Source organism: Pelodiscus sinensis, chromosome 28, assembly GCF_049634645.1.
Source record: "Pelodiscus sinensis isolate JC-2024 chromosome 28, ASM4963464v1, whole genome shotgun sequence".
NCBI classification, from domain to species: domain Eukaryota; kingdom Metazoa; phylum Chordata; order Testudines; family Trionychidae; genus Pelodiscus; species Pelodiscus sinensis.
Window position 1 is genome coordinate 2,086,513 of NC_134738.1, and position 140,368 is coordinate 2,226,880.

Genomic DNA, 140,368 nt, shown 5'->3' on the forward strand with positions numbered 1-140,368 from the left:
GGAAGGGGGAAGGCTTTCCTGCCAGCCTGGATGGCTGAGGCTGACTGCATGGCTGGCCAGTATGCGCAGCCCTGTACTGCCGCCATCTGGGAGGCCCAGAGGGGGGCGGTCCAGATCCGGGAAGAGCTTCCATGTGGAGGAGGACTGAACTTTCCCTGCATGCCCCACTGGAGCCTTCTTCCACCCTCCTTTCCTTCCCCCTCCCTAATGTCAAATAAAGACACCTGTTTTGCCAACAAAAATCTCTTTTTATTTTACATAACTGGGGTGGGGGGAGGGAGGAATGAGGGTGAGAAAGGGGAGGGGGAAACCTGGGAGGAGGGAGCTGGAAGGGGGAGGAAGGGAAGGGAAAGCTCAGGGCTCGGAGTCCTGCTGGTTTTCCCATCTCGCAGCACGGGTGTGGGGGCGTCGGGGGGGAGTGGGTGTGGAGGGTGGGGCAGGAGGGACGGGGGGTGCAGAGGAAGCAGGAGGGGGAGCAGGAGTGGGAGGAGGAGCGAGAGCTGGGGTGGCTGCAGGGGCTGGAGCAGGAGGAGGCAGGAACCTATCCACCAGGGTCTGGAGGTGACCTCTGAGGGCACGGCCCTGCTCCTCCAGCGCCTCCAAGCTCCGCTGCCGCAGCTGCAGGTCCTCCCGGACCCAGTGCTCCTGGATGTGGATCTGGTGCTCCAGTAGCCGCAGGTGCCGCCGGTGGTGGTACTCCTGGTTGCGGGTGCGCCTGCTGGCCCGGGTGCGTGTGGCTGTTGCAGGCGGGGTGGTGCACCCTGCAGTCCCAGGTGCTGTGGTGAAACAAGAGCAGTGGTCAGTTCTCCTTGGGGACACAGTGGGTGAAACCCAGCGCCCCTCTGCAGAGGCGAGGTCAGCGTGTGGGGAACGGGCCAGGGCCCTTGCATGACACCCAGCTGCTGCTCCATGGTGGGCAAGGCCCAGGCACACGGCCCCTGGGCTCCCTCTCCATCCCCCCATACACATAATGGGAGCATGATGGTACTCACGTGTGGAGCCCTCCCCGGCCTCAGACGACACAGCAGATGTGCTCTGTGGGATGACTCGGGGGTCCTGGGTCCTGGGCAGGCTCCCTGCAGACTCCTGGCTCTCGACATCCTCCTCTTCCTCTGTTTCTGCCCTGGGGTCGACCACCCCCCGAGAGGCATGGACTGCGTGAGTCCCCAGGATGCGGTCCAGGGCCTCAAAGTGAGGGCAGGCCTCTGGGTCGGCCCCTGGTTGGGAGGCCCTGGAGTAGGCCTGCCTCAGGTCCTTAATTTTGTAGCAGACCTGCTCCTGGGTCCGCATGTGGCCTCTGGTGGCCAGGCTGGCAGCCATGTGGCTGTAGACAGCCACATTCCTGTGGCTAGTGCGGAGATCGTGGACGTTGGAGGCCTCCCCCCAAACCTCGATGAGGTCCACGATCTCCGCACTAGACCAGGTTGGCGCTCGCCTCTTGCGGCCCCGGGCAGGCTCCTGGGAGCCACCAGCCTGGTCCTGGGAAGAGGCGGAGGGCTGGGTGGCAGCAGGTGGCTGGCTCATCCCGTGCCAGGTGCAGGGTCTGCTGGCTGGATGCTGGCAGACTTGCAACTGGCACAAGCAGTGTAGCCAGACCGTGCCCCTTTAAGGGCTCCAGGGCTGGGAGGGGGGCAGACAAGTTTCCCTGGTTTGGCCCAGAGTGGCCACCAGGGCAAGCTGGGGAGGACTAGCCTGCAGCTAGTTCGAATTAAGTGACTACCCAGCCCTTAATTCAAACTAGGCCTTAGTCCTCGTAGAATGGGGTTTACCTAGTTCAAATTAAATTTGAACTAGCAGTTTGCATGTGTAGCCCCTATGAAAGTTAATTTGAACTAACAGCTGTTAGTTTGAATTAACTTTGTAGTGTGGACACACCCAAGGGAATGGGGAGTGAGAGATGGCTGGGGATGCAGAGATTAATGGCATGGCCAGTGGGAATAAGAGGCAGAGGAAGGCTGCCAGGTACCGCCCTGCCCGCACTCTGCCCCCTGCTTGAGCCCAGCTCATGGGCTGCGGCTGGGGACGCTAGGGTAGGGTGGGGCTGTGCGCTGCCCGCTCTCCACCCATGCTCTAGAGCCGGGGAGGCTCCTGTGGGGGGCTGGAGGTTTGCCCCTGCGATGGGCTCGGTGCCCATGGAGCGGCAGCCTCAGGCAGAAGAGGCAGGGCTGGGGGCTCGCCCCCCCAGGACTACATTGGGGGGAGGAGAGGAGAGCGAAGGCCAGCCAGGGCGAGCGAGAGATGCCAGGGGGGAGCGAGGCAGGGGCATGGGGTGGGTTTAACGCTTGGTTTAAGTTCCCAGCACAGCGACCTCTCTGCGATAATGGAGCGAGAGCGAGAAACGGGCAGGGCCAGAGCGAGGTGCGCGGCGCTGCACCCTGCCCACCCTGCCCGTGCGCCCCTCGCTGTCTGGCTGGCCGGGGCGCGCGGGAGCCGGGTTGCAATGCGCCCAGCCGGCTCCAGGGGCTGCTGTGGCCGCCGCGCAGCGCTGGGCCGGGCTGACCCGGGAAGCGGATGGGGGCGGCGGGTGTCCTCTACCCATGCGGGCGCTGCCGGCCGGGCGCAGGGCGCAGGGCGCAGCATGGCCGAGGCGCAGCAGAGCCGCATGCAGGCGGCCATAGACAGCATGGTGCACGGGCTGGAGCGCGAGAACATCCGCAAGATGCAGGTAGCGGCCCCCCCGTCCACCGCCCCTCGCCTCCATGAGCACCCCGATCGGGGACTGGGGGAGGAAACCACTGAGCCCCCCTCCCCAGCGTGGGTGCGGAGAGGGGCCCTGAGTGACGGGGGGAAGGGGCCAGCGAGTTCTGCCCGCTCCCCACTGGAGTGTGCCCAGGGATCTGGGCCCCTTGACGAACTGGGGGAGGGGGCAGGGCTTTGCCCAGCCCTATTGCAGTGGCTGCTTAGAGGCCTGGGGCTCTCCACGAATGGGACCCCCCCCCCCAGTATCGAACCTCCCAACACTTTGAGCTGCTAACCTGGGGCGCAGTGACACATAGGTCTGGCCCTGCGCCAGTTTGCAGCGCCAGTGGGTTTGGGGACCCACAGACGGGGGGGGGGGCAGATTAAACAGCCCATTGCACAGGAGAGAGGAAGGGTGTGTGTATTGAGGGGGAGGGGAAGCCGGACAGTTCTGCAAAGCCCAGGGCAGTTGGGAGCAGGGAGGTGACAGGTTCACTGGGAAGCCTTAACACTTAACCCGTGGGGGCTGGAGCTGCTTCAGACCCATTGGGCCTGCTGTGGATAGGTGCCGCTCTGGCCACCCAGAGCAGCCCTTGTCCGCAGTGGGCCCTGCCTGCAGCGGAGAAGGGGGCTACTCCAGCCCTCTTCCCCACCTGGCCTTTAACTGGGATTTTACATCCCTAGCTGGGAGGTGTGCAATATATGCACGGGGCTCTCCAGTGAATGGGGTGTGTGTACTGTGAGATTTGAATGGCTACAGGCAACAGCTTTGGAAGAGTCAGGCCTCTGGCTGCCCGCAGCCCATTCCCAGCCAGCTTTGTTTCCGGCTCTGCAGGGGCACATGTTTCGCTGCAGCGCCGACTGCTGCGAGAATGACAAGGCCTCCATGCAGCAGGTGCACCACTGCATCGAGCGGTGCCACGCGCCCCTGGCCCAGGCCCAGGCTGTCGTCACCAAAGAGCTGGAGAGATTTCAGGTGAGGAGACAGTGACCGATGCCCCAGGCCAGGTTCCATGGGGCCCTACAGCAATAGCATTGGCAGTGGAAGTCTCTTGGAGGCCTCAGCTCCCCGAGGAATCTTCTTCTTGTCCGGTTTAATCTCAAGCCCTGTGCAGAGGTTTGCCGTGGACACATACGGGTTTGGGAGGTGGGGCCAGTCGGTTCTATGCTCAACCCCATTGCAAAAGTAACCTGGATCAAAGGGGACGTACCAAAGCAGGGACTACGTAATGTAAATGGGGCATCTCATGTGGGAGAAGAGGAGGCTGTGAGTGAGGGGAGTATTGGAGAACCAAGGTTGTGCTCTGTGTTCAATCCAGGCTCATTAGGAAGCACAGGGTTTGAAAGCGCAGGACACCAGAAAGGAGAACCTCCTGCAAAGAGAACGTGCCTTTTTAGGGTAGATTTTCCAGTGTGAAAGGGGCAAGTCTGAAAGCGAGCAGGCTGGAGGAGTAGCTACACACACACCGCCACCCCCTAGGGTTTGATATTTGGAGGGGAGCCTAAACAAAATGAGTTTGGAGTAGGGAGGTTAAATTTAATTTAATCCACTAATTGACTAGTTGGTAGATTTTTCCATCGACTAGTCAATTGATCAATAAGCAGGGGAGCCGCAGTGGGGTTAGTTCCTGCTGCGGCTCTGCCTTTTAAATGTATGAAGAGCCACCAGGCTGTGCTGACTCTGGGTCTCCCCCCGGCTGCATACCAGCCATAATGTAAAAAGGCAGGAGCGCAGCGGGGGGACCCAGCGCGAGCTGGGAATCAGCCATCCTGGCTCGCACACAATGGTGTTTCTGATTTTTAAACTTAAGAGCCCGTAGGCTCATAATACATTTAAAAATCAGAGGCGCAGCGTCTGGGACTGGACGCAAACTGGGAATCAGCTGATTCCCGGCTTGCACGTGGTCCCCGCTACCCTCCTGCTTTCCCTGCCCCCTGTGGAGACGGTGCTGCGGGGAACCGGCTCCTGCTGTTCCCCCTTGCTGCCTCGCATAGTCAACTAGTCACTTACATCCCTAGTTTGGAGGTCTCATTGCAAATGATGAGAGAAACTTCCAGATTGCAGCTGGTTTCATTCTTCTTCCAACCATTCCCTCCATTATAAATAATTTTGTTCTGTGTTCTCCAACACATGATGTCCACCTCTTAGATAGCAGGTTAAGAGCTCATTTTTCCCATGTCTGCACTTCCTCCCAATACACTTTCCACTTGCTCCCAGCCATTTGAACCTCTAAGTGTCTGGAATTCTCATTTGCAGGACCGCTTGGCTCGCTGCACAATGCACTGTAACGACAAGGCCAAAGACTCCCTGGATTCAGGGAGCAAGGAGCAGCAGGTGAAACAGCAGCTGGAGAGCTGCGTGACGAAGTGCGTGGACGACCACATGCATCTCATCCCCAGCATGACCAAGAAAATGAAGGAGACTTTGGCAGCTATTACACAATAAATCTGAGTTTGTTTTGGGGGAGAGAGGGAGAAGCATAGCTTCTATTAAGAGAGAGACGTGTACACGGAGATTCGTGTTGGAAATTGAAGCATGAAAATGGATGATAAGGGTGATTTTTGTATTTTCAAAGTATTGCAGTGGTCCATTCAACAGCTGGTTTGAAGTGTTGGTGTCTCGGGTTGATTTGAGAAGTGTCACCAGGTGTGGAGAGGACAGAGTAGTGACTTTGCTCCAGTCCTCAAAGGGTTAATGGTTAGTGTATGTATAGACCATGCTGCTAATAGCAGGATCCTCTATTACTTGATAGTACCTTGACTTACTTTGGTTGTAGTGAATTTAGGGCTGCTGGAAGGCACCTCCAGCTGGACAGGCCTGGAGTGTGAGGGACCTTTGTCCCTGGGACAGGTGCAAACTTCTCCATTGCTGCCTAACTAATATGCCTCAATAGTTCCCTGCAAGTGTTAAGAGTCAGATATAAACTGGTGTAGTTCCATTAGTGTCAGTGGAGCCATGCCAGTGTAAACGCTCTGAGTATCTGGCTCCAAAAGTCCACTCTCCCGTATTCTTGGTGGTGATGTGATGGGCAGAGGATCTGAAGTATAACTACCACTGGGTTTGATACCCTAGAATTCAAAGGGCCATAATTCTTGCCTCACTTGTTCTCTGGGCTATTGTGATTTAAAAAAAAATGCTTTGGGGACAGGATTTTTCCCTCCTCAACTGCCCTCATATCTGCAGAACTGATTGTCTAGCACTGACAGGTTCCCCCTGTCCTTCTAGTGCAAGTGCCTTTATGTTAAAGGAGACAAGAGGAAGTCAGGGAGACTTTTTTTTTTTTGCACTGGTAGGTCAAGTTTCTGCAGTTAAAACATCTTGGGTCTCTGTTGCCTCTCACACTGGCATAAATCAGAAGTGATTCCAATGGAATAAATGGAGATATGCCTGTGTGTGAACCTAGTGGAGAAAAAGCCCTTTAACTTCACCTGACCTCATCAGGCCACCAATCCCGTCATATATAATTCTACAAAGAGAACAAGGTCAGCCAGCTAAGTGTGGGTTCTCTGAAGCAATGAGTCACAAAGAACATGGCCTATTGAAAAGGAATGGCCAATACTACATAATGCTCCACTCATGCTGATTTTACATCTGTATTACTCCTGATTTGCAGTGGTGTAAGGAACAGCAGCATTCAGCCTGAAGTCTATCATTAAGAATTATAGCAGCTGTATTGTTCCATGCAGTGGGGCATAAATGTGTCGTCGTTTCCCCCCCCCCCCCCCCCCCGAGCCTCTGAAAAACAACCACCGAAGGTTTTAATAGGTGGAATCTCTCCTCCTTTTTGACCTGATAACTTTTTGACTTAACGCGCAGAGAACCTGTCCTTGATTCTCCCTCATGCTGGTATAAATCAGGAGTTTGCTTAAGTAAAGAATTGATAGCAGTGTTCAGTGCACTACCAGATTCTGTGTGTTGTGGTGCAGTCTTAAGGTGGATTTCAGATCTCATTCTTCCTCAAGCTGCAGGGACAGGGAGCAAGACAGAGGAGGTTGGTTTGAATGCTGGGGCAAGGTTAAGCTAGTCATGGATAACCATTAATAGCTGCCTCAGATATGGAGCTACTCGGCTACAGGAGTAGGCAATTCTGAATCTGTGGTCCTCAAGGGAAATGAACACAATACAGAGAGGTAGTCACCACCAAAATAAAAAGGGAAATGACATCCAGAAAACAGCAGCACCACCTGGTCCTGTCCTTGTGGCTGGAGACAATGTAATGAATACCTTAGGATGGTTCTATTTATTGTGAGCTGAGAGTCCTGTTTTGTTCCTTCTCATGAACAACTGTAATTAACACAACCATTTTGTTCTGTCCTTTTAAAAACGGATTTATTTTCTAAAAGTTTGATTCAAAAATAAATTTTAGATGATAACTCCTCTGAGTTCTTTCTTACGACTAGGCTCATCATTATGGCTACACTGCGAGAAGTGCTAAATGTGGATTTTGTGTATTCTACTGTGTTTTCCTACCTTGAGCTCTTCGTTTTGTATTATAGTTGGAGCTAGTATGTGTCTCAAACACTGCTAACATTTAAAACAGCTCTAGTTCCAACTCCCTGCTTTGGAACCAAAGAGCCAACCTTATTATTAATCCTGTTTAGTGCCTAGGGAAGCAATGCCAAATGGTGTGCTAAGGACTGCACAAATGGAATAGTGGCATCCCAACGGAACAGTCCCTGCCTCAAAGAGCTTACCAGCTAAAAAGTCAAGACAGGGAAAGGGGTGGCAGCAAACGTATGGCAGGTTCCTCCTGGATTGAAATCGGATTATTTGTCAGTCACCACTTTCTTGTGTAAATCGGAGCCAGATCCAAACTCCGCACATGTGGCAAACCTACATTTTGCGTCTACACGTTGTTAAACGGGCCGAACCAAAACAGCGGATCCAGCCCCCTGGAACGTGGTCAGGGCAGGTTCCAGCGCCAACGCGAACTGAAAAGCGAACCCAGAGGGTCGCTACATGCAACAAGCGAGGCCGTATTGTCTAGGGGAGCCGCGCATTCACATTTCAATGAGTCCGTATTTAGGCAGCATTGGTAACTCCGCGGCCGACGGGCCCCTGTGTGGAACCGGCTTTGGCATTATCTGCTTCGATCTGGCTCCCGAGCGGCCACTGCTTCCCCGGAAAAAGGAGATTGGGCCTCTATTCTGTGGAGTACGGCGGAGGTGAGCTAGGTGCCCTCCTCCATGAGGCGCTGCTGACGGGGAGAGAGGAAGCGGCACGGCCCGCATTGGCTGTTGGGTCAGTGAGGTCATCCGCAGAAGATGCCGGAGACCATGTTGATTGGCTGGCTGGTCTAGTGATGTCATACGCAGGCGCCCGATTGGCTGTCGGGGTCCCAGCACGCGGCTTCGGCGTCAGCTCTGATTGGTGGCTGTATCCGGGACGCGGTGACGCCAGAGGCTGGGTTCCGCGCGGAGGAGCGGGAGGCGGTTGTGCGGGGCTGACTGAGAGGGCACCATGAGTAAAGCGCACCCGCCCGAGCTGAAGAAGTGAGTGCGGCGGGGCGGGGCGGGGCGGGGCGCAGAGCGGAGATCGCCCCGCCGAGGGAGGGGCGGCTGGTCGAGGGGGGGGTGTAATTCCAGTAGGACCCACCTTAATTGCCTACTCCCCCAGTATCCCGGCATGCACCGCGCTGCCCAGTGAGGCCTGCCCGCGCGGGGTGGGCGAGACCCCTCCCGTGGTGTGCACATGGCTGCGCCCCGCCCCGCGCATGGGCGTAGCGACCCCGCCCGCTCAGTTCCGGGTGCCCCGCCCCCTGCTGAGCCCGGCACTCGGCGCCTCCCCTGGCCATTGGCGCCTGCGCACAAACCACGCGGCTGCCCGGGACCGGCCCATCTGCCGCGTTGTGGGGGGGCTCTGGCACGCCCCCTTGCGGCCCCCTAATGCGCTGCCTCCTTGTGCTTTCAGATTCATGGACAAGAAGCTGTCACGTGAGTTATTTGTGTGCGCGCCTGGATTGGTTGTGAGCAGCCGTCACGCTGCCATTGGATGGGCTGGGAGCAGCACTGTACACGTGGGTTGTTTGCCAATGTGTGTGTGATAGGTATGACACACCACTAAACAGACATGCTATTCTTAGTATTGAAACAATACACGGTGGCGACGGCTAGACTGGCAGGATTTTCCGCAAATGCCTTTAACGGAAAAGTTTTCCGTTAAAATCATTTGCGGAAAAGAGCGTCTAGATTGGCACAGACGCTTTTCTGCAAAAGCACTTTTTGCGCAAAAGCATCCGTGGCCAATGTAGACGCGCTTTTGCGCAAAAGAGCCCCGATTGCCATTTTCGCAATCAGGGCTTTTTTGCGCATAACAAATCTGAGCTGTCTACACTGGCCCTTTTGCGCAAAAGGACTTTTGCCCGCATGGGAGCAGCATAGTATTTCCACAAAAAGCACCGATTTCTTACATGAGATCGTCAGTGTTCTTGTGGAAATTCAAGCAGCCAGTGTAGACAGCTGGCAAGTTTTTCCACAAAAGCAGCTGCTTTTGCGGAAAAACTTGCCAGTCTAGACACAGCCATTATATCTAGTAATAGAGATGTAGCTTGCTGAAACAAAAGACAGGACTATGCAGCAAGAAAATTGGCATGACCATATGTACCAAAGGGATACAATCCAAAAAAGTGCACGCACATAAAATTGACAAATCTGATTTTAGAACAGAGGGCGGGTGAGGGAGGGAGGTTAGTGTCTATGAGATAATGATATTAAAATCTGATTTGTCAATTTTATATGTGTTCACTTTTTTCGATTGTATCCCTTTGGTATATATGGTCATGCCAATTTTCTTCCACAATTTGATCTGAGGAAGTGGGTCTGGCCCCACGAAAGCTCATCACCTAATAAACCATCTTGTTAGTCTTTAAAGTGCTGTATAGTCCTGTCTTTTGTTTCACATTATATCTGTGGATGTTGGGAGGTTAACTGAATCAAAGATGGTTCTCCCACAATGCCATTTACCCCATCAGGTATCCCCCAACACTTTGCACCATTGAGATCAGCTTTGTCATTAGAAAATAGAAAAGATTCAAAGGCAAAATATATTGAGCTGCCTAGGAATGGTAAAATGTGGGTAATTGTGTAACCCCTGAAAAAATTCAGTGGTTATACCCACCCACAACAGCAGTTGGCTCCCTGTGGAACTGACTGCCGCCTCTGTGCTAATAGAAAGGCAGCAGCGCAGGTTGGCAGCCAGCTCCCCAAGAGTAAGGGTGGGGGGCTTGCATGTAACCGTGAATGTTAACCAATAAGCTCAGGCTTATCTGTTAACTGCTTACACAGTTACACCTTCACATCCCTAGTATTGCACTGGTAGTGGTTCTTCATGTACCAGTATTTAGAATGCTGGTATCCAAAATAAAGATGAAGGTGCAGAACAATACGTTAAGAAACTGGTACCTGCTAGTGTGTTGGATTTTAAGCCAGGTCTACACTAGACCTGACTGCTCGGTTTAAGGTACGCAACTCCTGCTACGTAGACTACGTAGCTGGAGTCGGCTTAGCAGCGTCCCAAGTAGCGGGAGGCCAACAGAAGCAAAGGAGGAATACCGGATGCTGGCAGGGACACCCTCTGCTTGATTTAGCAAGTCTTAAAGACTTGCTAAATTGAACTCCAGAAGGTCGATCATGGCAGCAGTCATCTTCCTTTTAATAATGACTCAATGATAAACATAAAGTTTTGTCACTTGTGAAGTCATGTTATAAATAATGGTAGTTGAAATGTGTATCTTTGGAGCACATTTTCTGTATAAAGTGCTGCAAGATTTTTGCTTCCCACAAGAAGGATGTTTTGTCTTTAGACAAGATCTTTGGCTAATATTTCTTGAAAGATTTTAAGACAAAAATGGGTGGGAGAGTAGTCAAAAAATTGGGGTCCACCTGAAATGCTGCTGTGTTATTTTTGGTGGTGTTTTCCAATGCAGTTTTAATAGAATTGTGCATCTGAGTGTACAGTAGGAAAGAATTATCATGGAGCTGAATAATGTGTTTGGGGCCATGATAGGTGGCTGTTGAGTTGCTGTGTTTATCTCTGTTGATTAAAGTAATACACGAATGACAAAAATGGGATTGCAGTGCTCCAAAACATGCAGATATCATTGGTTTCTGATCTCCAGTGATGACAACTATGCCGTTACTTTTGTTTACGGTCTCGAAAGTGGCTGCATACGTAAATACATTTATATGATTTTACATACGCATTTATGACAAGAATGACTAAAAGTATTGTGTAGATCTTCAGTCTCCTTCAGTAATAAGAAATATGGTCTTGTCCAAATGACTGTATCTCTACAAATTCTTGTCATAACTAATGTATTATTCAGGTTGTATTGTGGTAAGGCCTAAGGACCCCAATAATAGGCTGGGATCCCGCTTTAAGCATTGTACAGACCTATTATACAAATATTTCTGAATAAGATGTTCTGGAAGGGGTTACAGAGCAGGGAAATCAGTGGTCAGCAGCACACTAACTGCCTGACTACTACAAAATGTTAATCTTCAACTCCTGCATGTTGAAGATTATAATATGAGACATTGTCGGCCCACATTCTTCTAATATTGACTATCTAGACTTCCCCATTATAACACTGCCTTTTTTTGTGATATGAAGCCTGTGGTATGGGGAATCCTAATTCCAATAATAAACTGTGGTCCTTTAACATGCAGTATGATGAAATAGTATTTCAAATAGGGATGTAAAATCCTGCTTAATTAGTTAACTAGTTAAACATTAGGTTGACCTAATATTTATCCAGTTAACTGACAAAAGCAGGATCTGGGCTGGAGCAGCCCCCAGCCTTATGCTGGGGCTACTGCTGGCTCCCAGACCCTGCTGGAACAGCCCCCGCCTCCTGCAGATGGGGAGCTGCTCCAGCGCCCACCCATTACTGATTTACTGGAACTGGTAAGCATCACTTGCTAAGGCTTGCTGTAGATGGGTGTTGGTTTAACTAATTAAATGGGATTTTACATTCCGTTTCAAAACATCCCAGCCCCCTCCACCTCCAAAAATGGTTCTTAAGTTCCCATCTCAAAGGTAACACTTTATGATCAAGATAGTTAAGAACTACCACTGCATGTGTGTAATTTTTTTTTATTTACCAAATATCTATTTCTAGTGAAGTTAAACGGTGGCCGACATGTCCAAGGGATATTGCGAGGGTTTGACCCTTTCATGAATCTAGTGATAGATGAGTGTGTGGAGATGGCACAAGGTGGACAACAGAACAATATAGGGATGGTGGTAAGTAGAGATTTTTCACCCCATTGGATGATGTGGGTTGAAACATTTTTAGAGGGAGAATCTTTATTTTAGACTCTTTCCCCACCTGCTGCCAATAATCCTAATGTCCTGATGAGCACTTATTTTCCAGCAAATGTCTGAACCAGGCGAATTCTAGGAAACTAGATAGTCCACACCATGCCTGTCACTGAATAATACCTGGGTGATTTATGGGTCAAAATTAATTGCTGTTCATCTTTCCAGAAGAGGTAGAGAAATATATCTGCTGTAGCTGGTTTTCTGTTTGGTTGGGGGTTTTTTTGGTGGGCTTACATATTCCTGATCTTTGTCACATCTCTAGTTCTGCTAAATCTCATTGATTGCTATAGAATTCTTATTTTATATTCTGTGTTTTTAGGTAATACGAGGAAACAGCATCATCATGTTAGAAGCTTTGGAACGAGTATAGCTTAATCAGTGAATTCCTGCCTAATGCTGTGATAAACCTTTTTTAACTCCAGCTATCTTGTTAACTAATGAAGACCTTTTCTAGGAACTGTACCTTCCTTGTGTAAACTTATTTTTGTTAAATAAATTTTGCAATGGTTAACGTAACTTGAGTAAATTTAGCTTCCTCTTAAAATTGGTGCCCGTTGTATGGTGAAATATCTTGTGCATATTCCAGAACGTCTTAGCTAAGGAGCGTAATAGAAGGAACAGAGATGTGTGTTTTACATTACTGTAGTAACACAATAGGTGAGCATTTACCTTTATGTAACCAGTCTGTTAATACATAAGCTTTCGGGTCAGTGTGACAAGAGATGTTTTATCCTTCTCCTCCGTCCTTTCAAGTGAAAAATGTCTGGGAATAGGTCTTCAGTTGTCATGGCAGAAAAGGGCCAGAATCATTAACCTTTTCCTGCAGTGTCAGTAGTAGCACTGAATTTCAACTTACCTCTTTCCCATTCCTTTTTAGCCTATTTTTAAATGTCTTTAGGGAGAAAGGTACTGAATTACTAATCTTTTTCCTTAACTAGGGTGTGCAGCAGGCTAGTCTACCAGTATCTGACCAGATCAAAAACACTAAATATGGTTTGACTTGTGCAGTGATCAGAGTAATAAAACTACTGTATTGTGATGTTTCTGGTGTTCAAACTATTGCAAATGGTTCTGATAGACTAAACAGCAGTATTTTCCTGTAGCGAACTCAACACAGCAAAGGGTTCCTAAATATTTTTAATAAACTTAACACTGATTATAATTTCTCAAACAAGACTCATGCCACCATTTCAAAAAACATTTATCATGATTTCAGCCTTGCTATTGTCTGCACTGGCAAATGTATACAAGAGACAAACTCCTGCACACTGTGTGGTTTCCTCCTCATGCTGAACTAATGTGTTTATAGTAGAGTTATAGCAACAGATAATCTGGCCTCTAGACATGAGATTCACATTTCAGTTTTATTACTGTGGTGCAAAACTTCTTTAACAATGAAATCCTTAAAGATGCAAGGGTCTGGCTAAAACATTTGCCCACCCTTTGCTTTATAAATAGTTGCACCTATTTAATTACACAAAAATAGCTGCCTTTTACCTGAATAACTTTTTGTTTACTGCTATTGGAAATGAGCTTAAAAACGCTGAAAAAAGAGTATGCCAGTCCTACTAACCAGCATGAACATAAATAGTGAAACTGTTTGTAGGGAGACTTGAGACTCTTCTCTGGTATGAAGGCAAAAGGTTCGGTGGCTATATACTTTTCTCCATAGATGATTAGAAGGCACAGACATATGATCCATGGATGCAAAAATAATGGCCTAGGCCTACTATGAAGAGTAGCAAGGGTGCCCAGACTTCCTCCACTCCTTAAAAGATGATCAAGCTCCTGATGCAGCTTGCTTCTCAATATGACTCTGGTCACTTGTTTCAGAGGACATTACAATATATTAGGATTACCTTAAACATAGAACATTCAGTTGGAAGGTTGCTCAAATCACATTAGGGAAAGGTCTTTACCTTATGCTGCTAGTAACACTGCAGCTTAGTAAAAATGAGTTTAAAAAGTGAGCAATACATGGGCCATAGGTTGTCCTGTGACTAGACCCATTGGCTTCTCCTTCATAAGTGTTTACAAGCTCAGGACCTTAGTCAGTTTTAGGTTATCAGGAACAATTAATGTCTGAAGAACTGGTATTAGATTTTTTTTCCAATAAGGACAAACAAAATATTTCCATGAAGGTTGATTTTACAAAGTAGCACAGCCCCGAATTAAAAACCACTGATTTTTAAACAAAAATTCTGTTCAGATAAAGCACCTCTAAAGGAGGTTGGGAGCTTCTTTTTCCTTACTGATGTTTTTTCAAGACATCACCTGAGAATAAGTGAAGTACTACCAAAAGGCATGAACTGCAAACAAAATACTTTCTGGTTAGACAATTTATGCTGAGTTTTGAGTATCTCTCTTTAAGCTACTTAAGGACTTCAGCTCGCTAATAAGTTAAAGCAACCTGATTTTGAAAAACTGTCCACTGAAAACTATGTATGTCTACAACCATTGCATAACTTATCTGGAACTCTGGTATTTAAAACAAATAAGATTTGTCTGTGAAAGCTGTAAAGCTATCGAGCATTAAAAACATTTAAATTTGCCTCACTTGTAAAAATATGGCTCTAGCCCCCCGTCCTACAACCAAAACAGTTTACACAAGGTGTGCAATCAAAAGAAATGAAACCTCACTTGAAATTTATGAAGTAAACTCCCAAAAGTATTCAAGTCTCCCTTTGAGGTGCTTGGTCAGTATGGGTGGGTATTTTTTTCTGGTCTCCCTGTATTCATTTATCTGAAAAACATCCTTTAAAATAAATTGCCTATTGAGGCACTATTGTATTCTTTACTACGATTGTCAAAAAAGGTTAAGTTTCAAAGGATGAATTGCTTTTGCAAGAGGAATACCTGGATAGCTTGGCACTGCATGGAAAATGTCTGGGTGGCAGAAACATTGAATAAGCAAAATAAAAAAAGCAATTGCAGTTCTTTGTGATCCTGTGAGCCTTTTTCAGAGCTGTATATTAATCTCATCTGGGAAGAGGCCACATTTGCTGTTGTCCAAATTTTATTCAGGTTCTGTACTGCAGAAACTAACACTACAGCTTTGGCTGCTAAAGTAAAAATAAAAGGAGGTGGATAAAAAAATAAGTATAATTACAGAAAATGCACTCATATTAGTCCACACTTTAACTAAATACCCCCTACCCCCAACTTTAAAACCAGTTAAACTTAGTTTTCTTAAAGGTGCAAAGTCTAATCTAATAGAGGAGCTTTCGAACCCTGTCAGGTGCAAAGGCATTAACTCATTCTGCTCACATAAGACAAGCAATTGTTTAAAATGGAAATCTGATATTCAGAAACCATGGAATTTGTACTGGATTAACAGGGGTTAGCAACTGGAAATGAGGTGAGCCAATGTGACCAGTCAGCTTCCTATAGGCTGCTTTCACAATTTGATTTTGTCCATTTTTAAAATAAAATTAATGCATTACACCTGGCTCCACATCCTCCTGCCCTTTTCCAACATGTAATTGTTTTCTCCCTCCCTCACTGCTGTGTAAAACCCTGATATGAACTACTGGAGACACACAGTTCTTCCTCCTGCATCAATTTACCCACACGCTTACATGTCTGCAAGAGCAGGGCTTAAGTGATGATCTATAAAGAGGTCCTGATTCAGAAATTTAGGACTGCACTTAAGTACATACTGTACTTTAAATACATGCTTAAGTACTTATCCTGACTAGGAATGGGCATGAGCATGTGCTTCAGTGCTTTCCTAAACTGGGATCAGAATACACAGGGGGAAGGAGCAATGTAAAAATCCTAAACATCACTGGAATATTTCCATCTTTGCTAGTGCAATAGGTGCCTCAGGGCAAAGGGGGGAGGAGGAAGGCTGGCTCCACCTCCCAGACTGTGGTACCCTCTCTTGGCCAATTCTCAGAGCCACGGCAATTCAAAGAGGCCTGGGGCTCTATCTGCTGCCACAGCTCTGGGCCCCTTTGAATCTCAGCCCCAGGGAATTGCTGTCTTGTGCCTCCACCCCCCTGGCTCCAGTTAGGAGGCCTGGTAATACTTGTGGTTACTGAAACAGGTTGAGGAAAAAATATTTCCATATATTCATTTTAACTGTGAAGTGGGCAAGAAAGATGTAGTATTTGATCGATACCATCGTACATTTCTTCTGCACATCACGTGACCATCTAGACTCTCACCAGTCCAGGGCTCTGCAGCTCCTCCCTGGGTAAAACTCACAGCTCTGTTTTGAGTTTCTCATTTAAATCCTCCTGGTCAATCATGTCTGCATTTCTGTACCAGCGATGGTATGAAAGAAGAGCTGCATTTTTGGCTGCTATCGCGCTCATCTCCATGGCACTTGCTGCCCATTCTATGCCGTTAAGGTAGTATATCCTATCATGGAGGATTACAGGTGGGCAGTTCTTGGGGATGCTGTAATGTGGGTAAGCCAGCCACTTCTTCTCCTTCACAGAATCATAGGCTGAGAAAAGCAAATTCAGCTGCTCCTTGGTGACAGGTTCTTTTGAAAACACTTTCCAAACAGCCTCTCCCATGGGTTGCTTCGCTTCCTCTGGTTTATTTTGGACGGGGGACACAATTCCTAAGCTGTTGATAAATAGTTTGGGATTTTCTGTTGTGAAAATATCAGCCAAGCTAAAGTAGGATGACTCCTTGTAGCCGAAGAAGGATGCATTTAGGCGCCCATGCACAAAAGTTGCCACCGTCTGATGATAGTTGTTTGAGAACTCTGGAATGGGAGGGTTAAAGTTCCGGAAAGTGATGTTGGCCATTTTACGATTCAGTGGTGTGGCAACAAGAACTATATCATACAGGTCTGACGCTGACCCTGATGTAGAGTTGTAGCTCACTTCATACAGCTTAACTGTACCTCCTGCAAAAAGTAAATGTTAGTAAATGTAGAATCTTCCTGGTAATAAGGCATGAGTGGAATTTTTTTACTAATGCTTTTGTAAACTAGAATATTTTTGGAAGATGGAAAGAGCAGGGAGGGATTTTCTCTTATTGAAACAAGAACTTTTGCTTCATATGTTGCACTCTGGGACCTTTACTGAAAGAATTTAGAATACATTTTTCAGACTAGTACTTTCTGTGTGCACAACTGACCCCTTAAAAGGGGCCCCAAAATCAGATGGGTCCTATATATTAATAATCTGAAAACCAAATGTTCCCAAACTTTTGGCTCGTGAGATTAGCATCCAAATGTTTCACCATATGTTGATCTCCAGTTTTAAAGGTTTTGCTCTAAGCGCTCCTCACCTGTGTGTTTGGGCCGCGTTTTCTCCTCTACAGCGATAACTGTACCAGAGATAAGTTGTGCTTTGGAAGCATAAAGAAGGCCAGTGCAGACAAGTTTGTTGCCACCTTTTACTGACCAAAGCCCAGAATCTGTACCCGCCAAAGACACTGCACCTGCCAGGGAAGAGAAAGAAATTCCAAATAAAATGTTCTCACATCCCATTCGCTGAATTAGATGGGATTGGTCTTCACCCAGGGCTGGTATGCTTAAGTGGAATTAGAAAACTATAGGCCTGTAGAAACTGACACACAAATCTTGCTAAAATTAACTGCAAGTAGCTACTGAACACTTTGCTTTCCTAGCAGAATACCAAAGGCTACATCTACACTACGAGTTCTGCTGGAAGAGGCAATGCAAATGAAGCGCAGGTTAGCATTTTCTCCCGCTTCATTTGCATAATCTCTTCCAATCCCTTTTTGCGCAAAAACAAGCAGTGTGGACATCTCCTTTTTGGGCAAAAACCCCTTTTTGCACCAAATCCTTATGTCTCCTAACCCTAAGCCACACCCATGGAGCAAGCACCAGAAGAATGAAACTAGAGTTTCCACTATAACACAGCAAGGTCACAACACCCAGCTTTTTAATGCCAGTTTCATCTGGCGGCAGAAACAGAAATACAGCAACTTGGGAAAACAATTAAATGCTCACCTGCAAAACTACTAATGTTGACACCTTGCCCATAATTGACTCTCATGATTGGAGTAACCACCTCATAGATAAACTTCTGGGAGAAGCCAGCCTTCTGCATAGTCTCATCAAGGGTCCGATTCAACATTTGGATGAAGTCATTGCCCCCGAGTGCATGAAGCAAGCCCTCTACGCTGCTGAAGGAGTAGTCATGAGCCTGATAGCGGTAGATTCTTTATCCAAAAGGAGAAAGATACATCACTTCATGAAAGACCAATCTTGACTATACAAATGCGCACAGAACAACTGACTTGTGGTCACTGATTTACTGTAAATGAAAAACATTTCCGCCAGGAACAAAATTTCTAAGCACGTCAAGTTTTTCATTTTTCTCTGCAAAAGCCAATATAAAGAGGGGCCAGACCACTTTAGATATTGTCTCTGCTCCCTCCTGAGATCAGCTGTGGTGGTCTTGCCCGTTAGTCCTTGGGAGTGCTTGGAACAGGAGACAAGGGATTCTCAATGGAGTGCTTCCAGCAATGGGACCACGGGCACCAATTCCGTAGGTCCTCCGGGGCGGGAGTACCCAGGGGGGAAAAAGGTAGGCACTGGCAGTTCCCCATCAGCTTCCTCCTTCCTCCCTCCTAGAGCCTCTCGCAGGTCCTGCTGATCAGCGACTTCCCCTCCCTCCCTGTGCCCCCTGGCTGGCACAAATAGCTGTTTGGCAGTGTGCAGTGTGGGTGGAGGAGTGAGGGCCGGGCACCCAGGAGCTGCAGGAAATGCGGCATTGGGAAAAGGGGTGGTGTGGGGGCGGGGCTGAGGGTAGAGCCAGAGGTCAAGCGCTCTGGCACTCCGCCAAGTCAGCGCATGGGACCATTGGAAAAGGCCAAGGCTCATTTGCCAGCCAAACCATCCTGACACGTCTAACACCAACCTCTGCTGGGGCTTTTCATAACTTTTTGGAGTTCTCGCTGTGACGTAGTGGGGGTACCTGGCTGGTTTCTATGCTGCTGGCTCTGGGGTAACCCCCACTGGCTGTTGTCGGTACCGCGGCCCAGAAGGACGGGGATGAGTCACTATGCAAAGAGGGTCTCTCAACCTGTCTGACCAGTTACCCCCATGGAGAGAAACAAAGGAAGGTGGATGCCGCCCCTGGCTGGGGGGCAGGGCTGGAGGAGAGTTAGTTACTTTTCTGTCTGGGAAGCAGTGGAGAAGGAGCTGGGGAGAGGGGATGGGATTGAAGGGTCCAGACACCCCCCATCTCAAGGGGGGCTGAGGCCTCTTAGCCCCAGTTCCTGTAACCAGATGACATCTGTGCTGTGCTATATCCTGGAGAAGCAATACACTCCCTCTATTCTACTGGCTGGTGGAGTCTGTTCGTGCCACTACAGGGGTGCAGGAGACGGGAAAACCCCAACGCGCCGTCACACTCGCCTAGTGGGTGGCTCCTTCTGCTCATGGCGGGCAGCTATAAATTAATGCCTATTTCTGTGGCTGATGCACCCAAATGCCAGCGTGATGGACACAGAACTAGGGATGTTAGATATCGGTTAGCGGAACAGCTGAGTAAGCACATTCATTCCTGGCTGTTACTCCGCTACTCTATAGTCCCCGGGGGCAGAGCTGGCAGCCAGTGCGCTCCAGCCTCACTCCCGGGGAGCCCCTCCTATTCCACGCTGCTGCCTCTGTATCAGGTGGGAGCTGGACCGCAGGGGGAGCCAGTTGAAAAACAGCTGCCCGTGCAGACTGGCTGCCTGCCATCCCATGCTGCTGCCTCTGATACAGCAGCAGCAGCAGCAGCCTTGTCTGTGAGGGTCCAAGCTCCCTGCAGACAGAGGCTGGTTCGGCAGCAGGCTGGGACCCCTCGCAGATGGGGGCTGCTCTTCAGGATGTGGAGCTGCTTCCCCTGCCCTGCCCCAGGAGGGAGTGGGGGGGGGGGGGCACCACAGAGCTGATGATGGGAGGAAACTGGCTTTTAAGCCAGCTCCCCACATCACCAGCTCCTGCTCACCCCCCCTTGCTGCAGATACAGACGCAGTGTGTGTGTGTGTGTGGGGGGGGGGATGCGAGTAGTCAAGAAGATTAACCAATAAGCCTAGGCTTATACTTGACTACTCGTTTACATCTCTAAATAGAAGATGAGGACAAATTGTACCAAGGATTCCTTTTGCACACAATGATATTGTGTTCTTGGATCTCCATTATTAACAGAAGAACAACAAGATAAGAACGGCCGTACTAGGTCAGACCAAAGGTCCATCTAGGCCTGTCTCCTGTCTGCCGACAGTGGCCAATACCAGATGCCCCAGGTATTCCTCACGTGATTCCTCTCCTGTCATCCACTTCCAGAGAAACAGAGGCCAGGGACACCATTCCAACCCATCCTGGCTAATAGCCAAAGATGGACCTAACCTCCATGAATCTATCTAGCTCTTTTTTGAACCCTGGTAATGTCCTAGCATTCACCATATCCTCTGGCAAGGAGTTCCACAGGTTGACTGTGTGCTGAGTGAAGAAAAACTTCCTTTTGTTTGCTTTAAACCAGCTGCCTATTAATTTCATTTGGTGACCCCTAGTTCTTATATTGTGGGAATAAGTAAATAACTTTTCCTTATTCACTTTTTCCCCACCAGTCATGATTTTACAGACCTCTATCATATCCCCCTTTAGTCTCCTCTTTTCTAAGCTGAAAAGTCCAAGTCTTTTTAATCTCTCTTCATATTGTTCCATGTATATGGGTTGGTTGCTGTGTTTGTCCTTATTGCTACAAAGTGACACTGTTTAAACACCAGTCCTCTTAATTAAAACAGTAAAAGGGCAGGCAACAATAACTACTTATAGGAATCACTCCATTTGGAACGAATCCTCAGGTATATTACGACATACATTTGTAGGGAAAAAGACCCAGGAAGATCACAGGAAAGAAAGAGGGGCAAGAAAAAAAACTCAGCTACCACCTTCTTATTCATAATTTTTTCCATAGCAGTCACCACCATAGATAGTATCTACCTATCTACCAGTTTTTAATCTCTCTAGTGCATGGGTTCCCAAAAAGGGGTGTGTGTGTCCCATGGGGGGGGGGGAGCGTGAAGAAATTCTAAGGGGGGGGGCATGAGGCAACCCAGCCACACACACCCCCGTCAATCCCACCCCAAGTTTTGCTGCTATTTTGGGGGGGGCGGGGCGTGAGGGTTTCTCAAAAATCAAAAAGGGGAGGATGCCAAAAAGTTTGGGAACCACTCTAGTGGGAGAATTAATGTAGTTCAGGCGTTACATGATTACCTCATAAACTTGTCCAGGATATCTTCCACCCACATGTTCATTCGCAGAGAGTTGAATCCATAATTCCAGAGAAGTTTCAGGACATTGATAATGTACCAGCTACTCTCCTCAAATACAAACTCATCTCCATTGTAAATGCCCATAAGGCTATCTTGGTTGTCAGGAACAGAGAGTCCTGCAAAGGGAAGAAATATCTGCCGTAAGCTAACAGGGCCTGCTGGCATTATTTAAAAAGGAACGGGTCTAGCTATTCCATGGTACTGCTTCAGGGTTCATGAAAGGTACATCAGTGCAAACAATGACAAGTGCAATCATTCTCATTTATTAGTTCAAACGGTCTCTGTTTTTATTATTTCCCTTTAAAAATCTTAGAAACAAAGCTGGCTCTGAACAAATTGAGTAGCACCGCACGGGTAGACTACACTACGGGACAAAGTCGAATTAAAATATGCAACTTCAGCGACGTTTATTGCGTAGCTGAAGTCGGAAGCAGCTTACCTCGGCTTTTGGTGCTGTTGACTTCCCTAACTCCTCGTGGAAGCAGGACTACCGGCATTGACCGGAGCGCCCCTCTCACTTTGAATTCGCTATCTTTACTAGCCCCACTAATTCAAACCCTGGAAGATCGACAGAGGCAGCCTCAATCTTCCTCTCTAGTGCGGATGTACCCCAAGAGTGCAGGAGTTCAAAATGGCTTCCTCTTATACCAGGACTAGAAGACTTACCTGGCATAGCCCAGGTCCTTCAGGATAGGGGGCTGGTGGTGGTGGTGGGGGGGGGGGGGTGCAAGAGTCAGGGAAGGGACTTGGGGATGTGGAGGGGGGCAGGGCAGTAAGCTACGGGTGTGGGGGGGTGGAGACAGTGAGGGCTGGGGGTGAGGAGGGCCTCAGGGCGGGGGTCCCAATCAGTGGGGCCTTTTCTCTCCACTAGTCCTTGTACACAGTATTCAAGATGTGGGCGTACCATAGTTTTATACAGGGGCAGTAAGATATTCTGGGTCTTATTTTCTATCCCTTTCTTAATAATTCCTAGCATCCTATTTGCCTTTTTGACTGCCGCTGCACACTGTGTGTGGAAGTTTTCAGAGAACTGTCCACAATAACTCTAAAGATCTCTTTCCTGATTTGTCGTAGCCAAATTAGCCCCCATCATACTGTACGTATAGTTGGGGTTATTTTTCCCGATGTGCATTACTTTACACTTATCCACATTACATTTCATTTGCCATTTTGTTGCCCAATCACTCAGTTTGGTGAGATCTTCTTGGAGTCCCTCACAGTCTGCTTCTGTCTTGACTATCCTAAACAGTTTTGTATCATCTGCAAACTTTACCACCTCACTGCTTATCCCTTTCTCCAGATCATTTATGAATAAGTTGAAAGGGTTGGTCCCAGGACTGACCTTTGGGGGACACCACTAGTTACCCCTCTCCATTCTGAAAATTTACCATTTATTCCTACCCTTTGTTTCCTGTCTTTTAACACATCCCTAAAGTCAAGGAGAACAATTTTTCTCCCTCCTCCTTGTAACACTCTTTTAGATACTTGAAAACTATGATCATGCATGAAGTTACACATTGCCCGGTATGATTTTAAAAATACATGTAGCACCAAACTAGTCAAACAGCCTGGGACGGGGTGTGCATAACCTGCACTGAGATAGGAGGGGTTAAAACTCTGTGGGCAGAGGAAGTCCCGCCCCTCCACCCAGACTGGGCATGCTCCAAATGCCGGAGCAGTATAAGAGAGGGCAGCTCAGCTCAGTCTGGGCTGGATGCCGGAGGAGAAGGATCTCCTGCAGGCGCTCCGGAAACACTCCAGCCAGAGAGCCAGGAGACTGCCTAGAGCTGCCAGTGCTGGAGGAGCCCCAGGAAGAGGCTGATGTGATGGAACTGGAGGTCCCTGAGATCATGTGGAGCGTCTCCACACTGACTCTGCTAGGAAGTGACCCGGGGAGGGTGCGGGAGAGGTATCTCCCACTAGACTGAGCTCAGTGTGTTGCAGCTGGATTCCCCGCTGAGCGAGTGGTGGAGCACTCTGCCTCTCACAGGGCCCTGGCCCTAATATGTACCACATGAATATGTACCACATGATTTGTTTATTGGGCAAAGGGAAATGAAGCGGCGATTAAATAATCGCTGCTTCATTTAAATTTGCATGGCTGATCAGCTGTTTGTCGGCTCAGCGCACTAGTCTGGACGCTCCCCTGGCAACATCAAAGCCCTTTGTCGGCAGCCCTGGTAAACCTCATCCCACGAGGAATAACGGAGCTGCCGACAAAGGGCTTTGATGTTGGCAGGGGAGCGTTCAGACTAGTGCGCTGAGCCGACAAACAGCTGAACAGCTGTTTGTCGGCTCAGCGCGGCAGCCATGTAAATTTAAATGAAGCGGCGATTATTTAAATCGCGGCTTCATTTCCCTTTGCCTACAACCCTCATCTACGTGGCTCCGTCGATGGAGCCATGTAGTCTAGACACAGCCTGTGAGTTGGTAGATACTGACACAGATACACTCCCTCTCAGGAGTGTCCTCTTTTTTGAAAGTTTAAATGCTGTAACCCTGCTGTGTAATGCTAACAGAACAGGCTCGTGTATATTATTCCTTTAAAAAGAGTAATGGACTTGGTATATTTTGCGTGTCCAGAAGAGGGTGGGGCAGTACAAACCATACATTTCTGAGGGAAAATCCAGGATTGGGAGCATATTGGGATCACCCTGCAGTAAAAACAAGACTGGGGAGAGCCAGGGCGTGGTTGTCAGGAGTGACCCGCAGGTTGGAAGGCTGCTGGCGAGCAGGCCAGGTGGGAGGCTACAGCAGCAAGGCATTGCCAGGCGACTCATGAGAGAATGTGGGCAGTCTGTGTGGGGGGGGGGGGGGGGGGGAGGCTCCCCACTCCCAGAAAGAGCAGGGCCTCGGTGGAAGGGGCGGGGCTGAGGCAGCCAGACCCTCAAAGTGCCCCCCTCCAGCTGGCCCTCGGAGCAGGGCTCTGAAGCGTGTGACACAGGGCTCCAGTGGCAATTCCAAAGGGCCGGGGGTTCCGGACGCTGTTGCTGCCCCAGTGGTGGCTGAGAGCTCTGGGCCCTTTAGAACTGCTGGGCCCCAGGGCAATTTCCCCATTTGCCTGCCCTCCTCCCCCGTTGATGGGCCTGGACACAGCCCCGCATTGGTCGGGATTGCACTCGGGTGTGTCACAATAGCCTGACTGATTTCCCACTGACTCAGGCTAATGTTACTCCATATTTGCATTGGGGTGAGGGGAGAAATGAGCCCCATAACTTCTGCTCCTTAAGAAAAAGTCACATACCTAGCTCCTTGACAAAATGCTTCATATGTAGGTTAAGAGGATGGATCACGCTTCCTCCTGCTTCATAGTCTTTTCCTTCCACGTTTACAGTAGCCAAACGGCCCCCAACTGTTCCTTTCTCAAACACGTCAATCCTTACGTCTTTCCCAAACTTCTGGCGGAGAAAATAGGCTGCTGATGTGCCCCCAATGCCAGCTCCAATAACAGCTGAAAAGAGAGTTTAAAAGGAAGTCATTCTCCCCACTTCCGTTAATCTCCACAGATATGTTGCAAGTTTCTGAATTCAGGAAGCCCTCATGCTAGTGTCAGCTGTGGCTCTCTTCCTTCAGGGCTCTCTCCATGGTTTGGACTGAGTTTTCATTTTGAGGGTAGAATTTTCAAGCGTGCCTAAGTGGCTTGTGCTCTTAAACCTCTTCTGTGGTTTTAAAAAGCCCACCCTCCATTTTTTTAAAACCAACCCTTCAGCTGAAAATGAACATGGGAGAAGCAGGAAACCTTTCCACAGGTCTGGTCTACACGAGAGAATTCATCAACTCAACTATGTCATTCACACATGTGAAAAATCCACACCCTTTACTGGTGCAGTTAAGCCAACCAACCCTCTCTGTAGACGTCACTAGACTGAGAGAATTCTTCTGTCAACTTACTTACCGTCTCTCACAGAGGTGGTTTACCTGCATCAATGAGAGCTCCCGGCCCACTAGTACAAGTAGCATCTACAAGAAAGCCCTGCAGCGGGGCTGCTGTAGCATTTCAAGTGTAGACAAGCCAAAGGTTACAAATTACTCACATCCATGTGGCAACATGTATCCTGTACATGAGAGCACAGGGCTGCGTCATGTAGCTGGTTCGGTGTTCCAGGAACACTGGAAACTCCTGCTGCAGGGCAGGAGCTGCAGCATCAGTTAGTAATTCATCATCATCATTTGCGGTTACAAGACGCGGGACTTGCAAGCACTTGATGGACTTGGGCAAGTCATTAGGCCCAAATCCTCAAAGATATTTAGGCTGTTAACTTCCTGGACCTTACACTCTCTGTTTTTCAAGGTATCCCTAAAACACAGAGCATCTTAAAAACACAGTCCCATAGAGCGATGGAGGCTACACTAAATAAGTATTGATAAGCATAAGACCCCTCAGATGAAGTTAGCTGTGTTGATAGAAATCCCCCTCTGCTAACAAAGCTTCCTCTAGACCAGAGTTATGTCAGCAGAACTGCACTGGTGAGGAATGTGTTTTTTCACACCCCTGACTGAAGGATCACTTTCCAGTGTGGACCCCGCTCAGGCCTGGTCTAGGCTTTTAGATCAGTGTAATGTCATCTCTCAGGGGTGTGAAAAAATCCTCCCAAGAGATGGTTGTAACAATCTCATCCAGCGCTGTGTCATTCTCCTGCCTCTCAAAGAGGTGGATTACCTATGCTGGCAGGCAAACCCAGGCAATCCCCTCCCATCATCATGAGCAGTGTCTACACGGAAGCCCTTCAGCGGAGCAGGTCCTGCAGTGTAGTTGCATTTTAAGTATAGACAAGGTCTCAGACTAGTCAGGAAGCCACACTTTGGTATGTTATAGGAGGCATTAGCATAATGCACACTTAACTATCCTCAGGTCCCTCTCTAAGGCCTGGTGTACACGAGCAAGTTAGATCAACTTAGCTACATTACTCAGAGGTGTGCAAAATTCTTCTCCTGAGAGATGTAATTAAACCTAAATCCCAGAATAGACAATGCCAGGTAGCAGCTAGTGCCTCTTGGGGATGTGGATTAACTACAGTGGTCAGGAGCGGCCCAAGGCTGGTTGCAGCAGCTGGCGCCCTAGGCGGGGTGGCACAATCAGCGCCCCTGCCTGCATGGCCATCAATGGCCGTGATGTCATCACGGGCCGCCCCTGACAGTGGTAAGAGAACTCTCCTGGCACTGTAATGTCTGCAACAACAATGGACAACTTAGGCTAGTGAGTGGGCTGATGAGTGGCCCTCCTCCATCTCCGTGGGCTGTATGGTTGTCATAACTCAGGGTATGTCTACACTACCCTCCTATTTCGAAATAGGAGGGTGATGTAGTCATACCGCAATTGCAAATGAAGCTCGGGATTTGAATTTCCCGGGCTTCATTTGCATAAGCCAGGCGCCGCCATTTTTAAATCCCAGCTGGTTCGAACCCCGTGCCGCGCGGCTACACGCGGCACGAACTAGGTAGTTCGAACTAGGCTTCCTAATCCGAACTACCGTTACTCCTCGTGGAATGAACTACCCAACTGGACCGGAGCTACCCTCTGACTGGATGCACAATCAGTAAGAACCTTATTTCGCATGCCCTGGCTTTGCATGCATGTCCCTTTAGCAATACTGTACCAGTAGGGAAAAAAAAGACGACGTAGATGCAAACCAGTTGGAATCTGGCAGCCTCATGTAAACAAAACGTCTTACAGGCCACGCACAGAACTGCAATGGGCGACATAGCCTTTGGCCATGGTTACTCACCGCTCGTCTACAGCAGTGCTGCAACGGTGCCACTGTTATAAGTGCACACATAGCCTCAGTGGCAATCCCACCAATATTCAAGTGAGTCAGTAAGGCTCCATAATTTCATGTTGGACGTGCACAATTACCTCTTGGCCTGTGCTGTCTTGCTCCTTCAGCAGTAATCACCTGCACCAGCATAAACCCATGCAACGCGGGTATAAAACACTACCACGCCAGAAGGATAGTATGTTCTGTCACCTGGCACTGGGGCAAAGGAGCGCACAAAGTGCAAGGCACCAAAGACACAAGACTTGTTTCTTCATAATGTGTGTGTGGGGGGGAGGAGGTAGAATCATGGGGTACTTAGAAGCCAAAGGGCAAAGAAAATAATAAACTGTGAATCCAGGAAATATTTTAAAGCCCAGTAACCTTGTCTCTGAAACTAGACATCCAGTCAGTATCACATGGGTTTCAATTCAGTTTTTGTTACAGCAGGGTACCTATGCTAAACATGGAAATTCAAAGCTCTATGGCAGGGCTACTCAACACGCAGCCCATGGGTGGGAGCCAAACAAAAAGTTAGTCAATATAACGGTCTTCTGTTGATTTATGTTTTAGTAGTTAAATTCCTGGACTGTCATTGCTCATTAAAAGTGCTGTCATATGGGTGGAAATTGAGTAAATATTGCATTGTATTAATATCAGCAGAACTGACTTCCATGGGGCCTGTGTTTGTGTAATCTTGCCTTAATCTTTGAACTCACGCCCTCCCATTAGTGTGAAAGAAGCTATTTGCATGTATATGCAACCACAGTTAAGTTGCGGCCCTGGGCATGCGCTGTGAGTATCATCCTGGTGTGTCTCTTTGAAGTACCCCTTCACCCCCCACCCCCCTTTGCTGCCTCTCTCTCATAGAGGCAGCAAGGGAGGGGGCAGGGAAATTGGATAGTTGACTAATCTTTAACATCACTAGTTAAAATGTCTGCTGTGAAGAAAAATAACCTAAAATATGTAACATTGTTGTTTTAGTTAAATTAAAAAATTAAAAAAATGTAACTGTCTGTCTGGTGGTGTTCTCCTCCTAATTTAGCATGGGAAGAAAATCCTCCAAGTATTAATGATTAACCTGTTGAACTGGAAATAGTTCACTTCCCAACGACTTCATAAATATTTGCTTCAATTACCTTTGTTAATGGATAACCATTGATTCATTTTTTGATATAGCTGTAAAACCAAACTGGAAAATTGTCAAAATAAATCACTGTTTAAAAATGTATAAGGTGTATCTTCTAAAAAAACCTACATCTAGCTATCTCTGAGTTGGGAAGAATATGTGTTAAGGCTGCTTTTCTCAAACTGTGGGTCCCAACCCCGGGGGATCACGAGCAACTTAGAGGGATGTCGCAGTATCACAAAGTTTGAGAACCCCTGTGTTAAGGTTATAACAACCAACAAGAATGCACTTTTACATAGAAACCCATTATGAAATCAAGTCTTCCTGACTAGTGATTTAAATCAACAGATATACCCTGGGATGGGGAATCAAGTTAGGAACAAGTTTATGAAGCATCTGCCACAATCCATTTCCATGTGCAGATTGCAGACCACAATGGGGACTGGAGCAGGAGGGAGAGACAAAATGAAGGGCCATTATCTGCTCCTTAGAGCAGTGTGTGCTCAGGGAGGGAATGGTTCTGAGTGACCCATGGACTACAGACAGACAGACAGACCCCACATACAGGCAGTAAGGAGTGGCTGCACCACTGCTCTCCTCATTCCAGTTACTGCACTGGTCCCCAATCCCCCATCCCGGAGCCAGATGCTCCAGATCCACCCCCCTCCCTCTTACCCCCAATGTCTCCTGTCACCCACGTGCCCCTCCTTGGCAGCTTGTTCCCCAACTCCTCATCTCACAAGCAGCTGTGCCCTAGACGCTGCTTGCACTCTTCACCAGCAATTGTGCTGCAACACCCATGGCCAAGGCCAGGGAGTCCCCTGCCCAGCAGCTGAACCCCAGCCCCCCTGAATGCCTGTGTCAGCGATCCCCCTGCCCCTCTTCTCAGCAACTGAGTCCCAGCCTCCCTGAACCTCCCCCCCACATCCCCTCTCTCCCCTGCAGCTGCACCCCACACCTTTTGCCCTCCCCCCCCGCAGATTCCCTCCCCTGCAGCTGAGCCCCACACCTTCCGCCCCCCGCAGACCCCCTCTCCTGCAGCTGAGCCCCACACCCTCCGCCCCCCCGCAGACTCCCTCTCCTGCAGCTGAGCCCCACACCCTCTGCCCCCCTGCAGACCCCCTCTCCTGCAGCTGAGCCCCACACCCTCCACCCCCCCGCAGACTCCCTCTCCTGCAGCTGAGCCCCACACCCTCCGCCCCCCTGCAGCTGAGCCCCATACCCTCCGCCCCCCCCGCAGACCCCCTCCCCTGCAGCTGAGCCCCACACCCTCCGCCCCCCGCAGACCCCCTCCCCTGCAGCTGAGCCCCACACCCTCCGCCCCCCGCAGACCCCCTCCCCTGCAGCTGAGCCCCACACCCTCCGCCCCCCGCAGACCCCCTCCCCTGCAGCTGAGCCCCACACCCTCCGCCCCCCGCAGACCCCCTCTCCTGCAGCTGAGCCCCACACCCTCCGCCCCCCGCAGACCCCCTCTCCTGCAGCTGAGCCCCACACCCTCCGCCCCCCGCAGACCCCCTCTCCTGCAGCTGAGCCCCACACCCTCCGCCCCCCCGCAGACCCCCTCTCCTGCAGCTGAGCCCCACACCCTCCGCCCCCCGCAGACCCCCTCTCCTGCAGCTGAGCCCCACACCCTCCGCCCCCCGCAGACTCCCTCCCCTGCAGCTGAGCCCCACACCCTCCGCCCCCCGCAGACCCCCTCTCCTGCAGCTGAGCCCCCACACCCTCCGCCCCCCGCAGACCCCCTCCCCTGCAGCTGAGCCCCACACCCTCCGCCCCCCGCAGACCCCCTCCCCTGCAGCTGAGCCCCACACCCTCCGCCTCCCCGCAGACCCCCTCCCCTGCAGCTGAGCCCCACACCCTCCGCCCCCCCGCAGACCCCCTCTCCTGCAGCTGAGCCCCACACCCTCCGCCCCCCCGCAGACCCCCTCTCCTGCAGCTGAGCCCCACACCCTCCGCCTCCCCGCAGACCCCCTCCCCTGCAGCTGAGCCCCACACCCTCCGCCTCCCCGCAGACCCCCTCCCCTGCAGCTGAGCCCCACACCCTCCGCAGATCCCCTCCCCTGCAGCTGAGCCCCACACCCTCCGCCCCCCGCAGACCCCCTCCCCTGCAGCTGAGCCCCACACCCTCCGCAGATCCCCTCCCCTGCAGCTGAGCCCCACACCCTCCGCCCCCCGCAGACCCCCTCCCCTGCAGCTGAGCCCCACACCCTCCGCAGATCCCCTCCCCCCGATAGGCCCAGCCCCCTACAGCCGGGCCCCCGGTCTCTCTCCGCCCCCCGTACCTATCTTGCCGGGCGGGTAGCGCAGCTCGCTGGCGGCCGGCGCCCCCCGCCAGAGGGGAGCGAGCAGCAGGAGCAGAGGGGCAGGCAGCAGCCGGGCCCGCATCGTCGCTCGGGGCAGGACTGGCAGCGCCGCGCCCGCCCCGTCAGGTGTCCGGGAAGGCGGCGCCCAGCTGGCCCGGCCGCGGGGCGGGGCGGGGGTGGAGGTTGGGGGGGGAGGAGGGGCGGGCCTGTCCCGGGCGAGGGAGCCGGGAGGCAGCAGGACATGGGCAGGGCGAGGCCCCCAAATGTGCCGGGGACATCCCTGGCCAGGCGCGGGGCCCACTAAGACAGTGCCCAGTGACCCCTGAGCCTGCCGCCCTTCCCACCTGGCCGGGCAGCAAGGTTCCCCTCATCTTTTCCACCCAGGTGCGGAATAATAAGTGTTGCATGCACCAGGGCATGTGTGGATGTGCACCACCAACAGACACACACAACCTAGCTGTGAGCGCTCTGCTAATCAGCTGGGCGGGTTTTTTCCATTTCTCCTGAGTAGCTGCACAAGCTCCCAGCTTGCTGGGAATGCTGCCAGGCACCCCAATATCATTGGGACCATCTGGATATGGAGATCTATGGATATGTCTTCTATAGGCCTCCCATTCTCCAAAAACAGTGCTTTGTTTTTTCTGCTTGGCAGCTGGTCACTCTCTATGCTTAGGGCACCAAGCAGCATAGTGTCTAGCTCTTCTGCCTGACTGTTCATGACTTAAATTCCATCATCTGATGAGTGCTCAGAGGCCTGTGGGAAATAGGTGGGTGTCTGGCAATTTATCCAGGGGTGTCACAAAACCAGCTCACTAGCACAGACCCTAATTCTTGTTGGTAATCTCAGCAGAGGAGCTGAAAACTGAACTGGGGAGGCTTGAATTAGCCTCTCCAGATTGGACTGAGGTGGGCCTAAGGTGTACTTGAACTCATCATATGCTCATGCTGTTGTTTTCCCAGGTGTGAGGGGATGTCCCCAATGCCAGGTGGCTGGCAATTACTTAGTTTTTTAAAGAAAAACTGAAGTATTTGTAGAACAGAGAAAAACACTGAGATGGGTTTTGAAAATAGATTGTTTTTATTACAAAAAAAAAAGAAGAAGTAAAATCTTGTTTTGGATCATTACAAGCAGATGTGTGTTCTCAGTGATAATCCACTTGAGCCAGAGAACACGAATTCCAAAATAGCAAAGACATTATTGTTGTGAAGGGTGTCTTGTTATCTTCACTCTTATTTCCGTTATTCTAACTTCCTCAGAAAAGAAGAGCCAGATCGGCCTGGCTGCAGCCGTGTGCAGAGTTTGAAAAAATTATCTAATGTTTTATTTTCAAGGCCCCGCTCCTGCAGGGAGTGGCCCTCTACACTGGCACAGAGTTCCACTTGAGTCAGTGGAGCCCACTGCACAGGTTCAGGAGGCCCATCCGGGAGGAATAATTTGCAGGATCAACTCTTTGGGGGTGAAAATCACATAGCATGGAGAGAGGGATGTTATTAGGGGTCATGCAGGAAAGGCACAGCAGAGCAAGAACCTAGGGGTTTCTGCATCCCCTGCATGCTGTTTGCTTGTACTGTTTATGCATAATTCTGCACAATGTATATTAAGGATGTAAAATTTAAATTATTTAGCTAATCAAATAGTCGATGCAATTTGTATTGACTATTTGATTAATCGATAAGGGCACTTCCTCCTTTGAAGTGTAGCAACAGCTCCTATCCTTCCCCCTGAGGCTCAGCTTTGGGGAGCCTACTCTATCACTCTAGCCCCCCTACCACCCACATACAGGGGCAGAACACACAAAAGCTACTAGCCTGGCCCCCCCAGGCTCTGGTGTGCAAGGGGAAGGTGAGGAGTGTCTTTCTCCGTCTAAGTCATGTGGTTCTCACTTTGCTTCTCAGTCCCCGACTGATTTTCTTTGGGTCAGTGGCCCAGACCCAAAAAAGGTTCCCCACTCCTGCCCTAGGACATGTTCTTGTTGCAGAAGTATAATTATGTGCACTGTATATTATACCTAAAACTAAATGATGAATTTGCATATAGCCATTGTTTGTTAGCATGGTAAGGCAGATGACCACACTTGTGCTAGTGCTGATGTGTGCTTGAACCTCTATTACATGCATAGAGCTCTGCGTGGATGCTGTCAATAAACAACACTGAAATGATACATAATATATAATTTTAAGTTTTGTAAAGCTCATCAGCAGTGCGGCCAAACAGCTTTTTCATCTGCGCCGCTGGTGTAGTGGTATCATGCAAGATTCCCATTCTTGCGACCCGGGTTCGATTCCCGGGCGGCGCACGATTTTTTTTTTTTTTAACTCCTCCTGCCTGTAATTAGCTATTAATTGGAGCAGCAGAGGAGCCAGCAGCGCCCCGCAGGGAAAGGTAGAAGGGGATCGCAGGAACATTAGGAGGCAGGAAAGAACCACACCGCCACCAGATGGCAGTGCGCATGCGCCACAAGAAAGCGGACAGAAAAGAACCCGGCGGAGGGAGATCTCAAAAGTTTAGCGTGGCGCGCATGCGGCTTCTGGTTCCCGTGGGTGCGGAGGAAACGGGACTCAGAGGTCATCAGTGCGCAGGCGCTTGGTGCCGGCCGGCCGGTTTCCTCCCTGCGCATGCGTTGTTGCTCCCCCCTCCGAGCCGGCCGCGCCGGGCCCCTTCCCCCCGCCGCCGCCGCCATTTTGAAAGGCGCATCGGGGCTTATTGTCCGCCTTGTGGCTTCGCGGGCCGGTCGCGCGCGGGCTGCCCAGGTGCTGGGTGCGCCGCGGGAGGGGCAGCGGCGGAGCCATGGAGGACGAAATGCCCAAGACCCTGTGAGTGGGGGGGCGACGCCCCGCCCATTGTTCGGCCGCGCGGGGGGCTGGGGCTGCCTCAGCCCGGGCAGCTCTGTCCCCGCCTCCTCGCGCAGCTGGGGGGGCTGCTTCCTGCGGGGGAGGGGCTCCGATGGCGGGAGGGGGCTGCTCGGGGGGGCTCTGTGGGGGGAGGGGGCTGCTGGGAGGAGTTGCGGGGGGGCGGCGGCCCTGGGAGGGGGCTGCTGGGAGGAGTTGCGGGGGGGGGCTGCTGGGAGGAGTTGCGGGGGGGGGGGCTGCTGGGAGGAGTTGCGGCCCTGTGAGGGGAGGGGGCTGCTGGGAGGAGTTGCGGGGGGGGGGGCGGCCCTGGGAGGGGAGGGGGCTGCTGGGAGGAGTTGCGGCCCTGTGAGGGGAGGGGCGGCCCTGTGAGGGGAGGGGGCTGCTGGGAGGAGTTGCGGCCCTGTGAGGGGAGGGGGCTTCCCGGGGACGGGAGGGGTTTGCTCCGTGCTGTAGTTCTTTCCCAGGCGACTGTGAGTAAAGGGGGTGGGGGAGTCAAGGTTTGAAGTGTTCACTCAGACTGTACTGTGCCCCCCCTCTAGTTACAAAAAACAGGACAATGTAGCACTTTAAAGACTAACAAGATGGTTTATTAGATGATGAGCTTTCGTGGGCCAGACCCACTTCCTCAGATCAAATAGTGGAAGAAAATTGACACAACCATATATACCAAAGAATACAGTCAAAAAAATGAACACACATGAAAAGGACAAATCAAATTTCAGAACAGAAGGGGAATTGGGGGGGGGGGGGGGGGGAGGTAAATGTCTGTGAGCTAATGATAAACCATCTTGTTAGTCTTTAAAGTGCTACATAGTCCTGTTTTTTGTTTCAGCTACACCAGACTAACACTGCTACATTTCTATCACCCCTCTATTTATTATGTCTTTTTCCTGTGTAACCACTCCTTTTGTTTAGATGCTTGCAATATTCTGTTTTTAAGGCTTTGTTCTTTCCTTATACAGGGTTTTTCTTTCATCTTTCTTTTTCTCATTCTTATTACTCTATTGTTCATTAGTTTCTTTTTTGTTTCTTCCTCCTCTCTCTGAAAGACTTTTGTTGTAGTAGAGAAATTGTATGTACCCTTTCAGGAGCATATGGCTTAATTTGTGCCTGCTCGTATCTGTGGTGTTTAACACAATTTGCAAACAGGAAGCCTGACATTTAAAAGAATCCTGACTTCTAAGTGAGTGAAAACCCCCAAACAATCAAATGCTTGTGTATTAGGAAAAAAAAAACAATAACAACAGCCCAACTTTGCAATAGATTCCATTTCATGAAGACTGATTGTAAAGCTACTTAGGAAATGTACAGGAGTTTCATGTGTACATTTAAATGTGTATAGCTCCAGAGATAAGAGCTGTAATGGGTGTACTTTTAAAATAAGCTGGAATGGGGGTGATTGTAAATTGAGGAATGTTCCTTGTAATGTGGATATAATTAACACACTACCTTGAAAAATCTAGTTAACATAGCTGGCTCCATTATGGGAGAGCTGAAGATACAACTTGTCAAAATTCTTCCCACTTTCCTCTTCCTCACAGAAGTTTCCTTTGCAGTGGTTTCTAATGTTTAGACTTATGATTTCTCTGATCTCTAACTTTGTTGTTCTAGAAACTTGTTCTTTCAGTTAGGCCGCTGCCACCATCATCTATCATGGTATGTTCAGGAGTATTAAGATAAAGGTGGAAGTTATCAGAGAGAGTCAAAAGGGGGCAAAGTTCCTGCATTTGGCTTTGATGCTTTGCACATGTTTCATGGACATAAGTATCTTAGCTGACTTCCTGCATAGGAAAACAGGACTCTGGCCTATGCCAACTTTTCTAGTTAATTTTCAAAGTGGTAAGGTGAACACTCTGTTGAATATTGTTAAATAAGGTCTCATTGTCTTTTCAGTTTCAGCTGCTTGAAACATGGGACCATCTGTGTTCATCACATTCTTACTCCCATATTCTAACTTTTTTTGTTGTACTTTTTTCCTCTGTTTCTTATATTGAGTCTTGATTTTTAATGGTCTCACAAGTTACTTTGAGTGTACTGCTTCTGCTTTAAAGAACTACAGGCAGTCCCCGAGTTACGCGGATCCGACTTATGTCGGATCTGCAGTTACGAACGGGGCCGTTCCTCTCCCTGGTCTCCAGCAGACCAGGGAGAGGAAGCAAAGCGGCGGAACACGTGGGCAGCGGACAGGGCTGTCCACTTCCCACGCGCTCTGAGGCTTGGCTCTGCTTTGCCCCCCCCCCCCCTCCCCGTCCCTCTGGTCTGCAGACCCGGGGGACGGGGGGGGGGGCAAAGCAGAGCCAAGCCGCGGAGCGCCCGGCCAGCTGACAGCCCAGATGCGTCTGGGCTGTCAGCTGATCGCGCGCTCCGCGGCTTGGCTCTGCTCCCCCCCCCCCCCCCCCCCGTCCCCCTGGTCTGCAGACCAGGGGGACGGGGGGGGGGGGGGCAAAGCAGAGCCAAGCCTCGGAGCGCGTGGGCAGCGGACAAGTCCTCCGCGGCTTGGCTCTGCTTTGCCCCCCCCCATCCCCCTGGTCAGCAGACCAGGGGACGGGGGGGGCAAAGCAGAACAAAGCCGCGGAGCACGTGGTCAGCGGGCAGCCCAGACGCGTCTGGGCTGTCCACTGCCCGCGTGTTCTGCCGCTTTGCTCCCCATCCCCCTGGTCTGTAGACCAGGGGGACGGGGAGCAAAGCAGAGCAAAGCCACGGAGCCCGAGGGCAGCAGGACAGCCACGGCGCGTCTGGGCTGTCCCGCTGCCCCCGTGCTCCATGGCTTTGCTCCGGACACCTGTGGTACAGCAGCTGGGGCGCTGCCAGTTGGTCCCGTAGCGCCGCACTGGGCGCTACTGGACCAACCGGGCAGCACCCCAGCTATTCTGCCCCAGGCGTCCTGATTCAGCCACTGCTGGTCAGATTCAGCAGCGGCTGAATCAGGACGCCTGGGGCAGAGCAGCTTGGGTGCTGCTGGGTTGGTCCAGTAGCGCCGAGGAGCGGCGGCGCTACTGGACCAACCCAGCAGCACCCCAGCTGCTCTGCCCCAGGCGTCCCCAAGTCAGCCGCTGCTGAAACTGACCAGTGGCTGACTACAGGAAGCCCCTGCCCCGGACTTCCTGGAATCAGCCGCTGATCAGGTTCAGCAGCAGCTGACTTGGGGATGCCTGGGGTTCTTAAGTTGAATCTGTATGTAAGTCAGAACTGGCGTCCAGATTCAGCCGCTGTTGAAACTGATCAGTTTCAGCAGCGGCTGAATCTGGACGCCAGTTCCGACTTACATACAGATTCAACTTAAGAACAAACCTACAGTCCCTATCTTGTACGTAACCCGGGGACTGCCTGTAATTATCTGCACTCAATACATGCAGCTTATTGCAAAAGCCTAATGTTTCTGACCTGTAAAAAATAACAATTGAGCAACACACTGAGAATTGCATTTTCTTGAGTCAGTTTCAGGATAATTATAGCTAGATCTGGAATATTGTGACATTAATTTAAATTTTAGTGTACAATATTTATACAGGCTTTTGACTGTAAGGTCACTTTTCAACATATGATCTGGTGTTTATTCCGAATAGTTTTTGTAGGACTTTTGTGTATGGTTTTACTAAAACCTCCATCCATAGAAGGATTAAATAATGTTCAATCAGACTGTTTTGCTACGGTTTGATAGGACACTAATGTCTTTGGGTGTCTGTCAACTACTAAACTTTATCCTTCTGGTTTTCTTAGCATAGTTGTTTTTAGCAGCTCTTTCTGCAGAACAATTTTTTAAAACAGCCTTTTCTTTATGATGTTTATGTATTTCTAATGCTTTGGTGTGAGGTTGTTAGTCTTGATATTTTGACGTTCAGCTGGGCTAGATTGATAGCTATATTATTTAAGTAACTTAGTCTCTGAATAACATATTTATTTTTACATAGTAAGCTATGTAACCACTTCTTTTGTTTGTTTACAATATTCAGTTTGTGCCACTTGCAAAACTTCATAGAACAGTTTGCTTATGTAGCTATTGGATTCCTTAATATTGTTATCTTCAAAAAGGTCAGTTTGTTTAGCAGCAGATTTCTCAAGAAGATACATACTGAAACCTGCACTGAGAACATAAGTACCAATTAAGAGTATAGTTAGGAAAGTGAAAATCCATAGAATTCCCATATCTGGAGAGACTTTCCCTTCTCTGATGGAAACGTTAGCCATTCCTGCTCAAAGAACCATTGTTGTTAGTAACTACTTTTGAAATTGTTGAATATACATGCTTGTTTCTGACTTCAGTTTAGTTACACTTACAAGGAGTGTAGAACCAAATCCTTAATATATGTAACCTGTCATTGCCTCTTCACAGTAGCTGTGCTGTAGCTTTGTCTCCCTGTGGGGGTGGGGGGAGAGACCTGTAGAAATGATAGTGGAGTATTAATTTAAATATTAACACAGTGAACACTTATAATGTAGCAAAGTTTAACTTTGTAAACAGTTATCTGATAAGCCTGGGCTTATTGGTTAACTTTCACAGATACGTGCAGGCTCATTGTACCACATGGGGAGTCAGCTTAAAAGATGGCTCCCAGCGTGCTCCAGCTCCTGGGGTGGCAGGTGGCTCCCAGCGTGCTCCAGCTCCTGGGGTGGCAGGTGGGAGCCTGTAAGCACAGGGAGCTTCCTGCTCACCCATCCTCTTCCCATGTAACCATGACATTTTCAGCAGTTACATGTTACTTAATTCCTCTCATTTTAACATCCCTAGTAGTAAGTGCACCTAATTTCTGGTATACATGTACAATGCCAATAAAGCAGGGTTCTTGGTCATAGAGAAGGTGTGCGTCAACCCTGGTGTCCTAACTTTGCTAAATGGAATTCCTGTAGCATATTTGACTTTAGTAATAAATATGCAAAAAACATCAGTCCACTTCTAGGAACATTGATACCTGTCAACTTTACCTTCACATGGTTTCTCTGTTGGTGTATTGAAGCAACAGCTATGGAACACCACCTTCTCTACTATATCTTATGACTTACAATGATCAGGTTGGCATAGTGCAGTCTAATAGACTTTGGTAATTCTTTACTTCAGTTGCATGTGTAATATTTGAAATCTCTCTCTGTGTATATAAAAAAGTTTTTCCTGCCAGGTAACAGAATGATGATATCACGCTTTCTGGCTGGATAGAGGGGGGTTAGCGAGCTGTCAGTGCAGCCTCTTAGTCTGTTTTAAACTTAATACACATGTATACCTTTTAAGCATGGTTTCCCAATTAATATGGTCAATTTTATAAATGCTTGTTCTTAAGAACTTTCACACTTTTGCTTCATAAGTCTCTGAGCAGAGGTTTTAATATTCTAGGAATGTGTAATACCAGCCCAGAATTTTCTCTACCTATCTTTAGCCAATAAATGAAAAAAATATAAGCTATTAGTCATTGAGAATAGGTAGCAGAGACACACAACTGTAGGAGTTAAGCTGTAATGTAAAGTAGAAATATTCCTGAGCTATCTTTAACCCATTTTCTCAGTTCACATTTCTTAGAAAACATGCATAATTTTACAACTTCCATTTTAGCTTTTTCCAGTAATTCTCACTACTGTCTATCAAGATACTATGTGTTTTTCTGATGATATACCTTTGGCATGTTCATTAAGACATTCTGCATATGCATAGAGAAATTCTAAGACATCAGAACTCAGTTCTTTCTGCAGATATTTGACGTTACTGACACTAAAATGTCAGAAAACTTGTAGCACAATTCATGTTGTAGATATTGATTCTGAAGGAACATATTTTTGCAGCTCCAACTGCAAAAGTTTTGTATGGCTGCCAAGAGATTATCCAGCATCCTAGAAACCTCTTAGATTGCTATTTAATTATGCAGATGAAAAGGCAACATTCACTGAATTTTCAATTAATAGGTATTCTGTTTCTAGTAACCATTCTGATTTTTATGCTGTTAATAAGCTAACCTTGAAATCAGTGCAAGGCTGTAATGCTATTTAATGTACAATCTATATATATTTTTTTTCCTGTGGGCCAACAGGATGATGTCATCAGCGCCCACAGGCTGGGGTGAAAGCCTACCTGGTCAAGGCAAGCCCCAGCCCCTCCCCTTCTGCCCAAACCCCACCCACTCCTAGAGTGGCCCTTCCCAGCGGCCACTGGGAGAGCTGAGGCTAGCCTGCTGAGGCTTCAGCCCTGCCCTCTCTCGAGGCTGAGGTTCAGAGCTGGGGCTACTGCATTGCAGCCTCGGCCCTCCCTGGCAGCCAGTGGGAGAGCCGGGGCTGGTGTGCCATCACCTCGGTGCAGCCTTCCCCGGGGTCAGGGCCGGAGAGCTGTTAGTGGGATAGAGGGTGTAGCAAGGACCAGGCAGGAATGGAGTGGGGCTGGCAGGGTGCAGCAAGAGAGGGGTGCTCCTGGAACCAGGTATGAGGAGAGGCAGGGGACAGAGTAGTTGAGGAGGCATGGGGAGAAGTTATTGGGGTGCAGCGGGCCTGGTGTTTTGCAGGGACTGGGTGCGTATAGGGAGGAGCTAGCAGGATACAGTAGGTGGGAGGAAACTGCAGGGACTGGGCATGAGGAGAGGTTGTCAGGGCACAGCAGGCAGGTGGGTGCTGCAGAGTTCAGGCATGAGGAGGGCCCTTGACCCTGCCTCATGCCTCGGCCCTGCAGCTTCCCTCACTTGCTGCACCCTGCCAACCCCATCCTGTGCCTGCCTGATCCCTGCTGCATTCTCCACCCCCTGCTCTGTGCCAGCCCCATCCTTAGTCAGGCCGAGGGGAGTGGGCAGCCACAGCGCTGCATGCCTAATTTTGTGAACGCCACCTTCAACGTGTCCATGGTGGCCACCATGGACACATGTGGCTCGCCGGCCGAAGAGTGCAGATGGTGTCATGGCTCCTTCCCCACTCTGGCATGATAAATGCAGAAGTGGGGGCCAGCAAGTGTACCCCAAAGCCTTATCTACCAGGCTTTGGTATAAAACTTCCCCCAAGATCTTAAAAACCTAGATCTTGGGAATAAAACTTCCGCTGCCACCACCCAAATGTTGCTAAAGAAACCAGGGGAAAGACCATTTGGGAAATCTTCCCCCTAAACCAAAAATCAGGGCACACCATTAACCACTGCCAGGTTAATAAAAGAAAAGAAAGAACTTTTATTATTACAACAATATTCTGGTTGCAAGTATAATGACTAGAGAGGAAGGTAACAAAATATACTCATGGAGAAACTCCATGGGCCTAGAACTTAGTTACAAAGAAAAGCCAAAACATCTTTTAAGCAGTGCCAGACATCAGATCCCATACCCAATCCATAACACAATAAAACCTAACGAAACTACCTAAACTTTACCCTACTTACAGAAAATGAAGAATGGTGTCTTGGAGAGAGAGAGAGACATGCTTGTCCCTCTCTATAGCTGCAGAGAACTCTGAGAGACAAAAGGGAGAAAAGAAAAAAACCCAAATTCCTTTGTCCCAGTTTGAAAAGTCCCACCTACATTCCTATTGGTCACTCCACCTGGCTAGGTGTAGTTAACCCCTTAATCCCCAGGCTGCTGGCTAACCCTCATAATCATGACAGATGGCAAGACCAAATCGGACCACTGAGTCAGGGTAGCGTAACAAGCAGGGGGCACAGCCTTCTAGTAATGCTTAAAATCCAATTCTAAATAAATCACTAGCTATTATTAGTGTAAGAATACATTTGATGTGGGGATGTTACTCAATAGGAATGTAAAATCCTTTTTAATCAGTTAGCTGGTTAAAAGTTTAACCAGTTAACTGGGATCCCACAGGTGCTGGGTCTGGCCGGGCTGCAGCTGCAGACGGGGGATTGCTTGGGCCTGACCCAACTGCATTGCATGGGGTGCGTGGGAGAGGCTGATCTGGCCAAGCCAGGCCTGGCTGCAGCATGGGTGGAAGCTTTGCTTCATAAGGGTGACGCTTACTGGTCAAGCAAGTGAATGGCTACATCCCTGTTATTCAACTTATTAGTGAACATCTTCTATAAAAAAAACCTTTTATTTTAATTACTCGGCCTAATGTCACTTTAAACATTATAACAACTTCCCTACTTATAGGAGAGATCTTTATTACTAAGAGGCAACTAAATCCTCGCTATAGTCAAAACATCACACACATTAGTCTTATCCTGATGAAATTGTCCATGTGTCTAGCTTTTTAAAATACAATTCCTGTATTGTGCTTAAGTTGTCATTTTTCTTAGTTTATTACTTTTTTATTTCTACTTGCAGATGGCCAGTATACATTAAATTCCAGTAGAACGTTAATCAAAGGCATGGTAACTGAGTGGACAATGTGTCTGCCTTCTACTTCTCAGATACTGAGTTTCTATTTTGTTCAGGTTTATATCAGGTTTTATCAAGAACCATTTTTTTTAACGTACCTTAAGTAACTCTACTACAGGCAGTCCCCGAGTTACGCGGATCCGACTTACGTCAGATCCGCAGTTACGAACGGGACCCACCCTCTCCCTGGTCTCTAGCAGACCAGGGAGAGGAAGCAAAGCTGTCAGCTGTCTGCAGACCAGGGGGACGGGGAGCAAAGCTGCGGAGCATGGGGTTCTTAAGTTGAATCTGTATGCAAATCAGAACTGGCGTCCAGATTCAGCCGCTGTTGAAACTGATCAGTTTCAGCAGCGGCTGAATCTGGACGCCAGTTCCGACTTACATACAGATTCAACTTAAGAACAAACCTACAGTCCCTATCTTGTACGTAACCCAGGGACTGCCTGTGTAGGACTCCTACTGAAGAAATAAAAGCTATTCAATTCTGATTGCTTTAGCCGAAGTTCTTCTCCTCCTGAACTTGCTGCAATTGTAGGAAGTTTAATAGGAGGTTGTCACTTTATCGTTAACTTATGTTTTATCATCAAATCACTAATTGGACACAACCTGCATATTCTGGTGTTCGGCTGCAGTGCTAGTGGCCATTGGTATAGGAACCTAGATTGAGCAGGAAATTCACTATTTGTATTGCCTGTGTTTAATTTATTGTATTTTGTGTTTGGCACAATTTTTTGTTATTAAGATTTCCCATGTTAACTTTTGTCTGAGAGGGTGCAGTAATGGAATTTTTTTTAACGTTTTGGAGAAAATATGTGAAATTTCTGTGGATTATGTATGAAGTCTAAGATGGATTCCCAGGCTTTTTAGTTCTCTGTTGGCTGTAGCTGCTGTGAACCAAATTTTATGGAAATGGTGAATCCTGTCAAAAAGGAGTTTTGCATAATCATCCTCATTATGATGTCAAGTGGAGTTTAAGACACAAGGAAGACTGAATTAAATGATCCAATTAGCATACAAAATGTCCTTAACATGTATCTAAAATCAAACTGATAGGTTTAGTCAGTTTAACTATTATATGCAGTAGATTGCATATCTCCTGTCTTTTGGTCGTCAAATATAAACTAAAGTCAGGTTCTGAAATCCAAAAACACTGTTCCTTCTGTCTAGAAAAGCAAATACTTCTTGTTTCATGTAGTTTGTATCAGAAATAGGTGCTTGTGAGTTAGAATGATGGATCTTACACTCTGTTGAACTACTCTATGATGATTTTCCAGTTACAGACTAACTCAACTACCCCTCTGAAGCTTTTACTCGATGCTGATTAGGTCTCAGTATGTGGGTAATGACCAGTTCTGAGTGCCACATTTCAGGAAAGATGAGCACAATTTAAGAAGGTCTAGGGAAGAGCAACAAAAATTATTAAAGATCTAGAAACCTATGACAGAAGATCGAAAAAAATGGGTTTATTTAGTCTGGAGAGCAAAAGACTGAGGAGGGTGGGGACATGAGCTTTTAAGTACATAAAGGGTTGTTACAAGGAGGCAGGAGAAAAATTGTTCTCTTGAACCTCTAAGAATAGGACAAGAAGCAAAGGGTTTAAATTGCAGTAAAGGTGGATTAACTCTGAAAAGCACAGTGAATTGGCTCGGAAGGTAGTGAAGTCACTGGAGATTTTTAAAAACAAAGTTAGACAGGCAGCTGTCAATACTTAGTCCAGCTTTGGGTGCAGGGGATGGACTAGAAGAACTCTTCAGGGCCCTTCCAGCTATATGTTTCTCTGATTCTGTATCAGGTATTTAATAGAGTAACTTGTTAAACTGTTGCATTAGTAACCATTTTCTTTAGGTTAGTTCTGTTAATGGATTTTCAGTAGGTAGTAAAAGGTTGATTTTATGTAATTTTAATTTATTTTTAATTGTTTTTTAATTCTAATTTGTTATCCATTATTATCCAGATGATAGAAATGTGTGGTCTTGAGAAACAGAACTACCATATACTAGAGATGTTGTAAAGCAGGGTTTTTTTGTAAACATGTCACTGCTGAAAATCCCATACTGAGGGAAGGCAGTTTTTAAGCCAGCTCCCTGCAAGCACTGGATTCTGTGGCGCAGTCGTTCTCTCCCCACCAAACCCCCCCTTTCCCCGCACCTCTCTGAGGCAGCAGGCAAGAGCTGGTGCTCGCAGGAAGCGGACTTTCAGACTCTCCGCACTGGCTCCCCATTTGTGTAAAAGGCAGCAGCATGGGGGGCAGGCAGCTCCTGCAAGCATTGGCTCCCAACTCTTCCTCTTCCCCCACACTGCTGCCTCTGATAGGCAGCAACCCATGGGGGGGAAGGGAAGGGAGGTTTGTGTGTAACCGTTTAAACCGGGGTGGCCAACCCATTCCAAGCAAAGAGCCAAGATATCAGTGGATCCAGTGCGAAGAGCCAGGGCAAAGTTGTCAAGCCTCCCCCCCTCCCCCAAAAAAGGCTGCCCCTTTAAGAAAAGGCGTTCAGAGGCTTTTTGGCCACATCAGGCTCCTGCCAGCCGATGCCCTCTTTAGTGGCTGCATCGGACGGCTCCCCTGCCACAGGGAGCCGGGTGGAGAGGGCCATTTTCGGGAGTGGTTTTATGAGCCATGGGGAGGGCTTCAAGCCATGGGAAGCTGTACCTGGGAGAGAGGGGGCGGGGGAGGGAGGGAGAAGAGCCACATGTGGCTTGTGAAGCACAGGTTGGCCACGGCTGGTTTAAACTGTCATGGCCCTACCATAGACAAGGAAGATTCAGTATTAGATACTTGAGATTTGCACAGGGATTTAACCTAGCTCCTCTTCAGAGTAATCTGCTATTCATTTCCTAATGAACACATTACACACTGGGACTGGACATTAAGTTCCTTTTTGAGTTAGGGCCTTAGTCTTTGGTTTGGTCAGAGGGCAGCTCCATCCCTGCAAGGAGCTCAGCATGGACAGGAGCTGCTCTCTTCCAGAGCAGCTCCTTTCCTTGGCAGGCCCCAGGTACCTCACAAACAGCAACCTAACATTTAACCGGGATTTTACATCCCTAGTTTCTACAGTACCTTCCATAGTGGGGGGGTCTCAGTTGAGGGGTAGGTACTACCATAATGCAGATAATATATGCTGTAGCCTTCATCCAAGCCAGAGTTGAAGCACATTGGTAAGGCATAGTGTGGAGAACGGCTCACCTTAGAGCTCCAATCCTTGCAAGGAGTTCCTCACTTAAAGTCCTGCGCTCACATGGAGCCACACAGAAGTTAATGGAAATCTGCCCAGTCACACATCCATGCACATGGAGCTTCTTGTAACATCTGGACCTAACTGTTCTTTGGTTTCCAAAGCTATCAATCCAACATTTCTGACAAGCAGTGGATTTGAATGGGAAAATGTAATCTATGCCAGTAGTTCCCAACCTTTTCAAGTATACAGACCCCTTTTCAATTTGTATTCATTTCACGAACCTCCCCCCTGCCAGTGATCCATTTTTGCTAGTCCAGCTAAACCCTTCCCACCACTCAATAGCTTTTGAATGGTTAGAAAGGGGTGACATATTCAAAAAATAGGAGGAAAAAGGCAAAAAAGTGACAGTCGCATCTTGTCAGCTTCAGTGTGGTCTGAGGGATATGCAGACTGCAGGGCATGGAACTTCTCAGGTCCCGTTGACTGCTGTTTGCCCACACTGCTTCCTGGCCCCTTCGTCCCCTGCCCATCCACAGAGCGAGGGGGCTCTCATGGCCAAGGGGAGCTGTGGAGCTGCCAGCTCTTCAAGGGCGGAACTTTGGGGTTGCAGCAGACGTGCACTCTGGATCACGGCTTGCTTTTGATCCCATTCCCTGAATGTTAAGGGAGTAAGGGGAAAGTGCTTCCATCTCGTGCATGCCTCTCACACACCAGCCAGGCATGAGAGGCATGCAAGCACTTTCCTCATGCTCCCTTAACTTCTAGAGAATGGGATCCAAATCAAGCCATGTCCCAGCACGCAATGCTTCCGCGCCTTACCTCCCCCATATGCTCTGGGGAAGAAGAAAAGTAAGGATTGAGCCCACCATGCAATTTTGGTTTTATACTGTACTCAACACTGTAGTATCTGAACACCTTAATATTGGTGTATCTCCATAGTCTGGCGTTACAATGTAGTTTAGATGTACATATAATACAACTGAAAACTACTCAGAACAACTGTTGTTGACTAACTCATAGTAAAATACAGGTTGGACACCTTTGGGACCTAACCAGTTCCAAAAGAGAGCATTTGCTGGATGAGGGAGGTCCTCTGCCTAGGGATGTTAGATACTGTGTAAATGAATAGTCGTGTAACCACATGAAATCTTAACGGTGACACGACTATTAGATAGTTTCCGGGGGTGGGGACCACAGCCAGTGTGCTTCTGGGAGCCCTCTGCCTCCACATGCTGCGGTCTTTCAATCAGAGGCAGTAGTGCAGGGTAGCAGGCGGAGCTGGTCCATGAGGGGAACAAGTTTAAAAAGCTGCCCCCCACTGCTGCCTCTGATACAGAGGCAGCTGTGCAGGATGGCAGCAGCTCCTGTGCATGGGGGGGTCTGAGGCCCCTGTCCGTGAGGAGCTTGGACACCCTAGAGATGAGCTGCTCGCCCCACCACTGACAGGTTGCTTTGTGGCAGTCCTCCCGCCCCCACATGTGCTGTTGCCTCTGATAGAGGCATGCGCATAGGGCAGGGAGGACAGTGCGGGGGGGAAGCTAGCTTTTAAGCTGGCTCCCCCCTGCCTTTGTAGGAAGCGGGGGGGGAGGGGGAGGTGGATCTGCAGAGCCAGGTCGCGAGGGGAGCCTGCTTGAAAGACAGCTCCCTGTGCATATTGGTTCCAGTCTGCCCCCCTCACCCTCCATGCTGCTGCCTCTCTATCAGAGGCAACAGCATGGGGGTGGCAGGTGGATCCATTTTCCCCTCTCCCCTCCCCCCCCCCTTTCTGCTTCTGATACAAAGGCAGCAGGGCGGTGGGTAGGAAATGCGTGTAGGCTTATCAGTTAATCGTGTACTCATCTACATGATGACATCCCTACCTCTGTCACCAGCCCCCAAACCCATCGCCTGCTGCTGGCTCCCTGGGCAGTATAGGCTCTGGCTCCTGCTGTGAGGCTGCAGCCCCATGCTTTTGGGGACTGCAGATCCTGTTGCTGCTGACCTGGCTGGCTTTCCGTCCTTTAGACTCCCAGGCTGTCTGGTCCAGGAGCAGTTGCTGGACAAGAGAGTGCCGTTTTTCAGAGATGCAACTTGTATTTCCTTAAATTAAGGAATAATACTTGGCTTAGCAAAAGTTTTCTGCTTTTGTTTTTAATAATGATGAATGAGGAAAATAAAAGGAATGTGTAAATATCTAAACTTTTTTAATCTTACAGATATGTAGGGAACCTGTCAAGAGATGTGACTGAAGCACTGATCCTCCAGCTGTTCAGCCAGATTGGGCCATGCAAAAACTGCAAAATGATCATGGATGTAAGGTCCTTTTATCTGGATAACATTTCCCACTCCTTGTAGCATGTCTGATTACAGAAATTCCCATATGCTTAACTTTCTTTGAGTACAATGAAGAAATGTAAAGAAGCTTAACTTGTTGCAGCCTTTTGTGATGGGTATGATGTTGTAAAAGGAACATGTCATTGGACTCAAATATTAGTTGCTAGTTTTTTGTTATATCCAGGTGGGGTAGAAGCACAGACTTACTACCAAGATGTCTACCCATAGCATAATTTAAAAATATTTTTCTAATATGTTAATACTGTGACTGGGTTGAAGCTGTTAGAGTAAGCTTTCTATAAATTACTAAGACTTTCAGACATAGATCTAACTGAGCACCAGTTACAATTCAGGTAAAATAGGAGGTGATGATAACGTTTAACATCATATGCTTTTTTTAACAGACAGCTGGAAATGATCCATACTGTTTTGTGGAGTTTTATGAGCATCGTCATGCAGCTGCAGCATTAGCTGCCATGAATGGACGGAAGATAATGGGTAAGGTAAGCTGTCATGTCTAAAGGGTGAGTTGCAGTGGAAATAACAATATATACAATTATGTGAATGAAACATTTTTAAAATAAACAAAACAAAGCAAAACCACCATCTGAACTGAATCACAAAAGGTAAACACTTTCTCCTGGTTTTTTTTAACATGCAAAGTGAAGAACTTTTAACTTCATTTGAGCTTCATGATTGTGGTGTTTAAAAGCTGGACATTGACCGTTCACAGGAGGGTTAGGTCAGAAGTGGAGAAGGGAAAATAAAAAACGTAATAAATATTTTAATTCTGCTCATCTCAAAAGTGAGAGGTTAGCAGGGTAATAAAGCCAAAATAGTTATCTTCATTGTGAAAGGGCTTAATGTAGCTGGAAATAGAAGATTTTTCCAAAACTTCAGCCACTTAGATTAATGTCTTTCATTACAAACTTGTGTATCTTGTGCCCCTGCAGTATAGAAATTAATTGCTAATAATACCAGAATGTGGCTCCAATTTGCTTGGATATAACTTTAGCAAATATTATTTGTAGGAGGTCAAAGTGAACTGGGCAACAACCCCCAGCAGCCAGAAGAAAGATACCAGCAGTAAGTGCCCTTTATACTTTGAGTAATTTTTTATTTGCACAAATAGTTTTTAAACATAAGCAATAAGCATCATACAAATGTTTGCAGTAATGTTTTGATCATTATCCTAAGATGATATTAAATGTGTTTGTGTTAATAAACTTAAGAACAAATCTAATCTTTGTCATCAGGTAGTACCGTTGTCAGCACACTGCGTTCACAAGGTAATTGTATCTTCTTAAACATAAAATGAAATCTCTCAAGGGTATTCACTAACCAGCTGAAGCTATTTTGGGGGTTTTTGTTCTCTTTTGTTCTTTCGTTTGTGGCAAGATTTCCCTCTCCTTTCCCCATTGCATCAGAATGTGGTCTGTTGTCCACTCTTTTTCATTCTGGTGCTGCTTCTTATAGTCCTTTGACCCCATTAGTCATGATTGATATTCTAGTATTTCATCCACTATGAGGTTAAAATAATCAGCTGCCTTCATGGCTATTGTCTGTGCTGCTCTATACAAACTTTTTTGGAGCTCTTTAATTGCTTCTGAAATTTCTCCCTTCATGGCAACCCAGTGTGTTGCTTTTGTGCTTGACCAACCTTAAACTGCTCTTAAAAATTTGCGGTTTAACCAAATTAGTATCGTAGTGGATTAGACCTTTCACACCTACTCAAATACAAGTGAGTCTGTACGGTGTTAAATGTTAAAATTGTTTAATCAAAGTGGAAAAAATCCTGAGATGTGGGATCTTTATTTCTCTCCAGTGTTCTTTTTTTTAATGGCTCTGACGTAGTGAAGGATTACTCTTTTCATCTGTTGCCTTCAGTCTTAGTTCACTTGCACATGGATTCACTTACTTTGAATTCACATGGATTCACATGATGTAATGGCTGGGCAAACAAAACTGTTTGACTTTTGGGAAAACTGTCAATTCTTTAACGTCAGTCTGTTGAAATGCAAGGTATTTCTTTGTTCTTCACAAAATATGGATTAAGCCAAACATTTTGTAGCTAGGTTCAATATCCATCTTTCTTTTAAAGCTAATTTTATGCTACATTGCTCACAGAGCTGTTAGTTGCTATAGTTGGTAAAGTTTTGGATCATTAATGAACTATCTGTAAATGTTTAATTTTAACATTACTATTGTAACATTAAGATTTTAAAGTAAGCTTTGACTTTTAAGTAAACAATTGTAATCTTTGGTAAAATAGTGACTGGTTATGAAAATAACTACAAAAATAGCAAGTTTGAGTTAAATATTGTACATCCCAGCAATATTCTTAATTATTGCTTTTGTAACATTTTAACCAAGCATTGGCTATATTTGAAGCAGTGACAAATGCTATCTTTGATAGGTAAAAGATTTCAGTTTCCCACGTAGCGCTCAGAGCTATAGAAATTAATGCAATATAAAGTTGCTATACTGATTGTGATCCTAGGAACATTCTTCAAACTTGTACATTATTTTTTTTCTCTTTTTCCCAATAAGACCATTTCCATGTCTTTGTTGGAGATCTCAGTCCAGAAATTACAACTGAAGATATAAAAGCAGCTTTTGCACCGTTTGGAAGAATATCGTAAGTGATTTCTTAGGGCAAATAAATGAAACATTACCTTTTACTGGAGGCAAGCTTGTGTTTACAGTAAGTAAAAGTCCTGTCAAGTTGCAGAAATGACTGTGGTGCACAATATTGTATTCAGAAAGAGACTTCAGGGTTCTAGTAGTTGAGTAAAAAGTAAGGGATACATAATAGAATTACAACACCAATAGTCAGTTTTTTCTTTTTAGGAAAATTCAGTATACATCGAACTTTGTACGGTAGAAATCCTAGTGTAATTTGGAGGATGTCTTAGACTTGAGTCTTGTACTTCGTTTCCACTAAATATAATCATATTCAGGTCCAGTCAGATTTTGGCTTTTTGATGATAGTCTAGGTATTTGATACAAAAGTCATGTTAAATAAAATAATTTTTAATTCCAGTTTAACAATCAGTTTGGTGATTTAGTACTTGCCTTGTGGTAGCATCTGAAGGCCACAACCAGTTCGGACCTCATTGTACTAGTCACTATGCAAACATGGTAACGGTGCCTGTTCTTTATTATGAGAGGAGTCCGAAAGGCAAGATTCAGCAGGTGGATGGGGGGAAACAAGTGAACTACAGTGAGAAGGAGAGATGGCTTAACAAGTAGAACAGTATGTATAAAGTCTTAGCTGATCAGTGGTCGTGATTGCAGTTCTCCACCTGCCTGATCCTTATTTGCTGTATTAACATCCAGATGTAGTGCTTATAGTTTGAAACACGTGTAAAATATATGCTTTGTAGCAGGGCTAAAAGCAGCTTTGTTCCTTTCTCCTAATTTAAATTAGTCGTGACTAACTATTTGTACTTGGATTGATGCTCCTGGTTGGTGAGGTAACCAAGATAAGAGGGCTTTGAAGTATTATGTAGTGATGTTTTTAATTGAAAAGTTTTTTTCTGATGAAGTGCAATATATTGGACTTAAATCCTAGTTCAAGTTCTTATTATGCTAGTAATAGAAATGTAGCCGTGTTAGTCTGGTGTAGCTGAAGCAAAATGCAGGACTATGTAGCACTTTAAAGACTAACAGGATGGTTTATTAGATGATGAGCTTTCGTGGGCCAGACCCACTTCCTCAGATTATTATGCTAGAGTTTTCAAACTTGATCTGCAAGAATTTTCTCATATTAGAGAGTGCTAATTTACATTTTTTAGCTTTTTTTTATTTTATTTTTATCCCTGTCTTTCTCTGTAGAAATCGCAGACATACTTACTTGTGGAACAGGTACAGTGCCTCACATACCTGAACATCTCTGAGTGACACATGGTTTCTAGAATAGGTCTTATCTTCATCCAGAAGTATTAAGGTCTGAGAAGGAGGAAGTAGTACTCGAAATGTAGGAGGGGTACTTTTAGACAGATCCTCTTTCAGAGCTCCAGACATCTTTTCACTCTAACACATAGGTATAGCAGTCAGCTGCCTGAACCTTTTTTGATAGCTGTCTTAGTGCTGGTTTACACTGAAAAGTTACAGTGACATAATTACATCTCCCAGAGTGTGAAAAAGTAACACCTCAGAGAGGTTAAGCCAACTAGGGATGTAAGCGACTAGTCGACTATCTGATAAGCATATGCTTAACTAGTCACTTCCCCCCACTTGCTGCATCTATCAGAGAGAGGCAGCAAGTTGGGGTGAGCAGGCTTAAAAGTTGTCTTCCCTCCCCCCAGCACCATCTCCGCGGGGGTTTACGGGAGTCAGAGATGTAACAGGAGTCTGGACTTGAGCTGGGAATCAGCTGATTCCTGGCTCACACCTGGTCCTCCCTGATGCTCTTTAGCCTTTTAAATGAATTAAAAGGCAGAGCCCCTCAGGTTAACTCCTGGGGACGAGAGCTCACCCTGCTGTGGTTCTGCTGTCTCTCCCCTCCCCCCCCATCAACTAATTGATGGAAATTCCATCCACTAGCTGATTAAATACCATTTAACATCCCTAAAGCCAGCCTAACCTTCAATGTAGACTGCCTAGGGTACTGCCTCAGAGAGAGGTGTTTTATCTAGTGACAAGAAGGCTTCTTTTGTCACTGATTAATATCTACACTGAAGGACTACAGCTGTGCCACTTTAGTGTTTTGAGCAGGGGGTGGGCAAAATGCAGCCCGCCAAACTGCTGAATCCAGCCCAAAGCCTCCATTCCAAGGCCCAGCTGGAGCCTTGAACAGGCTCCTCCCCGATGGTGTTCAAAATGGCCGGCTGTATGGAGCATGTTGTCTGCGCAGTGAGCCCCTGGGCAGGAGGTAGCTCAGAGAACATCTCTTCCCACCTCTCCTTCCCCCCCCCCCCCCATAGCCGGCCACTTTGAGTGGCATGTGGGAGCATGGAAAGCAGAGAAGCCTGCCTGACTGTACCGCTGGTCTGTTGACCAGGAGCCACTTGAGTAAGCACCTCCCAGCCAGAGCCCGAACCTAGCACCCCAGCCCCTTCTTCCCCACAAACCTCGACTCCCCACTCTTTCAGCCATACTTCCTTCCTGATCCTGTACCCCAATCCCTTGTCCCTAGGTCACAACCCCCTCCCAGACGCTGCAACCCTTCCTACACGCTCTTCCAGATCAGAATTGTCTCCTACACCCATACCTATATACTCTTCTGGACTCTGCATCCCAATCCTTTTCTCTGGGTCACAACCCCCTTCTTAACCCAAACTCCCTCTGAGACCCTAGTCCCCTACCCCAAGCTCCCTTTTGTTCCCAATCTCCATCCCAGACCCTGTGCCACCACCATTAATATAATGAAAGAGTGCGGCCTTTGACCACTTTACAAATTATTGGAGTGCCCCCCCATCAAAAGTTATTGCGCACCGCAAGTTTTGAGTGTAGGCATTGCCTTGCTCTGCAGTTATATTGGTATTAGATAATAAAGAAAGGGGTTAATTCCAGACAAGCAATTTTTAAACTTGCTATTTTATTTTTTTTCCATTCCTGTGAGGGGTGTTTGCGACAGTATAAAATAACTCTTAAGACTGTATCACATGTCTGAAAAACAGGATTACTGGGACCCTATACATCATTCCCTCTGTTCCAAAAGGTAGTGGTGATTCACTCTACAGCAAGAGAGCTGATCCAGACCGCAGAACCTAGGGGTTTTTTAAAGTCAGGTTTCAAATAATGTGAGTGAGACACCCTTTTTTCCTTTCTCTTTAGGATATTACGTACATAATTGTAGGGCTAACTGTCTGAAAAACCTTTCAGGTCACCTAGGCTCAGGCTGACTTTGTACAAAAAAAAAGAGGATTTAAGATCCTTCTGTTTGTAAATTGTTGTCATAAATAAGGGTTAATAGTAATAGAATGTATTTTGATTTCACACAGTTATTCAGGTGTGTGAAGAATACTCCATATTTATAAAATGAACGGACACTTTTTTTTATTCAGTCATTGATTCTTTCCTGGAAATGTATTGAATTTTTAAAAGAAATTTTCTGTGAAATAATCTGAGTTGAACCAAAGCATAATTAGCACTTAGGAATGTGTGGTAGCTTTTTTACAACTTAATCTTTATTTAGTGTGAATACATAATTTTTTTGTTCTGGTCTCCCTTTATATTTGGTGTATGCATGTTTTCACTTGTTCAAGTCTTATTTTCAAAGTTTTCAGTTGAGGGGTAAGTATAGATTAGTTTTTTTATTTCCTTTTTAGGCTATGCAGAACAAACTGATCTAACTATTCTCAGGCAGTTTGTAACATATTCAAATTTAAACTTTATTAACACAGAAAATTGCAAGCAGTTTAACACTTACATTTTCATGGGGGGTTAATGTACTTTTCTTTCTGTAGTGTGTGGTAGGGATGTAAAATCCTGTTTGAACGGTTAACTGGTTAAACATTACTTGTAACTGGTTAACTTGGACTGGAGCTCCCCCCTCCTATGGCTGGGTAAACCATAACCGGTAAGCATTGCCTAGTAAGGATGATGCTAACCAGTTAACCATTCACATCTTTAGTGTGTGGAAATGGTCTTAATTTAAGTCTTTCAGTGGTCTACATATTCTTTATAGCCATATGTGTAGAAGAACTAGATTTTAATACAGGATGCAGCTATTAGTGTTTTAAAACTGGCATAATGACAATTATTTATGACTTTTTTTCTGCCAGTCTTAGAATACTGAATATTGTGCATTTATTGTGATAGTTATAGTTATTGAAATCATTTTTATAAAGCCTTTATATTACACTGAGTGATCTGCTGACTGGTTTTACTACTTTTTTCAAAAGTGTGTGTGTGTGTGTGTGTGTGTGTGTGTGTGTGTGTGTGTGGCGGGCTGGGGAGGGCAGGAGAGCGGGGGGTGTATACTCTACTTGATACTTGGCTAACTGTACAGAATTGTCTGAGAAACACCATTCAATAAAATCACTCTCTCCACAAATGGGGTTTAGCTATTGTAGCTGGTTCTCTCCTTTTTTTACTCAATCTCAAATAATAGGCCTCTGGTTATTTTGCAGAGTGTCTCTGAAGAATGGACAGAATTGCCATGGCTAACTACAAGCTACAGCTCTCAGTGGATAAACGTTGTAGTTTTCTTATTTACTTTTATAAATTTTGCCTATTTATATCTTATAGTTTCCAATCAATCCTGTATGATTGCTGTTTGCGAATGCACTTTAGAATTCTTTATAATAGTATATAGCTTAAAACATAAATGTCTTTAGTATTTTATTTCCTTTAATAATGCAACCATTTCTGAAAATGTCAATTTTTCAAAATTTACAGCTGCCAACAGTCCAAAAAGGGGGTAACGAATTGACCCGAGAAAATTAAAGAATTCAGTTAACAGGCGACGTATGCCTTTTAATTCCTATTTTTTTCATTTTTCTATTTTATATTTTTAATGAGTAGAATGTGTTGGCAATTAGCAAGCTATAAATTGCATGGTTAAAGAGAGCCATTCAGTTTAATGTTAGTCAGCTTTGTGACTTAAGTGTTTCATTTGAATAGCTGCTTTGACCATGCTTAGTGTTTTAACAATATGTAAAAGCATTTTGAACTGGGAACCAACTATTGTAAAATGTGTTTTAGATAAACTATTGATTTGCATGTTTACAAAATTAAGTTTAATTTTGCTACTACATGACAAATACTAGTAATGTTTTTGTTTAGAAAAGGGGAAATTTGCTTTTGATTATGTTGCTGGTGCATTAAACAGTTCACTTTAATAAAAGGTGAAACATAAAATGAGCTCTGTGTGACTTTCATTTTGTTAAGTTTTGTTTTTAAATGCTAAATTGGTTATTTGCTTCTGCTTTTTAGAGATGCACGAGTGGTTAAGGATATGGCAACAGGAAAATCTAAAGGATATGGCTTTGTTTCCTTCTTCAATAAATGGGTAATTATTGGCATTCTAGATAGCATGAGTTCTGAAATCTTGGTATTTGCTTTAAAGAAAACATAATGTAAAACATACGTGCATATTTGGTCCCTTTTATATCTGGTATATCTGTATCACTTTCTCCTTTTGTAAATAGACTGAGATATTACTTTACCTATCATGCTGTATCATAAAGCTTCATTCATGTTTGTAAAGTACAAGTATCATCCCTATGTAACTGCAAAGTAGTATGACAACTAAAATACTCAGACTGATATTTATACTTAAAATTTTACTATTCATGCAATAAGTACAAATTATGTTTTGAGTAATTTGGCTCTGACAATGGCAGTGTTCTTAGTGGTCTCAAGTAGAAGATATTCAACATAAAGGGGAGGAATTTGAGTTAATTGGTTTAATGCTAAACTTAGACTAATCAAACATTCCTGCATACAGCTGGGCAAGGTACTATGGTCAAGATACTAGTAATTTTTATGGTTCCAAATCTATTTGTCTCAGAAATAATAACAGTTTGGAGGGAGGGATGAGTAGGGCAGGCCATTATGTGGTCTCAGTATATTTTGAAAAGGGGAGATATGGGGAGTTAAAAAAAATAGACACAAAACCTGTAATCTGAAGAAGTTGGTTGTGCTCACGAAAGCTCGTGATACTATCTACATGTTTCGTTAGTCTTTAAGGTGCTACTAGACTATTTGTTGTTTAAGATTTTTCTTGCTGTTAGGCCAGACTAAGTTTAAAATATTAAGTCAGAGAGATTTGGGAGGTATGCCTGGGATGAGGCATGCCTGGGAGGTCGACAAATGCCTTTGATGTCGACCACGGAGCATCCAGACTACCGCGCTGAGCCGACAAACAACTGATCGGCTCAGCGCGGCAGCCATTTAAATTTAAATGAAGCGACGATTATTTAAATAGCCGTTTCATTTTCCTATGCCGGGTAGTCTAATCTACATGCCTCTGTCGCCAGAGACATGTAGTCTAGACATGCCCTAAGAGTGCATAACTCTTCTTCAAATCAGTATCTTAGATTCCTGTATACAAATGCAAAAAGTATGAGTAATAAGCAGGAAGAACTTGAAGTGCTAATAAATGAACACAACTATCACATAGCTGATATATCAGAGACCTGGTGGGATAATACACAATTGGAATATTGGTATAGAAGGGAAATTTTTTCTCCTTGGCCTCTGAGGAGAGGACAGGACAAGAGGTAATGGTCTTAAACTGCAGCAAGGGCGGTTTAGGTTGGACATTAAGAAAAACTTCCTAACTGTCAGGGTGGTTAAACACTGAAATAAAATGTCTAGGGAGGTTATGGAATCTCCCTCACTGGGGATGATCTAGATTGGGTGGGCAATAATTTTTTGCCAGGGGCCATTTCAGAAAGTTTTGAAGTGGCCCTGGGTTGCACCGGAAAGGGCAGGGCCAGGATATTTCCCTGCTTCCTCACCTGCAGACCATCATTCATCTGGGGGTAGAGGAGCACCTTTGGCATTCCTCCCCCAGATTTCCCCTGTGTAACCATGCCCTTGGCGGTGGGAGAAGACTTCGCACACTCCCCCTTCTGCCCCAAGGCCAATTATGGCTTGCGTGCGGGGGAGCGTGCAACATCTCCTGCCCTGCCAGAAGTACGTGGTGCGCACTTCTGGCAGGGTGTAGGAAACTTCGAGTGCTTCCCCCTTCGCCTCCAGGTCCTAATTGACCTGGGGGTGGAGGAGTGGCAGGGCCTCTGCAGGCTGGATCAACTCCCTTGGCGATCCGGATATGGCCCTTTTGCCCGCCCTGATCTAGATGGTCCTTGGTCCTGCCATGAGGGCAGGGGACAGGACTTGATGGTATCTCAAGGTCCCTTCCAGTTCTAGTTCTATGATTCTTGGGATACATTCAGTTTGGCTTAAAATAACTGCTTTAAATCTCATCTTTTAAACTCCTCTTTTTGAAGTGGGTGTTGTGTTTTGAGTATTTGTTATAAGTTGGCAGTATCTGAGTCTGACAGACCTTTGCTTTTAGTATGAGTATTGTTCAAAGAATTTGCTGAAATGTTTTCCCCCTTACGGACAGGATGCAGAAAATGCTATTCAACAGATGGGTGGACAGTGGCTTGGTGGAAGACAAATCAGAACTAACTGGGCAACACGAAAACCTCCAGCTCCAAAGAGTACATATGAATGTAGGTTTTTAGCATTTTGTCCTCCTTGTACCCACCCCACCCAAATAAGGATGAAATAAAACCTTATATTAGCTCTTAAGTATTAGTGCTTCTATCATGAACAAAATTAATGCATTGTAGAATTCAGAAGTAAAGCTTTTGCTTGAAGAAATAACTTTATGAAGCTCCTTAAATATGATACTAATGTTGAAAGTTGAAAGCCCTTCAGTTACTTTTCAGAACTTATTCAGTCTTGTATTTTGGTAAGCTTGGACCATGAGAGTAGGTTTTTAACTTAACTTGTTTTCATGAACTGTCAGTGTTACATTTTTTGTGGTGAATATACTGGGTTGGGATGACTGTCTAGATTTAAAACTGAGGGAAGAAAATAATTCCAAGAAGTTTATTTAAAAGTAGATTCTGGGCTTAATTTAAATGACATCACTTTAAACATTTTATGTATCAGCAATTAACCCCCTTTTTCATTTGGAATTTACATGTCTGTTGTTTGAACTCATTAGGCATTTTTGAATGTAGCTTTCCTTTTGTCGTGCCCTTGTTAAAATGACTCAATTGGGAAACCTCACTAACTTTTCATGTCACTATTAATGCTTGTAGTTCTTTGATTTACATCTTTCTCATTTCCTAAACTACAACCTGGGAGGAAGGATGGTATAACTGTATTTTGTAATCTAAGACTAATTGTAAAATTAAGATTTACAGAAGAAAATATATTGGTCTGATTTTAGGCATCATTCAAAAAAGCCCTAGGATCCTTGCTGTTTGTAGACTTCTGAAGTCAGGCAAAAATGAAATCATTTGTTTAAATGAAAAACTTTAAAATAAAACTTTTTTTTACAGCAAACACCAAGCAGCTGTCTTATGATGATGTTGTAAATCAGTCCAGCCCAAGTAACTGCACTGTATATTGTGGTGGTGTTACTTCAGGACTAACAGGTAAGGCATCTTCTAAATTTTTGGTTTTCCTTGTAAAACATATCTGAAACTGAAGTACTTCCTAATGCTGTCTACCTTTTCTATACTGCAGAACAGCTAATGCGCCAGACCTTTTCTCCGTTTGGGCAGATAATGGAAATTCGAGTCTTCCCAGATAAAGGATACTCATTTATACGGTGTGTTGCATTTTTGCTCACTTGTAACAGTAACATTCTTTAACTTTCCTTTGAAAATAAGTTAAGCACCTGTATCGGCCTCCGAATGTTTCTACAGCCCTTCGTGGTCCTGCATCCTCATGAGCTGGACTAGGGAGTTTGTTGGACCGGGAGGGAAGGGGAGGTCAGGGTTCTTTTGGGAACATCAGCCTCTTGGCCACTGGCTCCATTCCCAGCAGCCGCTGAGGCTCTTTGATCCAGCAACATCTGAAGTCTGTTGTTGGACCACAGAATCCCAGACCAGAGAGGTTCAACCTGTAGTAGGAAACTAGCCTAGACACACTTACTCTCCTCCAAACTATAGTCTTATCTTGTTTGTGTAGTAATGTTGATCTGAGTTAACACAGATATACTACTTTTCTTTTTTCAATTTCAGAGTTGTAAGTATTGGGTATGATTCTTTCAGATTCAGCATGCTTTTTAAAAGCACTCTTTTTTTACATTTTCACCAGCAGCACTATAGATAATAAAAAATGCTGCTTAATGCATTTTCAGATTTTACCTAACGTGTGCTACTTACTCTCTCACCTTGAGTTGCAAAAAAGTGAAACTACACAGGTCAGTTTTACTTTCTGAAACTTCGGTACTAATAAATGCTGCACTGTTTGAGTTCACTTGCAAAGATTTTTCTCTTAAACAGAACTATTTCCATTGTTTTTTGGTAATCAGACTTGGAAACGCTTAAAACAAAGTGCAGGCATACTTTTAGACTGACAGTCTCCTTTCAAGTGTCTTGTCTGTAGGTGTGTGAAAGGAGGTGAGTTTATATTGACCTTTTGTATCTCAACAGATTCAATTCTCATGAAAGTGCTGCACATGCAATTGTTTCTGTCAATGGAACTACTATTGAAGGCCATGTTGTGAAATGCTATTGGGGCAAAGAAACACCAGATATGATCAATCCAGTCCAGCAGGTCAGAGAACAAACTTACACTAATTTGCAAGATGATGATTGAGGTTCTTAACAGATTTCTAGAGCAAAAATACAGACGCGTTCTGGAGTGATGGAGTTATTTCTTGCTTCCATGATACCTGTCTTTTAAGATACTTGATCAAAAAACAGTTTGGAACCAGCAGAAGCCTGCTTTGGTAGCAGCTAGTGGGAAGAGCTTTAAGTACCTTAAAAATTCTTCCACTTTTCATACACGTAATATTTCAAACTTAACTCTCTTCCAGCTCTCTGAAGGAAAAAGCAATCTAATATTAGATTTAGATAGCTGTGCTCCAAAGAATGATCAGCAAAGTATGTGTTCAGGAAGTGGGGTGATTTTTTTTAATGTATTTAGCATTAAAGGGAGTTGCCCATCTAAATTCTGTAATTTTCAAAATCAGGTGTTAGAATATAAGCCCTTCAAAGTGCTTGATTAATGACTAGCTTGATGGGTAGAATATACAGAGATTCTACATCAATAGATAAATATGGCTGTGTGTAGTGTGTTCAATATTTAACTTTCTTTGCAGAATCAAATTGGATATCCACAGGCTTATGGCCAGTGGGGCCAGTGGTATGGAAATGCACAGCAAATCGGTCAGTACATGCCTAATGGTTGGCAAGTCCCTGCATATGGAATGTATGGACAGGCATGGAATCAGCAGGGATTTAAGTGAGTGTTCATGCTAACTGATCTGTGGGCTAAAATAAATTGCCAGGCATGATGCTGCCTTCAGGGAAGTCTCAGTTGAATTTGAGATCCATTGAAGTTCAAGAAAGTTGTATCATTGTAAACTGGTGTATTTTCAGAGACCTGATCTTCTTACAAGAGGAATTTTAGGCTGGCATAATAATTACCAGACCTGAAATATTTTCAGGGTATAAGGGACGACAACTCCTGCAAAAATGCCAGAGCTACCTTTTAGAGTAGGGAATAGGGATGTGAATGGGTAACTGGTTAACTGACTACCTGGTAAGCATCACCCTTAATGAGTGATGCTTACAGGGTACCAGTTAACAAGTACATGGGAGCAGCCTGCCGCCTGTGGCTTGCTGTGAATGGAGAGCTGCTCCAGCTCTGGGGGGCCAGGAGTGGGAGCTGGTCACCCTGCACGTGGGGCTCTTGCTGCTGGCCACCCCACACGGGATGCCACTTAATCAATTAACTAGTTAAACCTATCATTTAACTGATTAACCAGGATTTTACATGGTAGGAAATGTATAGGGAATGTATACGGTAGTGTCCCTGGTCAAATTAGTACTCTTTACTTAATAGCCATCTTGAAATTGTAAGTATAGGCACATTTTTTCCTTTGTCCCAGTCAAATTCTAACTCTGGTAATTACACTATGCTTAATTTTAATTTCTTTGCATTTTAAATGAGATGAGTATTTAGTTATTTCAAACATCTGGTCATTACTTGAGTGAAATGATGTCTGGGATGATGGATCCTATATTAAATATGTACCTGAAAATTGATTTACACAGTATACTTAAGGGCTTACATGCTGGATTCGTTAACCAGTAATAGAAATCAAATCTACTGTGACCTAAATGCATCGAACTACTCTTTTTCTGAGGGGACTGGTGGCAACAAGCCACTTGAGCTCCATTCTTTCCTCCTCTTAGTTCACATGGCAGCCCAGACAAGAGAGGATAGTATCCTCCTATCAACAATTGCAGATGTTGCTTAAAACGATCTGTCCCTTTTAAAAATTTATCTGCGTACAGCAGCAGTCAATTTCTGCATGGATTATTTTATACTTACTGCTGTTTGCAACAGTTTTCCTCTTATACTTACCTACACTTTGTAAACTTCAGTAATACCAATCTGCCTGACAAATGTTGAGGGATTTTAACCCCACTGAATTTGTCTCTTCCCTATTTGTAATGGGTCCAAATTTTTTTTTCAGAAATACTGGATATCTCTTTCCTAGTGACTTCCGTGATGCGTGGCATGTCTTAAAACAAGGACCTAAATGACTTGCCCAAGCCATAACATCTGTGTCTTAGCTGAGTGTTACATTTACACATTTTTCTGTTTACTAGGCATTATTCTGATGGCCAAGACTTGGAAAAGTATCTAATTAGCTTTCACTCTAGTATGTCAGTTCTTATCCTCTCAAATCTCTATGTAAATTCAGATTTTTGGAACTACTAATTTTCTGTAATCACCTGTCTTCCTCCTCCCTTTACAACAGTCAGACACAGCCTTCTGCCGCATGGATGGGTGCAAATTACGGAGTTCCACCACCTCAGGGGCAGAATGGAAGCGTGTTAACTAATCAAACTGGATATCGCATGGCAGGTTTCGAAACTCAGTGAGAGAAAAGGACTCTGGAACTTAACACCAGTGACTTGAGACGAGTGCTGTAAAGCCTTTGTTTACTTAAAGATTTATCAAATCAAGTCAGTGCAAATGTCAGATACAGTGTATTTATTTAAAAAAAATCATTTTAATCATGAAACTATTTGTCACCCACATTGTTTTAAAAAAACAGGAAAAACTAGATGCTGGATGTCTGCCAACTTTTGCCTTCTTTTCCTCTTTTTGATGTGTGTTTCTTAAGATCCTTGTTTGAAACACAACAAATGCAGGGATTACTGCCACTGTTAAATTGGGGCAGAAAATTGCACAAAGTCAAACTTTTATTTCTTCTGAAGTAGTGTGCAGTTTTAGTTTGCATTCCTAATGTTTTAAAATGTATTATAAGCAGTTGTACAAAAAAAGCCAAAACTGTGTGAATTCTGAAGGTTCTTTACAATCTTCAGCCTGTGCACAAATTTATTTTAAAATAACCTGTTGTATAAAGTATCCATCTCTCCACTTTTGTTTATACCAGGGTTTTCAAATATAAATTATTTTACATCATTTTGTATCTAGACATTTTTCAAACAGTTGTCTTTGCCTTATGACATGAGGAAAATGTGATGCTCAGCATAAAATTGTGTGCAAAACTCTCAGATGGATTTAACTGAAATTACGTTGTTCTACATGAGAAGGTGCCTAGAAAAATCCCCGTTAGATTTGTTCTGTAGGATTTTTATCTTCAGTGATAAACTTTGTGTACTAGGAAATATAATATCCTGTTACAAATACCACAGTGTGACACATTCCTAAGAACCAGCTTTTTTATCTATCAGTCTACACTTACACATCTATTATCATGTAAAATATTTTAGCAAACTAATATTTTGCACAAGTTACCAAACTTTGTGTGTTTCCTTATTTAAAGGTAGGATGCAGAGTCCTCAGGATTTAGGTGTAACATTTTTAAGATATTTTTTTTTTTTTGGTCTTGCATGTGAATATCAAAAATACACTTTGGTAGTCTTTGGATACAAAGTCATCTTCCTTGTTTTAAAGAAACTGCAAAAGACACAAAGTTGTAGAAAATAAATCAGTCTCACTGTTTACTGATAGTAAATTTTACTCAAATAGAGTAAGTTGACTTGATTTTAACATGTACAATTAGAACTGTGAAAACTGTAGCATTGTATGTGTGCGCATCAGGCTTGGGGTATGTGGAATCCTCCTAGTAAGCCTGAAGGACCAGCTGGGCAAAGCATTTTTAAATGTCCAAAGGCCAAAAAATTTTCTATCCTACCTCCTTGACCAGCCTTCAAAGAGCAAGAACTTCTTCATTGTGTAATGTTATTTATTATACCTATTAAGCTTTGGCTTTGGAGTTCCCATGTTCCCTTTTTTCCCCATTAGCTGCAGTTGGGCAACTCACAGCATCAAAGGATTAAACTTTTGCTATATTGACAGTCATGTGACAATATATTTCAGGGTCTTAGATGAAGTAATAACAGAGGATAGTGGGGGAGTGGGACAAGAATGAGGTCAGGCTTCCTTCCCTAATTAGGGGTGGGAATAGAATAGAAAATAATATTGTCTTCAAAATTTTGAACACTTATTAGTGAACGTGAGGGGTGGAGAGAGCAGGAGGGCAGACACAGGGCAAATCTTGGCCTATATCTTGTAGCCAACAGCCTGTAAAGTGTGGAAGGCCTGAATGTGTGTGACTCTCTGGAGAACTATTCTATGCAGCTGTTTTTCAAACTTGGCTTTAAAGATAGACGAATACAAACCAACTTTTTTACCATGTTTTCCTCCTCTTGCAAATAGGACTTGCACCAACAACAGCTTAAACGTGAACTGTTTCACCAAGTATATCAGTATCTTTTTAACTTTTATGATTATTTGAGGGTACATCTCTTCTGGCTTTAATTATGCAAACATAAATTTTTACTTTCTGCTTGACCAGCTGTGCTGTATCATATTCTGCCCAAAGAACATCCATATCTGAGAGTAGGCACTGGAATTTAGCTCAATGCTATATTTGAATACACATTTTAAAACCAATATATGCATAATATGTATTTTTACCTCTTATTTTGACTGCATGAACAGCATCTGTCTAAATTTTTAAAATGTATTGTGATTCCTGTCATTAAAATGTACACACTAGTGCTTGGTTTAATTAAGGGTGTGGGAGGGCTTTCTGTGCTGACTGCTGTGGACAGAAATACCTCTTGAATAATAAACTCCAAGAGACAAGGACACACCTTTTATTTAATGAAACAATTGAGAGGTGCACATGCAATATGGAAAATCTGACCTGTAGATGGAAAAGGTAACTTTATATTTCTCTGAGGCTGTGAAGAGTATTGTCAAAAGAGGACACACAATGAATTCTCTAGAACACTGGCCTTTTCCTTGTAATGGCCATTGTGTAAAGACTTTGTGCCATTTCTGTTATCAACCAATGTTTAGAACAGCCTTACTTGGTGAAATAACTTGTGATGTGCTCTCTCGTGAGGGTGGTAATGATTTGTATTATTGTTGTACTCCTATTGTCCCCACCCACTCCACAAAACTAACAACGCAATATTGAAGTGACAATCCTTTGAACACATTCCTGTCCTTACCGGTGCACTCCTTTCTCCCTTCCCTTATTTTTTGTTCTGAATATTTGCACTTCAGTCAGGCTTTGATGTTTATATATCAAGGCAGCTGTCATTTTTGTAAGGTATGTTTTACTGAATCCCAAACACACAACAGGAAAGGACAAAATGGCTTATTTCCAAGATAGCAGCCTGGAATGTTTTTGCATTAGAAGCCCATTTCTTATTTGTATGAAACAAATTAAATTTCACTTGAATGAATGTATTTTGATATTTGTGGTTAGGAGTACAAGACTCTAACTCCACGACTGGTGACTTTTTTTTAAAGCTGTTAAGGATATTAATAAAACTGTGTGAACTTGCATATTCCCAACCTTATCAGTTTTTTTATTTGCTTGTCACAGTGGAGGCTCCAGTACTTCAAGGGAAAATCAGGCACTAAGATGATGCTTCCTTTATTACAAGCCTGTTGCCAGAATGGAGTAGGGATGCATGTACTGGCACTGAGTTGTTTTCCTATTTCCTGAGGGGGAGATCATACGGCTATGAATTTGTGCCTTTAAAGGTTTCCCTGGTTTTGTGCTTATACATACGAAATAAGAAAAATTGAATTTGTGTTTGCTTGGCTCCAACATGCTTGACCAGTATTCTTATTACATGACTCACCAATAGCTGTCTGTAACAGTTTAGTAATTCAGTGCATCCTGTGGGATGGAATTAATTTTACTCTTCAAAAAATATCTGTTTATGCAGTGATGTTAGTAATGCCAGTTGCTGGTGTATGCTGTCCAGTCCTTTAGAAGTATCATACTAGTGGTGTGATGAGCTTGATATTGCTTTCACAAATTGTTAGCTTTTAGTTGGATTGTTCCCTCTTGTGAACAAATTAATGGTTTGTGTCCAGGGTAGAGGTCACAATTAAAGTGATTGTTTTTTTTGGTGACTAAACATCTTGAGGTGCTACAACTTGTCAAATGAGAGTTTCACTTACTTGGAGAGAAAGGTAACTTAGGATAATCTTATGAGCAATACTTAACTAATTTTAATGTAGGAAATCTATAATAGAATTTACATTAAAGGCCAACATTTATTTTGGCATAAGATTTTGGGGGGGGGGGAGGAGAACCATGTCAGATGCAAACACCCACTTTGTTAGATGCATCGTTCATGAAAGCTTATGCCCAAATAAAATCCTTTGTCTTTAAGGTGCCATAGGACTCCTTGTTGTTTTTGTGGATGCAAACTAACATGGTAACCTGTCATTTACATTAAGCAATTAATAATCTGTCTCTTATTCATAAGATGCAGTCCTCTTATTCATGTAGATGGTATTATCTGAAAAATGCTTAGCCCTTCACATGACCAAACATCTGAGACGAACGCTAAACTTAGTTACATACTAAGAGGTTGATCTGGCATTCCTTTTGCAGCCATGATTCCCATTGACAATAAGAATTTGGCCTATGTTTAACTGTCACCGGACTAGACTTTGTCAGGATTTGGCAAGTAAAATAGCTCATCAGCACCAGTGGCTAGAAGGGATGTCGCTGTTTTAATATTTGGCAGTTGAGAGAATTAGAAGCAGGAACTTATTCAACCTGAAGCCCTGAAACTTTTCTAACAGCATAGGAACTTAAAGTACTTGGTCGTGCCCAGAGCCTCTGTACTAGGGATGTTAAGTAACAATTAATTTGCTAGTTGAGTAGTCGATGGAATTTCCATCAACTACTCGACTAGTCAATAAGCACTTCAGTGTTCCGTCTTTGAAATGTGCAAGAGCCCCGCTGGGCTCTTGTGCATTTCAGAGTTGGAATGCTGCATGGAGCCCAGGGCCAGTGGGAAGTCCCACTGACTCCGGGCTCCACGAAAGCACTTCCGCTTTGAAATTCACAAGAATCTTTGCTGGAACTCTTGTACATTTCAAAGCTGGCACACTGCATGGAGCCCAGGGTCAGCTGGAATGCCACTCCAAGCAGTGATACTGCTTTGAAATGCCAGGTGGAGCCCGGGATCAGCTGGGGACTCCCACCTGACCCTTGGGCTTAATGCAGTGCTGCTGCTTTGAAATGCCACATGGAGCTGATCCTGGGCTTCACCTGGCATTTCAAAGCAGCAGCACTGCACAGAGCCCAGCGGCACTGCCATTTTGAAATGCCACAAGGTACCTGACACTGGGCTCTCTGCAGCATTCAAAGTGTCAGTGCTGCACGAAGCAGCTGACTCGGGGCTCCATGCAGTGCTGCCACTTTTAAGTACCCCGTTCATTTCTCTCCCCCTCCACTCCTTGCTACCGCTATCTGATAAGAGGCAGCAAGCAGAGGGGAATGACTTGTTGATTATCCGGTAAGCATTTGCTTATCAGTTAACTAGTCTTTTAAATCCCTACTCTACACCCCAGGGCCTTGTTCTGTTAGTTTTAATATAGAATCTGTCATTCCAGTCATACACTTGCAGTAGCTTTCAGACATGGTGCAAGGTAGATATGTAGGTGGATAATTATTGCTGCTTTTTATCCACAGGATTTTTTGCGAATGATTTTTTTTCTATATCTGATAACCAGATGAAGACCGTGTAATGCATAGAGACATGTAGAAGAAGAAAAATACAATCCCCTAGAATGTTTACAATCTAAATGCTGCAACAAGGTGGCTCTGGTTTTTGCCACCTCTTGTGACTTTACAAGGCATTTTGCTTTTTCTTGAAACCATAGCTTTCATCTTAAATTTCTAGACATCCGTGTTAAAGCAAAGCTTGAGTTCTACCCTTAAGCTTCAAATATTAAAAGTCAAGTGAGGATATTATCTTTGTTATAGGAAAAAAACAACAAATGGTCTGGTAGCACTTTATAGACTAACAAAACATGTAGATGGTAGTATGAGCTTTTGTGGGCACAGCCCACTTCTTCAGATGACCGGAGTTATGAGTTTGGGATGTGTACACTTGAAATAAATAGAAGAGGGGAAGGGAAGAGAAGAACAAGGGAGGTGGGAGACAGAGCATCAGTAAGTATCTGGAGAATGGGTACTTAAACCAAAGCAGATAAAAATCAAAGTCAATAGATAGATTCCCATGTTAGGAAGGAAACTACACAGAGAGCTGTTAGCACCTTCAATGGTTGTTAAATTGGTAGTGTCCCAACCAACTTTTATCACTATTGAATCCTTTAGTATGTGAATGGAATTACAGTTCATCTTCAAATTCAAATGATTCCCCTGTGGATTTAGCTTGTAGAGCTCCTTTGTGACAAGACTTGGAGATCTGAAACAAAAGACAGGACTATGCAGAACTTTCAAGACTAACAAGATGGTTTATTAGGTGATGAGCTTTCGTGGGCCAGACCCACTTCCTCAGATCAATATGTGGAAGAAAATTGGCACAACAATATATACCAAAGTGATACCTAATAAATAAACCATCTTGTTAGTCTTGAAAGTGCTACTTAGTCCTGTCTTTTGTTTCAGCTAGACCAGACTAACATGGCTGCATCTCTATCACTTGGAGATCTGTTAGTGAGAGTTGGAAGGTTGAAATGTTCCTCAGTAGGTTTTTGTATGTTTCCTTTACGTATATCTGATTTGTGTCCATTGATTCTTTCCTGCAGAGACTGTCCAGTTTGATATAGCAGTGGAGCATTGTTTTAGTTAGTCTGTGTAAGCTAAGAGTAGCTTTTTTTGGTGTGCTTTACATGATTTTTAAATAGATGGGTTGGCAATACTAGTAAATACTTAAGCCCAGCCTCACAAAGTTATTTAAGCTCTTTCTAGTAAAATCAATGGAAGTTAAGAGCCTAAATGCTTTTAAGTCCAATGTGAAAGTCACATAACTAACGTGCTCTCCCAGGTACCTTGGGGAAAATTACATACTGTAATGTCTGAACTTTAAAACCCATACCACTGTACCTGTCCCTATGCATTCTCTTATTTTGGTATAAGTGTGTGGTTGTGGTGTTTAGATCATCTAACCTAGAAAGCTGATTAAGCTAAATGCCAAAAAGCCCCTTACTTTGGCGCCTCAGAGACCAATACACATATCACAAGCTTTCAGTGGTGGTAATCCCTTCATCAGCTCAGTTGGAGTGGAAATTGTGTGTGTGCGCGCGCACACACACACACACACACACACACACACACCCGCCCCCTGGATCTGTAATAGAAAAAGCAGTTACCTGTCAATTGTAGGGCCAGTGTTTTTGAAGCTAATTGAGCAAGGCTGAATGTGTCCAGCTCTTGATGTGTAAATGCAAATATCAAAGATGGGGGACATTGTTCTGCAATGTGTTTGTTCATGTCTTAAGCCATTCTTGCTACACTGGTTTAAGTAGACAGGTAGGCTACGTCTAGACTGGCATGAATTTCCGAAAATGCTTTTAACAGAAAACTTTTCCGTTAAAAGCATTTTCGGAAAAGCACGTCTAGATTGGCAGGATGCTTTTCCGCGAAAGCACTTTTGGTGGAAAAGTGTCCGTTGCCAATCTAGATGCGGTTTTCCGCAAAAAAGCCCCGATCGCCATTTTCGCGATCGGGGCTTTTTTGCGGAAAACACGGCTGTGCTGTTTACACTGGCCCTTTTGGGCAAAAGTCTTTTGGAAAAAGACTTTTGCCCAACCGGCAGCAGCATAGTTTTTCCGGAAAATCACTGATGATCTTACATGAGATTTACATTTACATTTCCGGAAATGCAAGCAGCCACTGTAGACAGCTGGCAAGTTTTTTTTTTGCGGAAAAATTGGCCAGTCTCAATCCAGCTGCATAGTATAATATTACTAAACATGTACAGTAGCAACGGATGCTGATGGGAGGGATTATCTCATTGACAAAAGCCAGGAGCTAGTTTCATGGAAGAATTCTTTTGTTGAGCTGCCTGGTGGTGGTTAAGCTGGTGTGGTTGTGGATTTTGGGTGTGGCTTTCCTTCTATGAACCTACTATAGTTCCTGTTAAGCAGGACCATGCTGCATCAGTCCAATGAACTATGAAGCTCAAATGAACAGAACAATTTTGAGTGACATCCCTTATCGTCCCACCCCAGCTTCTGGCTGAGTTAGCAGTACCTGCCTCATTACTCATTTGCTAACTGCACCCCCATCCCTGACGCTCAGTCATATTCCCAAGCACTAATCAGCTGGCGCTCACCCCAGCACGCTAGTCACAAGTGTCAGCGCCGCCAGCTGAGCGGAAGGAACTACACCTCCCATCATGCTCTGCCGCGCCAGCACGTGGCGGCTGACGGCCCAATGGGGCTCGCCGTTACAGCCGAGGCTCGCTGGCAGTTTGTAAGGAGCCATGGCGGAGGCCGCTCGCTGACTCCCCTCGCAGGCGGCCCGGCTGGGACCCGGGGAGGCCGCCCAGGTAAGGGCGACGCGAGGCCGAGTCTCGCTCACAAGGGGCCCGGCTGTGGCCCCCCGCTGGGAGGAACAGGAAGTGACGTCAAGGGGGCCAGCGAGGCTCCTGGGAAATAAGGGGGGACAGGGTCTCTAGGCCCCTCTTCCCCGGGCCCTGGTGGGGGAGAGTTGGTGACGTCGGCGCGTGTCGTATCACCCTGCTTACGTCACGGTGCCACGTGCGTTTGTGTGACGTCACTGAGGCCCTCGCATGACGTAGGTGGTGTAAGTGGTGGTACAACACCTGCACCCATGGGATGTCATCGATGCCCTGGTGTCACGAGTGACGCGGGACATGCCTGTGTGATGTCATCCGTGGCGCGTGCGCCTGTGTGATGTCATCCGTGGCACAGCGGTCTAACCGTGGTGCTGAGATACCGGCGCCTGGTTGGCCTCGTCCTGTGGCTGTGACACGGGTGTAGCCGTGGTGCTGTGGAACGTGTACCCCTGTGACACTAAGCCCAGCTATCCATGCAGTGATTGCCACACAGCGATGGAAAGATGCCGTAGAACATGTAGCCTCATTTGATGGAACCAGTTGATGTCATGACGTTGTTGTGTGACATCAGTGTCGCAGCTGGGTGTTTGGCCTCTTCATGCTATGATGTAAAAGAGCATGTGACCAGATTGTGGGTCCTGTATTGTCTTTTTGACATCAGTACATGGTGATGTCATATCATTTGACATGATGCAATGGTGCCTTGAAGACAATATTATGTGGTCACAGAATTTGCATATTTATGGCAGTTTCACCACATCTCTGTGCATCCTTGCTACATTATGAACATCAACACGCTATGCCACTAGGAAATCATAAATCTTTGTATGTGATGTGATGTCATGTGACATCACCATAAAATGCCAGTATGAGGCCAACCTGTGTTGTAATGTGCCATCCTCCAGCAAAGGCTATGACTACCCCTAGTGTTTGGGGTAGTTAGTTTAGTTAGTTACACAGACAACATGCTCATATTTATTGAAAGTGATGCAGATCCATCGTAATTTTAGTACAGATAGACAAATTGCCTATGAGCACTTTAAACATTGTTATGTCTAACCCTGATCTGAGCTGAGCATCCGCTCAATGATAAGGTTTTAAAAACATTGGGAGCCTAATCTGCATGAATGTCTGTACTGTCATTGACACCAACACTCCAATGTTGGCAACAGTGGGATTTTGTTCACAGAAATAGTGTAGACAAAGCTGTTGAGTTACTATGATATTATAATGCAACATTCTGCATAGTTTCTTCAATATGATGTGATGGTGCAGAGATTGTTATATAACCATATTTTTGCCTCATGTTCAAGGAAGCTTATCCTAAAGAATGCTGGATCAGGATATCGTATGCTATGACTTATCTGATGTACCACCCTTCTGTATTAGAAGCTGGATGGAAGCTGCTTCATGATTATGCTAAATAGGCACAGCCTTTGGGCTGCTGGTATATTGGCAAATGCAACAAAATTTGGAATCTCTTTATTTAGGAAGATCTAAAGGCTGAAAATGATCTGTTCAGTCTAGCTTCTAAAATACCTTTTTTATTCAAGCCAGGTGTGACTTGGAAAGGCAGGATACCTACCAAACAACTGCATTCAGACACACTGATTATATAATGCTGCTATGCTCTTTGTCTGCATATTTTAAATATGAATCAATGAGTAGACACTAAATCCCTCAAAAGAGTCTTTCAAACAATATTACATTTCTTCTCCAGTATTTTCAGAATTCTTATTATTTGTGTGTATCAGTGACCTGCTTTTTTTAAACATCTAAGTAATAAAACTATAGAGATTCAGCTGAACATGTAACATTATACAATTATTTTATATAACCAAGTTTGTACATGTTTGGTAGTTACTGTTCAAAGTTCCATAACTTCTTATTCTGTTCTGGGCGAATGTGACATACAGCCAGCATTATTCCATCCTCAAGTTGACTCATCTCTTCAAGTGTTCACAAGAAATGAGTCGACCACATTATCATGCACATACAAACAAACTTCCTGCTTATTTAAAAACAAGTAGTTCCGTGGCACTAACAAAAAGAACTACTCATTGTTTTTAAAGTTCCAGACTTAACACAGCTGCCCCTCTGAGACTTTCCTATTTATTTGTTCATCTAGTTCCCAGTGTCTTCCTTAGATTGGAAACTCTTTGGAATGGTAACTAGCATTAGTTTTGTGTGTCTCCTTCTGCCATGCACATTGCTGGCACTGAACTAATACATAGTTACACTTATGGTATGGGCCACATCCTGTGAAATAACTTTACCTTATCCTTTGCTCCAACATAAGATAGCTGTGAGCACACATAGATGAATAGGTTTCCATGCATAGTGTTTGTGTTGTTGGAGAGGGCTCCATTTAATTTCCTACCTACAATACATTGGCAGATTTCAGCTTTCTTTAAACATTCATTGGGCTATTGCTAGTGGTCTCATGAAGATTTGTTCACTGACATATTCATTTTGGTTATATCTAGGCTTGGAACGATGAGGGTTTTTTCAGTATCAGTAAATGTCTATTTACTGTACACACACAAGTCAGTGAAAAATATTTCCATTGATGATAATCAAAATGTGCAGATAGGCAAAGCAAGAAAAGTGCTATTTGAGAGTTTATTAAGGTTTGATTTAAGGGTATTTACTTTGTACATTTTGACATGTGACATTGACTATTTGTGTTTAACAGTTATAAAGCTTTAACTTTTTGAATCTCAGAATCTGATGTCATTACATCATTTTGCTCCGTTCTCCCACCCCCTGCACATGATTTCCTGCAACTGTGAAAATTTAAATAGATGAAAATTTGTAAAAAGGCTTTCAATGGGCCACTGACATAGCCACTCAAAATGATAAAGGAAAACATCAAATTCTGCCGCCTAGTCTCTTTCATTTTGTATAGTAAAAGCCATTAGATCAGTTCGTGCTCTCATTCTTTTGCCAAAGTGCTAGCAGATATCATTCTTTGAAATCCTCGCCTTATACATTCTACTCCTGGGTATCCAGTATGTTCCAGAGGTGACTTTCTGCCAGATTAATTGTAAATCCAGGTCTGACCCTCTGTGCAGCAGTGCTCGGTTGTGATCTCACAAGAACAGCATGACAATCAGTCACCAGTAGATCAAACGGAACTTCTTTATTATGACACCTCTAAATTTAGAGAACATAAGAACGGCCATACTGGGTCAGAGGCCAGACACTGGTCAGAAGTCCAGGAAGACTTAAGTGTCAGATCTCACCTTTTCCCACCCACCCCAAACACAGAACCCACATAAGACATTCTCATCTGAAACTGTGAGTACAAGTTGTATCCTGTGTTGCTTTTCCCTGAACGGAGCATTGCATTAGGTGACACTGTGGTGCTATGGGAGGATGAGATTTGTAATCCTGCTATATATAATGTTTACCTTTTTGTCTGTATCTCCTAGCATGCTGAGAACCCCAGCTGTAATGACTGCATATAAATAAAATGTGGAAAATAGTTGATTTTCACTTTTAGGGCTCTTCAGAGCTGTTCCCTCATCTCACTACCGTCTCCCTCCCTTTTCAATGCACACTGTTTTCTCTTCCATAACTGCTGTTTGTATCTTGTTTTCCTGCTCTTTTATTCACCTGACCTTCCATGTCATTCCCTCAGTCTTCCTTACACTTTCTTAACAATCCATAAGGACTTACATTTCTACAGTGCCTTTCTTCACCATCGGCCGCCTCCTGTAAGCCACGTGCAGAACTCTCATGTTCAGCCCCATATCTCAAAGCAAGAACCAAGGCATTCTATCACTATTACACATGAAGGGAGGCTGCCATTGGCGCAGGAAATCAGCTGTCATTCGGAGAACCAGTACACAGCTCATTGCGCAGCAGCGGAGAGAGGGCAGATTTTGGGCATGACCTCAGAGCCAACCCTTACTCGGTGGAAGCAGCTGGGGATTTTTAATATCCATGCAGCGCAGAAAGGAGATCTTATATATATTTAAAGGACACATAAAAACGACTCTTGATAACAAGCTGTATGTTTCTGTCTTAGAAGAGCCGAAACAACGTTGCTAGCATTTGACACCTGGGCCAGATCATCGAAGAGATTTAGACACCTAACTCCCATTGTAATCCCATTTAGATGCCTAAATACTTTTGAGGGGCTGGTGTTTAGAGTACTATCCAGAGTGCTCAGTCTTTACTCTGAGTTGTGTCAGGGCCTGCATTGCCTCTAGCCCAGTTTTACGTTGGTGTAACTCCATTGACAGTTATAGAATTATTCTTTAGTTTTACCCGCAGGGCAAGGGAGGAGGGAAAGTGGCTGTCTTCAGCAGACCTACTTGTGAGTTAGGGCAGAAAGATGACCTACTTGTGAGTTACGTAGCAAGAATGTCGTAACAGTGCCATTCTGATCAGGGTTTTAGGTTCAGGCCTTATCTGCACACAAACCTTGAATTGCTTTTATATGGGTATAGTTAATACTGCCACCTCATATGCATTTATACCAGTGTAAAAAATGCCTATACTGCTATGGATTTTCCTCGCATGGGACAGAGAGTAAAACTCAGACCTCTCATAAGAATAGTTGTACAAAAACTGCATGTAGCCCAGGCCCCAGGGTGGGTAGAGTAGTATTTTTTATATATAAGCCCCCTTTTTCAGTTTAAACTGATTTTTATTGACAAAGAGTTACAGTGGGGGCGGTCTAGGTTGGATATTAGAAAAAACTTTCCCTAGGAGAGTGGTGAAGCACTGGGATGGGTTACCTAGCGAGGGGTGGAATCTCCATCCCTAGAGGTTTTTAAGTCTTGGCTTGACAAAACCCTGGCTGAGATGATTGAGTTGGGGTTGGTCCTGCTTTGGGCAGGGGGTTGGACTTGATGACTCCTGAGGTCTCTTCCAGCCCTAGGATTCTGTGAACGAGTAGTCCTGTCACACCTCAGAGACTAACAAATATATATATATAATATTCCGGGGTTGTTTTATAAAAGGTATGATTTGTTTTGTTTTTGAATTTTCGCCTTACTTTTTGTATCATTCAAATATATAAAACCCTTGTTTAATTAGGAAAATATAGTATATTGAATGCAATATATGTATTACAGTAACACATTACTCTGTGTGAATATGCAAAGTTGCCTGTGGAAATATGGCAATGAGTGTGGTGGTTGTGTGTTTTGTAAGCTCTGAAATGTGTGTGCATCCGAACGTACCAAGGAATCTCATACCACGTACACTTTTCAAGCTCTTAGCAGATAACAGTTTAAAGATCTGACACACTGAAAATAGGAAGGAAATGAATATCTATATTAGGGATGTTAAAGAGCGGTTAATTAGGTAACTATGTAACCACTGAAAATCTTAGTGGTTACACAGTTACATGTTCTGGGCTTCTGCAGACCCAAGGCGCAGCTGGCTCCCTGGGAGAGGAGCCGGCAGCTGGCTGGCAATGAGCTATACAGCATAAGCTTTATACTACACTGCTGAAAACACGGGGCAGTTGCCAGGCTGATGCTTGCTGGAAGCCGACTTTTAAGCCGGCTCCTGGCATATACCAGCTCCTGCCTGATGGCCCTGCTCCCAGGGAGCCAGTTGCTACCCCTGAATCAGAGGCAGCAGCATGGGGCAGCAGCTTGCTTCCCGGGAGCTGACTTGGCCTCACTCCCGGGGAACTCACTGCTGCTGTGGGCTCTGAGTCAGCAGCGTGGGGTGGCAGCCAGCTCCCTGGGAGCGGGGCCGGGAGCCCGCATGTAACAGTTACAGTAACCGATAAACTCATGCGTGTCGGTTAACCGTTTAAACAATTATACTCTTACATCCCTAATCTATATCAGAATTCATTTCAGAATAAAAGGAAATAATACAAAAGTTTTACAGAAAGAAAACTGGAGAAAAGGACTGAGTGTACGTACTGCAGCTGCAGGGACCTGTTTTTTAAGTGGAAATATAGACTCACTGATCTAAGTCTATAACAGTAAGCTGTTTATCCAAGTGAAAAGTTTTATTTGGGGTTTAGAGAGAGATTGTTTTCTTAAACTCAGAGGTGGCATTGTGTTTTGAGTTCTGCTTTAATTCTGCAGCAAACCACATTGAATTCCATTCATCAAAGCATTAATCTACTGAATAGTTCCCCCCCCCCATTGTTCCGTCCACCAAAATAAACCCTGATATTTACCCAGAAAAATTATTAATATTTTCCACTGATTTTCACTGATTTTTTGTAGTAAAAAAATGCCAATAAATTTCCAGGAAAAATTAAATAACAAACACCAAAAATGAAAGGTACTATGGATATAGTAGATATCTCTAAACTTTGCTTTCTCCTAGATTTGCTTTCTCCAGATATGGTCTCCTCATCTAAAAAAAAAATGGCATTGGAAAAGGTTCAGAAAAGGGCAAAAAATATGAGTGGGGGTTTGAAATGGGTCCCATATGAAGAGAGAGAAAAAAGATTGGGACTTTTCATCTTAGGAAAGAGGAGACTAAGGGGGGATATGATCGAGGTCTATAAAATCATGACTGGTGTGGAAAAAGTGAATAAGGAAAAGTTATTTACTTGTTCCCATAACATAAGAACGAGGGGTCACCAAATGAAATTAATAGGTAGCAGGTTTAAAACAAACAAAAGGAAGTGTTTTTCCCCCCACACAGTGTACAGTCAACCTGTGGAACTCCTTGCCAGAGGAGGTTGTGAAGACCAGGACTTTAACAGAGTTCAAGAAAGAGCTAGATACGTTCATGGAGGTCAGGTCCATCAATGGCTGTTAGCCACGATGGATAGGAATGGTGTCCTGGCCTCTGTCAGAAGCTGGGAATGGGCGACAGGAGAGGAATTGTTTGAAGATTCCTTGTTCTGTTTACTCTCTCTGGGGCTTTTGGCATTGGCCACTGTCAGCAGACAGGATACTGGGCTGGATGGACCTTTGGTCTGACCCAGTGTGGCCGTTTTTATGTTCAAAGAGATTGAAAATAATGTAGAGAGTGAGCGAGAGTGCATTATCTCCCGGTTTTGTCTCTGTGCACCTCCAGCCAAAGAAACACTAGGTCACCTCTATTTTTATCAGTGTACCTGAGATCTTTAGAGCTGCCTAAGGGATTTAAACAACTTGTTCCCAAGGGAATGTATCCAAGATCATACAATCCTAGAGCTGGAAGAGACCTCAGGAGGTCATCAAGTCCAGCCCCCTGCCCAAAGCAGGACCAATCCCAACTAAATCTACCCAGTCAGGGCTTTGTCAAGCCGAGACTTAAACACCTCTACGGATGGAGATTCCACCACCTCCCTAGGGAACCCATCCCAGTGCTTCACCACCCGCCTAGTGAAATAGTTTTTCCTAATATCCAACCTGGACCTCCCACTGTAATCTGAGACCATTGCTCCTTGTTTTGCCATCTGCCACCATGGAGAACAGCCTCTCTCCATCCTCTTTGGAACCTCCCTTCAGGCAGTGGAAGGCTGCTCTCAAATCCCCCCTCACTCTTCTCTTCTACAGACTAAACAAACCCAAATCCCTCAGTCTCTCCTCACAGGTCATGTGCTCCAGCCCCTGAATCATTTTGGTTGCCCTCCGCTGGGCCCTCCCCCATTAAGATCATTAAGGTAGTTTTGAAAACACCTCCCCCCTTCAGTGCTGCTTTTGGGGATAGATGACAAGCTGGTGAAAGTGCTGGTGGCTCTGTATACTGGTGCCCCTCTTCGCACAGTCCGAATCTCTTGGCTTGGAAAAGCGACGAGGAGTCCTGTGGCACCTTATAGACTAACTGAAGTGTAGGAGCATAAGCTCCAGTTAGTCTATAAGGTGCCACAGGACTCCTCGTCGCTTTTGCAGATTCGGACTAACACGGCTCCCCCTCTGATACTTGGCTTGTAAAGGGAGGCTGTTTGCACGAGGCTGCCCGCGTCTGTCCTGGGCCGCTGTGAAGATTTAGTCCTATGTTCTCTTCAGTGTCGTGATTAAGGGAAACTGTGATGAATGGCACAGGTAAAGAAGCTCTTTGAAATATACCTTGTAAGCCGTTATTATAATCCAATGATTGAAAACCCCCAGCACAGTTCAGTGGCTGAGCATTAGCTAGAGACTTGGATTCTGTTCCTAGCTGTGCCACTGACCTGCCGCGGGATTTGGGCAAGACACTGCCCCTCTCTCCGCCTGTTTCCCCTCCCACCTTTTGTCTGCTTTAGATACTGAGCTGTTGAGGGCAGGGGTGGTCTCTCACTGTGTGTACAGCCCCTAGCGCCCTGACGCGTTGAGCTCTATTGAGGTCCCCAGGTAGGATCATGATACAAATCATCAGAATACGTGCAGGTAGGAAGTGAGGCAGTTGGATTGACTTGACCTCTGTGGTGTTTCAGGCTCCCTGGAGGATGGACCCGAACTCAGTGAGGACTAAAGTCCCAGCCTTCTTGTCTGACTTGGGAAAAGCGACGCTCCGGGGAATAAGGAAATGTCCCCGGTGCGGCACCTACAATGGCACCCGAGGGCTGAGCTGCAAGAACAAAACCTGCGGGACGATCTTCCGCTACGGCGCTCGGAAGCAGCCCGGCGTCGACGCCGTGAAGATCATCACGGGCTCGGATCTGCAGATCTACTCGGTGCGGCAGAGAGACAGGGGGCCGGACTACCGGTGCTTTGTGGAGCTGGGGGTTTCCGAGACCACGATCCAGACGGTGGATGGGACCATCATCACGCAGCTCAGCTCCGGCCGCTGCTACGTCCCTTCGTGTTTGAAGGCAGCCACCCAAGGCGTGGTGGAAAACCAGTGCCAGCACATCAAGCTGGCCGTGAACTGTCAGACGGAGGCCACCCCTTTGACTTTGAAAAGCTCCATCTTAAATTCCATGCAGGCCCCCGCCGAAACTAAGCAAACCATCTGGCAGCTGGCCACAGAGCCCACTGGCCCCCTGGTGCAAAGGGTGACCAAGAACATCCTGGTGGTGAAGTGCAAGGCCAGCCAGAAGCACAGCCTGGGGTATCTCCACGCCTCCTTTGCTCAGAAGATGAGCAGTAAGAACGTGCCTGAGCACAGGTTTCTCTGCTCCTGCCAGACTCTGAAATCCAGCAAGGCCAGCTCTGCCCAGGGAGAGGCTGCCCAGAGATGCATTCACTTCTTCGCCTGCATCTCTGCCTTTGCCAGCGACGAGGCCTTGGCTCAGGAGTTCTCCGAGTTCCTCAGTTACGATTCCAGCGGTGAGTGGGGCTGGCACAGGGAGGGTTAGAGCGGGCGCGGGGGAGAGAGTGCAGAGTTTGGTGAGCAGCATTCAAGATGATGGGGGGTGTCTACAGTGAGGGTGGATTCCCTGAGCTCTGCATCCGTGCCCCCCTCTGAGGACTGCTAAGCCTTGGCTGCTGCAGGGCATTTCGATCTCCGGCTCAGGACACCAAGGTGGCTTGCAGAGCGTCAGAAGCCTAAGGGGACATCACCCTCTTCCCAGCCCCCCAGCCTGGACTGCTCACCGCATCCCCATGTAAGCAACCCCCTTTACAGGGGGAAGCAGAACCCTTCCATGGTGGGTCTGAGTCAGGCACTAGCCCAGCTGATTAGCTGGCTGGTGTCCTCCCTGCCGGGTGCCTTCTGGGGAAGAAAATCAAGAACCCAGGAGTGGGAGGCAGATCCGAGTTTCTTGTGGGGGAGCTAAATGAAGAGGGAGCATCTGTCTGTTCAGGGGGAGGTTAATTAATGTTAATGGAGTTTTTTGGGGACTAATGAGTGTTAATGGGGGGTTTGGGGAACTAATGAGTGTTATTGGAGGAAGGAAGGGGATTTGGGCCCTTAAGGGCAGTATGGTAAGATATGACTGTCTAGCCCTGCTTAAATACAGCACTGGGCTGTTTTGGCTTTGAAAGAATCTATTCTCACGGCTCCTTCCCCGCCTGGGTTAGCATTGATAAGTTCTTTTGTTTGTAGGGAAGGTTCAAGGGTTTCACTAGGGGGTAGGAATACAGACCTGGGTGAGCTGCAGTTTTAACCTGAGTTTGGATGTTAGCACCAGCGGCCAAGAGAAGAGATGATGAGAAAGAAGGTTGTTTGTGTTTAACCTATGGGTTCCCTAGGGAGGTGGTGGAGTCTCCATCCCTAGAGGTGTTTAAGTCTCGGCTTGACAAAGCCCTGGCTGGGATGATTTGGTTGGGGTTGGTCCTGCTTTGGGCAGGGGGCTGGACTTGATGACTCCTGAGGTCTCTGCCAGCCCTGGGATTCTATGATTCTAACCCTTCAAATACCTGGCTTATGTTCTTTAAAGTTTGGCTTGAGGTAATGAAAAGAAAGCCATTGCACCGGCTTGGGCAGAAAACCTTGATGGGGCTCAAATTCACCTTGTCTTACGTAGAGGAACAAAGTCTGCTTCAGGGTTTAGTTCAGAGCTGATAACCAGTGCATAGAAGGCAAAGTTGTGGGTTTTTTTTAGGGTTTAGGGGTTTCTTCGTTAGAAAGGCTCCTTCCCCCTGCTGTGATGGGAAACCTCTCCCAAGGTCTGCAGTTGTGCGTATTTGACCAACGCTTCTAAACGTATTGTCGCTATGACGTAAAGGTGCTATGACGTAAACATATGTGTTTGTATATGTATTTGATGATAAAAGAACACAAAAATGGAAGCTGAGTAAACTAATTAGGGAAGTTGTTTCTGACATCTGGTTAAGCCAGATTGGCTGTGGGAACATTAAGAACTTGATTTTTGTAGTTGTTTAGGGGCCTAATGATAGAGCATGTTGTGCTGGAAGTCTGTAGAAATGAAAGGGAGTTAAGCACTGAGGTGCTCTTGAAAATTTCGATCAGCATCTAGCATCTTTGTTAGATTTAGGTGCCTAAATACCTTGAAAAGTGTTGGCCCTATGAGCTTAATTCTGATTTAGGCCAGTTTAATTAAGATCATGAATGGCCCTACACCAGGGCAAATGATTGTCTGTATTGGGAGCGGGGGAGAGGCCGTCACAGATCATGGTCCCTTGTGCTAAGTGCTGAGAAGTTGGTGTGATCGGAAGCTGGCCCATACTGCCCAAACTACATTCACACCACTGCTGACTTGCTGTGTGACCCTAGGCAAGTCACTTAATGCGTCGATGCCTCGGTTTCCCCATCTATAAAATAGAACTGTTTAATGAAGTGCTTTGAGATCTTTGGGTGAAAAATGCTAAAGAAGGGGAAGGCATTACGGTTATTGTTCAGCTGTTGGTAAGTGATTGATACCATGTCTACATCTAGCATCACAGATTTGCCAATATGTCCGTTCTGGGCCAGGTTAATCTCTAATGTAACACCATTTAACCTGGTGGGTCTACAGCAGGAGAGAAATTGGCCTCTTTAGTTTTTTGCCTCTTACATTCCAAAGTGATCCCTTCAGGCATATTTTGGAAATCAGCAAGGCCCTGGAGTAAGCACGTACAGTCCTACTGAACTCAGAGTTGTGCCTGTCTGCACTGGGAATAAATCTTGCCTTTAGTAAGGGTGCCATTGTGCTAGGCGACATCCACTAATTCTGGAGCAAAAAGCCCTGCACAAAGAAGGGCTGGAGACCCAAGTTTACACTGACATCTTGTCTATGTCTGTATTCATTTTGATTGTCCCTCCACCTCCACACACACACACACACACACACACACCACTCATACCCTGGCACACTGCTGTCAGTTATGACTCCTTCCTCTTCATCCCTCACCCTATTTCCAATTTTAACTTGACAAATAATTCTGCTTAGTTCTGGCCACAATTGTTTTAATCCTTAGAGTTGTGCACATGTGGGAAATAAGCTCTTTTCTCATTGTAAAAGTTGCTACCTATTTTTTTCTCACCTATAACTCAAGGAAGCTGAACTCTGGGAATATGGCTTGTTGACAGTCCATGATCTGTACTTGTGTGATCAAGGATTACTCATGTGAGTTAGGGATGTTAAAATGCATTTAGTTAAGTAACTGTGTCACTGCTGACATTTTCAGCTCCCACCTGCCCCCCTGCGCTGCTGCCTCTCATACTTTAAGCCGAGTCCTCGTATGTACCAGGAGCCTGCATGTAACCGTGAAGGTTAACCGATGAGCCCAGTCTCCATGTTAACCATGTGCACAGTTACGCTTTCACATTCCTAATGTGAATAAGAATTTGCAGAAACAGGTCTCTTATTAACATGGAGGGGGAGCCAGGATTAAAAATGAACAGAGCAGTGAATGTTTGAAAATACAGACTAAGTTCAGAGCTTGCACTTTCCTGTGAGTAACTTCCCACTTGGGTAGCCCTACGGAGTTTGGCTGGACTAGGCACATGTGTAAGATTAAGCATGCACATACATGTTTGCAGGATCAGGGCCATGATATTGCCTTTGTGCTTAATTTTAATTGATTAATTACAAAGACTCACGGGTTGGTATTTTCCAGGTCTCAAGGGGATCATAGTGCCCCAGTTAGTTTGCCATCCTGAATCCACCCTGCAGGCTGGCGAGCCCACTGCTTCCAAGCCAAAAAAGAGGAAAAAGGATGAAACATCTGGTAAGGGACCGTTTCAGTTCTTTAATCGGAGTTTCAAGGGGATCTGTAGATTGTAGCAGATCATTGTTGATCTGGATGAATCTTTGAATCTTCTAACCGGCCGATGATTTTTAAGGGGATTTAAGAGGCTTACTTTATCTCAGTGCTGTCTCTGAGTGCGCAGAGGCGCTGGCTGATAGAGGTGGAACACACCTCGTCAGTTCCATCCCTGTGCAAGGAGGGAGCCCCTGGGGCTCTCAGCTGTAAATGTGAAGTGGGGCTCTTACTAGGTAACAGGTTCACCGGTTACCCGATAAGCATCGCCCCTAACAGTTACAGGTAACTGGCATCCAGGTAACAAATAACTGGCATCCAGGAGCAGGTCCCTGCTTGTGGCCTGCTGCGGGCAGAGGGCTGCTCCAGCCCCACTGGATCCCTGTGAGGGGCTGCCAGCTTCCAGCCCACCTGCATGGGGCCAGAAGCAGCTGGGCTGGGGCACCTCCTGTGCCCACCCCTGCCATCTCTCCCCCTCCTCCATTTAATCAGTTAATTGGTAAAACTTAACATTTAGCTGGATAATTAAACTAGATTTTACCTCCCTAATCAGAAGCTACTGTTCTGACTCTGCAGGTTACATAGGATATGTGGCTAAAGTGTGGAAAGTAAAGCTCTTTTCAATTGAACCTAAGGTACACAAGGAAATAGCCCACTCCTGGCTCAAGATCCAGCCAACAGCAATCTGAGGAAAAGTGGACTGAAAAAGCCAGCTGTTGCCTCTTCACTAAAAAGGCAAGGTAAGGTTCGTGGGCCCTGCCCCTGAGCCGTACGAGCAGCAGAAATACAGAAATGTCTAGTAGGTGGCAAAAAATGATGCAAACCACAGTTCATCTCCTTAGCTGTGGTGAATTAGCATAGCTCCATGCAAGTCAATGGAGCCATGCCTGTTTACACCAGCCCATGATTTGGCTCAGGTTGCCTTAACCCATGTGAAAGAAACGTTATGGACCTGATTCTCCTCTCTCCTGCGCCGGTGTAACTCTTTTGACTTCAGTGGAATAACTCCAGGTTTTCAGGGCACGTCTACACCACCTGCCAGATTGAGGGGAAGGGATCGATCCAGCAGAGGTTGATTTGTCATGTCTACTATAGATGTGATAAATCAACCGCCGAGCACTCTCCCATTGACTCCAGTACTCCAGCAGAATGAGAAGCATAAGCAGATATTGGGGGGTGGGGAGGACCTGCCATCGACTCACCACAGTGACGGCACTGCGGTAAGTAGATCTAAGCACTTCGACTTCGTTATTCATGTAGCTGAAGTTCCGTAAATTAGATCAATGGCCTGTGATAGTGTAGACTGGTCCTCAATGGAGGAAGATGAAAATCAGACCCTGTATTCCCGAGCTCTGGTTCTGTGCTGCTTTTCTGTAATTCCCCCTGCACACTGGCAAAGCTACACACCGGAGTAGCAGATCTGTCTGCAAGAGGGTGCTGGCTCATTCTCCGGGGTAGCTGCTTTGATTTAGTCTTTGGAGCGGGGACAGTGTTGTGCTTATATAAAATCAAACATTTAAAATGGTGGTGTAAGATGAAACTGAACAGTTTGGCCAAATTGGAACAGAAATCTGACTGCAGCTTTTATCTGGCCTTTGCTCCTATCTCCCAACTGTGTGTCAGTGTGAGATGATCCTTTGCCAGAATTAGTGACTAGAAACATTTTACAAACACTCAATGGCAAATATTTGTGCAAAAAGATAAGCCAGGTTCTGTCTTTTTCACCCAGACTGTTTTCAGTTTCTATGTGCTCTCTTGTCCCATACACACCGACAAATCTACCCAAAACAATAAGAACATGAGAATGGCTTTCCTGGGTCAGACCAAAGGTCCATCTAGCCTAGTGTCCTGTCGTCCGACCGTGGCCGCTGCCAGATGTCCAAGAGGAAATGAACAGAACAGGGAATCATCAAGCGATCCCTTCCCAGTCACCCATTCCCAGCTTCTGACAAACAGGTTAGGGACACCATCCCTGCCCAGCTTGGCTAATAAGTATTGATGGACCTAACCTCCATGAATTGATCTAGCTCTTTTTTGGACCCTGGTATAGTCTTGGATTTCACAATATCCTCTGGCAAGGAGTTCCACAGGTGCACTGTGATTAGTGTGAAGAAATACTTCCTTCTGTTTGATTTAAACTTGCTACCTATCAATTTCATTTGGTGACCCATAATTCTTGTGTTATGGAAAGGAAGGAATAACTCTTCTTTATTCATTTTTCCACACCAAAATAGGAGTCATTGGCCAGGTTCATTCGTGCTTTTAATCTTATTCTTACAGTTACAGAATCATAGTACACTAGAACTGGAAGGGACCTCGAGAGGTCATCAAGTTGAGTCCCCTGCCCTCCCAGCAGGACCAAGCATCATCTAGATTTTTTTTTTCTCAATGAAAATTTTTTGGACCCCTTTTATTGAGTCTGGGGGTTGCGAATGCAAAAAGGTTGCACACCCCGATCTAGATAATCTCGGAGGGTATGTCTACACTACAACGTTAATTCGAACTAACTTAGTTCGAATTAGTTAATTCGAACTATGCTAATTCGAACTAACGGATCCAGACTAAAAAACTAGTTCGAATTAGCGTTTTGCTAATTCGAACTAGCATGTCCACATTAAGTGGACCCTGAACCGGGCTTAAGGATGGCCGGAAGCAGTGCCGGCAGGGCATCAGAGGAGGACTTAGAGCGGGGAGCTGCTGTCTCAGGCTAGCCGAGGGCTGTGCTTAAAGGGTCCCGACCCCCACCCCGGACAGACAGTTCTCAGGGGTGCCCCGCTTGCAAAGCAGTCCTGGCTTGGATTGCCCGGAGTACCCACACTGGGCACATCACACCACTCGGCCATCAGCCCGGCTGCACTTGCCGCAGGCTGCCATCTGGGGAGAGGGGGCAATTGGGGGGCTGCAGGAGAGCTTCCACCTCCAGAAGCCCACAGAACCAGCCCAGTCCTCCCCATCGGGGGCTCGTGCCCCATTCCTCCCTCACCTCCTTCCACTTACCCTTCCCTAGCCCCTCTTCCTGATGTACAAAATAAAGATAACGTGTCTTCCAAAATGGAATCTGTCTTTATTGAACAAAACTGGGGGAGACTGGGAAAAGGAGGTGGGAGAGGGGAAGAGAGAGGCTGGGAGAGGGGAGGGCAACTACAATGATCAGGGGTTGGGAACAGGTCCCATATGAAGAGAGGCTAAAGAGACTGGGACTTTTCAGCTTAGAAAAGAGGAGACGGAGGGGGGACAGGATAGAGGTCTCTAAAAGCAGGAGTTGAGTGGAGAGGGTGCATACAGAAAAGTTCTTCATTAGTTCCCATAAAGAAGGACTAGAGGACACCAAAGGAAAGGAATGGGTAGCAGGCTTCAAAGTAGTAACAGAAAGTTGTTCTTCACAAAGCAGAGTCAACCTGTGGAACTCCTTGCTGCAGGAGTCTGTGAAGGCTAGAACTGGAACAGAGTTTAAAGGGACGTGAGATCAAGTCATGGAGGTTGGGTCCATGGAGTGGTATTAGCCAGGGGGTAGGAGTGGTGTCCCTGCCCAAGGTTTGTGGAAGGCTGGAGATGGATGGCACGAGACAAATGGCTTGGTCACTGTCTTCGGTCCATCCCCTCCAGGGTCCCTAGGGTTGGCCGCTGTTGGCAGACAGTCTACTGGGCTAGATGGACCTTTGGTCTGACCCAGGATGGCCATTGTAAGCTCAGGGCTCAGGGTCAGGGGTCTCAGTGGACCCCCTTGATTCTCTTGCACACCTGCTCCTGGGTGGCCAGGCTGGCAGCTCTCCTGCCCTAGCCGGCCACTTTCCTGTGCCTAGTGTGGAGATCGTGGACGAGGCATGAGGCCTAAATCTTTTGGAAATTGTCTGTGATGCTGAATGTACTTGGATATATATACGCACACACGGAGCGCTTCTGGTGTGAATCCAATATGTATCTTGGCCTTTCATTGCTTCCTTTGGGAGCAGCCTCCAGGAAGTGAGGAATGCTTAGCCTCTCTGTTTAAAGAGAGTCCTTGTGCTTAATGACGGGTTTCCTTTTCTTTTAGCCTGTAATCAGCTGCTGGATGAGTCACAGGTGACCTTGTCTTTCCAAGAATGGCTGGCCAGTGTCACCGAACGTATCCATCAAACCATGCATTACCAGTTCGATGGTAAGTGTTGTCTGGGAGCCACCTGGAATCGTGTCTTGGTTATTCTAAGCTAGGCAGCATAAGTTGTGATCAGCTTTAAATCTCTCCTGGGTCAAAGTGAGAACAGCATGTGGCTGGGTGGGGCAGGCGTTTCTTGCAATTCCTTCAGCCTTGATTTTCCTTGTAAACCAGGATTCTGGACTCCTGTGCCCCTCTCGGGAGCCTGATTTGTCTTGCCTACCTCAACTTTCACCTCACATTAAAGCGACTTGCTTGCAAAATTGGACCCCAAACTACAGAAGGCTCAGGGCGCTGTCAGACAGATCTCTTAGTCTGGACGGTGCCACAGGATGCCCCGTGGTTCCCCAGCACACTGGCACTGGAAAGTGGCGTTTTCCTAGTGACCACAGAATTTAAAATAAATCAAGGGGTACATAAATACGGTATTTACACCGGTCTGCTTCTCACTTCTGAGCCTTGTCTGAGGCCTGACCCCCACTGCCCAGGGCAGACGCATCAAACTCAGCTTCCCGTGGGCTCTGTGGCACAAGGGCCACCCCTTAATGCCGGCCCTGCGTTTCTGACACCCCTAAACCTACCCTGTGATCCCTCCCCCCGGAACTCCCAACCTCCCAGCTTGAGAAACACTGGTCTAGGTGTGTTGAGAGCCCTGTACCAGACCCCCAGCTGGGAACCACTGGAGTAAACCCCCACATGGCCGGAGGCATTGCATGAGGCTTTGTGAACCGGGATGGGTTTTGCCTTGAAGGCTAGACTGAGTCTTTAGGCTGTGGTGCCCCAGGATTCACTCTGCCATGGAGACTCCTACCCAAAGCTCCTTCTCCGCTCCCCTCCTGCTCTGGGAGGTGCGTCTGGAACAAGGAAAGCTGCTGCCCTTAGCGATTCCCCTACACCGGGGCAGGTGGAGCTGGGCCAAAGCACCATCCAGCCTCGCTGTCCTCGGCCCTGTCCCCATGGGGATACACTCTGCACCAGGGAGGCGTTCGTGCTTGTGCAGGGCGGCGGGGCAGCCCCAGGAGCAGTGTAATCAACCCTGAATTGGGGGCATAAACGTTCGGACCGTTGGCAACAAAGCATTTCCCAGGACTCGGGATGCGGGCGTGGGGAATGCCGGCCTTGCCCCCGAAAGGTCTGGGTGGCGTTGGGTGAACGATCCGCCTGGGTGCAATTTTTATGAGACAAAGCGCTGGCTGAATCACTTCCTCCTACCGGCAGGAGTTCTGCCTTTTTACACAAATCTCCCGCAGTGGCACATCGTGCGTAGGCTGCACGTTTCCATGGCTGCCCTATTCTGGGGATGCTCCAGGAAAGGCTAATGCTAGCTTCTCCCTTGAGCGCGGAGCAGCTCGTTCACACAGGGCTCCGCGTCCTTCCAACCCTTTGCTGTTTCCGCTGAGTCCGGGGGCTGGTCCATAATGTTCTAAGCATGCTGCCGTGATGGGGGGACGGTGCCACCGAGGGGTGTAAAAGCCCAGGAGTAGAAGATGTTGTAGTTGATTATAAGCAACTTTTTGGGCTCCACAGCCATTGATTAACTGGTTGTTACGTCTGTTAGCCACTGGGCCTCTTTACCAATGGGCTATAAAGTGCGGCCCGTTTGCTGATCCTCCGTGTACACTCTGAAATCAGGGGCTGTGCTGATTTGCATGAGCTGGAGATCTTCCTACTTCACCCTCTTCTGAAAGTGGACACGGCAGCTCATTTAACGGCACACAGTACTATGCAGCAAGGGTGGGGCTTGGGGGCTGTATGTGGCCCCCGGTGCCCAGGGCTCCCCCCAGCACTGGGGAGCCTGCACTGGCACTCCAGTCCCCCCGCCATCCCTCCGCAGGCTGGAGCACACAAACTCCACGAGCCTGGGCCCCCCGAGGCTCTGGTGTCTGAGGGGAAGAGGAAAGTGTCTTTCGTCTTTTCAGAACTGATATTTCTGTGGGTCAGCAGCCCCCAACCCAAAAGGGTTCCCACCCCGGCTATTCAGCCATTTAGGGCAAGAACCTCGTAGCCCGTTGAAATGGCAGGGGCAGGGTATGTAGGCAAAATGTCACTGCGCAGGTAGAAATTTGGTCCTTTCCATGGTGGGACACTGGTTGGGTCCTGTCGCAGAGGGGACATTCCTTCCGGCAGCACCCACTGTTACCTGTGGAGGTCTGCCAGGCAGTTACCGACTGAGCCCAGCCCTGCTTAGCTTGTGCCTCTTGTCCAAGTGAAACCCAATCCTCGTAGCAGCACTTAAGGCTATTTATGAACGTCTCAGACCGCCCTTTTCTGTCAGACTGCTTCTTTTCTCCCTCCTCTGAGTCCCTCTTGGTTTAACGTGCAGGCAAACCAGAGCCCTTGGTGTTCCACATACCTCAGTCTTTCTTCGACGCCCTGCAGCAGAGGATTTCCATCGGAAGCACAAAGAAACGGCTGCCTAATTCCGCTACAGGTACGAGGTCTGAGTGCAGAAGTGCACAGCTTTGGCAAGCAGCCCACTGGGGAATCTCCGATGGTTTCCATGCCCAAGTCTGACCAGCGGAGTGTTTTTAGGAGCGTGAGGTATAAAAGCTGTGGGTGAGGCCGTGGGTCTGAGATTGGCCATGCTGCAGTGCATGGCGCTTCCTTCAGGTTACACAGAAAATGAAGGGGCCAGTCTTTAGGCCACAGTCTCTGGCAGCCAGAAGGCTACAATTGCTAGGGATGGGTGATGGGATATAGAGTCTGGGTCGCTTCTCTTAGGTCTGCAGGAAACAAAAGTCACTCGTGGTGACTGTACCTGATGTCAGTAAAATGAGCCGCTTGTCTGGTTCCCAGTGGACGAGTGTCTGTGCAGCTCAGTAGCATCCATCAACCTCTAGGCCAATGTTCACTCTAATTTTTGCCACCCACGTGCGGAATAAATGTATTATGTGACCAAGGCATGTGAGGATGTGCACCACCAGTAGAAACTCCTGCTGCTGGCTGGGGGCACTCAGCTAATCAGCTGGGCGGCACTTGAATCTCTCCTGGTGGCCACCCGAGCACCCACACTGGTCTAGGCGCTAAGTGACGCCTTTGCAGTCAGCCCCAGCATGGAGGTTAAAGAGTGAATGAACCACAGAGACAGACGCCAGCTCCCTTCCTCCTGGCTGTGGTGCTCACTCCGGCTCAGGAGTGGAGCACAGGACTGGGCAGCATGTGGGGAAGGTGAAAGGTTTTCACACAAACTCACTGGGACCCTGTAATCAGGCCACAGTTCATTCAGACGTAAGGCCCAGCCCACTTGGCCTGTTGCTGGAGTCAGTCCGCAAATTGGGATGGCCACTCTCACCAAACGAAATGATTGGGCAACAAAATGTCAAATAAAATGTAATATTAATAAATGTAAAGTAATGCACATTGGAAAAAATAATCCCAGAGTCCCCCGCTGACTCCGGCTCCATGCTGCGCTGCCGCTTCGAAATGCCACGCGGAGCCCACCCCAGGCTCTGTGCAACATTTCCCCAGAACCCAGGGCCAGCTGACCCTGGGCTCCACACAGCGCTGCCGTTTTGAAATGCTGTGGCGACGTTTCAAAGGGGCAGCACCGCACAGCTGAGCCCGGGATCATGGTGTTTCAAAACAGCAGTGCCGCACGGAGCCCAGGTACGGCATTTGCTTATTGGATAGTCAACTAGTCCTTAACAACCTTAACAGAGATTAAAAAGACTTGGACTTTTCAGCTTAGAAAAGAGGAGACTAAGGGGGGATAGGATCGAGGTCTATAAAATTATGACTGATGTGAAAAAAGTGAATAAGGAAAAGTTATTTACTTATTCCCACAATATAAAAACCTAGGGGTCACCAAATGTAATTAATAGGCAGCAGATTTAAAATAAACACAAGGAAGTTTTTCTTCACTCAGTGCACAGTCAATCTGTGGAACTCCTTGCCAGAGGATGCAGTGAAGGCTAGAACTTTAACAGGGCTCAAAAAAGAGCTAGATAGATTCATGGAGGTTAGGTCTATCAATGGCTATTAGCCAGGATAGGTAGGAATGGTGTCTCTAGCCGCTGTTTCCTTGGAGGTGGGTGACAGGAGAGGGTATCACATGAGGATTACCTGTTGTGTTCCCTCCCTCTGGGGCATCTGGTATTGATCACTATCAGCAGACACAACACTGGGCTGGATGGACCATTGGTCTGACCCAGGGGACTGGACTCGATGACCTCTCGAGGTCCCTTCCAGTTCTAGTGTTCTGTGATTCTGTGACCCAGTCTGGCTGTTCTTATGTTCATTTAAGATGCTTGAGGCTGTGGATTATTACGTGGCAGACCGTAACTGCCTGCTGTAGCAACAGGACGTAGCGTAGTTCAGACTCCATGTATCCCAGGGAGTAGCTCTGCTTTCGTGCAAAAAATCCCTAGGCCCAGTTGGAGAAATTCACTCATAAGCAAAGGTCATTTATCTCCCTGGAGATATTGTGCTGGCAGTCTGCAGCACATCCTCTGTGTTCGAATCTTCCCTCCACTTCAGCCTTGGTTAGACAAGACTAGTAAATCAGGTGAAAAGGGGAAATACTTTACGATTTATGCACAGGGCTCCTGAAAATCTTTGTGGCTTGCACAGCACGTGTGACCTGGAACCCTCTGGCAGTGACTTGCTCAAAGTCTGTGGTGGCTTAACCAGTTTGAAGCCATGATCTTAAGGCCTTGTGTACGGGGGAAAGCTTGGTCAGTATAACCGGAGGCTTGAATGTAACTCCAGACAGCTATACAACCTCCCATGTGGACAGTCTGCTGATATAAGAGCAGCTTTTTCGCTTTAGCTGTGTGGCTTTGGAATAGTCTTAAACTGAACCAGAAAATCTCTTACACTAGAGTACGAGTGTCCTGAGAGCGGGTACACCTGTCAAAATGGCAGGTCTTGTCTAGGTGGGAAAGGTTTCCCCCAGCCTCTAGGCATCCAAAAGGTTCAGTGCAGGAACTGTAGTCAAGTGGCAGGGCGATGGGACTGAAAAGCAGGACCTTGAGCACAGTTAGGGAAGTAAAATCCCATTTTTTTACTTCCCAATCTTTTCTCAAGTTGCAGCGGGGGAGGTCCAGGTTGGATATTAGGAAAAATGATTTCCCTAGGCGGGTGGTGAAGCACTGGAATGGGTTCCCTAGGGAGAGGGTGGAATCTCCATCCCTAGAGGTGTTTAAGTCCCTGCTTGACAAAACCCTGGCTGGGATGTTTCGTTGGGTTGGTCCTACTTTGAGCAGGGGGCTGGACTCGATAACTCCTGAGTTCTCTGCCAGCCCAAGGATTCTAGGCACAGAGAAGTTAAGCGATTTGCCAGGAACATGCACTGAAGCGAGCCGGGGCACCGAACCCAGCAGCCTTGATTAGAGCTGCTGGAAAAATAAAACGTTTGTGAAAATCGTTGGGGTTTCTCTTGCCAAACATCTGCCCACTCCAAAATTGTGACCAAAGTGAACCAAAAGTGACCGCATCTCAATTTGAAACAAATTTTCCTGCCAGACGCCTTTTGTTGTCAGAAATCCAGTGTCATCACCAGCAAACTGGTTTGGTGTCAACTAAATTGCAGTTTTCTACTGCCCTGCAGCAGCCTCCCTCCTCTTGTGACAAGATTAGTTTGCCAATGGATAGAGAACAGCTGTGGGCTTACAGCCCCAGCATCTGTAATACACTCTTCCCCTTCACAGCTTTTGTCCGGAAAGACGCCCTGCCCTTGGGGACCTTCTCCAAATACACCTGGCACATTACCAATATCCTGCAGGTCAAGCAAATATTTGACACTCCTGAGGTAAGGCCTGTTTGTTCTCCCGGTTCCTCTCCACAGAGCAAGCGTGGAGCCCACTGTTTGGTCAGCAGGCGGGGAAGGAGACAGGGCAGAGCTGGACTCTGCTCCCACAAAGACACGAATGAGGAATGGCACGTTGAGTTCAGTGGGGCTACTCGCCCGTGTGAGGCCACGTTTTGTTGGCATGACTGTGCCACGTAGCCGCCTGAAAACCCCTGCATGGACTCAGCTTATACCAGCAAGTGGTGTTTTGCCGACATAGTTTGTGTCATTTGTTAGAGCCCTGCAAGGATACAAAATCACATCCGCATATGTATCTGCAAAAATGAGCCACAGAGATCTGCATCCACAGCCACGCATGCGGATATCCATGGAGATAGAGTGGATATCTGCAGATTTACAGGACTAGTCATTTAGGAAGGGGAGGTGGCTTAAATATATCTGCAATAGAACTGAATATCCACTAGGGGGCACTGCCGGTTTAGTTATCCTGGCAAAGCTTTTCTAGTGTTTGCAGAACTGGGCCCTTAGTTGCTTCACGGCAGCGGCAGCCTGACTGAACCAGAAAGGCCGCTATCCATTCTGTCAATGGACTAGAAGCCAGGGCTTTAGTGGGGGCGGGGGTGTCTCATTCTTCTGAAGCACTAGACAAGGCTGAGTGCAGGGTCCTGCCCTTGGGCCGGAAGAATCCCAAGCACTGCTACAGGCTGGGGACCGACTGGCTAAACAGCAGTTTGGCAGGAAAGGCCCTGGGGTTACAGTGGATGAGTCAGTGGGCCCTAGTAGCCAAGAAGGCTAACTCATATTCGGCTGCATTAGGAGGAGCATGGCCAGCAGATCTAGGGAAGTGATTTTTCCCCTTTATTCAGCACTGGTGAGGCCACATCTGGAGTATTGTGTCCAATTCTGGGCTCCCCAGTACAGAAAAGATGTGGAAAAATTGGAAAAAGTCCACTGGAGGGCAACCAAAGTGGTTAGGGGGCTGGAGCACATGACCTAGGAGGGGAGGCTGAGGGATTCGGGCTTGTTTAGTCTGCAGAAGAGAAGGCTGAGGGGGGATTTGAGAGCAGCCTTCAGCTTCCTGAAGGGAGGTTCCAAAGAGGCTGGGGAGAGGCTGTTCTCAGTGGTGGCAGATGGCAGAACAAGGCGCAATGGGCTCAAGTTGCATTGTGGGAGGTCTTTCGGATATTAGGAAAAACGATTTCCCTAGGAGGGTGGGGAAGCACTGGGCTGGGTTCCCTGGGGAGGGGGGAGTCTCCATCCCTAGAGGTGTTTAAGTCCCAGCTTGACAAGGCCCTGGCTGGGATGGTTGAGTTGGGGTTGGCCCTGCTTGGAGCAAGGGGTGGAGTAGATCCCTCCTGAGGACTCTTGCAGCCCTAGGATTCCATGACTGGCAGGAGGGTAAACTCCAATGGACTTAGTCCCCATTTTCCGCTCTCTGGGTCAGTGGAGGATGTTGGCCTTATGCCCCAGCTCTGCCTTGTTCCCGAGAGGCTGCAGGCCACGGGCCGGCTCCACGCACAACTTGGTGGTGGCCGATGACCACTAAAGCCCTGCTGATCCTTCGTGCCTGGCTTCTCTTGCCAGATGCCCTTAGAAATCACACGCAGCTTCATCCAGAACCGGGATGGGACCTACGAGCTGTTTAAGTGCCCTAAGGTGGAGGTGGAGAGCATCGCGGAGACGTACGGTCGCCTGGAGAAGCAGCCCATCATCCGGCCCTTGGAGCTCAAAACCTTCCTCAAAGTTGGTGAGTTCGTAACAGGGGAGAAGTGTGAAATCAGCCCACGCGGCTGTCACCTCTGGGCCTGTTGTGCAAGAAGAGAGAGACCTGTCCTCCAGCGGCCTGAGCACAGGGTGGGGCATGTCGCCAGGGTCCTTACTGCTGGCCAGACTGGGTCGGTCCATCTAGCCCCGTGTCCTGACTCCCCACAGAGGCCGGGGACAGGTGCTTCCGGGGGAGTGAACAGAACAGGGCAATTTCCCAGCTCTGCCACTGACTCTGAGGGTGAAATTCACACCCGTGCAAAGCCTCAGCACGAGATCCATCCACCGCTTATTTCCACAGTGCTCAGGCCTCGTGCTGATAAACTTCACCCTATTTGCCTCTCCTCTACACCCTCAGCCCTGGACAGGGAGAGGCGGCTCTCTCCTGTCTTGTAAAGGTGTTGGAAGAAATCAAGTGCCAAATACGGGCAGCTCCACATCGTGTGTCATCGTCCTGTTAACGACCTCAGAGAAAACCCGTCAGCTGCCAAACGGTGATGGGTTTGCTGCAGGGGAGTCCCTCGAGGCCCTACTGTGTCCCATGCGGTATTGGCAGGTCCTAAGGCAGGCCCGGCCCAAAAAGCTGCTGATCTAACCGGGCTGGAAGAAAGCAAAGGGGCAGGGCACTCAGTCTCGGGGCAGGATTTCATTCTGGGGCAGACGTGGCAAGAAGGAATCGTGGTTTGAGCCAGTGCTTGTGGGGGTTGTTTTGGAAACCGTCTTAATTAACGCCACATGGGCAGCTCGGTTGTGCCCACTGATTGGGTACCAGCGTAGCTACATGACCGGCTCTGCCCTCAGATACTCATCCTTAATTATCAGCCTAGCTTTACCAGACCCTTGTCTGGGGTCATCGCATTAACCTCCATGCCCTGGTCTAATACAGCTGAAACACTGCTTCCTCTTGCTGCTTCTACCCCAGGCAACACCTCACCCGATCAGAAGGAACCGACGCCTTTCACCATTGAGTGGATACCGGATATTTTACCCCAGTCCAAGATTGGTGAGCTGAGGATTAAGTTTGAGTACGGCCATCACAGGAACGGACATACCACCGAGTACCAGGAGCAACGCCCTTCGCTAGACCAGACCCTGGAGCTAACTCCGCTGACCACCATCACCTTTCCTTGACATCCACACAGCCCCGCTCCCGGCTACGTTTGCACAGCCCAGCTCTGTGGTTTCGCTGCCGGGGCACCGCTAGCACTGAACTCATATGGCCTCCCACACGGCACTGCTCTGTGCAGCTGATGCTTTCTGTTTTCTAAGTAGCCACGGGGCCAACACTAGAAGAAAGATGCCTCACCTGCTCTATCAGTAGCTTATTTTGATGCTGCTTTACAGCTAGTCTGCACTCAAACTCTGCTGTGTTCTGGACACCCCTCTGCATTCCCACACATCGGTGCACTTCAGCCTTTGGGTCGTAGCTTCTTTCTGTCACTTCCCCCAGAAAACAGACGCATCTGCTGCTCCCAGCTGGGAGAAGATGGTGTATTATGCAGTGAGCTAGAACCTTGTATCACTACATGAACCATGGTGGCATCGTCCGGTTTTATGCCGTACTCTCAAATCTTTTTTTAAATAAAGCACACTGGAAGAGGCTGCTTTTGGATTTCAACCTCTTTTGGCGGGGGGGGGGAGCAATTTTAAAAGGTGAGAACCCCCTTTCACATGTTCCCATTGTCCGTTCTTTCCCTGCACTGACAATGCTGTTAGCCAGCCCTGCCAGGGTGGGGCGGATCTGGCTACAGAAGAGTTCTTAAGACTTGCTCTGGAGAGCAGGAGCAGCACGAAGCAAAGCGCGGCGCAGCTGTCAGCATTAGCACTACCTAATCCAAGGCTGGGTGGCCGAGACTTTCCACAGCTTCAGTGGGCTTTGGATTAGCCCCTTCTCCACACCCGGGTCATGTGTTTCCTGGTCATCAGCCTCTCGTGTGTGAACACTCACCTGTGCAGGGTCAAATCCACACTACGCAGGAAGCGCTCAATGTCGGGGGGGGGGGGGGGCTGGGTTCACTTCCCCCTTCCGCTTGAGACTTGTGCTGGAGGCTGCCTGCGTCCTTCCTCTGAAGCGGTTCCACTTCAGTAGCATATCTCTTGGGCCTGATCCACAAGGAGCCCTCGTAAGCTGGGGGGTTAGGGCCCTCTCCTTGCCTTGGAACAGGGATCTGCCAGCTCTCACCTGAGGGGCCTGAGACAAGGCCTCCTACATGTCCATTAGCCCGCTGGGCAGGGCACTTAGGGGGACATGACAGATTCTGATTGTGTCCCCGTTCTGCCTGGCGAGAAGGGGGCTGGGCATTCTCTCAGGTGTGCGCCCCAGATGCTGGGTGGCTCTGTGCAGCTTGGGGCAGCTGTGCCGGTCTCATTGACGAGAGACGGAGAAAATCCCGCTGCCATGCTCAGCTTCCCGAGAAGGGGCTTCACCCCCCTTCCCTGTGCCCCTCCAGCAGTGAGCTCAGAGACGTCCTGAAGGGCAGCGGAGCTTCCCCCCGGCTCCATTTTCATAACGTGCTCATTGGGCCAGAGCCGCACCCTGGCGCCATCTCGGGTGTGGTGCTTTGCGTGTTGCCGGGGACATAAATCCTCCTCTGCTAGATGGGCAGGGATTTGAATGTTGACCTCTTACCTCTCCAGTGACTCGCCTAAGAGGCCAGGCCCTCTGCTGCTGTGAGGGCCCCTGAACTCTGATCCGCGTTCAGTAACTAATTCACTAGTAATCAGGCCAGAGCTACCGTCCGCCTCTCCCTGTAGCCCGTTGCTTTGGCTGCTTGCCCAGCATGGGGTGGGTGCTAGTTCAATTCCCTTGCTGACAAGGGGACAATTTCTCCCCTATCAGGTGCCTGGCCTCAGTGCTTGGCTAAGAGGGATGCCGAGATGGAAACTCCCTCAGTCTTTCCTGTTAGGGTTGCCAGGTGTCCGGTATTCACCCGGACAGTCCGGTATTTTCGGCTCAAGTAAAAAAATTCAGAGGATACTGGACACCTAAAATGTCCGGAATTTTCTGAAATTTTCCCCGGCCAGGAGGCAAAAATGCTGGGCACCTGGCAACCCTACAAACACGCAGCGCACGGCCTCCCCTTCACCCCTCCGAATTCCCACCTGGCTCCCAACACCCCCAGACCCCATGCTTACCTGGTTCCCCAAGGCTGCCAGGCACAAAATGCTTCCCCTGGGTCTTAGTGCTCAACCGCTCCCCTGTTCCTATCCCTGCACTCACTCTTAAAGGGGACATGCTGTTTTAATGCTGTTTAATTATTTTTTTTTTTGTGGCTTACTTGGAGTCTTTTTTTATGTGCTCAACAACTTTGGTCTCCCCCTCCCCCCCTTTTTTACCTTCAACAGAATTTTTTCCCGTTTTTTGGGGGGGGGTCGATATTTTTGTTTCAACCCTCGGGGAACCCTATTTCCTGTGGAAGGCATCCCTCTTTCACTCCATATTAACTGAGCCAACATCCACTTCTGGAGCCTCCTGTGGTTGGGCTGTGGGAGACCCTAGTTCAAATCCTGCCTCCGCTGACTCTGGCTGGTGAGCATTAGGGTTGCCTGGTGTCCAGTATTGAACCAGACAGTCTGGTATTTTCACCTCCTGCTCGGTAAAAAAATTCAGAAAATACTGGACACCTAAAATGTTCGGTACTTTCTGATGTTTTTCCCGGCCAAGAGGCGAAAATCCTGGGCTGTCCATCTCAATACGGAGGCAGCCTGGCAACCCTCGTGCTCACCAGGTTCCGCAGGGAGCTGTCCAGCCCCGCACAGGGAGGCAAGATGGCGGGCAGCCGCTGGCAGCCTGTTAGGGCCATAAAGCCTCACCACACATTTCTTGAAGGGGCCATGCTGGGTTTTTTGTTGGTGTTGTTTTTGCTTTGCTTAACAACTCTTGGGATCCCTTTTTTTTCCGGTATTTTTTCTAAAACCATCTGGCAACCCTAGGTGTGAGCTCTCTGGACTGGGGTCATTTCACAGGGCCTCTTGCTCCTTTTGGTTAAGAGGAATTGCAGCCAGATGCAAACCTCCCCCCCATTGTTCTTTGTCCACCAGGACCGGGGTACACCAGGCTGGTGTGAACTGGAGGCTCTCTCCACTTCAGAGAGACGGCCCCACCACAAAGGACAGTTACCCAGGAGACAGGAAATCCCTGTGCAAACTCCAGCTGAACAGGCAGCTGGGGGCTTTGAACCCGGCTCTCCCGCAATGCAGCCAAGCAGCCTAGCACAGGACTAGAGAGTGAGGGTAGTTATGGGGCTGGCTCAAGCCACATGTAATTCATATGGAACAGCTTCAACAAGCAAGAGGGAAGGTTCCCCGCTTTGGCTGGTCTAGCAGAAAGAGGAGGTCACCCAGGGGGCATCTACACAGCAACTTAGTTATTTCGAAATAAATTCACAAGAACTTATTCCGACTTCTGTAAACCTCATTCCTCGGGGAACAACGCCCCTTCCGAGACAGCTGTTTTGGGATAGCAGTCGTGTGGATGCCCCACTGCAGCTATTTCGAAATAGCTCCTCCCCCGGGCCATTCACAGTCATTACTTTTGGGGCTCTCACTCGAGGTAGCCTGTCCACTTTAGGGGAGCCTGCCTCGGGCTCCTTTTGAGGGTTCCCTGTGGTGTCGATGAGCTATTTTGAAATAAGCTATTTCGGAGTATTTCTTCCAGAATAGCTTATTTTGAAATAAGCGTGCAGTGTAGACGGAGCCCCAGACCCCAGGGGAGATTCAGCCCCCCACATCCACCCTTGAGGTACGAAGCCAGCCACCAGCTTACAGCAGGAGCTGCCGGCCCAACGAACATTTAATTGAAGTGGAACAGTGGCCCCTATTGCAAAGATCAGAGCTGCATTCAGCACCTAGCCCTGGGGAGGGGTTTCATCCTGCAGCTCCCATGATCCAGGCACATTGCCTACGCACCAGCCCATGGAGAAATTGTCGCCTTTCATGTCACCCAAAGAACAGTTAACGAATGTGGAACAGCTTCCTAAGGCAAAGCAATCTCCCCCTGCACAGTACCCCAGAAACTAGGGCACCCGGACTGCCAGAAACGGCTCTTCTCAGTCAGTTACGAGACAGGGCGGAGGGGAGACTTGAACCCAGCGGCGGGATCACAGGCTTTGTTAGCCCGAGTGACTTGAACACCAAGGTCAGAGGTTTCCTTTTTTGAACATGACTCTGCATGGCAGGGGCTGACGTCCCCACGGATGCCTCCAACCCCACTTCCTTGCATCATGCTGCCTGCATCACCCCGACACCCTCGGCACACGGCTTGCCTCCCATCTGCAGGTGTCAGGGTCACAGTCACACGGATTCCTCCATTTACTCGACCATGCTTTGCAGTAGATTGTGTCATGGATGACACAGCTCCAGCCTCGGCCCAGAGAGTGGCTCATAGGCTGAAACTGTTTCATTGTGGTGTCCGCTGTATTAACGTGAGTTAAGTCTGGGCCACCAGTAAGGCTTGGTTGTGAAACCTCTGCCCCTCCTGGAGCTTGGCGGAGTGGGCGAGGACACGGGGGATGTAGGTTTTGCTTGGACGACGCTAAGCAAGTCACTTTGGGCTGGATTCACGCAGCTCAGGGGCTGAGAATTGCACCTGGTGGTAAGTTTCCGTGCGATAGACACTGCGACTCCAACGTACCTTCATGAATCTGGATTTCTGGGGTCCACTCCTAGAAAGTACAGGGTAGGGGGGACCCAGCAGGAAAAGGGGTGAGAATCCCTGCACTAGCTGGACACCGCAGCTGGTCAGCACTTTTCACCAAAAACACTGCCGCCTCAATTCCAAAGGGCTTTTTGATCAAAATGAAAATGCAATTTGTAAGATGTTCTTTTGGGGGTCCATTCCCACTCTTCAGGGGAATCGGGACAGGAAGAAGGGAGAAAAATGTCCCATGTGCCTGTAGTCAAAAGACAGAAGTTGGGCCGCAAGTTTTTCAGGCTGGCGCCAGTCCGAAAGAAAGACGCAGCTTTGTATTTTAGCCAGCTCCGTCGCCGAGTGAGACATCTTTATGGACCAGCCACGAGAGGGCCACAAATCCTCATTCTCCTCCGCCACAAGTCCCACAGCCGGCCACTGGGGGTTTGTTTCACCTCCCTCCTGCCCCTGGAGCAAGGACAAGAGGGGCTACAAGTAACTCTGCGAACAGGCTTCCTGGACAGGCACTTCTCCCGGGGGCAACGCAGGCCAATGAGCCAGCCCTCGCTCTGGATTGTGTGTGGCCTGAGGCCCCACACGGAGGGGCTGCCCCACAGGCTAGGAAGACTCGAGGGCCTCTTGAACTCACCATTCAAATTCTGTTGGGTTCAGCTCAGTGTTGGTAGAAGAGCCAGCAGCAGTCGCTTGTGCAAACACCTCAGCCATTTGCCAGCAGGCTCTGGGGTGAGAGAAAGTCGCTCGCATTCCCAGTTCCCTGTGTCTCTGGCTAGGGGGTAAGCGCTGCGCTCCGGCTGCTAACAAGCAAACAGGCTCTGCACTGCCTTGGTCCTGTGTGCGTTCCCCACTGCGTTAGAGCTACCCTGCCCCTTTGCCCAGGGCCGTGGATCAGACCTGCAGAGGGCGCAGAAGGAGCAGGGGAGCCAACATCCGTGGCTGGCGCTGTGGCAAGGAAGAGTGAAGCCAGTGTGAAACGACAGACCCATTTTCCCACAGGGCACCCCCCAGTGTAGGCTGGATGGGATGCCACGTCTCTACACAGACACACCACTAGGGCCCGCGCTGTCCCCCTCGCCTGAGTGCTGCTTTTCCCAGGCTTCTGAGCAATCTCATTCACCAGTGGCCATTGGGTCCTCCAGGAGGGGCACAGGCTCAATGTCTCCTCTCATTTTTTCCCATCCATGTGCAGAATAAATTTTGTTTTGTGCACCAAGGCAGAAACCCAACCTGTGCACTCTGGTGTTCAGCTGGGAGGCAGCTGACTCCCTCCTGGCCGGCCGCCCAAGTGCACAGCTTACTGGGGACGTTCCCTGGGCCATTCTTCACCCCGCAGGGCTAAGGGAAGGGCTGCGGAGCTTCCTGAAGAGCGGCTGCTGCGCTAGGAGAGCAAACAGAAGGGCGGTGCGGAGTCTCTTGACAGGGCGGCTGGCAGGCAGGGAGGCCTCCCGCTGCTGCTCTGAAAGTTGGGAAGGCTGGGCCCAGAGGGATTCGGCCCCTGGCCCTGAGCCAGCAAATGCCCATCTGGGCTGTGCACACAAGGGCTGCTCACCCTGCCTCTGCCATGCTTTGCCATCCAGGGGCAGCCTGGGAAGTTCGCCTGCCTTATCCCAGAGAAATGGATCCAGTAACTAGTATTGAGGGCTGGATTCTCCCCCCTCACACTAGTGTAAGTGCCAGGCTAGTCTCACTAGTCTCAGCGCCAGGGGGCGAGCAGCCCAGGTAGCCCATGGCAGGTTCTCAGTGCCAGTGCGACGTACCTCAGAGCCAGGCCCGGCTGCAGGGGCATCTCTCTGCCACCGCTCAGGCTCCTGCCGTTTGCCAGTCAACACAGAGCCCTGCCCTGTCAGCTGCCCAGGGGTTTCTCCTGTCGCCAGGATGGTGCTTTCTGAGGCATCAGCATGGGCCCTGGAGCAACACATCTCCCCATCTCTCTCCCCGCCGAGCTCCCTGGCCGCTCACTCTCAACAGGGAGGGCAGCTCTGCTCTGAGAAGCCCTGACTCCGGATCTCACGGGCACCCTGTTTGCCCTGCAGACCTCACCCCGGGGCCCAGGAGCTGAGCTGGTCCAATCCTGTGCTTGCGCCCGCAATACATCCCTTGCTCAGGGATGCTGGAGCCACAGCGGGGTAGAGGCCGGTCTCCGGTGGTTACCAAGCTGAAGGCTGGCTGGCAAAGGACACCGCCCTGGGCCTGGGCGCATTCCCCCTCCAGTGCAGAGCTGCACTGTGAGGCCGCGCTGGGGGCTGACTTACAAGGGCCGGGCAGTCTGCGGGGAGGAGGAGCCCCCTTAGATTCCGGGTACTCCACCAGCTGGCTGTCAGGTGGGGTGCAGCTCCACCTACTGGACACACGGTTATTGCACCTCGTGTTCTCATCCCATTGCCACCTGGCAAGTGGGCTCTGAAGGGCCAGGAACCTGGGGGGATCTGTGGCCCCTGCCTGCGGTTTGAACCCCTGACCTAGCCCCAGAGCAGCTCTTACTGCAACAGAGCTTGGGCAGCTCCCAGCTGGGCCTTTGGGGCTGGGCGTTTGTTGATATAAACAGAGGGGGGCAGGGTGATTAAGGTAACAAAGGGCTGGTCATTCAAGTGAGTGAAAGATCCTTAGATCATAGAATCCTAGAATCCCAGGGCTGGTCGAGACCTCAGGAGTCATCCAGTCCAGCCCCCTGCCCAAGGCAGGACCAATCCCAACTCAATCAGCCCAGCCAGGGCTTTGTCAAGCTGAGACTTAAAAACCTCTAGGGATGGAGATTCCACCCCTCCCTAGGGAACCCATCCCAGTGCTTCCCCACCCGCCTAGGGAAATAGTTTTTCCTAATATCCAACCTAGATCTCCCTCACTGCAACTTGAGACCATTGCTCCTAGTTCTGGCATCTGTCACTACTGAGAACAGCCTCTCTCCAGCCTCTTTGGAACCTCCCTTCAGGAAGTTGAAGGCTGCTCTCAAATCCCCCCTCACTCTTCACTTCTGCAGACTAAACAGACCCAACTCCCTCAGCCTCTCCTCGTAGGTCACATGTTCCAGCCCCCTCATCATTTTCGTTGCCCTCCGCTGGGCCCTCTCCAATGTGTCCACATCCTGCATCCCATGATCCTAGATGACCTGGGGACTCCACTTACAAGCTGGGAATCAAAGGGTAGGAAAAAATCACGGTGGGATCGATCCAGGGATCTGCACTGGGCCCCATGCTCGCCGTTCATTCGTCAGTGATCTGGAGAAAGGGGGAATGAGCGAAGTGGCAACATTTGCAGATGATACAAAATCGTTCCAAAGTGTTTAGCCCAGCGCTGGCCGCAAAGAGTGACAAAGGGATCTCACAAAACTGGGTGACGGGGCAACACCAGGGCAGATGGGATTCAGTGTTGATAAATCCAGCAATGCACATGGGACAATCTAACCCCAACTGCGCCTACAAAATGCGGGGGGGGGAGGGGTCTAAATTAGCTGTTCCCACTCCAGGAGGAGATCTTGGAATCATCTGCCCAGTAGTCCCAACACTAGCTCATCACCTACTAAACCGTCTTGTTAGTCTTTAAAGTGCCTCATGAGCCTGGCTTTTGTTTCAGGAAGACCAGACTAACACGGCTGCATCTCTAATCCTATTCTCTCTCTCTCTCCAGAGTTAGTAACAAAGTAGGACGCTACACTACTCTTTTAAGGCTGGCTAGTGTCCCATAACGGCTGCTCTGGGGGCCAGGGCTAGGGCACCCCCGCCCAGCGCCTCCCCCCCAATCTCTCAGCCAGCCAGCACCGGGCAGGGGTGGGGTCTCCTCCCGGACACGGAAGAGTGGTTCGCTGCACAGTGGGCGGGCCACGTGGAGCCTGGTCTAAGAGCAGCCCTGACCTGGGCAGCAGTGCTCAGCTGGTGGCTGGGAGGCAGCACAGGGCGAGGTGAGGGGGCAGGGCAAACACCTGGGTGCTCCAGGGGTGGAGCTAGTGCTGGGGAGGTCTGGGGGCTGGGGGCTCTAAGAGGCAGGGGCTGGCACTGGGGACTCTGGGGGTAAAGCTAATACTGGGGAACGCTAAGGGGGGGCTCTAAACATTGACACTGGGGGGCGCTGGGGATGGGGTTAATATTGGGCATGGGGGCTGGCGCTGGGGGGCTCAGGTGCAGTGCGGCTCTGGAAACTAGAGGCTAGCACTAGGGGGTCTGGTGCTGGGGGGCTTTAATGGGCAGGGGGCTGGCACTGAGGCATTTGGGATGGGGAACTGGCTCTGGGGGTTGGGGGTTTTGGCGGACCAGTAAGTTTATTTGCATAGCTGCCTATTTGTTATTTGCATAATGAATATGCAAATATGCAGATAAACTGTTCCTGGTCCACCAAGCGTTTGTGAATGGGTTCGCCAGTCCACGTATAAAAAAGGTTGGGATCCACTGCCACAAGTGACTTGCCACACGACAGCAAAACACGTTAGTGTCAGAGCTGATTGTTTTAATTTTATGAATTACAAAGTAATAGTTTTTACATTTTTCTTCTTTTCTATAGGCATTAGATACAGTGCTCCTGTCAGCTAATTGCTCAGTTACCTGCCAAAAAACGAGAGTTTCCCAGTGACTCAGCAGCTCCTCAGAAGAGATGTGTGTGTGTTGGGGGGGGTGTGTGGACAGGTCCCCCCCGCCATTTGCTGCTTGGCTTGCACTGAGCATGCTCGGTAACACTCCTGCTGCCATCCTCAGTCTGTCCTGCCCTCACTCTGCCCCCCCATCACAGCATGCACAGATCATCCCCCCCCCCCCCCAAAATCTGGACTGGTGCCCCTGCCGGGCTCCCCTTCGCCAGCCAGGCCTGGTGCTGCTTCCACTGGAAAGCCCAAAGCTGGGGCCAGGTTTGCTGACTATCATGAGCCCCCCTCAGCTCCCCTCAGCCCCAGGGTCAGGTGAGCTTCCCCCTGCACTGGGCCGTTCTCCTCCTCTTCCCTGCCCGACCTACATGCCTCCCCCAACGTGCTGGCTGGAGCCTCAGATGCGGCTCCTTCCTCTGCAGCCGGGGCTCAGCACGTCCGCCCCAGGGCGAGGAAGTGGGGCTCAGTCTACAGCTTTCTGCCTGCTTGGGACCAACCATTCCCCCCTCTGCCCCCAGCGCGCCGCTGTTCCCGAGCTAGGCCCTTGGTAGGGCCGCTTCCGCCCCACAAGCTCTGGCGTTAGGCCCACGCGCCGCCGGCTGCCCACGCCCGGAACCGCAGCACGACTGCGCTGAAAGGCCTCCTGGGAAAGGGGCCGCCCAGCAGGAACGCTGGCCGCTCCGCACGACGCCCCAAAGGGGCCTTCCCATTTCAGGGGAGCAGAGCTCGTTGCCTGGGCCGCCGGGGAGCCGAATGGCATGGCGGCTCTAGGTCCCCGGGGGAACTGTCCGTACAATATTTTCATCGGTGGGCGAGCGCCGTCCGCCTGCCTCCTCCCTGGCGGATCAGCTCCTTCTCGGAGCTGGTGGGCGTGTCCCACGAGGCTGCGGGCGCTGTCCCATTAGCGCCAGCCTGACTGAAAACCTGCCCCATCGCACGGCTCTCAGCCCGCGGGGGATACCCCCTCTGCGGAGGGCTCGGCTTGTCTCGCAGCCAGACAGCAGAGGCTGCTGATGGGAAGTACGCGGGCAGCCAGGCCTCGAGATCATTACGGCTGGAGGGGGCGGGCAGCCTGTCCGTGGCTCCTGCCGTGCCATTCGCTATGCAGTATGGGACAGCCCACCGAAGCCACTGAGAGAGCCCTGCCACAGGCTGCAAAGGGCTGCGGATCAGGCCCTGTGTGCTGCTGGTAAGGAACCCCAGAGAGCCCCCCTCCATGCAAATAGCTCCATGTAGAGCAGCTGCCACCTCCCATCGCCCCACACACCTGCTACGCTCTGGCGGTCCCTGGCTCAATTCCACCTACAGACAGCTGGGCTCTGCTGCACTAGCACACGCGGTGCAGAAAGACCCTGGGTCAGTCCCTGCCCAGGACCCCCCGTAGAACAGCACTGCACGTTGCCGGAGAGGCTGCGTCTTACCACCAGCTGTCCATGCGGTCCACATCCGACTGTAGGAGCAACTTGTCCCTTTGAGGCACGAGCCTCCTGGCAATATGATAGTTAGTCTGTGGAAGAGAAGAGTGAGGGGAGTTGATAGCAGCCTTCAGCTACGCCCCCCTTTTCCAACTACCTGAAGGGGGGTTCCAAAGAGGATGGAGAGAGGCTGTTCCCAGTAGTGACACATGGCAGAACAAGGAGCAATGGGCTCAAGTTACAGTGGGGGAGGTCCAGGTTGGATATTAGGAAAAGCTATTTCCCTAGCAGGGGGGTGAAGCGCTGGGATGGGTTCCCTAGGGAGGGGGTGGAATCTCCATCCCTAGAGGTTTTTAAGTCTCAGCTTGACAGATCCCTGGCTGGGTTGATGGAATCGAGGTTGGTCCTGCTTTGAGCAGGGGGCTGGATTTGATGACTCCTGAGGACTCTTCCATCCTTGGGATTCTATGATATTCTGAGCTGACCTGCCAAGAATTAATGAGTGGCGAGGCGCCCCTACCCACAGCTGGCTCATTCTTCCGGCACCTCCATCAGAGGTATTGCAAGAGGAGAAAGTGCTGAAGAAAGGCAGGAACCAATGGTGCCTCTAATTTTCCCCATCCATGTGTGGAATACATTTTGTTATGTGCACTGAGACATGTGCACCACAGTAGAAACGCCTGCTGCTGGCTGTGGGTACTTGGGGGGCACTCTGCTAAAGAACTGGGTGGCAGCTGTAGCTCTCCTAGGTGGCCACCCAAGGGCTCAGCGTACAGGGAGCACTGGCAGGCAACTGGACTTTTTCAAGTAGCTGATGCCATGTTGATGGGGGTGGGGTGTCTGCATGGGGCTCTGCTAGAGAGTTATCCGCCGGGCCGGTTTGCTTGGCCCCATCCCCCGTGCGTCAGTCATGGGGAGGCCGGCCAGGCTCACGAGCTTATGGGCGGATGAGGCTGGGTCAGGACCTGGATAGGAGACTCCCCTGCGCTGGTGTTGCTGAGTCAGGACACATCATCTTCCCCAGAGCCCCACCCCTGGGCTCGCAGACCCACCATTCCCACAATAGCCTGAGGTCTCTCTCCAGCCAAACCCAGGCGGGCGAGCAGGGAGAGCGAGCAAGGGAGCTCCATGTGGCTGGAGGGGCAGGCTTGGACACCACCTGCTTTTTGTGCCCCAGGGAGCAGTTTTCTTGGTCAGCGTCTGAAGAGGGCGGTAGAACTGCTGGGTACCGGCAAAGGTACGTTGCACTCGGTGGAGCAGGAAACGTGGCTTTCAGGGGCCCCCGGGGCTGCTGCGGAGCGCCAATAGCAGGCCCTGTTGTCCAGCGTGCCTTTCACTGGGCAATGCTGCGTAACTCCTGCACACGTTTTACACACTCTGCTCTTTAACTTCATTGCAAGCCCCTGCGTGTGAGTCCACCTGCCTTCACCCCGGTAGCCTCAAATCTGTAGCACGATCCCAGGTCGCTGCTCTCTCCAGGGCCCCCAGTACAGCAGCCGTGCAATCCTGTGTGTAGGGAAACAAACCAGCAAGCCGTGTGTGAACCGTCTCTGTACACAAAGATCGCCAGAGTCTCCTCCTCGCTCACACCGCCTTGCCAGGCCCTGACAATTGTCTCACCACTGGGACCAACGGGGGCACGTGTCTGTTTCACGTTTGTGAGGCTGGTGTGGGCGTGCCCCTCGCATCTGAGCCAGCCTCTCTACCCATTGGTAGTTTACTTGATGCTGTGTCTTCGCTGCAAGGAGGGGCCGTTGGATGTCCATGCCCAGTGGAGACAAGGCCTGGGGCGTTCGTTTTTTACCCCAACATAATCCATTAAAGTAAACTGCTGATGGAAGAGTGGGCGGCGAAGAAGTCTGATTTCCACTAGCTGCATTGAGGTTAAAACTGACCATGGTCTTGTCTCCAGGAAGATTTTGCGTCAGGAGAGCGATCTTGAGGGAGCAGTTCAGGGTAACCTACAACCTTGTGCTGCCTGGATCAAGTGTGAGGGGAACAACCCAACTAGAATTTACAGGGGTGCCGACCGAATTGCCAGACCCCTGGGCAAGGTGTGTGGATGGGTGCTGCACTCCCAGAAGGGCGGGGCCTCTGGCAGAAGGGGTGGGGCATCTGGCAGAAGGGGTGGGGCATCTGGCCGAAAGGGTGAGGCTGGCCACACCCCACCCTCCAACCAGCCCTCAAAGCTGCCCAGACAGCAGATTTAGAAACGTGTAACATACCCGCAACTAGCAAAGACACATCCCCGGGAATGGCGCCATGGCCCAAAGACTTAGCAGCAGGTTGTAAAAGAATAAGATTCCATTACCCAGATCCTGAATGGCCCCTTGGGAAAAGAGCTGGAAATACCCAATTGCAGCCCAGGACACTGCTTGCTGCCTTCCTGGCCTGGAAATACAGCAGCAGATGCCTCATCAAATAGCTAGTGGATCTGCGGGGACAGGCCGGTTCTCGCCGCTGGGCTGTGAGAGCCTGTGTTGTCAGAGCTGACAAGCGTCTGTGGTTGAAAAGACAGCGAGACGCCAGGCGGGGTTTAAACTCTCTGTGAACTCCAGCAATCCGCCCGAAATGCATCGCGTGCCCGTCGCTGCTGCCCCTCGGTGCTGAGGCCGTTGGGCCTCTGGGCTCGTTGTTCTTTCGTGTTTTGGCAGCTTTGATTTCAAAGGCACCGTGGGGAGACGGACAGGATGAAACTGGCTGCGGTTACCTGGAAACCAAGGCGGGTGTGTAAAATGCTCCTTCGGAGGCACAGAGCTCTCCCAGCGCTCCACGTAAACCACCTCCGCCAGGGGAGTAACTGACAGGCTGGGCGCCTGGTTCGCACAGAGACAGGCCACGAGCAGAACCCCTGAGCTAGACCTCCCCGGCTTTGTCCTTCTGCTCTCCTGGAACTCAGGCCAAGTCTACCCGGGCACTTTCCAGCGCTGCAACTCGCTGTGCGTGGGGGGAGGGCGTGTTTTCCACACCCCCAAGCCAGAAGGCTGCAGCGCTGGGAAGTGCCCGGGTAGACTTGGCCTGAGTTCCAAGAGGCCAGAAGGACAAAGCCAGGCGAGGTCCAGCTCACTGGTTCTGCTTGTGGCCTGTCTCTGCGCTGAGCCTGAACCTCCTTCAAACCAGCCCCCTGCCTGAAAAGCCAGTTGCTTTCAGTGAAAGCCACCCGTGTTCAGATTTGGTGGGGAGGCCTCATCCAGAAAGGGGCTATAGAATCCCAGGCTGGCAGAGACCTCAGGAGGCATCGAGTCCAGCCCCCTGCCCAAGGCAGGACCAACCCAACTCCATCATCCCAGCCAGGGCTTTGTCAAGCTGGGACTTAGAAACCTCTGGGGATAGAAATTCCACCCCTCCCTATGGAACCCATCCCAGTGCTTCCCCACCCTCCTTGGGAAAGTGTTTTTCCTAATATCCAACCTAGACCTCCCCCACTGCAACTTGAGCCCATTGCTCCTTGTTCAGCCATCCGTCACCACTGGGAACAGCCTCTCACCAGCCTCTTGGGAACCCCCCTTCAGGAAGTTGAAGGCTGCTCTCAAGTCCCCCCTCACTCTTCACTTCTGCAGACTACATAAGCCCAACTTCCTCAGTCTCGCCTCTGGTGGCAGATTTCTGGGCAGCAGATCCAGTCACTCCAGAAGGGGAGCTGGGCCAAACTTGAATGAGCGAGGCTGGGGGCCTGCACTCCAGAGCACGTGCTGCACACGCAAGTTTGGCCTGGCTCCCCCCAGCCATGAAAGAGAGTGGCCAGGCCGAATCTGCCGACAAGAGGGAGGTCTTGGGGGCCACTCACAGTCCCCAAAGATGGGACATTCCATCTGGGTCCTTTGGGGAATGGCTTGGACCCGTCCCCGCCTGCGTGCACTTGGAGCGTGTGCATGCTCTTCAGCCCGCATCCGTACCCGCTGAGATAAGCCTTAGGAACGCCGGAGTGTCCGGCTTGAACCCAGACAAACGGCCTGCCTAGCGCAGCAGGGTGCTCAAGCCAAACACACTCAGACAAGTCCCAAGACGAAGGACTCCAGGGTCCCCCAAAGCACCCTGCCCGTCGGTGAAATTGTCAACCTCCAGCATGGGCAGAAGTGGCCCAGATCGGGAGGAACAGCTGGGCTGAACTGCACAAGGGGGCCCAGCATCAGGCAGAGCTGGGCCACAGAAATGGCCCAAACCTTCCTGCCCTGGTCCCGTGTCTGTCAGTCTCACACGCACCAGCACTGGCAGGAGTTAGAACGGACACTCGACCGCTGAATATTAAAGCATCGAGAAATCTGTGGCACCATCAGCAGGGCTGTTTCTTTCCGCGATCTGGGAGGTCGCCATGCCCAGCTCAGAGGCAACTCCCAGCGCTTCTCACCTCGTATTCAGCAGTGAGCCAGGATTCAGGCTAGGGAGAAACAAACCAGCACATTATTCAAGTGTGTGTGTGTGTGGGGGGGAGGTCCGGTGGGGGGGTAGGGACCAGGGGAAATCCAGCGCCATTCTACGGAGCAGACAGCACAGTGCGGAGTGGCGTGACCCCGAGGAAGCCACTGGGAACTCCAAGCAGCTGCCAGCCCTGTGAGTCTGTAACACCAGGAATACATTGAGGCAATTAGAATTCTGCTTCCTGTGTTTAACAATTAACAGGGGGGGCTGCTAATTGGAGAGAATTGAGTCAAAGGGCGGCACGTGTGGAGGACCAGGTGTTCATCTCTGCTGTCCCCTGGCAGGTCAGACCACTCCAGGGGTTCCCAGGGCGGGGTAAATCCTGCTTGCGGCCGTGGGGTTGTCAGTGGGGCTGACGGAGAGCTAAGGAATAGGGCGGGTTTACTGACCCATTTGCCAATAGGGTTGCCCGGTGTCCGGGATTGACCCAGACAGTCTGGTATTTTCACCTCCTGTCCGGTAAGAAACTCAGAAATACCGGACACCTAAAATGCCGGGAACTTTCTGATTTTTTTCCCGGACAGGAGGCAAAAATCCCAGGCTGTCTGGCTCAATACGGAGGCAGCCTGGCAACCCCAGTGCATTCCGGGTTCCGCAGGGGAGCTGTCTGGTCCGGCGCAGGGAGGCAAGATGGCAGCCTGTTGGGGCCAAAAAGCCTCACCATGTGGTTTTTAAAGGGGCCAACAAACTTTGGGTTTTTTTTATTCAGTATTTTTTTTGAAACCATCTGGCAAACCTATTTGCCAATATGGCCCTGCCCTTGCTGCCCGGCCGCGTGGCTAGTCTGGGGCCCTGCAAAGAACAGGCCTGTGAGCGACTGTAGCCTGCCCCTGCCTCTGGCAGCTCTCTCACCCCTAGGCCGGAGGGGCCTCCCTGGGGGATCTTGAGCTTGCTACGGCTTTGTCCTGGCAGTGCTCGGGACCCCAACACGTCTCTCAGTCAGCCCTGCCTCCAGTCAGCCCATGTTGCCAGTTCCCTCCCTGCGGGTAAAATGATCAGAGCAGCGCCTTTGTGCTTTCCGCCACGCTGCTGCCACGGCTGGGAGAAACGCCTCCTAGAAGCTTGCAAAGCTACCTCAGTCTCCGCCTTCCAAGCCTCCTGCCCCACGTGGGCCGGGCGACATAAAACGTGGCCAGGGATAGGCCGGGGGAGCGCCGAGAACACGGCCTATCCCACTGACAGATATTTTCTCATGGTCTCCCAGTGCTCTCCCCCCGTGTCTGTCTGTAGCTGCTCTCTCCCATCTTCTACTCACATTGCAAGTGCTTTGGGGCAGGGGCTGCCTTTTGGGTTTGTACAGCGCCTAGCACTGTGACGGGAGCTCCTCAGAACTCCATGAAGACCCCACCGCCGGAGGTGAGGCTGTGCTCTCAGGCGGCTGGGGGCTTGTGCTCTTAGATCAGGAAGTTTGAGGCTCGCTGGCCAAAGCTGCGCATCAGGAGCACGCCACCGGCGGGGACAAGCGGAGTTCGCAAAAGCGCAACGCCCTTTGTGCTTCGGTGTATTTCATGTGCGACATTTCCAGGGGCGCTGGGGGGTAGGGATGGGCCCAGCTGTCGCTACAAGGGCTCCAATGTGACCGCTCTGTGCCGACAGGAGAAAACTCTCCCACCAGCAGAAATAAACCAGCCTGTGAACAGCCGACGTTAAAGTGCTTTCTCCCAACTGTCCCCTGCTGCTGTTGGGGGAGGGATTCAAAAGGGGCAGCTGGGGTGGGGTCCGGTGATTTAAAAGGGTCTGACAAGCTCCCAGCTGCTGTTGCTGCTATCACGGCAGCAGACAGAGCCTTGGGCCCTTTAAATTACCGCCGGAGCCCTGGGTAGCACGCTCCATGCAGTGCTGAAGGGCTGGCTTGGGGGAGGGGCTGGCCCCAGTCCTGCCCCTTCCACATGAGGCTCCACCCCCATATCAGGAAGATATTTACATGAATTTCATCCCTTGGTAGATGATTCTCAAAATTCCCTGCTGGACCTCAGCAACCATTTCCCCCAAACTGGGACGTGCCCAAAAAGAGTTTTAGTTTCATCAAACTGGGAATTGTTGGCTAGAAGACGCCAGCCAGCTCAGCTCACCGCTGGGCCCTGCATTCCTGGCAGCACTGGCTGAAACATTTGTGCTGGACAGTGGCTTTTTGGTCATGTCAGAAATTTTGCCAGGAAAAATTTTTTTGGGGGGGAGGCAAAAGAAAACCCCCAAAGCAACCTGCTATTTCCCAACCGGCTGTAATTTACAGCCTGACACACAACACTGGAAAACAAAGGAAGCTATTACTTACTCCTCTGGGGTAGCAATTAGCATAGATGCATATTTAAACCTGCAGTGGTAGTTGGATTAGAATGCCACGGCGGCGCGCCTGATGAAAGTTAATTACCCTGCGTGCTCAGCCCCTGATTGCTGGCGTTAACTGCCGCAGATGTTTCTCTGTTTGTTTGTTTTTAAAATCCCACACGTAATTAGCCCCCCATTTTGGATTAATCACTCGTCAAATTGAATGTGCTGGACCGCAGCCATGTGTCGAGCTAGACGTGTGTGTACGGTCAGGTTCCACCTCTGAAAGACCTAACACAGAACAGTCCTCCGAGCAAGGGCTTCTGTGACCACGGGGAGATTGATCAGGCATGGGGCAGCACGAGGAGCGGCAAGAAGGATTTAGGAAGGTCAAATATGGCCAGGTAGCCTTAGGCCAGACTCGGAATTTGGAACAGTTGACATAACAATAGTCATGCTGGCTCAGAGCACAGGTCCACCTAGCCCAGTATCCTGTCCTCCGACGGCGGCCAATGCCAGGTGCTTCCAAGGGCATGAACAGAACTGGTAAAGCATCAAGTGATCCATCCCCTGTCGCCCATTCCCAGCTTCTGGGAAACAAAGCCTCGGCTCACCATCCCTGCCCGTGGCGGCTAATCGCCATTGATGGACCTGTCCTTCCTGGATTTATCTGGCTCTTTTTGGAACCCTGGGATAGTCTTGGCCATCATAACATCCTCTGGCGAGGAGTTCTGCATCACAATGAACACTTGAGAGCATATTCTGTTATTGACACCAATTAAACTCCATTTACACCACTCCAAACTCCTAATTTACCCCAGCGGAAGTGAGGTACGAATCAAGCCCATTAAGTCCCCTGAAATGACTCCTGATTCTCACTGATGGGCATGAAGAGAGAGAACTAGGCCTAGTAACGTCAGGGGAATCTTTCCCTGTTTATATTAAGGTAAGAGAGGAGAATTAGGCTCCAAGTCCTTTTCATCGCTGTCAGGTGAAGAGACTCCATTAGAGCAGAGTCCTAACTCACAGCACCAGATCCAGCGGCCTCCAAATTTAAAGTTTTGAAATCCAGGTTTGGCTGTGAATATTCACTAGAGTTCACAGGCGGCTCAGAGTTGGTCTCATCCAGAATCTGACCTCCACACAATGAAATAAGGAGATCCAGTCATGGTTCTCTGGGCTGGGGGCAAACCCAGCTTCCCCTCACACACAGAAAGAAATCGAAAGGACAAAATCTGAGAGCAGGGCTGCTCCCTTTGAAATGCACAGAGGAAGGATGGTCTCTATTAAAGCAGAAGTCTGGGATTTAGGGCCAGCTCCAGCTCTGTTGTGTGGGAATATTCCGTCTCTCCTCATCTCCAGGTGCCACAGTGCCCCATCTGTACTCAGGAGACAATAGCATTTCCTTTGTCGTATCTATGGGGGTGAAAGTAGGTGGGCGTGGCCTGGTGCGCAGCTCTGGCAAGAGCTGGCTGAGCTGTGGTACAAGCCGGCAGGGAGCGATCGAACGAGCTGTCAGGCACCTGGTTGCAATAGGACAGCACCTGTACGAAATTGTAAGTTATTTTTACCCTTGCTTGTCTACTTAGATAGCAAGAGACTGTCCGTCTCCCAAAGCCAGTGCACTGCACCGCATCGAAGGCAGCGGGTCCCAACCTCAGATGGGACTGCCTAGGCATTAATAACCTGCCAAATCTTTTGTCTCTTTGCTGCTGAGGAGACAAATGAACCAATCGGTGCTCGGCAGAAAGCCTGAGAGGGACAGTTGACTTCTGAGGCTAGGGCAGGAAGAAAGAACTCAGCAAGGCATTGGAAACCCACCGTGTGAGCCACTTACTTGGCTGGGCATGACCCCGGCGAGCAGCGGCAAGGAGACGAAAGGGATTCTAGCTGCGGGTTCGCCAGGACGCGGCTCACACCACTGGAGCTGTCAGTTTAGTAAGTGAATTTGACTTCAGACACAATTACTTTCAAACTAGACCAGACAGACTGTGCGTCTGCAATGCAGGAGTCTATATTTAGCCGAGTCTGAACCTCGGGCCGGGGGAGAGGAAGCAGGCACTGCGGTACCTACTGGGCAGAATGTAACATTGGCTGTTCCAGGGTGACAGTCACTGATACCTCAGGACTGATCCTTGATCAGCTGCCATGTTATGTAAGTCCCCTGAGCAAAATCCAAACTTGGGATAAGCAGGCTAAGTTAGAGGAGCCCTGAGGCTGCTTTAATTAATACCAGGGGCCCAAAACAATGGCCCCAGGATTAGGGACCCTGTTCTACACCCTCAGCCTCCTGAATTGGGCTATGCACTTCTCTCTGCTGCTGGAGGCTTGGTCCACTGTACTGCCATTCCCTATTTAAAGCCTCATTGAACTTCATAACGACGAAAAAAATCAACTGGATTCTACAGACGTGGCTCTAAAATCCTGGAGAATTTCACAACCAACAGGATTCTCTCTATAGGACTTGGAGCAGTCCTGTAGAAACCTAGAGCAGAGCTTGCTCCAGATTTAATAATTCAAGATGATTAAAAAGCCTCGAGAGAAGTTTTGTTTCTCTATGACATGATCCCGTTCAGTAGCAACTCTCCTACCACGCCCAGCATTTGGATAATAGGAAATTGTCAGTTCCTGGGGTAAGGAGGCCTCTGACCCTTCCCGGACTCTTTGAGGATGTGCCTCACCCTGCAGGCCTCCAACCTCATCAGGGTGGGTCACGAAGGGGGCTCTGGTTGTGATTTCCTAAATCAGACCTGATTTATGCCTGGATACTGCAGTTCTTTTCCAGGAGCAATGGCCGGGGTAAGCAGTGACCAGACAAGCTGGCCACAGCCCAAGTATTATTTATTAGGACAAAAGCCTTTGAAAGAAAACAGATCTTAGCACCATAAAGCAGACTACTGGCGTGTCTAGTTTACCAGGTGTCTCACCATCCTCCATCTGGGGTGTGACGCCCCATAAAGTCCTGGCCGAACCTCTCACTGCATCAGCTTGTCCCAGCCAAAGACAATTGGCAACTCTCTGGAGACCTGAGTCCTTCGAATGGTCCCTTGGAAACGGCTTTTCACCCTTTGCTCTGGGACCTCTCAGCGGCAGCAAACGGGACGTGCGATCCTCAAGTCTAATAGCTTCCCCCATTGTCTTTCAAGCGTGAAGCTGGGACCATTGCTCTCTGCCTTGTTCCAATATCGACATATACAGTGAGAGTGGGATCCCTGCACTTCCTATACTGCCTCTTGCAATAGCTAGGTTGCAGCTCACTGTTCTTAGATTACTTCAAAGGCTCTTTTGCAGAAGTCTCCTAAATTAAGATACGGGGGGAGGGGGGAATAGATTTGCTTGTAGACCAGTAACAGTTCTGTGTTATTTCAAAGCCACCGCCAGGCTGCCCTGCAAGCACATCGCCCACTGCTCCCTAGGTAGCAGCCGTCTCAGAGACGGCTGAGAAGGCTTGGCTTGTTAGCTGTGCATCTGGACCCAGGGCCACCACAAGTCCAGGTCATTTTGTGAGGGCCCCCTTAGCCTGGGGCAAGGCCCTAGGCTGAAGCTACTAAGCCCCATTGTCTGGCCCTGCCTGGATGGGCAGGAGGGGGGGAAAGAGTGGGAGGAAGCAGATCCATGAGTTCCCATCCCCTTTCTCTGTGCTGGAGCTGCACGGGCACAGCACCGCCGGCCCCGGGGGAAGCTCCGTCCCTGCACCGCCCAGCAGATTAGCAGAGCGCCCACAGCGAGGATTTGTTGCTGTGTGTGGTGCACGTTCACACATGAAAAAATGTATTGCTCACCTGGCTGGAAAAATCTGCACATGGATCGAAACAGTTCATAGAATCATAGAATAATAGGACTGGAAGGGACCTCAAGAGGTCATCGAGTCCAGCCCCCCGCCCTCAAGGCAGGACCAAGCTCCACCTACACCATCCCTGACAGATGTCTATCTAACCTGTTCTTAAATATCTCCAGAGAGGGAGATTCCACCACCTCCCTTGGCAATTTATTCCAATATTTGACCACCCTGACAGTTAGGAATTTTTTCCTAATGTCCAATCTAAACCTCCCCTGCTGCACTTTAAGCCCATTACTCCTTGTCCTGTCCTCAGAAACCAAGAGGAACAAATTTTCGCCTTCCTCCTTGTGACACCCTTTTAGATATTTGAAAACCGCTATCATGTCCCCCCTTAATTTTCTTTTTTCCAAACTAAACAAGCCCAGTTCATGAAGCCTGGCTTCATAGGTCATGTTCTCTAGACCTTTAATCATTCTTGTCGCTCTTCTCTGTACCCTTTCCAATTTCTCCACATCTTTCTTGAAATGTGGCGCCCAGAACTGGACACAGTACTCCAGCTGAGGCCTAACTAGTGCAGAGTAGAGCGGCAGAATGACTTCACGAGTTTTGCTTACAACACACCTGTTGATACAACCTAGAATCATATTTGCTTTTTTTGCAACAGCATCACACTGTTGACTCATATTCAACTTGTGGTCCACTATGACCCCTAGATCCCTTTCCGCCATGCTCCTTCCTAGACAGTCGCTTCCCATCTTGTATGTATGGAACTGATTGTTCCTTCCTAAGTGGAGCACTTTGCATTTCTCTTTCTTAAACCTCATCCTGTTTACCTCTGACCATTTCTCTAACTTGCTAAGGTCATTTTGAATTATGTCCCTATCCTCCAAAGAAGTCGCAACCCCACCCAGTTTGGTATCATCTGCAAACTTAATAAGCGTACTCTCTATCCCAATATCTACATCATTGATGAAGATATTGAACAGTACGGGTCCCAAAACAGACCCTTGAGGAACTCCACTTGTTATCCCTTTCCAGCAGGATTTAGAACCGTTAACAACAACTCTCTGACTACGGTTATCCAGCCAATTATGCACCCACCTTATCGTGGCCCTATCTAAGTTATATTTGCCTAGTTTATTAATAAGAATATCATGCGAGACCGTATCAAATGCCTTACTAAAGTCTAGGTATATGACATCCACCGCTTCCCCCTTATCCACAAGGCTCGTTATCCTATCAAAGAAAGCTATCAGATTAGTTTGGCATGACTTGTTCGAGAGAACATTGGTTCCCACCCTAAGAACTTACAGTCTTTTAAGGATTATTGTGCACATTTTGGCGACGGGGAATCCCAGCAGAGAGATGCTCCCAGGATCAGACACAAAGCCAGTAATTGAACCTGAGTGGCTCTCCAGCACTTTAACCACAAGACTTTGTATTGTTCTCAGTTCCCTCTGCCGTTTCACCCACATTCGTCCTTTCCTGACCTAACCTGTAGGAACACGTGGGCAGGTGCAGGTAACCCCCTCTCCACCTTCGAATCATAGAACACTGGAACCAGAAGGGACCTCGAAAGGTCATTGAGTCCAGTCCCCTGCCCTCCAGGCAGGACCCAGTACAGCCTAGACCATCCCTGGCAGGTGTCTGTCTAACCTGCTCTTAAATATCTCCAGTGATGAAGATTCCTCAACCTCCCTGGGCAACTTATTCCAGTGTTTAGCCACCCTGACAGGCAGGAAGTTTTTCCTAATGTCCAATCTAACCCCCCTTTGCTGCTCCTTGAAAAGTGGGAACCTTCCAGACAAAGCAATTCTTGCCTCTGTTTTATAAAGTGCTTCTGGGTAGCCTTTAGGCTGAGAGGTGCCATAGAGAAATACAACTTCTCATCGTTTGCCTCCTCCATTCTGGCCCAAGGCATGTTCAGGGAAAAGGTTAATTGTTAGCGCTCAGCTGATAGGACCCTGCGTTGGAGCAACCTGCAGACATAAATCAGAAAAGATAAAATCATTCAGTCGAGCTGTCTGAGGGCTCGGTAATGAGGCTGGAAAATAATTGCGCTCAGAGCTGAATTTCATTAGCAGCGCACTCGATTGTGTTACTGGGGGCATTGGCTGCTGCTGATCTGCAAGCCTCCCAAGGAAAGATTTCCAGAGATGCTCAGTGTCTCAGGAATTGTCTGAGATGAATTTGCAAGTCTAGAGAATGCTCCAAAACTCCATCCCAGGCAGGCCTGGCCTGAGGGTAAGGCGAGCAAGGCAGTTGCCTTGGATCCTGTGCCTTCTGGACCCCGCACTGCCTGGCTCCCGCCTGCCCGGCTTCTTGCTCATGGCCCTGGCTAGGAGCCGCCCGGCCACATGGTGCAACCAGCCACCACATGCTGCCTTGGGCCCTGCAGTCTTTGGCCAGGCCTGATCTCTGGTAGGGGTGTGATGGGCTGAGGAAAGGCTTTTTCCTCACAAGACCTTGGGATGCTCAGGCATCGGCATGTTGCTTCCATCCACGTCGCTCCTAACGGCCCTGACCCCAGTAGCTGTCCCATTGCACTTGGGCCTTCAATTGGACATGGAATAACATCAGGAGACTGTTCTAGTGATGGAGGCTGGAACCTGGGAATCAAAACGCCTGGATTCTATGGGGGGCGGGGGGCGGGCACAGGCTGAAGCTGTGGGGGAAAGGAAAGGGGTCGCCCACATTCCCAAACCAGACCTGCGGACTGGCCGAGCCAGGAGAGTTGGCAGCTTGGAGCAGGGCCGGGAGGGAGGCGCTGGCTGGAGGAGCAGCAGGCGGCTGCGCAGCCGGCTGGAGAGAAGTGGTGCTTTTAAGGGGAAAGTAGCAATTCTCTGTCCCTTGCTCAGTTCTCCAGCTCATGAGGGTTGCTCACCTCGGCCTGGTGAGTGGGGGCTGGGCGCTGAGCCCTGAGGGGGGTGCCTGAGGGATGGGACAAGGGGACCGCCGGACCCGCACTGAGCAGGGGATGGGTTGGGACTGGAGGCAGCCAGATGGGTGCTAAGCTGGGGCGGGTGCCTGGGGAATGGGTCTGGGGACAGCTGGCGCCCATAGGCAGCACACGCCTGCAATTGGTGCCCCATGTTTTGTGGCGCCCTATGCAGCTGAGTGCTTTGCCTGTCAGTAGGGATGGCTCTGTCCCCGTTGCAATTAAACACCGACAGCTTGTGCATGTCTGCGGCTTCAGGCCTGCTGGACTCCACCTGAAGGCGCTTCCTTGGAAACGATTTTGACCGGCCTTGCGTGCAAACGTTAATTGTGCATCCAAAGAAGGCAGCAGGCAGCTGCTTGCACGTGTGTATTATGGCAGTGGCCTAGAGCCCAGCCAAAAGACGAGCATTACACAGTCACAAAGTAGGTGATCAGCCCTCCCCAGGGAGCTAATTCCATGCCACGCTTGCCTTGATTAAGGCTCAGACCGATGAAACATGGTCCCAGCTAGCCGCTTTGCTCCTGATGTGCTCCATAGAAGTTAAATGAGTTCCATTATCATAAAATCAGCAGATTGAAAATAAGGCTCTTTAGCCCTGTAACAGGGGACCCTAGGCCCAAACGCCCCAAGCCGGTGTGTTCCATAGCTGGTGTGATGCCCCCTCTCCCCATGCTTTATGAAAATTGGCTCATGAATATAAATATGCATAACTCTGAGCTGCTTCGGGAAACAGGCCTCCTGTCACCTATTCATTTTAATGTTACAATCTGCTGGATCTGTAGATCCTATTTTGGTGCATGTATCATTTCTGTATGAAAAGTTAGAAATACGGAGCAGGAGCCTGTTTATAGTTTTAAATGTGCTAATGAGAGTCATTACTGGGGCCTCCCCCCAACCTTAATGACGGGGTGATCAACTTGTCAACATCCTTGTTTGTTCTGTAATTCCAAAGGTGACTGGACTAGTAAGACGTGACCATACCACTTGGTAGTGGGGTTCCATTTTGATCCTGGTAGTTTTCCATGGATGGGGGAATGTAGAACTTTCCTGTAGGAGATTCCTGCCCTGGGGAGAAGACTGCTTAAGCAAAGGGACATTATCAGGTCTTTGTCTTCAGCCAGTGTGGAAAATCCTGGAAGGATACAAAGGGATTGTGGCCCAGGTCAGGATAAAAGAGGTTGTCTCTGACCTGAAGATTATGCCTAGAACTAGAACAGCTCTTTAGGGTAAGAATCTGCTTGCAACATGGTTTTTAGTGAATTAGAACTAGCTGTGCATTTCCTTTTCATTTTAACTAAGTAACTTACTTTGATCTGTTTTCACTTGCATCCACTTAAATCCTAGTTTGTACTGAATAAAACACTTTTGTTCACTACTGGGCCCAGTGTAAATAAATGTTATGTGGGGGGACGGCCAGTGTGCATCGCTCTCTTTCATTCATAAAGAAGACAAACATCCTCATGAGCAAAATGCAGGACAATGTAGCACTTTAAAGACTAACAAGATGGTTTATTAGATGATGAGCTTTCGTGGGCCAGACCCACTATTTGATTTGAGGAAGTGGGTCTGGCCCACGAAAGCTCATCATCTAATAAACCATCTTGTTAGTCTTTAAAGTGCTACATTGTCCTGCATTTTGCTTCAGCTACCCCAGACTAACATGGCTACATTTCTATCACTATCCTCATGAGCTTTCTTTGTGTAAAATTTTGACTCAAAGATGGATTTATTTGGAGTTTGGACCCCTTTTGGGGGGGTCAGTTTCCTAGGTGCTGTGCCCTACAACTGCACCCTCTCAAAGCTGAAGTAACTCAGTATTTGAATTGCCCTTCAAGGTGGTGGTAACCTCAACTCTGTGCCTTGCCTGGGGGACACCAGAGAATCTGGCCCAGCAGGACAGAGTGGTGAGGAGACCCCGAGAGCAAGAAGGTGGGTATCAGTGGCGTGATCATCACAACGGGGAACAATCCCAAGGGATCTTCTGTGACCACAACCCATCATAGCCGGGACCAAATGTATCAACTGGCGACCATTCCTAATAATATAAATGATTTTGGGGGGTGGCGGGGCGCTTCAAAACTGTAATAAATTCAGGGAGGAATTTGGCCCAGTGTTGATTGGGAAACTTCTTTATGTAAGTGATGTGCGCACACGAGTAGATTTTATCTCCATTTCTAGAAGAATGTGCCAAAATAATCGTGCATTCCAGATGACCCAGCACCTCCCCATTCATCCAAATGATTCTGACTTAAACAAGAAGAACAACCTGACCCCTTAATAGTGTCTCATAAATCAGCTTATCAAGATGGTTGCTGGCCTTCACTGAACTCTCTCTACCTCACCAGTATTATCCTAGTAATGAGGTTCCCGGAACAAGATGCCGTTTCCCAGTGATAGGAGGGAGACTATCGCATCCCTGCATCAATTTGTGCCGACAGCCGGCAGAGGTCATCTGAAGGACTTCCACTGAGGTTGGGGATCGCAGAACATTGCATGGCCTTTTCTTTGCAGCCATACCACACACTGAGTTATATACTTGCTCTCAGCTCGCGTTCCCACTGATCTACCCAGATGTTGGTTAATATTCCATTTCTCGGTAAGGGGATTCCTTTATAGCTCCCTACACACAGCAAGTTCAGTGCACGGAGAGGGTCTTGGAGACCTTCAGATGCATTGACCTTGAGGCTTGCTTTCCCATTTATGAAAGGCCAGCACCAGGTTATTTCATTCTTCAGCCCTGCCATTCATCATCACAGTTAAAGCACTTTAGAAATGGGAATCACATTAAACAGGAGGGACCGTGACCTTGTCAAGCCACAATGTTCTGCAGCAAGAAAGCCTCCGTGTGCCCTTGAAATGAAAAACATGTTTCAGTAACGTTTGCTGCACGCATTGAGTAGGTTTCCTTAAGAAGCCACTACCCCACTGACAAAACCATACTTTAGAGCCGTGGTATCCAACCACTTCTGAAGCAGTAGCCACTATAGTGACTACTGCTGTAGTGAACTAGCCACGTTATTCCAAAAATGTCAAGCCAACTAGCCACTCTCAACCAACCAAATAGCCACATGCGGCTAGGACACCCCAGTTTTAGAGCAGGTCTATGGAAGAGTCAGGAATAGAATCCAGGAGTTTTGATTCCCAGTTTCCAGCTGCTGTCACTAGAACACACTCTCCTGATGGTCTAGTCTTGGTAATTCTGCTATTTAGACCATCTTGCAAAGTGCTTTGAGTTCTTTGGCTCGGACGTGCCAGAGAACTGCGAAGCATAATAATAAAAAGTCCCTTAAAATGGGACAACATAAAGACCTTCTCCTCAGATGTTTGTTGGCACTGTAACATGGAAAAAGGAGCCCTGCTGCGTATGTTATAGGATTGTCCAACTGTGGAAAGAGGCAGACAAGAGTTAAAAGAGAAGTCAGCTTCAGAGGCCAAACCTCAGCCCAAAACTACATCCTAGGTTTTTAAACAGGGCTTAGCTCCACCACACAGACTTTAGTTCTTGGGGGTTATGGTGACCGGAAGCGCATGCTTACACCCAGAACAGAGCAATGGTAGTCACACTTGTCTGACTTAGTGGCCAAAGAAAGAATAGCCTGTCTCCAGAGAAAGCAATTCTATTACTCTGAAGAAATTTGAACCGTATTTCCAGATGCATTTTGATGAAAATGTTGAGATGGCTCTAAAAATTCCAGATCTCCATTCCACTTCACCCGCCTCTTTTTCCTTTTCTCCTGGTCTCCTTCTTCCTAATCATGTAAGTCTTTTCTTTGATTATTTTCCCCACTACACACCCCTAATTTGTCTTTGTACTCTTGTCTGGCCTTACAGTGTTGATAAACTGTAACATTCCATAATTCCATACATAATTCAATTAGCGAGCCACGCAGTATTTAGAAACACATACAAGTTGGAGGTCATTTGCCTTTTTGTGCTTTTCATTATCGGGTTCTTCATGAACTAACAAAAATAATCACAAGGGATGAGTGTTGTGGTGTTGCTGTAACATGGCCCGTTTGGCTTCAAGCAGCAGCATGGGTTTGGTTCTGAATACAAGCTGGGAGATGGTCGCTTTTATATTTACTTTGCATGGCGTGCGGCAGAACTCTCTCCCATTTTCAGAGGAAATAAAAATGTAATCACAAGCGCTGAGTGCTTGGTCTCTCACACATGCCTGGCTATTTTTACTTGCTACTAACGGGATAGAAAGAAAACAAAAGAGCAGGCGTAAAGAGAGATTAGGAATTGGAAGCAAGTGACAGATCCATGGGCAGCTGGTGAAGGTAGAGCTAGGGGAGACAAGCCCCCAACCCTGCCCCCAGCCCCGCCCTTTGGGGCATTCTGGGGGTGGAGTGTGGGCGGGGCCAGGCTGGCAGTTTGGGAAGGCAAAGCCTGCCTGCCGTGAGGGTTGCCAGATGTCCGGTACTCACCCGGACCGTCCAGTATTTTCACCTCCTGTCCAGTACAAAAAAATCAGAAAATACCGGACACCTAAGATGTCCGGTACTTTCTGATTTTTTCCCCCAGCCAGGAGGCGAAAATGCTGGGCATCTGGCAACCCTACAAAAACTCAGCGCCTGGCCTCCCCCCAAGCCCTCCCCCTGCTCCCAACACCCCCAGCCCCCGTGCTTACCTGGTTCCGCAAGGCTGCCGGCAAAAAATGGCTGCAGACCAAGGGGAAGCAATGCTGTGTCTTCCTGGGTCTTAGTGCTCAACCTCTCCCCTGTTCCCATCCCCGCTCTCACTCTTAAAGGGGACATGCTGTTTTAATGCTCTTTTATTTTAATTTTTTTAATGTCTTTTTTTTTTCGCTCCACAACTTTGGTCTCCCCCCCCCCCCTTTTTTTTCCTTCAACAGAATTTTTTCACTGTGGTTTTTTTTTGGGGGGGAGCGGTTTTTTGGTATTTTTGTTTCACCCATCTGGCAACCCTACCTGCCGCCCATGCCGAGAGCGTATATCACAAGAATTTGTTTGGGACATCCAAGAATATGTACACATTTAGCAAACAGTTATCCCTTAGTCACTGAGTGAGAGGAACATAGGGTCTGTCACATTTTGTAAGGATAAGGCCTTTCTCGGGAGCCATATTGGAAGGCCAGTAGCCATACTGGATGGCTTAGCAGGGGTGGGGAACCTTTTTTGGGTCAGGGACCTCACACATGTGAGAAACAAAATCAAAAATAAATCCCTCACTGATGTGTCCCCTGAGGAGAAAGACCCTTCCCACATTCCCCGCGCACACCAGAACCTGGGGGGACCCAGGCTAGTAGATTGTATGTGCTCCAGCCTCGCAGTGCAGGAGGGGTAGCGGGCTGGAGCACCAGTGTGGGCTCCCCAATGCTCGAGGGTAGAGCCCTGAGCCTTGGGGGCTGGATTCAGGCACACTGGGGGGAGGGAGGGCTGGATTCAGGCACCCCGTCTGAAAGCCTAAAGCCTTTGTCTGCAGCCAAATTGAAAGAGCAGTAGCCATTGGCTGAGAAGCAGGAGTCACATCCTTACATTCCATCTAAATTGCATCAAAATAGTGCCACACCAGGCTGTTTAGGAGACCCTGCCTCAATGCTTAGAAAAGAGAAGATCCGCATAGAAAAGAGGAGAGTAAGGGGGGATAAGACAGAGGTCTTTAAAGTCATGACTCGTGTGGAAAAAGTGCATAAGGAAAAGTTATTTACTTGTTCCCACAATATAAGAACTAAGGGTCACCAAATGAAATTAATAGGTAGCAGGTTTAAAACAAACGAACTTGTGTTGTTTCAAACTATTTGATTACGTGCTAAGTTGGGGATCCTTGGACTGTCCTGGTGGAAGGTATTTACATATTCCATGAGCTTTTAGCAGCACTCGCAGTTCTAGTGCAGAGAGACACTGACTTGCAGGCAAGCATCTGCTTTTGACATGGCCTATCAGTTACTCAGAGTATAACTCTTGCTGACTTTGGTTCAGGCTCCAGGCCTAGGTTTCTGGCTCTTTCTTTCCCCTACATAAAGCAGAGTGAAGGTGTGAGCAACAGGCAGGCCCTGTTCGTAGAAGTTGCTCAGAACAGGGCTGATGTCACAGAAACACTCAGACCTAAGAGGTAACAGGCAAAGGCCGTAAACACCTTCCAGAGGGGTTGTAACAAAACACCTCGGTAAGAAACATCTCGGTACCAACCTCCTCCCCACAAATAACAGGCCTACTGACCCTGATAACTCAACAAGCTGGTACCTCACGGGGGCTTCAAGTGTATAACTTGTTTGCACCTGTGAATAAAAGTGAACCCCAAAGAGCTGCCTTGGTCTGGCCTCGGGGGCAGCGTTGTGTTCTATGGCGCTGACTGAGTTGATCCACTGTAACAGGCATACATGTGTTAGCCTAACCATAGACCCCTCGGTCCGGGGAAGCTAGGACCAAGTGGTCTGGGGCCTTCGATCCTGCTCTGATTTTGTGATCTTTGGGGTGTTCTTGGAGTCTATTGCTTTGATTAATTGCGCAGGGTCAATGCAGTAAATGGGAGCAAATGCAAGAACACACGCAGCCGAACGGTTCTCATCGTCGACGGAGAAGACCAGTCAGGACGCCACCAGTGACATCTGATTGCTACAGCTCCATTAAGGAGATTAATGGTTTCTTAAGTCAACCTCAACATGAATGCCGGTGGTAACCCCCCCCCCCCCCCCCCCCCCCCGCGGTTGCAATGAGAGGCAATGCAGGCCAGACCAGTTTTTTATGTATTGGAGAGGGTGGCCATGAAAGCCAATCTATGCAACATTACCTTTCTCAGCTTTATTGTCATCCAGTGGAGCCCCCGTTTCTCTCTCCTGGTTATATTGGTACAGTGGGCGTGTCCGTGAAGTGACCCAACATTTGCATTTCATTGAGCTGCCCAATGACAGATTGTATCTCCCCACCGATGGCATTGACCATCCCGTTCTGTAGGCACGGCCTGTCTCTTGACGTCTCCCTAACTGGGGCCTCCTCAGAACAGCGGAAGACATTCCAAAGAGATGCTTCATTAGCTACAAATGAGAGGCTGAACATGCCAGGGATGCATATTGTATTATCTGTCAGCATTCTGAGCACTTTGAGTATGTTAAGTTCACAAAAGACAAGATCTGTAGAATCCTAGAACACTAGGACTGGAAGGGATCTTGAGAGGTCGTCGAATCCAGTCCCCTGCCCTCATGGCAGGACCAAGCACCATCTAGATCATCCCCGATAGATGTCTGTCTAACCTGCTCTTAAATATCTCTGGAGATGAAGAGTCCACAACCTCACTATGCAATTTATTCCAGGGTTTAGTTTAGGTCTTGCAGATCTAAAGCAATAAGACCATTCTCTCCCCTCCCTGCCCCAATCTACCAACTATGCTTGGCTCTTCTAGAAATAGAGGGATTTGCCACACCAGCACAGACAAGTAACCCGTGTCACTGATCCCAGCTGTGGTCAGAACCAGATACTCCACAGAAAGGCAAAATTAAGCAAAATGACCCTGGCTAGTTGTGCAGGGTTATGTAGAACAGGATGGAATTCCTGAAGGCAAGTCACGCCCTGAGACATGAGATCTTATTTACCCATATTGTAGCATCCATAACGTCAAACAGTAATGGCCATAAAATGAACTAGCCCTTTTCCAAACCCAGACTCACCGTTCTTCTAACAGCAGCACTTTCAGAGACGGAGTTTCATCGCTTCCTGTGGCTTTTTTTGTATGGGTTATTGCCTGTGACCATACAACATTAGTTATGAGCCAGCCTATCAAGCTACCAGCTCGTGTTAATACAGGCAGTGTTTGATTTGTCATTGTACAGCTACACTATCCTCTCTAGATGTCAGATGTACTCGGGGCTTAAATCATAATCCAAGAGGTTTAATGGGCTCAAGCCATTTTTGTTTACTTTCCTAACTGCTGTGGGAAGCCCAGAACTGCTAGTGCTAGGAGCTGCCAAGCCTAGATGTGTTTTGGCTTAGACCTGGCTCAAATTAGGCACCAGCTGTATTTATCTAGCTGTATTTAGCTGACCCAGGGCTTTCTCTGAAAAATGTAAGTGACCAAAATCTCAACACACAGGGCTCCTAGCTCCTCTGGAATTTTAGAAAGGTCAGTCCTGCTGGAAAGGCTGCCAAAGCAGCCACCATGGATCAAGGTTTAACAACTCACCAAATTCTGATTAGGCCTCAGCTGGAGTCTTGTGGCCAGTTCTGGGCACCACCTTTCAAGGAAGATGTGGAGAAATTGGAGAAGGTCCAACAAAAATGATTAAAAATCTAGATTAGAAAACGAGTTAGGAGGGAAGACTGAAAGAATTGGGCTTGTTTAGTTTGGAAAGGAGAAGACTGAGAGGGGACATGACAGCAGTTTTCAACTACTTAAAAGGGCATTTACAAGGAGGAGGGAGAAAAATTGTTTTCCGTGAGGATAGGACAAGAAGCAAGGGGCTTAAATTGTAGCAAGGGAGGTTTAGGTTGGACATTAGGAAAAACTTCCTAACTGTCAGGGTGGTCAAACACTGGAATAAATTGCCTAGGGAGGTTGTGGAATCTCCATCTCTGGAGATATTTAAGAGCAGGCTAGATAGACATTTCGCTATTCTGAAACGACCCTTATGCCTCGTGGAATGAGGTTTACAGGGATGTTGAAATAGCAAGCCCAAAATAACGGGCTTGCTGTGAACACACAGGATAGCTATTGCAGTGTAGATGTAGTCTTCCAGTTCTAGTGTTCTATGAATCTATGGGTGTGTCTAAACTACATGGCTCCGTCAATGGAGCCAGATAGATTAGGCTGATCGACAGAGGGAAATGAAGCCGTGATTTAAATAACCGTGGCTTCATTTAAATTTAAATGGCTGCCGCGCTCTGCTGACCAGCTGATGATCAGCTGTTTGTCAGCAGATCGGGGAAGTCTGGACGCGCCACTGTCAACAAGGAAGCCTTTGTTGACCGGCGCAGGTATGCCTCGTGAAACGAGGTTGACAAAGGTTGACAAAGGTTTCCTTGTCGACAGCGGCGTGTCCAGACTGCCCTGATCTGCTGACAAACAGCTGATCATCAGCTGGTCGGCAGAGCGTGGCAGCCATTTAAATTTAAATGAAGCCGCGATTATTTAAATCGCGGCTTCATTTCCCTCTGCCGATCAGCCTAATCTACCTGGCTCCATCGACGGAGCCATGTAGTTTAGACACACCCTATGATTCTGTGATCGCCTGCTTCCAGTTTGGGGAGGCTGCTTAATAAGGCCACACTTATCTGTTCTCTAGGAAATTAGAGCCATGCACAAGTATCAGAGTCAGACATGAACAAGAGACAAAGTATAGGAGTGGTCTTTAGTTGATTAGAACAGGCCACCTCCATTTGTGTCCCACTGAAGTCTAACAATCAAGACCAAGTGGGAGAAAAGATGGCATCTAAATTGTTGTCTTGGTATCGCCCTTTTTACAATCGAGGCACAGAGAGATTAAATCTACTGCGAGCTCTGGTTGTTCAGTTGTGCATCAGCAGGGATGTCTTTACCCACACACAGAATATGTAGCTGCATAGGGCACCCAAATATTTGGGGCCCCACTGGGTCCTAATGACCACCCACCCATCTCTTCCTATCCCTGTTCTGTGTCTTCGCTTCCTCTGAAGAGGAGCTAGTTAACTTAACAGTGACAAAGCCGGCCAGAGCTATTAGCCGAACCTGGGAAAGAGCCAGGCAAATTGAAGCCATTTCACAGGCATTGGCCACGCCCAGGTTCACACTGCTGGTTTCTGAATTTACTGGGTTAGTCGATGGGTCTTCGCTTACAATTTGCTTTAAAACTGTTTCATTCGTGTGTTGCTGAAGATTCTAAAATCACAGCTCTGCAAAATCACCCCCCCCCCCCAAGCTGCTGTGGGGCACAGGCATGCCGGTTTAATAGTACTGCATAGGTCCCCACAAATCCTAAGGACAGTCCAGTGGGCCAGGGTCTTAGTCTTGGTCTCTCATGGGAGATTTAATCTCTCTGTGCCTCGATTGTAAAAAGGGCGATACCAAGACAACATCTTTTCTCCCACTTGGCCTTGATTGTTAGACTATTAGGTCTTTGAGGGCAAGAACTGTCTCTTACTATGTCTATGTTCAGTACCTAGCATAGAGGGGCCCTCAATGAGGTGCTGTTGGAATATGCACACATCCTAATCATGGCTAATCCCAAACATGACAAAACTCCTTGTCATTTTTTGAGGAGCACAGGATCTTTTGAAAAAGGTTCCCCCCCCCCCCCGAAAGAAAGAATCCCGTCTAGATGGCGAAAAGCCCTTTTTTGAAAGAACGTGCAGCCGTCATTATGCAACTGAAATACAGGAAATTTAAGTCCCGGCTTCATTTGCTATTTTGATCTGTCCAATTTACATCCCTCTTTTGAAAGAGGGATGTAGGCTAGACATGCCCTAGGGGTCACCAAAAGAAATTAATAGGGAGCAGGTTTAAAACAAGTACTTCACAAAATGTAGAGTCAACCTGTGGAACTTCTTGCCAGAAGATTTTGTGAAGTCCAAGACTATAACAGGATTCAAAAAAGAGCTAAATCAATTGATGGAGGACAGGTCCATCAATACTTATTAGCAGGGCTCGACAAATCCACTTATTTCATCTGGTCGCCCCGTTCACTGGTGGTTCGCGGATGCGCAGTGCGGGGTTGGTGAGTGGTTTTCACCGTGATCGTCGAGCCCTGCTTATTAGCCAGGATGGGTAGGAATGGTGTCCCTAGCCTCTGTCAAAAGCTGGGAATGGACGACAGGCGATCACTTGATGATTGCCTGTTCATTCCCTCTGGGACATCTGGCATTGGCCATGATCGGAAGACAGGATACTGGGCTAGATGGACCTTTGATCTGACCTTGTCTGGCCGTTCTTACCTACAACCGTTCTAAAGGGAAGACATTGTTCAGGCTTTCAGACACTGTTTGCAGCTAGGATGTTTTTCACAGGGACCGACTTCAGGTGCTTGTCATGGGCCATGGCATAATAGTGGGAGAAATACTATGATCCAGTTGGCCTGCCCATGGTTACTCCCACCCTAGCTCTGTAGGACCTTGATCGGGGAGTCAGCCAAGCTAGGCTTTCAGCTTTATAAGACTCAACATGAGAGCCAACCAGGAATTTTTCAACAAAACTTTTTTTTTTCTTTTTTGGCCAGAGAATACTGATCTGTTGGAATTGTAGTAAGTAGCAGAAAGCAAAACTCCACAATTGCTTATAGCCAAGTGGCTAAGGAGGTGGGAGACCCTAAAATCTGTGGCCCAGATCAGGCGCAGCTGGGCTGCAGAGAATCGGTCTCTCTTTCTGTCTGTCCTTATGATTATTTATTTAGGCCAGGTGGAACATCTCCAACAGGAGAGACAGATTTGAGGGAGTCACCGTGTTAGTCTGTTTCAGCAAAAGCAACAAGGAATCTAGTGGCATTTTAAAGATGGAAAAATGTATTTGGGTATAAGCTTTTGTGGGGTACAACCCTCTTCCTCAGATGCTTGAAAAAAAATGAAAAAGAAAAGGAGAAGGAGAAGGAGAAGGAGAAGAGAATGGCCCAGAGGTTAAAGCACCCTCTGGAACATCAGGGACCCAATGAAGAATAAAATCAAATGCTGACACTTTGACATTTTTGGTGGAATGTTTTCTGGCCAATGCTGGTTAATATGCCAGAGAAACCTTTTGTGCTATCAAGCTAATATTAGACTATTGACACCACGTAGCCTTTGATTCAAATGCTGTTAGTGCTATGCAGGATTTTGTCTTTACAGACCCAGGCAGTTTGTGCAAGGAAAGGGAACACTGGGAATGCCACTGTGGATCATGCACGTCCACACATCATATCTGGGTCCTTTGTTCCAATCACAGCATCTCCTAGCTCACATGAACAGGAGGACACAAGATTGGATTCAGGAGAGAGCTCATTATGCAATACTTACACACACACACACACACACACACACACAAAACCCCAGATCCTTTTCGCATAACAATGCCTCTAGACAGGCCACCTTCTGAGGTTGAACCCTGGAGCTCTGGATGGAAAGGCCCAAATCTCTACTGCTTGAGCTAAAAGACCAGCTCCATTGGTTCAGAGGCACTAGCAGACTCCAGCCTCTTGGGTCAAGAAGTTTTTTCCATTAAAAAAACCTGACTCCCAAAAAACAATTTTAAAATAAAAATTGCATTAAAACTTTCAGAAGAAATTAATGTGGCTGCTTCTAGACTGGCAAGTTTTTCCGCAAAAGCGGCCGCTTTTGTGGAAAAACGTGCCAGCTGTCTACACTGGCCACTTTGAATTTGCGCAAGAGCACTAACGATCTAATATAAGATTGTCAGTGTTCTTCCGCAAATACAATGACTCTCCCGTTCGGGAAAAAGCCCTCTTGCGCAAATGCTTTTGTGCAAGAGGGCCAGTGTAGACAGCTGAGAACCGTGTTGCGCAAAAAAGCCCCGATGGCAAAAATGGCGATCGGGGCTTTCTTGCGCAAAACTGCGTCTAGATTGGCACGGACGCTTTTCCGCCAAAAGTGCTTTTGTGGAAAAGCGTCCGTGCCAATCTAGATGCTTTTTTCCACAAATGCTTTTAACCGAAAAACTTTTCCATTAAAGGCATTCGCGGAAAATCCTGCCAGTCTAGATGTAGCCACATGTGTGTTTCTTTGAAAATGTCTCAGGGAAATACACATACCTTTTTCCAGCCAATTCTACTTTTTGGGTCATCCAGACACTAGAATCTGCTGCAAGAATTTCTTGAGGCTTCTTTATGGAGTTAAGCTTTATGTTTGTGCAGGGTCTATGAGTTGGTCTATGACTCCCAGATGCTACCACAAAAAGAAATAAATACTCGATTTGGGCAAAACGATATAGCAATGACAATGATAAACATTCCTGAACGTCTCCTGTCACCATAGCGATGATCTGAGAACCAGAACGTTCAGGCAGATCCAAGATAAAATAATTCTTGGACCAAATCTCAGGCTGTGTATCTAGCTACCACTACTTCTGACCTTAAACCAAGGACAAACATGCCTCATCACCAGCTATTCTCTCCAGATTTAGTCTCCTTCAGCAGCATCAAGTCTCTTGGGGGGTCAGATCCATTTCTGAAGCAACCAGAACTGGAAGGAAATCAAAAGGAACTAAATCTGCGACATGCACGTTCAGGCTTTGACAGCTACACGCATTTCTCTCTTCCCCTTTGTTCTTTCTCCTCTTTATTGAGTGAGCTGAAATAGGCTCATTGTCATTTAAATTTGATTCCCTAGGTATGATCCCAGTCTATCCATTTTCCACGGGGGCTGCTGCCTCAGATTGTGTTAAATTAGGCATTTGTGGCTTTCCTAAAAGCTCACTCTGCAATGCAGACAGCCCCTTTGCAAGTCTGGTTTCTGTTAATCAGTAATTACAGCTCCCAAAAAGCCTCTCTCTAGAGAAGTTCTGCTAATGAAATACCGCAGTCCAGACTTGTACAGCAGCAATTCTGATTTGAGCCTGGCTGCCTTCATGCTAATGGCAGACCTGAGTATCATGTTGGTGTGACGGACCGGGTCAGGTCTGGGCACAGCGGAGGGCATCCGCTCAGGGCAAATTGCTCAGATTTGGGGCTCCTTACAGCCCCCCGACTGGCAACCTTTCCAAACAGGCCACAAACCAGTCCCACAGAGCGCTTCAGCTGCCTGCCTGAAGCCTCACGAGCAAAACCCCTCCGACACTCCAGCAATATCCATGCCCCAGATGACCCCGGGCCCATACACAGGTGAGGGGTCTTAGAACCCAATCCCACCTACCCCGAACAAGTTCTGTTCGGTTCCAAGAAAACAGCCACAGATCCCAGGTCAATTTACCCTCTGGATCTTACCCACAAATCACACTGAGCCAATCCTTTAGAATCTGATATCTAAAGGTTTATTACTACGAGAAAGAAAAGCATGACAGTAAGGTTGTTAAAGTATCATACATTACATGCATCGAATCTCCCAGTTCTCAATGCAGGCTTGCAGCAGAGATGTTATAGCTGCTGGCTTAAAAGTCCTTGGTGCACATCCTATGCCAGGATGGGTCCACAGTTCTTCCCGGCTCGTGAATCCCTGCAAGGCTGCATCTGGGGTCAGGAGAAGATCTGGTGACCAACACGGAGTCGGCCACATGGCATATTTATACCTCCTTCCAGGTTTCTTCCAAGCTGGCTAGAGTCATGTGGCCAGTGGCCAGGTGTGTCTTTGGCCTCCAGAGATCCATTGTTCCCTGGAGACTTGCTCATTAGCATGTCCATAGGCAAACATTCCTGGCCCATTACTCAACCACATACAGAGAAACTTCCAGTCTCTATACAGAGTACATATTCATAACTCCACACAGAGACATTATACAGATATATGAAGAGCATATCCAGAACCAGTAGAAAGTAAGCTTTTGTTTGACACCTCACATGGCCCCCTTTGTATCGACTTTTGTGGCAAACACCCCCCCATGGGTGCAGCAGTGACCTGGCTGCTCCCCTCGAAATCCAATAAGGTGACAGTTCAAACTACTGAATTCCCAGCATCAAGCTACTCCCTTACCATTGTATGGGGCCTTTCATGTCAAAGCACTCTGCAAATGTAGGAGGCAGGGTTTGCTTTGTCCACCAGAGGCCAGCCGCCGCCTCTGAGATGTACCTCTGCAAGTGGGCACAGCCATGTAGGGAAAGGAGAGAAGAGTCCTACAGCCTAGGGTTTCCAGATGGTTTCAACAAAAATACCGGACACACTTGACATTACATCACAATCGACATTACATCTTATTTAGAAAATACCAGGCATTTCTAATTTCTCACTTTGTTTCCCGAACAGAAAGCTCAAATACTGGACTGTCCAGTTCAAAACCAGACACCTGGCAACCCTACTATAGCCACTTGAATGTGGAAGAAGGGGTTGGGCTTGGAGTCAGTGGAGTTACTTCCACTGGAAGTGAGGAAGAAAGGCCTCTGCAGACTGCCTGCTTCCTCCAGCAGGGGTAGCGCTCTCTGCAGCCCAGGTACAAGACGGAAGATGAAGTTACCCACGAGGGCTCTAGACTGAGGGTTTTAAGAAGAGACAGTGGGTCTGAGGTTAGTCATTTGGGGTCCAATCCAGCCCCAGAAGCCAATGGAAAGGGAATGGAATCAAGCCCTTAGTACGATCCAGGGCCATTGGGGTGCTGTGTGTGGCCTGCAAGACATTGTTTATCATTGCCCACGTGCAGGTGTAACTAATGTGGCTCACTGTCCCATGCAGTGGCACTGAGACCATGTACAGCAACACATAAGAACCACAGACCTCTAGAGCCTGGCTTCATAGCTCACGCTGTAGCGAGTCCTGCTACGCTTCAGTGGCTGCAGGTTCAAATCTGTCAGGCAGTGGTTACACAGGGCTGCCAGGTTCCACTGGGTTCCAATCACACAAGCTTTTTCCTGCCAGTGTTACTAAAGTGACACGCTCGTAAAGCCAGGACCTGTGCAGCGAGGTGCACGCTGATCGCACACAGGACTGACTGGGAGAGCCGTGTGCTCCCTCTGCAGCCAGTCACAGCGCTGCTACGGTGTGATCAGCACCCCCTGCAAATTCTAGAGATGCCAGCGCAGTGAGCAAAACTGCCCTGTCCCGGGAGAGCATCTTGGTTACAACAATCCTGCGGCCCATGGAGAGGCAGGAGGCCACTCAGTAGCCCAGGTTGCCCATCATTGGTGTAGTGGTTACAGCACACGTCTAGGAGACAAGATTCCTGGATCCTCCTCCTTGCACTGCTGTCACCTGCCCACAGAGGAAGTTAACAACCTACCTCCTCTAGTGTGAGGATCTAATATTTGCAGAGCACGTTCACCCAAGAACCTCAGAACGTGCTACAGAATTGCCTGGTAACTCTAAGCTGCCCGGCACTGGGTTTCTTCAGCTCCTTTGTCTGCCCAGATGGCTTTCTTAAGGCTGCCTTTTGAGAGGTTTGCATCTACGTGTATTGTAATGCCGAATTGCAAACACACAAATCCAAGCAACCGTGGAATACGCGGCAGACCCTCGAGGGCCAAGCATGAACGCATTGACCTCCACCCCCGTGGAGACCCACTTGCCAGAAATGGGAAGCACCACAGTCAAGCATCAAGCCTTGAGCTATGGGGAGGGTGTGAAAGTCTGGCCTGGTTCCTTGCAGCTACTGGGCGGCAGGCATCATAAATCATTAAACAGCTGGCTCCCTGGTTCTCTCCCTGGTCTCATCACTGTTGGGGCGTAACCTGAGCCCTGGCAGAGAATGGAAGGCAGGAAGCTAAGAAAGGAACGGGAAAAAGGCTCTCGCTAACCTCGTTAGCCTGCTCCTCTACCCATCAAGGCAGACTCACAGGAACCACTGGTCGGTTTCAGAATTGAATTCGTGATCTAATGCTGCTGCTGCTAACACTAAGGCACTTTGGGGTTGTTGTTTTTTTCGCAGTGCTGGAGGATGATCTCATGGCTTATCAAATTGAATTCCCTGCATTAGCAACAAATGGTCTGCCGCTTGCAGCAGGACTTTTGTTTCATGTTTCTCAACCAGGCTCTTTGCACTGGGCGGAGAGATATTGCTGCTCCTTTCTGCAGTGGATTATTGTCAAGTTCTGGATATTATGTTGAGTATTATAAGCAGGGGGCCGGCAGGATTTCTGGGCCGTGGGGCTATGTAGGGGGACCAGCTCCACGCTCTTGGAAGGGGCGGAGCCTGAGGTGGAAGGGGCGGGGCGCCACCCAGACTACACCACATACCTCACCCTTGCTGGCACTCGGAGCACGTCTCACTGGGGTTTGAAGAGTGTTGACTGGTGCTCCAGTAGCGATTTAAAGGGCCCGGGCTCCACCTGCCAGCACTGCCACAGTAGCAGCGCCCGGGGAGTCCTGGGCCCTTTGGGATCACTGGGCCCCAGCGCAGTTACCCGCCCCCCTCGGCAGGCCTGATTAGCCGAGTTTTCATCCACGCAGGCTGCCATACGTTCTGGTGCGTGGACACGCTTTCCATAGCGACACTAGAGCCGTTCGTACATTTCCCGAGTCAATACAATTCCCTTTCCACCCTGGCGGTGCCAAGGAGACGCGCACAAAACCCCTTCGCTGACTGACAGTTGTGGGGCCAGATTCTTGTTTCACAAAGGCAAGAAAGACGAGGACCGTGGACAGATGATTCCTGGTGAGTTCCTGCAATGGAAAGGGTTCCGTTTCACGTTCCACGTGTGACAGCGGCCTGCTGGGTAGGGAACCAAGGACGTCCAGAGCTCAGAGCAAGATCTGCTACAGAACAAGCCCACTGAGCTGCGGCTAGACCAGGTCCTACCTGCTACGGAGTGGCAGTCATGGGAAATGCCCCCCCATGAGTCAGTGTGTTACACAAACCGACTTCTTCCCCCTGCGTAGTGCAAGCACTCCACACACAGCACTATGGCAGGGGGAGCGGCATCGGCAGGGTGGGGCCCTCCTGAACCAATTCAGCAGGCAGATGGGTATTATGGACTATTGTTGGCTATTATTTATATGACGGCAGCTCCTGGCAGAGCCGACTTCTATCAGGGGCCCATTCCGCTAGGTGCTGTACAATCACCTAAGAGACAGCTCCTGCTCCCAAAAGGTCACAGTCGAAACAGACAAAATAGAAAGATGTGGGGGAAGGGGAATGGGAATGCTATATCCTCTAAGTGGGGAAACTACTATAACCCCCCCTGCGGTTTTGAAAGGCCGTTGGCTGTGGGTGAAATGGCTGCACAATGATAAGAGATCATCAAAAAACAGGGAGGTGGGTGGGCTCTGGAGTGGCTTAGGGGAGTCACCTGGAGATTGCAGGGTGGTGAGTTCAAGTCCTGCCCCCACACCCTGGGAGCAGCTGGACAGCCATCACAGACTGCCCAAGGGATGGAGCTGGCTCCAGCCCTAGGAAGGCAGAATAAGGGACCTGGGCATAAGAAACACACCTAGATTTTTCCAAGTCTCACACCTGTGCCTTAACCCAAAGGCATCCTTTCTTGTCACCCCACTTCCCCATCCTCTGATCAACATAGCTCCCACTCAGCCTATTTCTATGGCTTCAAACAGTAAATAACAGTCACTTCCCATCATTGCGGCGATCCATCGATTTATGGTGTAATTATCTGCATGCCCCTATTTTATCACCTCTGTTAATTGTTTCTGCCTCTCAGTGCTATTCCCCCCCCCCCAAACACTCACTCGCCTCCCTCCCATACTGCGCAGGAGGACTCACATCGTTAGGTTTTGCATTTAAAAAAAAAACAAACAAATTGTGAATGGGATAAATATCGGAGCCCTCTCCTCTCTGCAGAACGACCCGACCACCCCCCTATCCCTGCGGTTTTGAAAGGCCATTGGCTGCGGGTGAAACGGCCGCACGTAGCAGAGGAGGATAATTTCCTCTGCTGTAAGAGCGACAAGGTGAAATGGGCTGGCCTGTGCAATGCAGGAGGTCAGAGGAGCTGGTAACAGACGTCCCTTCAGGCCTTAGGGATCTAGGACTCATTACACAGACGTCCATTCTCCAAACCAGCAATCGCTTTTCTTCACAGCGGCTCCGGAGGGGAAAGCTCCTTTTCAGTATTATTTCTGCGGCAGTCTGCAGATACGCAGGAGTATCTGACAGGGATGGATGTTAAGGGCCTGTCCACGTGGCTTTGTCCGTCCGGTCTGTGGATCCTGGGCTTGTGGACTCAGAGTTTCCAAGCCTGTGCACAGGCCTGTGGATGGGCAGCAGGGGGGCAAACGGATCAATTGCCCCAGGGCCTTGTGAGTCAAAAGGGCTCCGGCCCTTTAAATCACCGCTGGAGCCCCAGGCAGCACTAACAGCCGACTCGGCCCAGCCCCGCCCCTTCCACCCAAGGCTCCGCCCCTTCCTGGAGCACAGAGCCATCCTCCCACCTTGCCCAGGGATCCGGCAATTCTGTCGGCCCCCCTGCCTGCGTGTGAACATTCACACTGCATTGTTAACCCGGGTTAACTGCAAAATAACTGGCCTTGGACCAGAGTCAGGGCAGGACTTGGGTTCTGATCCACCCCCTGGTAGGAACCTAGGCCCTGAGTGCTTGCTGACCTGAATCCAGATCGTGTGTGTGTGGACAGAAGCAAGCCTAGCTAAAATCGGAGTCAGGCTGGGGCTAGAATGCAGTGTAGACATACCCCAAAGTGTCAAAAGGACTGGATTAGACATGACAAGGATAATTTTTAAAAGGGAGAGTTTTTAGGCTCAAAGCTTGAGACAAAATAGCCAGAGAATGTTTGATGATGGAACATCTTCGCAAATGGAACTGGAGGAAGCATAATTGGATTGTTACTGCTGCATTGCACAAAGTAGGGTAGAGAACGGCCGTACGGCTCTCTAAGGATCTCTGAGCTGTGGGCAGCTATGGAACTGAAAAAGGACCGCTTTGTGTTTTCTGGGCACCGCCTCTTTAAACATAGGAGGAGTGTCCATCCCTGCCATTTTGTGAGGCAAAATGCAGGTGCCAAGGGAATCGGTGTGGCTGTCTGGAGCTCTGTTCTTTGTATTCTGTTTTCCTTATCCTGAATCCACGCAAGGGTGGTTAGATTAAGCGTTACATGTGACACTTCCTCATGGCTCGGTGGAACAGGCACTCGCCTTTCCCAGCTCTCAGGCCGATGATTCAGAAAATTTCCCACAGGGAATCTAGAAATCTTGCAACCCAGCAGAAAAAAAAAAGTGTTTTTATTTCATGATCTCCTTTTCTAACTGGCACAACTTCACTTTGGTGTAGCCGCACCCTGACGTGACTAAAAGGAGGATTAAGTAGCCCAAGAACTGAATAGGGACAGGATCCTGTTTTAGGGACGTGGCTCATGATTTCCCTGAATCCTGCTGCTGCATGACGAGGTGTGCGTGTGGGCAGAGCCGGATTAAGGGGGGTCCTAGCCGGGCAGCTGCCCGGGGTGCCAGCCTATGGCGGGCTCCTGATGGCAGCTGTAAGGGGCTCCGCGCACCCGGGCGGGGGCTGTGCAGCGCCCCTTAGAGCTGCCATCAGGCACCACGTGCCCGGGGCTGGGAGTTGCGTGGCGCCCCTTAGAGCTGCCATCAGGCACCACGTGCCCGGGGCCGGGAGTTGCGTGGCGCCCCTTAGAGCTGCAATCAGCGCCGCGCGCCCGATTGCAGCTGTAAGGTGTGCAGTGCGCTGGGGGGTGGGGCTGCGCATGCCCGGGGCGCAGGAATGGCTCGAGCTGGCCCTGCGTGTAGGAGTGATGCCTGCATCAGGCCACAGACTGATTTACCGCAGCAGTTAAGCCTCCTACCATGTTTCCGTAGAGCCAGTTTGCAAGGTTAATTTCACAATGTAGTTAACAGCCGGGTAATCATTACTGCACACATCCGATCTGCCAGACTGACAGGAGTTCTCTTCCTAACAGGAATAAACCTTAGCCAGAGACAAAAAGCAGGTGCGAGTATTGATCAAGGCCTGGTTCATTTCACATCTGATCATTACAGCCCTTGTAAGATGTCATTTTCAGGACCAGCTCCTGCACTATGATTGGTTCATTTTCCTGCAGTTTCATCCAGATATTAACCTCTTGAGCCTATCAGAGTAGCTGGCTGTTTACATCCACAAATGTTGCTAAGTGGCTGCCTGGCTCCATACAGCTGCATGTTCTCCTTTAGCTTTTAGTCTGAGGTTTGTCTGAGGACGTGGGGTTGTGGACTCAGCTTGGGAATGAGAGTCTCCTGGATTCAGATGCACAAATCCCATGGGATACAGGGTTTATAAGAACATAAGAATGGCCAGACTGGGTCAGTGTCCTGTCTGCCGACAGTGGCCAATACCAGATGCCCCAGAGGGAGGGAACCCAACAGGCAATCCTCACGCGATCCCTCCCCTGTCACCCGCCAGCAGCCCCAGCTCAATGAGAAGCTGCCTAGCCACTTAGTCAACAATGAGCAAATTCTCCAGGGTGGCACTGTGGTTTGGTGTACTGCCGTGGGGAAGCAGTGTGGCCTAGAGCTCTGAGCTAGGACTCAGGAGATGCAGGTGCCAGTTCCAGCTTCACGACTAGCCTGCTGGGTGACTTTGATCAATTCACCTCACTGCTCCGTGCCTCAGTTTCCCCAGTAGTAGACTGTAAATCCTCTGTAACGTGTTTCTGGCTCAACTGATTAAAAGCATCATGCAAATCCTCAGTATGAATGAGACTGAAAACAAGGGTTCCCTGACCGGCGCGTACCCTCTCTTGCCGCATCACATCCCTCTTTCATCCTGCCCACCTGGAAGCGAGGGCTGGCCCTGGATTCAGAGCAAGCTGGATCACTTGGTAAACTGGTTGCACACAGCAGAGGGCAAAGAGGGTAATTGCCCCAGGGCCTAGAGACACAAATTGCCACCGGAGTTCCTTGTGGGGCGCTCCAGGCAGCTCTGGGGGTTAGCAGGAGTGTCCAGGAGGCACTGAGGGCTGGCTGTCCCTGGTCCCGCCCTTTCTGCTACAGGCCCCGCCCCTTCCAGAAGAGCAGAGCCACCCCCTTCACCTTGCGCAGGCAGTTGGTGAGGCTGTCGGTTCCTCTGGTCACATAGCAAACAATTTAGGTTTTAATATGACTCAGTGTAATGCCTACCGCTAGGGACAAAGAACAGAAAAACGGCCACACTGGGCCAGACCACTGGTCCATCCA

General features: G+C 48.3%; 5 protein-coding genes and 1 non-coding gene across 14 annotated transcripts; 5 read left to right on the forward strand and 1 right to left on the reverse strand.

Annotated features, from left to right (window-relative positions):
* Positions 1 to 1,915: 1,915 nt before the first annotated feature.
* FAM136A (family with sequence similarity 136 member A) lies at positions 1,916 to 7,062 on the forward strand. 3 transcript variants are annotated; one of them, XM_075911009.1, is made up of 3 exons: positions 1,916 to 2,030; positions 3,515 to 3,655; positions 4,937 to 7,062. In XM_075911009.1, the coding sequence occupies exons 1-3, from the start codon at positions 1,920 to 1,922 to the stop codon at positions 5,123 to 5,125; spliced, it is 441 nt and encodes a 146-aa protein (XP_075767124.1). In that variant the 5' UTR covers positions 1,916 to 1,919; the 3' UTR covers positions 5,126 to 7,062. The 3 variants fall into 3 exon arrangements, with proteins under 3 accessions (XP_075767124.1, XP_075767122.1, XP_075767123.1); XM_075911007.1 differs by lacking the exon at positions 1,916 to 2,030 and adding an exon at positions 2,349 to 2,665 and having other exon boundaries at positions 3,440 to 3,655; XM_075911008.1 differs by lacking the exon at positions 1,916 to 2,030 and adding an exon at positions 2,412 to 2,665.
* A 975-nt stretch (positions 7,063 to 8,037) lies between these two features.
* Positions 8,038 to 12,517, forward strand: SNRPG (small nuclear ribonucleoprotein polypeptide G). 2 transcript variants are annotated; one of them, XM_075911010.1, is made up of 4 exons: positions 8,038 to 8,172; positions 8,591 to 8,613; positions 11,799 to 11,923; positions 12,321 to 12,517. In XM_075911010.1, the coding sequence occupies exons 1-4, from the start codon at positions 8,141 to 8,143 to the stop codon at positions 12,369 to 12,371; spliced, it is 231 nt and encodes a 76-aa protein (XP_075767125.1). In that variant the 5' UTR covers positions 8,038 to 8,140; the 3' UTR covers positions 12,372 to 12,517. The 2 variants fall into 2 exon arrangements, with proteins under 2 accessions (XP_075767125.1, XP_025043540.1); XM_025187755.2 differs by lacking the exon at positions 8,038 to 8,172 and having other exon boundaries at positions 8,610 to 8,726.
* A 606-nt stretch (positions 12,518 to 13,123) lies between these two features.
* PCYOX1 (prenylcysteine oxidase 1) lies at positions 13,124 to 30,586 on the reverse strand. Its single transcript, XM_075911006.1, has 6 exons — positions 30,424 to 30,586; positions 24,504 to 24,710; positions 21,201 to 21,375; positions 17,940 to 18,151; positions 17,252 to 17,404; positions 13,124 to 16,865 (listed from the first exon to the last, which is right to left on the reverse strand). The coding sequence occupies exons 1-6, from the start codon at positions 30,524 to 30,526 to the stop codon at positions 16,207 to 16,209; spliced, it is 1,509 nt and encodes a 502-aa protein (XP_075767121.1). The 5' UTR covers positions 30,527 to 30,586; the 3' UTR covers positions 13,124 to 16,206.
* Positions 30,587 to 32,670: 2,084 nt separating this feature from the next.
* TRNAG-CCC (transfer RNA glycine (anticodon CCC)) lies at positions 32,671 to 32,741 on the forward strand. Its single transcript has one exon. It is a non-coding gene; the product is annotated as a tRNA-Gly (tRNA).
* Positions 32,742 to 32,937: 196 nt separating this feature from the next.
* Positions 32,938 to 64,557, forward strand: TIA1 (TIA1 cytotoxic granule associated RNA binding protein). 5 transcript variants are annotated; one of them, XM_075910962.1, is made up of 13 exons: positions 33,039 to 33,258; positions 46,948 to 47,044; positions 47,470 to 47,568; positions 48,097 to 48,151; positions 48,322 to 48,354; positions 49,616 to 49,703; positions 54,950 to 55,025; positions 57,090 to 57,198; positions 58,039 to 58,134; positions 58,226 to 58,310; positions 59,140 to 59,263; positions 59,811 to 59,953; positions 61,482 to 64,557. In XM_075910962.1, exons 1-13 carry the CDS (start codon positions 33,233 to 33,235, stop codon positions 61,603 to 61,605), a joined length of 1,155 nt encoding a protein of 384 aa, XP_075767077.1. In that variant the 5' UTR covers positions 33,039 to 33,232; the 3' UTR covers positions 61,606 to 64,557. The 5 variants fall into 5 exon arrangements, with proteins under 5 accessions (XP_075767079.1, XP_075767078.1, XP_075767077.1 ...); XM_075910963.1 differs by lacking the exon at positions 48,322 to 48,354 and having other exon boundaries at positions 33,037 to 33,258; XM_025187775.2 differs by lacking the exons at positions 33,039 to 33,258; positions 46,948 to 47,044; positions 47,470 to 47,568; positions 48,097 to 48,151; positions 48,322 to 48,354 and adding an exon at positions 54,413 to 54,481 and having other exon boundaries at positions 49,658 to 49,703.
* Positions 64,558 to 68,795: 4,238 nt separating this feature from the next.
* On the forward strand, positions 68,796 to 95,306 carry C28H2orf42 (chromosome 28 C2orf42 homolog). 2 transcript variants are annotated; one of them, XM_006129097.3, is made up of 9 exons: positions 68,796 to 69,537; positions 77,903 to 78,737; positions 81,912 to 82,022; positions 82,691 to 82,795; positions 86,089 to 86,193; positions 88,514 to 88,621; positions 91,839 to 91,939; positions 93,524 to 93,686; positions 94,626 to 95,306. In XM_006129097.3, exons 2-9 carry the CDS (start codon positions 77,915 to 77,917, stop codon positions 94,832 to 94,834), a joined length of 1,725 nt encoding a protein of 574 aa, XP_006129159.2. In that variant the 5' UTR covers positions 68,796 to 69,537; positions 77,903 to 77,914; the 3' UTR covers positions 94,835 to 95,306. The 2 variants fall into 2 exon arrangements, with proteins under 2 accessions (XP_006129159.2, XP_025043552.2); XM_025187767.2 differs by lacking the exon at positions 68,796 to 69,537 and adding an exon at positions 69,568 to 72,867.
* The last annotated feature ends 45,062 nt before the right edge of the window (positions 95,307 to 140,368 follow it).

Bases quoted from the DNA above. Each gene is read 5' to 3' on its own strand.
- FAM136A (XM_075911007.1), top strand. From the start codon at position 2,441: ATGCGCCCAGCCGGCTCCAGGGGCTGCTGTGGCCGCCGCGCAGCGCTG. The intron at 2,666-3,439 runs GTAGCGGCCCCC...GAATGGCTACAG, and splicing joins AGAACATCCGCAAGATGCAG to GCAACAGCTTTGGAAGAGTC. The intron at 3,656-4,936 runs GTGAGGAGACAG...TCTCATTTGCAG, and splicing joins AAGAGCTGGAGAGATTTCAG to GACCGCTTGGCTCGCTGCAC.
- SNRPG (XM_075911010.1), top strand. From the start codon at position 8,141: ATGAGTAAAGCGCACCCGCCCGAGCTGAAGAA. The intron at 8,173-8,590 runs GTGAGTGCGGCG...TTGTGCTTTCAG, and splicing joins CACCCGCCCGAGCTGAAGAA to ATTCATGGACAAGAAGCTGT. The intron at 8,614-11,798 runs GTGAGTTATTTG...ATCTATTTCTAG, and splicing joins CATGGACAAGAAGCTGTCAC to TGAAGTTAAACGGTGGCCGA.
- PCYOX1 (XM_075911006.1), bottom strand. From the start codon at position 30,526: ATGCGGGCCCGGCTGCTGCCTGCCCCTCTGCTCCTGCTGCTCGCTCCC. The intron at 21,376-24,503 runs GTATGTGACTTT...TTCCCTTTGCAG, and splicing joins GCATTTTGTCAAGGAGCTAG to GACTCTCTGTTCCTGACAAC. The intron at 18,152-21,200 runs GTAATCATGTAA...TTTTGGATAAAG, and splicing joins ATCCTGGACAAGTTTATGAG to AATCTACCGCTATCAGGCTC.
- TIA1 (XM_075910962.1), top strand. From the start codon at position 33,233: ATGGAGGACGAAATGCCCAAGACCCT. The intron at 47,045-47,469 runs GTAAGGTCCTTT...TTTTTTTAACAG, and splicing joins ACTGCAAAATGATCATGGAT to ACAGCTGGAAATGATCCATA. The intron at 58,311-59,139 runs GTGTGTTGCATT...GTATCTCAACAG, and splicing joins AAAGGATACTCATTTATACG to ATTCAATTCTCATGAAAGTG.
- C28H2orf42 (XM_006129097.3), top strand. From the start codon at position 77,915: ATGGACCCGAACTCAGTGAGGACTAAAGTCCCAGCCTTCTTGTCTGAC. The intron at 82,796-86,088 runs GTAAGGTTCGTG...CTTTTCTTTTAG, and splicing joins CTCTTCACTAAAAAGGCAAG to CCTGTAATCAGCTGCTGGAT. The intron at 86,194-88,513 runs GTAAGTGTTGTC...TTTAACGTGCAG, and splicing joins CATGCATTACCAGTTCGATG to GCAAACCAGAGCCCTTGGTG.